Raw genomic sequence first — 144,179 nt, forward strand, 5'->3', positions numbered from 1 at the left:
TACAGAGACTATGAATCATATGTGTGTAAATCAGTCTATAGGAAACGTTTTATAAGACAATGAGATTATAAGTAGGGCTCCCGGTTTTACGGTATTTATTTTTTAACATTTCTGTCTGTATTTATCCATATTTATTTTTTAGCCATTTTATCTGTATTTTTCCATACTCATTTTGGGGCATATTACCAAGCAATAGCGATAATTATCGCTATTGCTTGGTTAGAGACAAAAATTTACCGCAGAGCTGTGGCGCTTTTTACCGCAAATAAACCTTGGTATTACCAAGGTTTATCGCAAATGCGATAAAAATTGCCGCAATGCATGAATAGCGCTGAAAAGTCAGCGATATTCACGCATTACCGAGCTTATGCTCTTAGCCATGTTATCCACCTCCTATTGGAAAACATGGCTAAGAACTGCTCAGGGCAGGTGTTAGCTTTTGGAGATATTCGCGCTTAGCGCGAATATCTCCAAAAGATGGTAATAGGGGATAGCGATGTTAGCGACTGTTTTCAGTCGCTAACATCTTGGCACGCCCACTTTGCATGTCATTAGTGATAAATATCACTGACATGCAAAGTGGGGCCCAAGATGGTCGCTATCTCCTACTAGCTGTCGCTAACTGGTGTTAGCGACAGCTAGGTAATAGGGAGATAATTTTATCTCCGCTTTCTTGGCTTTTAAAGCCAAAAAAGCGGAGATAAACCCCCTTGATATTATGCCCCCATGTGTTTTGCACATAAATGAAGCTGTAAAACTGTACATTTCCATATTTATTTAACTGATAGACGCACACTCATACTTTGATGTATGTCGTGTTCTAGCTATTTAAGTGGCCAAATATTACATAGCAATACTTCCACTGGTAAATACTAGCATTATACCACAAATGCATATTGACACATGCCGTTATTTAAAGAAATGTATCCTGTTTTGCAATATCCCATGCTTCCAGCCACTCAGTTGGGGCTATAATTCATGGAAGACAGCACAGAGAGTCACTTAAAAGCAGCAACATTTTCTGTATTTATCCACTTTTAAAAATATTTGCAGACAGGAAACACATTGGTTCCTGTCTGTATTTATCTGTAAAAATCCGTAAAAACGGAAAACAGGGAGCCTTAATTATTAGGTGTAGGAAGATTAAATAAATCACAGAGGCAGTTAAACAAAATAGAGAAACTGCAGGACTCAGCATAGGGGCAGGTATGGCTACCCCTAATACATCCAAAGATGTACACGTGTTAAGGTTTACACGTTTATTGTGATGTAAGTCAATCAAACGACAGTGTGAAAACATGCAGCGCATAGAACATTTCTTTCTTTACCTTGTTTAAGTATAAACTATTTCTTAGTGCAGGTCAAGCTGCAACACAAGACCAAAAGACAAGTTCAAGAGCAAACACAAATGAAGGACTTTGAGTGTGGTGGCTTGTGGGGCATTGTCTCGCCTCAGTGGTTAGTGGAAAAGTGTGGCTTACTGGTTAGAGGAGGCAGACCTAGAAGCAGAGGTCAGCCTGGGACCAGGGTTCAATTCCTGGCTCGGCGGGGTCTTGAGTCCTAAAATGTCCATGGACTCGACAATTCTCGCTCCGGTGCCTACTCGATTCACGGGTTCACACTCTACGACTCTGGGCATTAGCTTGCTTAATCTCCACAACTGACCCTCACCGCGGGATGCCTGGCTTTCACCTTGCGGATACCCTGCCGGGGTTATCTCACAGGGGAATACCAGGACGGGGTCCCTAAGCAAGGGGAAACATCACTTACAACGCATTTATTACAACGCACTACCATTACAACGCAACCATTACAACGCAAACCATTACAACGCATTGCGCTGGGGGGCGCTCTAGGATAGGGAATATATTTAATTTACTATCCAACACCTTCCCTACTATCCACGGGGACTGGAGTTGGAATAGTAAATTAAATAAATCACTATCCAGCGCTTAAAAGCACTATGCGTTGTAGTGGTATGTGTGAGAAGTTGGCCCGATATGCAGCGTTCGCTATTCAAGCGACCGCTATGTATCGTTCCAAACGACCCTTATGGTGATTGGTTGTAAGTCAACCTATAGACCAGCTATCCTAGTAGCGTGGATACGAGCAGTCTAAGGCTAAAGATTCGAGAGGGCGTGTTAAGCCAGCTGTTTACCACCCATGTACCCCTTGAACACCAAGTGAAAGGACACCACACAAGTGTTATGAAAATAAACAGGATATTTATTAAGATTCACAACAGCCCTGTACTCTTTATGAGGACAGGGTACTAAGCACAAACCAAATCTCTTAGGAAAATACTTCAAGTGCACAATTAAAACAAGTGCCCGAGGACACGGAAAGTTTAGAGGTCTCGGGCGGACCCGATAAGGCAAGTCGGAAGCGAGGGACTCAGGACCCTAGAGTAAAGAGGCTATGCGGGCACCGAAATGCCGAGTTACCTAGCCACGAGGGCTGCGGCTGCACAAGTCTTACAGGCGTCGGGGTCTTCGCTGACGAGCCAGGAGCCGGAAGAAAAAGGAGTTGCTGGCCGGCGACCAGTGCTGAATAGTTCGTAGAGATCCAAGCCTGGATCAGAGATCGTTGATACCTGAAAGCAGAGGGGACCAAGTTCGTACTACTAGCCAGTAGTCAGAGGATACCCGGAGGGCACCGGTTGGCCGTCACCTCGACTAGGTGAGTGGGCGACGCTAGGCTCTGCAGTCTCACGGACCAGGAGGCGTTGTCGGCGACCAGGATGGAGGTGCGAGCTGTCCCACGAAGGATGATGCTGTCGGCGTCGCTGGGCCCAGGATTGGGGCAACAAGCCTTGGCAGATTTCAGGGCCACGTGGTGGGCCTAAAATGGCGTCTTGAGGGGACCAGGAGGGTCCGGGGTGCTTCCCGCAAAGGTGGAGGCAAAGGCCAGTCTGGAGCAACCAGACCAGCAGCGTTGGTTGTCGGATGTCGTCACAGGAGGGCACAAGCCAGCGGCTAGTGACCGGACAACGTGCTGAGCAGCGAGCAGAAGGGCCCCACGCAGATTGCGGAGATACTGGGAGGCTGCGCTTCGGTGCTGGAGCGGCTCAGGGTCGGGGCTTCTCGGACCCCAGAGCACTCACCAGAGAATTACTTCGATGGTCGTGCTGATTAAGAAAGCGTGCAGGTTTTGATGATGGCCGGTCCCTCGAGGTCTCGTCGCACCCACAGATCACAGCTGAGCTGATGACGTGGGTAGAGGTCAGAGGTGCCAGGGAAGCCGGTTCTCGTCGAGCTGGGTCGTCGGATTCCTTGAGGAAGGACTTGCAGCAAACCGCAGAGTTCTTAGATGGTGCCCACTGATGCAGGGTGACTACTCCTTAGTCACAAGGGAGAAATCTTGAGAAGAGTCTCGAATGTCCTTTCGTAGAAAGTAGTTCTTGATTCAAAGATGATCTAATCTGGAAGGGTCCCCGCTCCGGCCTTTATTCTAAAGAAAGGGGTGGGTACATGACTAGGTCCTGCCCTAAGGGTGGGACCAGAAAGGGGGGTAGTTACACCCCTCTCCCCTGCCGGACCTTCCCCAGGCCAGGGCTGGCGCCCCTGGAACTGGTTCTGACCGGCAGATGCGTAGTGAGCACCGGGGTGCCACTCCGCAGTCACCTTCTCGCAAAAGCTCTACCTACCCAGAATACACAAACCCTGTCTGGGACGGTGCGAACACCGCCCTCGACAGGAAACCCTTTGTCCAAGCGCTCCTCGCGGGAAGGACTCCCAGCAGCAGGAGGTCAGACTCGTGTCTGTGGTGGCAGCATCCATTTTGTGGAGCTGAGGCTTTAGTTAACTTTAACCGGGGTTCACAGTTACGTACATGTCGTGTCCCTCTAGAAGGGCGGAATGCTAACCTCGTCGCCAGAATTGGTGAGGGGGCAGCATTCCGATTCGTATGTCACCTTACTCGACATGTCTTGATAACGCGACACCGAAGTTACCGATGTGGTACGCGTTATCATGGAACAGCCATTGGGTCTTTGTTCCGCAAGCTGCAACCGGGCTCGGCTTGGGCCAGAACCTAGTTCACACAAGCCCACGCACTCTGCCTTCAGGATTGTCAAGGCCTGCCATAGGAGTGACTGATAGGAACTCGGGCGTCCATTGTACGGTTAGATATAGGGCTACTATACCTAAAGCAAAGGGTGATTACACAACTTCGCCCCTGCTGTCATGCAGCCAGTTGTGTCAAATTTAGGAGGCCAGCCAGGGGTGGCATAATACATGCTGCAGCCCCTGGCGGCCCTGGGTACACCTATGCCCTGCGTTACGGGGTCTAATAAGGTGGCCCACTACCAATTGGTAAATGCACCTAGGGTACATGTCGTAATTTAGAAAGAGAACAGCCAGGCTGTGGGTCTGATTGGCAGGCCCACAGCCAGAGAAAGTCGTAAACCAGTGAAACAAAAGCAAAAAATCTGGGTGATCATGGGATTGCAGACCCTACTCTCCTACATGACCCCCCCCCCCAAACGTTGGGACAATAAGCTAACCTTGACCAGGTGAGTCTTCTTGTTCTAAGTGGAAATATCTGGAGAGCCCATCGGCATTGCCATGATCAGTACCAGGTCTATGTTCCACTGTAAAGTCCATCCCCTGTAGGGAAATGGACCACCTAAGCAGTTTGGGGTTTTCACCCTTTATCTGATTTAGCCACAAGAGGGGCTTATGGTCGGTCTGAATCTTGAAGTGAGTGCCAAACAAGTATGGCCTCAACTTCTTCAGGGCCCAAACCACAGCAAAGGCCTCCCTCTCAATAGCTGACCAATTCTTCTCTCTAGGGGTCAGCCTTCTGCTTATAAAAGCAATGGGCTGGTCTTGACCATCAAAATTCAGTTGAGAAAGAACAGCTCCCACACCCAACTCAGAAGCATCTGTTTGGACAATGAAAGGTTTGGAGTAGTCCGGACTCTTAAGGATAGGCGCTGTGCACATGGCCTGCTTTAGGTCATCGAATGCTTTTTGACAGCCTGCTGTCCACTGAACCTTTTTTGGCATTTTCTTACTTGTCAGTTCATTTAATGGTGTCACAATGGAACCATAGTTCCTGACAAACTTCCGGTAGTATCCAGTCAGGCCCAAGAAAGCTCGAACCTGAGTCTGGGTGGTTGGCGGAGCCCAGTCCCTGATTGACTGTATTTTGCTCTCCAGTGGCTGAACCTGGCCTCCACCTACAAGGTGGCCCAGGTATACAACCTGTGTCTGCCCTATCTGGCACTTGGTGGCCTTGATAGTGAGGCCTGCTGCTTGCAGAGCCTCTAACGCTTTCCGCAGGTGGACCAGGTGATCCTCCCAGGTGGAGCTAAAGACAGCAATATCATCTAGATACGCTGCACAGAAGTCATCCAGCCCAGTAAGGACTTGATTCACCAACCTTTGGAAGGTGGCAGGTGCATTTTTCAGACCAAAGGGCATCACCACGAACTGATAATGCCCACCAGGGGTAGAAAATGCGGTCTTAGGCTTGGCGTCCTCAGCTAACCTGATTTGCCAATACCCAGCTGTCAGGTCAAACGTACTTAGGTAGTTGGCCGAAGCCAATCTATCGATAAGCTCGTCTGCCCTCGGTATTGGGTGGGCGTCAGTCTTAGTGACTGCATTGAGACCCCTGTAGTCTACGCAGAACCTCATCTCTTTCTTACCGCCCGGGGTGTGAGGTTTCGGCACGAGAACTACGGGACTAGCCCAAGGGCTATCCGAGGGTTCAATGACTCCCAGCTCCAACATTTTCTGCACTTCACTCTTGATGCAGTCTCTAACGTGATCAGGCTGCCGGTAGATTTTACTCTTGACGGGCAAGCTGTCACCAGTGTCAACCTCATGGGTGCACCAATCGGTCTGACTGGGTGTTAGAGAGAACATATGTCTGAAAGACTGAAGAACCTGTTTACAGTCTTTCTGTTGATGTTCGGAGAGGCTGCCACAAAAGACAACACCATCTACCGATCCATCGTCAGGATTCTGAGTGAGCAGGTCGGGGAGAGGGTCACTCTCCTCCTCCTGTCCCTCATCTAGGGCCATGAGCAAACTCATGTCCTTCCTGTCGACATATGCCTTGAGCCTGTTGACATTAAGCACCCTGTGGGGGCTCCGGGGAGTTCCCAGGTCGACCAGGTAGGTGACCTCTCCCTTTTTCTCCAGGATGGTGTAGGGCCCGGACCATTTGTCCTTGAGTGCTGCTGGGGCCACTGGCTCCAACACCCACACCTTCTGTCCGGGCTGGTAAACAGTCAAGACAGCCTTTTGGTCATGCCAAGCTTTTTGGAGTTCTTGGCTGGCCTTAAGGTTTTCAGATGCCTTCTCCATGTATTCAGCCATCCGTGAGCGGAGGCCAAGCACATAGTCCACTATGTTGGTTGCAGGCTTTTTGAGAGGTCTCTCCCATCCTTCCTTCACCAAACACAGGGGTCCTCTTACAGGATGCCCGTACAAAAGTTCAAAAGGGCTGTAGCCAACCCCCTTCTGTGGGACTTCTCTGTAAGCGAATAAAAGGCAGGGGATCAGGACGTCCCATCTACGCCGAAGCTTTTCAGGTAGTCCATGAATCATCCCTTTCAGGGTCCTGTTGAATCTCTCAACAAGCCCATTGCATTGTGGGTGATAGGGTGTAGTGAACTTGTAGTTGACACCACATTCCTTCCACATAGCAGTTAAATAGCTCGACATAAAGTTTGCACCTCTGTCGGAGACGACCTCCTTAGGGAAGCCCACTCTGGAGAACACTCCAACTAGGGCTCTTGCCACAACAGGTGCTGTAGTGGTCCTAAGGGGAATAGCTTCAGGATACCTGGTGGCATGATCCACTACCACCAGTATAAACTTGTGCCCTGATGCTGTTGGTGGTTCCATGGGACCGACGATGTCAATCCCCACCCGTTCAAAGGGCACCCCCACCACAGGCATTGGTATAAGGGGGGCCTTTGTCATGCCACCTGACTTACCACTGGCTTGGCAAGTGACACAGGAGCGGCAAAACTCCTTGGTATCTTCGTTCATATAAGGCCAGTGAAAGTGTGAGACAAGCCTGTCCCACGTCTTTGTCTGGCCTAAGTGACCTGCTAAGGGAATCTCGTGGGCCAAGGTAAGTAGGAAACCTCGCTGAGACAAGGGTACAACCAGCCTCCTGGTCATGCCAGGCTTGGGGTCTCTTGACTCAGTGTACAGGAGTCCATCTTCCCAGTATACCTTGTGGGTACCTGTGGCGTTCCCAGCAGCCTCAGCAGTAGCCTGCTGTCTGAGGGGTTCAAGAGAAGGGCAGTCTAACTGGTCCTTCCCCAGGTCTTCCCTTGAGGGTCCCCCTGAACCCAAGAATTCAACTTGATCAAGTTTGAACTCTCTAGGCTCAGTTTCCCTCAATTCCTGTAGGTCAGCCTCCTCTGAGACTTGATCCACGACCTGGGGCAAGGGGGAAGGCGCAGCCTTAACCCTACTGCTCTTTTTCTTGGGAGGTGTCTGGTCCGTTGTTCCAGGATCCAGCACCTGTTCAGTGGGGCATTTCCTGACTTGTGACCTGGTCACAGCGAACACATGTGCTGGCAAGCCTAACATCTCCATGTGAGTCCGGTGCTCCACTTCTGACCATTGTGATGACTCCAAATCATTGCCCAACAAACAATCCACTGGGAGGTCTGGACTAACTACAACCTTCTTTTGGCCAGTTACCCCTCCCCAGGAGAAAGCTACAATTGCCATACTGTGATTGGTAGTGACATTGCTTGCATTGGTCACCAGGAATTCTGTACCTGGCATGATCTGGCCAGGGTCCACAAAGTTAGGTGTCACCATGGTGACACTGGCACAAGTGTCCCTATAGGCCTGAGCCATTTTTCCATTTATGAAAGGTGTCTGTCTGTATTTGCCCAAAGTATTGGGACTTACGTCAGGGGACATATCCATATCCCCTGTACTGACAAGGACAGCCTGAGTGAGTGTACCAACTAAGTTGTCACGCCCCTCAGAACCCAGGGTTAACCCTACTAAACCCTTGGGAGGTGCACTGCCACTGCTGGCTGTACTAGGGGGCACAGGTGCCTTAGGGGCTGCAGTGGCAGGAGTCTGCCCTCCTCCTTTCTTGGTGCACTCACTAAACCAGTGAGATTTACTTTTGCAGTACTGGCACCATCTTTTGGATTGGCCTTCTTTCTTCTTTTGGGGAGCCTGACCCCCACCCTCTTTGGGTTGTTGGGGACCTGTCGAAGACTTCTGGTCATTTTGTTCCCCCTTAGAATCTTTACCCTTCTGGTCTGCTTTCTTCTGACCACCTTGATTCTGGCCCTGGTTCTGTTTAACTCTTGTACGAACCCATCTGTCTGCCTTCTTTCCCAATTCTTGGGGAGAGGTCAGATCCGAGTCGACAAGATGCTGATGCAACAACTGGTTCTGACAATTGTTTAAAATTTGTTCTCTCATCATCAAATTATACAATCCTTGGTAATCAGTAACCTTACTGCCCAGCAACCAGCCCTCAAAAGCCTTAGTGGCACAATCGACAAAGTCAGACCAATCTTGAGACTGCGTTTTCTGGGTATCCCTGAACAGCACCCTGTACTGCTCAGTGGTTAGGCCAAGCCCTTCAACCAGTGTATTCTTCAAGACGTGGTAATTATTAGCATCCTCGACCCTTGTGGTGAGGAGCTTGTCTCTTCCTTTACCTTCAAAGGAGAGCCACAAGATAGCTGCCCACTGACTCTGGGGAACACCTTGCACAGTGCAGGCCCTCTCCAAAGCAGTAATCCATTTGTGTATGTCGTCCCCTTGTTTAAAGGGGGGCACTATCTTACCAAGGTGTTTTGTATCAAAACTCCTTTCCCTATTGCTAGGTACAATGCTGCCACCAGTGGGGACTACCCCACTTAACTGTTGCTCTCTAGCAAAGGCAAGCCTTTCTTTGGCCAGGGCAAGTTCTTCCCTTTCAATCCTCAGATTAGCTGCCCTTTCCTTAGCTTCGTACACTCTCCGCTGAGGGGACGTCATCCCTCTTTGAGAAGAGTTGTGAGAGCCATTGGTTTGAAGGGATCTGCCAGAGTCTCTTGACAGAGATCGGGCTCGTCCATTCCCAATGTTAAGCTGACCTGATAGTGGCCCCAGGGGTCCCCCAGTACCACTGTCATGTTTGCTTAAGTTGGACCTGCTTAGTCTACCGACTTCTACCTGTCCCTTATCTGCCTCATCCCCAGAGGGATCCTCATTCTCATCATCCTCTACATCTTCAGTCTCAGTTGAGAGGTGGATGAGGTCAGGATCGTCTCTGGTTCCCTCGAGGGGAGGCATGTCTCCCTCTGGATTAGAATGGCTAAGAAGCTTCTCAGCCTTTCTGGCATCATAAGTCTCTAGGAGACCAATCAGAAAGGAGGTGGTGGGGTTAGCCCCTTGCTTAATCTTCCTAGAGTTACATACTTGTCGTAACTCGCGGAAGCTAAGCACAGTATATCTTGAAGGGATGACCTGTGGAGGGTCAACTGACACGAGGGGAGACTCAGAGTTTCCTCCTTTGTCCGACATACTGTTTCTAGTGTGGTGTAAGTGATGCACCTACCTACACTATGTGTTTCCCTACTGATCCCTTGCTAAGAGTTGCAGCCAAGGTGTGCTAAGCCTTGAGGAGCTGCAACAGCTGGTTCAGTAGAACTCAGAGTATTCTAAGCTTAGTTATATGTACTAACAGTACTTATGTGATCTTTCAACAAGATATTCTTAGGATACGTGTGGTAACACAACAGCAAGCTCAAATCCCAACCGCTGCTCACCAATGTGAGAAGTTGGCCCGATATGCAGCGTTCGCTATTCTAGCGACCGCTATGTATCGTTCCAAACGACCCTTATGGTGATTGGTTGTAAGTCAACCTATAGACCAGCTATCCTAGTAGCGTGGATACGAGCAGTCTAAGGCTAAAGACTCGAGAGGGCGTGTTAAGCCAGCTGTTTACCACACATGTACCCCTTGAACACCAAGTGAAAGGACACCACACAAGTGTTATGAAAATAAACAGGATATTTATTAAGATTCACAACAGCCCTGTACTCTTTATGAGGACAGGGTACTAAGCACAAACCAAATCTCTTAGGAAAATACTTCAAGTGCACAATTAAAACAAGTGCCCGAGGACACGGAAAGTTTAGAGGTCTCGGGCGGACCCGATAAGGCAAGTCGGAAGCGAGGGACTCAGGACCCTAGAGTAAAGAGGCTATGCGGGCACCGAAATGCCGAGTTACCTAGCCACGAGGGCTGCGGCTGCACAAGTCTTACAGGCGTCGGGGTCTTCGCTGACGAGCCAGGAGCCAGAAGAAAAAGGAGTTGCTGGCCGGCGACCAGTGCTGAATAGTTCGTAGAGATCCAAGCCTGGATCAGAGATCGTTGATACCTGAAAGCAGAGGGGACCAAGTTCGTACTACTAGCCAGTAGTCAGAGGGTACCCGGAGGGCACCGGTTGGCCGTCACCTCGACTAGGTGAGTGGGCGACGCTAGGCTCTGCAGTCTCACGGACCAGGAGGCGTTGTCGGCGACCAGGATGGAGGTGCGAGCTGTCCCACGAAGGATGATGCTGTCGGCGTCGCTGGGCCCAGGATTGGGGCAACAAGCCTTGGCAGATTTCAGGGCCACGTGGTGGGCCTAAAATGGCGTCTTGAGGGGACCAGGAGGGTCCGGGGTGCTTCCCGCAAAGGTGGAGGCAAAGGCCAGTCTGGAGCAACCAGACCAGCAGCGTTGGTTGTCGGATGTCGTCACAGGAGGGCACAAGCCAGCGGCTAGTGACCGGACAACGTGCTGAGCAGCGAGCAGAAGGGCCCCACGCAGATCGCGGAGATACTGGGAGGCTGCGCTTCGGTGCTGGAGCGGCTCAGGGTCGGGGCTTCTCGGACCCCAGAGCACTCACCAGAGAATTACTTCGATGGTCGTGCTGATTAAGAAAGCGTGCAGGTTTTGATGATGGCCGGTCCCTCGAGGTCTCGTCGCACCCACAGATCACAGCTGAGCTGATGACGTGGGTAGAGGTCAGAGGTGCCAGGGAAGCCGGTTCTCGTCGAGCTGGGTCGTCGGATTCCTTGAGGAAGGACTTGCAGCAAACCGCAGAGTTCTTAGATGGTGCCCGCTGATGCAGGGTGACTACTCCTTAGTCACAAGGGAGAAATCTTGAGAAGAGTCTCAAATGTCCTTTCGTAGAAAGTAGTTCTTGATTCAAAGATGATCTAATCTGGAAGGGTCCCCACTCCGGCCTTTATTCTAAAGAAAGGGGTGGGTACATGACTAGGTCCTGCCCTAAGGGTGGGACCAGAAAGGGGGGTAGTTACACCCCTGTCCCCTGCCGGACCTTCCCCAGGCCAGGGCTGGCGCCCCTGGAACTGGTTCTGACCGGCAGATGCGTAGTGAGCACCGGGGTGCCACTCCGCAGTCACCTTCTCGCAAAAGCCCTACCTACCCAGAATACACAAACCCTGTCTGGGACGGTGCGAACACCGCCCTCGACAGGAAACCCTTTGTCCAAGCGCTCCTCGCGGGAAGGACTCCCAGCAGCAGGAGGTCAGACTCGTGTCTGTGGTGGCAGCATCCATTTTGTGGAGCTGAGGCTTTAGTTAACTTTAACCGGGGTTCACAGTTACGTACATGTCGTGTCCCTGTAGAAGGGCGGAATGCTAACCTCGTCGCCAGAATTGGTGAGGGGGCAGCATCCCGATTCGTATGACACCTTACTCGACATGTCTTGATAACGCGTTATCATGGAACAGCCATTGGGTCTTTGTTCCGCAAGCTGCAACCGGGCTCGGCTCGGGCCAGAACCTAGTTCACACGAGCCCACGCACTCTGCCTTCAGGATTGTCAAGGCCTGCCATAGGAGTGACTGATAGGAACTCGGGCGTCCATTGTACGGTTAGATATAGGGCTACTATACCTAAAGCAAAGGGTGATTACACGACTTCGCCCCAGCTGTCATGCAGCCAGTTGTGTCAAATTTAGGAGGCCAGCCAGGGGTGGCATAATACATGCTGCAGCCCCTGGCGGCCCTGGGTACACCTATGCCCTGCGTTACGGGGTCTGATAAGGTGGCCCAGTACCAATTGGTAAATGCACCTAGGGTACATGTCGTAATTTAGAAAGAGAACAGCCAGGCTGTGGGTCTGATTGGCAGGCCCACAGCCAGAGAAAGTCGTAAACCAGTGAAACAAAAGCAAAAAATCTGGGTGATCATGGGATTGCAGACCCTACTCTCCTACAGTATGCGATGTAAAAACCGCGTTGTAACAGCAGGCGTTGTAATAGCCTGCGTTGTAACGACACCAATACCTAAGCAAGCGCTTAGAAACCAGTTGGTGTTTTGCGCTATATAAATTCCAGCACATTTACATTTGGTCTAACTTTTGGAAACTTTAAGACCAGCAGTTCAACAGATGCAAGCAAACCAACAGAAACAGAAGGTGCAAATGGTAAGTTGGTGAGCTTGCCAGGGTCTTCGGAAAGATTACTTTTGCCCCTGGGTCAGGAGACAGCCCCACCGGATACCATAGGGGAACCAAAGGAGCACTGGTCTGGACTGAAACGTCACAGATAGCATAAATTATGTAGAGGGACACAGGTGTAGGGGAGGTTGCACCAGGATTTATGATGCAGAAGTGCTACTAAGTACAGAGTACTTGCAACACTGGATCTGCAGACCTCCAGTCATGGAAGTGGTAGAGCCTCGGTTGGCAGTGCCAGACTGGCTGCTGGCAGGTGATGTGGAGTGGGGTGGCTGCAGCCCCTGAGGATCGGTTGGCGCTGCGCACCTTCATTTTAGCAGCTTTATTGAAGATGAACTTTAGGGCATCATTTCAAAAGGATATTCTGGGCCTGATTCACAAAGGGTCTCCGCACTTGTGGTGGCGGCTCAGCAGTCATAGTAGAGTCTCCGCACTTGTGGTGGCGGCTCAGTAGTCGTAGTAGAGTCTCCGCACTTGTGGTGGCGGCTCAGCAGTCGTAGTAGAGTCCCTGCACTCGTGGTGGCGGCTCAGCAGTCGTACTAGAGTCTCCGCACTTGTGGTGGCGGCTCAGTAGTCGTAGTAGAGTCTCCGCACTTGTGGTGGCGGCTCAGCAGTCGTAATAGAGTCTCCGCACTTGTGGTGACGGCTCAGCAGTCGTAGTAGAGTCTCCGCACTCAGGGTGGCGGCTCAGCAGTCGTAGTAGAGTCCCTGCACTCGTGGTGGCGGCTCACCAGTCATAGTAGAGTCTCCGCACTTGTGGTGGCGGCTCAGCAGTCATAGTAGAGTCTCCGCACTTGTGGTGGCGGCTCAGCAGTCGTAGTAGAGTCTCCGCACTTGTGGTGGCGGCTCAGCAGTCGTAGTAGAGTCTCCGCACTCGTGGTGGCGGCTCAGCAGTCGTAGTAGAGTCTCCGCACTCAGGGTGGCGGCTCAGCAGTCGTAGTAGAGTCTCTGCACTCGTGGTGGCGGCTCAGCAGTCATAGTAGAATCTCCGCACTCGGGGTGGTGGCTCAGCAGTCGTCGTAGAGTCTTGAACTCGGGCAGAATCTCTGCAATGAGAATTTGCGCATTTTTGAGAATCAGGCCCTCTGTATCCAGTACGAGACATTGGTTTTATAAACCCATGTTAATAAGCCCATGAGATTGGAAGCTCTGGTCTAAGGTGTACCACTGCTCTCTGCAGCAGGCACCTATTTCACTGAACTACTTTACCAGAAGCTGTGATAAGGGGGAAACTCTGCAGCTACAATTTTTTAACAGTATTTTTGTAATGGAGAGCAGCCCAGCTGGAGTGAGTGTTCCCCCGCCAAGCCTGGTGCAGTAGCCTCTCTTCAGAAAAGGGTGTGAGACTTTCATGGAAATATACATTTGGTGCTAATAACATGCTGAGAAACACCCCCACCATCTTAGGGATATGGGAGATATAAGGCTAAGACATCAGACACATTCATTCCTGGGCCCTAGGCCTCTCGTCTAGTTACTAAAAGCTCCTAGAAACCAAGATATGATAGCAGTGTGCGCTTCGCATAAATATGCATAATTAACACTCAGCCGGACTTGCTGTAGAAGAACCCTGCTCTAGTCTGAGCCTCACATGGCAATTCCTAGTTCGTCTTCAGAAGGTAGCAATGACCTCACAGACTCTCCAAGAGGAGTGCACAGGCTGAGACAAAGTGAGACTTCCAGGCACTGCTTTATTTGTAAAAACATAAGTGCAGAAGCCCAAAGAATATCTTGGGAGCCCTTTGCCAACACTGCTGACTGTGCAAGGCGGTCTGTTACTGATTGCACCTCAGGCCTCTTTCTTCCACCATCCTACGCTATGTTTCTCTTTATCCCACAAACACCAAGGCTTCCTGCTCTCGATTCCACCTCATGCCTCTCTCTTCCACCATTTTACACTTCGTTTCTCTTTATCTCATGAACACCGAGGCTGCCTTTTCTCGATTCCACCTCATGCCCCTCTCTTCCGCCATTTTACACTTCGTTTCTCTTTATCTCATGAACACCGAAGCTGCCTCTTCTCGATTCCACCTCATGCCCCTCTCTTCCACCATTTTACACTTCGTTTCTCTTTATCTCATGAACACCGAGGTTGCCGCTTCTTGATTCCACCTCATACCCCACTCTTCCACCATTTAGCACTTCATTTCTCTGCACAAATTTTTTTTTTAGTTTTATATAGCGCGAACTAGACCCAAGACATCAGGTATCAGAGCGCTTTACATAGCACCAGTTGCGATACATGAGGACACATTCATTTTTGTACGCTTTGTTTCTCTTTATCCCACAAACACCAAGGCTTCCTGCTCTCGATTCCACCTCATGCCTCTCTCTTCCACCATTTTACACTTCGTTTCTCTTTATCTCATGAACACCGAGGCGGGCCTCTTCTCGATTCCACCTCATGCCCCTCTCTTCTACCATTTTACACTTCGTTTCTCTTTATCTCATGAACACCGAAGCTGCCTCTTCTCGATTCCACCTCATGCCCCTCTCTTCCACCATTTTACACTTTGTTTCTCTTTATCTCATGAACACCGAGGTTGCCGCTTCTTGATTCCACCTCATACCCCACTCTTCCACCATTTTGCACTTCATTTCTCTGCACAAATGTTTTTTTTTCAGTTTTATATAGTGCGAACTAGACCCGAGACATCAGATATCAGATCGCTTTACATAGCACCAGTTGCGTTACATGAGGACAGATTCATTTTTGTTAGGCACAGGGAGATTAAGTGATTTGTCCAGAATCACAGGATGTTGAGCGTCGTTGCCGAGACTCAAACACGGTTCCTCAGCTTCGAGGTCGACCGCTCTAGCCGTAGAGCTACATCCTCCCTTCAAATAAAGCACTGCTTCTGGCATGGCAGTTGCCCCAGTCACCTCTTGCTGTACATCAGCTCTAGGTACACCTTAGGAGGACCAGTAGTCACCTTCTGCTATTGAACACATTAGTTCATTTGTTGTGTTATGTGTCCTCCTGGGAACCCTTTGTAACCGCCCACTGCTACTGATAACACATTCCCCTGCTGGCTGGAGCCCCGGGAAGCTGGTTTTAAGAGCCCGGGGCCTTTCAGCCGCTCCCAGAGGTTAATGGCAGCAGTCACATGGATGTTTCAAGAGGGAGGAAGGAGGAAGGCAGAGAGGAAGTGATCATAGAAGGAGGAGCGAGAGAGAAGTGAATGAGAGAGAGAGAATGAGAGAGAGAGAGAGAGAGAATGGATGGAAAGAGAGAGATTGCACATGGATGGGATGGTAGTGGGCTGGTTTGAGCTTTTTTGCAAGGGATGCTTTTTGTTGATTGTACGTCAGTACAACGCGATCAAAATGATCGCTGTACTTTACGACGCAGCCATTTCAACGCAAGTCGTTACAACGACTTGCGTTGGAGGGCGCTGGATTGTGGATTAGTTTAATTTTCTATTCCAACTCCAGCCCACGTAACAGTAGGGAAGGTGTTGGAATAGAAAATCAAACTATTCCTTTACCAAGAGCGCCCTCCAGCGCAAGTCGTAGTAACGACTTGCGTTGTAATGGCTGCGTAGTAAAGGATGCGCGGTGTAAACACAGCGTCGTAAAGGATGTTTACCTTTTTGTTCCCCAGTCTGGCTCTGACTATTCCTTACATGTTAAGTTATTATTTTTGTAAACTGTGCCATCCTGTGACATCTATGTTTTGTTGTGTTTGTAAGTGCATTCATCGTGTCACCTCTGCAACCAAAGCTTGTCGACTTTTCATTCCAAGGGTGAGTTCAAAAAAGTCAGACTGAGAGACGAGTGGCCAGACCAGGGGACTATAACGAAGAGGTATAGAGCTCGGTGTAAATAAGGTTACCGGTAAATGTTCTGGGCGTTACCATGTGCCCCCTTTTCCTCCTGATAGGATTGTCTCACTACTATAGGGGGAACACCCACACTTCCCTGTCTGGTGTTCCAGGTCCCTATAAGGGTTCCCATCATTGGCCTTGAGGTGGAGTCCACACCTGTTCCCCAAGGAGCAGGTGTGTACTCCTGTACAAGGCTCCAGAGACCTCTGTGATGTCCCAGAACAGAGCACTCCCCACGTCCACGAGGATGGCTCAGGGTGGAATGCAGTGTTCTGAGGGAATGAATTTGAACCCGGTAAGGCGGGCTAAGCCTTCCATCCCTCTGAGGTGGATGAACATAGGTTAAGTAATACAAATGCAAAAAGAACAGTTGATGGACAGAATGCAGAACAATGTCATACATTCACCCCCAGTACAGAGCTCTGGGCCTAAATCCATCGTTTTTTGCTCACCATGCCATTCCAGTTTGGAGCCAGCCATATGCAAATCAGTCTTGACCCTGCGCCCAATGGGAACAGTCCAGCCCGAACTGCCAGGCCCGGTCCTCCCTGGACTGGAAACAAGCATCCAAGGACCGGTTAAGTAATACAAACATGCTATTTACAAAGCTCAGAAACAGCAGAAGTGTGGTATTTAGTGATATAAAAAGTTATCATGCACCAGGAAGGCCACAAAAAGGCTGGCAGGGTTAGGAAGGGTCGGCTTAAACCCTCGGGGTGCCAGGAGGGTAACATAGCTCCCAGGCCCAAGAACAGCATATTCAAGGCAACAGGAGATCCAGGGACTCAGTGGACCACATACTTGCCTTTGAATGTCAGCTTTTGCCCCTGGCCAACATGGTAAGCGGTGAGGGTAATCACTGCGCTCTGTGCTTCTCTGAGTCCGGGTGATGCCTGGTAGTCTGACAGTGGCATCACAAAATATAATTACAGTGTCACACTAGAGCAGGATGGTCTGGTGTGACACTGGGAGGTCTTGCATTGAGACACCGCTGTGCCCAAAATGCTCCCCCCCCCAACATTATCCTAGGGCAACCACCACTAAAGCTCCTCACCCCTAGAGGTGGGCAGAACTCGCATACTTTTTCTCGGTGCAGTTCTGCAGACTTAATGAAAAACCCACAGGGTTCTGTGGAATACAGCCAATGGTCAGAGCATATGCATCTTGTGCTGCAATTTAGCCCTGGAAGCGCAAGCAGCACTGTAAATCTGTGAAACGGCAACATGCATTGCGCATTTGAGATGATTTTGCTGCCGCTCGAGTAGAAAATCTAGGCTAGCAGCAGCGAATCTACTCAAACGGCAGCCTTGCGACCGCTCGCGAATGCCTGCATTAGAAAATCATGTTAAGGGCTGCCAAATCTCTTCTGCCATTTTTCAAATTCTGGAGCCTCGTGGTAGAGGAATTCCGCCACGAGACAATTGGTGGAATTTGGCCAACACTCAGCATTTAAGAGTAACGCGGAGTGTCAGAAATTCCGCCAATTACGCAGGTGGAATAGAACATTCTGCCCACCCCTACTCCCCCCCACCATTCTTGACATTAGACCAGGGTATCGGCCACTGAAGCCCCACCGCACTTGAGGGTAGCTCAGGGTATCCACCACAGAAGCACTACACCCCTGCCCCGGCAAAGTACGTACAGCTTCCTACCCAAGATTGTGTATTTGTGTATTTTTGTCTAACTGTGGTATTCTAGAGTAGGCAAAGTAATAAGTAGTTGCTTTCAATAACATGTTGCTCGTAGTGTTTTGTTTGCAGGTACCCCTATCAATTGTTTTCCCTCTAATTCTAGGGTATTCTGTTTACCCAGTGAAGTACCAGGTCCCTTTGTTGTAATCCCTCTTGCAGATGGTGTCTTAGGATTTCCTGTCTCCTCTCAACCCACTAACCTGCACCTGGTGAGGTATGAAAGTTCACAGGCTGAAATAATGCTGACATCTCATGCCTCCTCCTACAGTTGTATATCTCTCTACTCGTACATGTAGATGTGTCTGAGCGAAAATGCCGACCTCGTTCTAGGGTGAGTAAGGGCTCAGTAGTGGGAGACCCTATGATTTAGGTCTCTTTCATACCAAGCACCAATAGTACTCTAGTTTACAGTTCATGAGTTACCTTTGCCCTGATGAAGGTCACACAAGAGGATTCCATGGTTTAAGTGGCTGAAACAAATTTGTCTGCATCTTAAATATTTTTAAGTGTAGACCATCTGCATACAACACCTTCTTTACTGACTCTTTTGTATCTTCTGAACAGTGTTCTGTAAGTTGAAAACACACTCACTGCCACTTTAGGCCCTTGCCAAGGCAAAATATGAAAAACTGCCATCCTCAGACTCACGCGGGGCAAACACTGAGCTCAATCGAGAAGTTATAAGAAGCATCTATGGCAGCCTTTATATGCCTTTTTTATTTAGTTAAAATAGAAACCCTTCATGTTATTTGATGGTGCACTTCCATCAAATCTATATGTATTAAGTTTACATCTTTCCATATCTCAGCTAGAATATAATGTAAAAACAGCAATAACCAACATATGTTAAAAAAACTGTATATTTATGTACAGAAATAGAAGAATGCATTCACCCACACAACTTGTAAAGTAGACTCTAGATGCAATCTAGAGCTGTCAGTTTCCAAGGATAAAAGCATAACATTATCTCTCTAATCCTATTAAAGGGATAAAACAACTCAGATGTAATCCGCGAGATTGATAAAAAAACACACCTAATGTACCCAGCCATCTCGATTTAATGGAAAGAGATGAAGTGAACGTGTCTTCAGAGAGCAGAAAGGATTTACCTGCAGAGGAATCTGAAAAGCGATTTTAGATCCGAGAACTAATAGAGCCCCTGCTATGAAAGACAACTTGTTAAAGAAAAATTATTTAGTTATGATAAAATAGGGTAATGTATCACACCATACAATTATATACTGTAACATACTATAACATAACAGTGCTTTTGCCACATTGGGGACGGTCCCAGTTTGCCGTGAGTGACAGCCGGGGTGCGAGTGAAGTACTGTGGCCCTCAAACAAACCTCCAAATGTCATATGTGAGGTCATAAACATTGCATTGCGAGGGAGTAAGTTATTGTTAGGTCAGGTAAGTATAACTGCCGAATTTCACAGGTTTTGTACAAGTGAAATCTGACCCTAACTATAACGTCCATGTAACCTTTAGTTTTTTCATTTAGTTTTTTTTAAATTCTAATCTGCTAGCTATAACGTCTTTGTAACCTTTGTTTTTTCAGTGAATTTCTACAATTTTTTTAAAGCAAATTCCTAACTATAATGTCCCTGTAACCTTTGTTTTTTTTCTGTGAATTTCTATGTTTTTTAACTAGTAATCACGTTTTCAGAGTGGTGGAGAAAGGTGGCTGGGCCTCTGACCAGCTCGCAGGAATCCCGCTGTGTAGGACTTACGGGAGGTCCCAGGAAGGCTTCTTGGCCCCAAAGGTCCCTCAGGACAAAAGTGGACTTCATCCCCCATCGAGGTAGTGAATCACAAGCTGCGTTTGCAGAGTGGTGAAGAAAGAGGGGCGTGGCCTCCGAAGACCTCTTAGCAATTCCGCTGTGTGGGACTTACTGGAGGCAACAGGTGTGGTAGCAAGCCCCCAAGGACATCCTTGGGGGCCAACTACCCCTCCTGTCACCTCCAGTAAGACCCACACAGCTAGATTGCTGAGAAGCTGTTAGAGGCCACGCCTCCTTTCTCAACCACTCTGCAAACACACCTCCTGGCACACTACTAGTTGGGGGGAGTAGTTCACTTTAGTCCTGCGGCCCTCAGGAGTAAAGTGGAATTAATTCCCCAACCAGAAGCATGCCAGGAGGCGTGTTTGCAGAGTGGTGGAGAAAGGGGGCGTGGCCTCCAAGTCCTCTCAGCAATCCTGCTGTCTGGGACAATCTGGAGGTAACAAGAGGGCTTGTTGACTCCCAAAGACCTTCAGTATTCAAGAGGACTTCATTTCCCAACCACCTCTGCGCCAGTAGGTGCGTTTTCAGAGTGTTGATGAAGGGGGCGTGGCCTCCAGTGACTTACCAGAGTTTTTTTTAAATATTTGTTTTAGGAAAGGGGGCTGCGTAGCCCCCCTTCCATTGGCCAATTTTGGCCCCAGGGAGCCCATTCCTAGGGGCAGTATTTTAGGAAATGCGGAAGGGGGCTGATTAGGGTGCTGGGGTCTCGATCCCCTGGGGCCTGCTCTTTATTTCATTTTTTTTTTTTACAGGGGAGGGGGCCACGCGGCCCCCCTCCTGAGGCCAATGTCAGCCCCGGGGAGCTCATCACCAGGGGCCAGGCCTTTTTTTATGTAAGTAAAAAAAGGGGAAGGGGGCCTGTGGCCCCCTTCTTCCACATTTGCACATGGCTATTTCGGCCTTGCGCTCCCCATCCCCGGGGTAAAGCCTTCATAATTTGTTTTTAAATGGGGAGGAGGGCCTGCGCAGCCCTCCTAACCTGGACGATATTGCCCTGGGACCCCATCTCCTGGTGAATGCCCACCTCGTTGTGGACCGTTGGCGGAGCTTGAAGGGCACTGCGGTCCTTGCTGGCTCCCAGCCTCCTGTGTGAGTTGGCATTGCTTTTGGACAGAGGGAGCTGCTAGCATGCAGGGTTTAGAGTTTTAAGGGTGGGTAGGGGTATAGGGTGGTAAGGGAGTTTTTAGGGGTTAGTAAGGGGTCGGAGTATTGGGATGTAAGGGTATTTCTAGGGCTTAGTGGCAAGCAAGGGTATTGGGGGTGAGGGTGCTTTTAGGATTTAAGTGTGGGTAAGGGCACTGGGTGGGAAGGGTGCTTTTAAGGATTAGTGGTGTGTAAGGATATTGGGGGAAAGGGTATGTTTGGGGTTTACAGGTGAGTACGTTTATTGGATTGTAAGAGTATTTCTAGGGTTTAGGGGTGGATAAGGGTATTGGGTTGTAAGGGTGGTTTTAGGTATTAGGAGTGGGTAAGGGTATTTGGTTTTAAGTGTGTTTTTAGGGTTTTGGATTGGACATAGGTATTGGGTTGTAATGGTATTTTTAGGTAGGGTTTACGAGTGATTAGGAATATAGTGTGGTATTTTTAGGATTCAGTAGTGGTAGGGGTATAGGATGGTAAGGGTATTTAATAAAGGGGTATATTTGGGGGGTTTCCCTCCAATAAAAATAAAACTATTTATTGAAATAGTTCAAACTGTGTTGTCCATTTATAATCCTATTACATTTGGTATGTGACCATTGTACAGTATTTATGCGTAAGCCCTTTATGAATTTATAATTGAATGTAAAGATGCTGCCGGGTGCCGGGGAATATGGCGGACCTGACAACATTGAACAATCCTCTCTCAGTAGAAGGCAGAGCCCCCTCCACATGGCGAAGACACAACTCCTCGCCAGTCTTAAAAGGGAATAGTCCTGTGCTGTCTAATTGGATGTTCTGGTGACATGGAGTGAGGACACCGGCTCTCAAGTCCCATCCATCGTGATACACCTTAGATCTTTGGTTCCCGTCAACCCATGCATAGACCACAGATCATTATCCCTAGCAAGCACAGCTCTCGCAATGATCATTAGCTCTGAGAGTTGCATCTGATCTCACAATTTTTTTTTGTTTTCCATGCATTGTCATGTTTTCAAGGCATCGTTATTGTTCGATCAAACACCCCTCAAATCCTGTATCGCAATTTAGTGAACAGCGTGCCGTAAGGTTGCTGAGATGGAAGTTCGAAACATGGAGGTTTGTTGTCCCAGAATCAGCAGAATTCTTAATGAGAGGCGGCATGCAAATTCTAAGGACTGGGAAGATTTTACATGATATTTCATACCAGAAAAACATAAGTTGGAGAAAACAAATTATGCAGTGCTCGTATCCGGATCGCCTGGGGTCGTATTATGGGTAGAGCCACAGGGGCATGAAAAGGGGCTTTACAGACGGGGCAGCAGACGTTTGTGCATCACCTTCTGTTCTGTAATACTGACAGTGCTGTCGCACATGTATAGCCAACGCTATCTTCAGAGGGTGTTCCCTCATTTGCATGTGGGTGTGGTCCTATGCAAATTAAGGAATTACTCTGGCTCTGCTCTTGTGCCGTATTATGGAAGCAAATGCAGAAGCAAACATGCCCTTCGACAGACACTGAGAGTCCACCACCTCAGTGTGTCTCCTGAAGGCAGCCGTATGGAAGGGGGACAAGGGGTCCCATGGACCCCCCAGAGATCCCACTGCAGACGGGTACAGTCACTCACTGCACCTGCCTCCAGGGCGATCTCTAACCCCTCTTTGTTTGCAACTGTCCCTGTTTTTGCCCAGTGCACCTGTTCAAAGGTGTGTTGTTGCGCAAACAAAGACAGTGTGCTCTGTTGATAATACGGGCCCAGATAAAGCCCGGACTGGTCATATCAGGAACGGGCATTTCCCCGGGAGACTGGATGGGTGGCGGGCGCTTTTGTTACTTGGGTCTGGTTTTGTAGCAGTGCAATGGTTTTCAACAGAGCTCCTTGAATAAACATCAGTTTTCAGTCAACAATAAAAGTGCAAAGATAACTCTGTTGATTAATGTACGTACTGGAGAGAGATTGGAGCTTTGTCTAGTGGCAGTTTTGACTCATCTAAGGTAGTGCAGAGGGTCAATAAGCCCGCTGCATAGAGCCTGCACTATGCAGATCACAGGACAGTATTTTATGCGCATAGCTAAGTGGGTTACTGCTTTTGTCACAGAGAACATTTTGTTACTGTGCAGTATATAAGTAAGAATTGTAGTCTAGGTTAGAAAGTTACGTTTTTTTTGTCCCGATCTTTTATTATCCTAATTTTGCTAAAAAGGGGTTGTTTGGGTAGAGATAAGTTCTTATTCGTAAAGTCAACCCTAACCACTGCGTTACATTCTGAATCCTAAGTTTGTGCTTCCCCAGACCAAGCACTCTTAAAGAATGCCTACCAGTATGGATGACATGGGAATCCCAGTGTTTAATTTGTAATCAAAATAAGTGCCAGGGCTCTTGTGAGGAGGCCACTGCAGCTTGCCAGGACTGCTTTGGGCTCCCAGTCCAGGCCTGGCCCAGATATGTTATGCTTTGGAAAGAGTTGGGTATAAGACACTCACTCTTGGTACTGAAGAGACCAGCTGTCTCAGACAACACAGAGGAGACAAGGAGGTGCCTAAAAAGAAAGGGACATGTTTAAAGCTCATCTAAAGGAAAGATGCTCGTCCATTGACCTTACCTGGGGAAGGTCATTGTGTTCTAAACTTCACCACTTTAACCTTCTTCAGGTGGGGAACCACAACCGCTCATTTTCAGGCCTGCCAACCTTCAGATAGATTTTACTGTGTGAGAGGGGTAGGGACTTAAAGAGGCTGGCTCTGGAGGGGTAGAACCGTAAGCCCATTGATTTTACGATATTGGAAAGGGAGCAGCGCTTTGTCATGAGAAAGGGGAACGGCCTTCACGTTCCCCCCAAAACAAAACCTTCGGAGCAGTGGTGTAACAATAGCCCTCACAGCCCTTGTGGGGCAGGCAGGGCACGAGTCGGGGTACATGATTGCTTGCGTCATAACATGTAGTTTATTCTTGTTTCATATATAGCGCTCACCCAGTCTCGGGCTACTTCAGGGCACTAGTAAACCCATCACACATTCAGCTCTAAGATCTCTGAATGTAAAGCTGCCCATGTCCCATGTCCTATGTCCCCGACACACTTTCTGCATAAAAAAATATGTGTTACAAAGGGGAGTTTGCTTTTTAATTGCACGTTAGGTATGAACGACCGCTGACAGATGCCTTATTTTTTAAATGTAGGCTCATGTGTTTCTGCAGACATTCGTTGCTTTGCAGTGACAGGTAGGTGGACATTAATGCATGGTTTGTATATGTAAACATGCTTTGTGCATCATCCAGTGACATGCACACAGGAGGGTGTGATAAAGTTGTGACAGTTCCTCTGATGAGGATGTGACATCATTGACTCTGCTGTGTATTCCTCCTCCTGCTGCTTTCATTGGCCTCTTCCCTGTGTTTCCGGTTTGAGGGATAGTTTGGGTGTCCAGCGGTGATTGATTGGTGCAGTATGATTGGATGATTCATGCTAGTGGAGTGTGGGAGGGGCTTGTTGACACATCTCTTCCAAGGGCACTGTGAGCCATGTTCATCATCTCATGGTGCTGCTCATATGACATGAGACGGACCCCTCCTATAAGTTCATGAACTGTCTCCCATGATGGTGAACAATAGACACAACCTTAACCCCTTGCATGTGCGGTGAATTTTCGCGCTGTGCAGGTCATGAACATAGTAGGCAAGATTCGAACAGCCCCCGGCTGTCGTGATCACACTCCCACCGCGATGCATGACGGCCAGGAGCCGTCATGAGCATGTAAGGGGTTAAAATCAGTGCATGAAATGATCTGCAACCTGTGGCAAGTACCCTAAACGGGGCGGGGGGGGGCTGGGAAGGCTTCCTTCATTGAAGGAGCTGGCAGAGGCCTTTGGGTAGGATCTAACCTGCCTTCTCTTGATAGAGAAAGTCTTCTAAAGTATTTGGTGAAAAGGAAGCATTGGCAGCACATGTCCTGGAAATCAAGTTGCTGAGTTCCGACCCGGGGTGGGTGGAATTTGCGGAGTTTAACTCCGTGGGATTCCGCTAGGTTGCATAAAAAGTCTGCAAGCTCCCGCCGAGTTCCACCAACGGACTGAAATATGCATGTTGCGCCGCTCGTCCTGCAATTTAGCACCAGTAGCGTGAGAAGTGCTGAAAAATCTGTGCAAACTGCACCTTGAGATGCGCAAGGGAGAGCGGCCATTCGAGTTGATTTTGCTGCCGCTTAGTGAGAAAATCTATTCGAGTGGCAGCAAATCTACTCAAGAAGCGACCCTATGACACAGACCGCTCGCGACCGCCAACGTTAGAAAATGGCACCAGGGGCTGCAAAACCTCACTCACATATCTGGAGCCTCGCTGGTAAAAATTCAGAAACAAGGCGTTTTGCGGAATTGGCCAAAAGTCCATGCTACAAGTATTTCTGAGCAGCTTTGGACAGTTGAGGGGTGCAGCCCTAAGGAAAATAGTCAGAATATGTAATTCACAATGAGGTCAGAGGAAGCGCGTCACAGGAAGTAACGTCATGCCTTTATAATATTCTTCACTTAAAATGGTGCCAGTCTGTTTTACAAAAACAACAAAATATCATCATTACAATGGAAATTAATGAAATGTGAAAAAAGGTTTTGCTGTGTTTTACATTTTTATTCATCCATCACAAAAGTTTTTTGCATATCAATGTGCATTTGGGCTCAGAAATGGCTGAAAGGAGTGCGATTTGTAAAGAGAGATGTGGAACCTGGCACACCATCTTTAAATGTGTCTACAGAGATAACTAAATATGTTGGATGTAGTTTTGAACAGTCCAGTGCTTAATTTCTAAAAAAAGATAAGTGCCAGGCCTCTCGTCAGAAGTTTAATGGAGATCGCACCACACCCTGCCCCTGCCATGCTGGCAATGACAGTACCTACACAACTACTAACCATCGCACTCCAACAAGTGCGACAATGTTGACTATTTGAGTCCCACAAAGCTATAAGAATGGCTTGGACGGCAGGTAACAGTCATTTTTATTGTATATTGAATTAATAATTTCCTGTTGCTATGCTCATCTCTAAATTAGCCAGACATCGCCACCTTGTGGCAGACTGTCACAAGCGCGGGTGTTGACATTGCTGGTGCCGAGCACCGGAAAGCACCTGCTCAAATTAATCTCTGGAACAGTCACACTTGGTGTTAATTCATGTTTGCTGTCTGCTGGTATTCTTCATAGCCAGCTTTGAAGCAGAAAAGCGTGACAAATGTGCAGTTCACCAGGAAACATAAGGGTTAATGGAGGGACGTTCTCTGTTCACCCTCAGATAAGTGACCCAAAAATAACCCTATACTGAGGCTTTCTCACTAGTAAAGGGGGTGATGTCTGTGGAAAGGGGTTAACAAACACCCTATGGCCTGGGTGCCCACATGCATTGTTTATACACGGAAGAAGCTGCAGTGCTAGGGTGCAAGGAGACACCCCGCACCTCCTTCAGCCTCAGGTAAGGGGGAAAGAGTCCCCTCTCGGAGTCGGAATAGTGGGGTGATCCTGCACCCACGGCTTGTGTCCTCCTGCCCCTTGCCAAGAGTTTATGCAGTTTTGTAGTGTTATGGTACACAGTTTTATGCAGCGCCTGCTCACCAGTAACTTGGCGCCTTGGCGCATTGTAAACGGGTGGGGCAGCTCCAAGGGTTGTGCTTTCGTGCACACAATTATCAGATACAAAGCCAGTCCCACTTGCAGCTTGGGGCGGGGTCTTCCTTTTAAATGTTTTTAATTGGTGCGTAATCGCTGCTTTTCATTTCTGTTAAATATTTTGGGTGAACTCTTAAAATCATCACAATATACAGGAAAAGGACCAACATGTGCTAAACTGTCGATCAAATGTCGCATTTTCATATTCTAATAAAACCTCCTCGACCTACCAATACCTTTTCAAAAGTCGTTCGAGAAGCGGTGAGGTTTGACATCTTGTTGCGCTGGGCACCAAGTTTAAGAAGTAATCATAGGTGACGTTGTACAGCTGCAAAGAGCATGTGATACTGTCTCCTGGTCCAATCCGCACAGCTGTCATAGGGCTCCTAAGGCGGGCGCTGCCCTTGCAAGGATGAACTTCAAAGCGGTGCTGTAAATCTTTCACTATTAGCAAACGCAACTAGCTGTGGTATATGGGGGCATATTATCAAGGCAGGCGAAATGAAATTATCGCCGCTTTTGCGGCTGTTTTCGGTCGCAAAGCAGCGAAAATGTCATCGCCATATTAGCAAGCCGTCGCTAACATCAGTTAGCGACAGCTTTTAGGCGATAGCGAGCGGTTTGGGGCCCGCTTTGCATGTCAGCGATTGTTATCGCTAATGACATGCAAAGTGGGCGTACCCAACATGTTAGTGACTGAAAACAGTTGCTAACCTCGCTATCGCCTATTAGCAAGGCAGGCATAGCAACAAAAAATTTCGCACAAAGAGCGAATATCGCCAAAAACTAACGCCTGCTTAGACCAGTTCTTAACCTGTATATCCAATGGGAGTTTTAATATTCAGGTTAAGACCCTATTGGCGATGATGCCTGAATATCGCTGGATTTCCAGGGATATTCACGCATTTCGCCGCTATCGCCGGATATTTTATCGCATTGGAGATAAACGTTGCTAAAAGCACGTTACCTCTGCGATAAAATCCGGCATTGTGCGGCGATAAAAAAAAGCCGCTAAGCTTATTTAGCGATAAATATTGCTAGTTGTTGATAATATGTCCTATAGTTTCTCTCTTTTCTCTATCGATATGAGTTCATTACTGTCCTTGCACGCGAGCGATTAGAGAAAGAGTTTTTCTATCCAGGTCATTAGAGTCTAATCTTGCTGATGTATTTACTGCTCTCTTAAAGAGGTTTAATTTGTTGAAGCTGATCACACTTCTTCTAGTTTCAAAGTCTTCCAGGGCTGATGTAAGAGAGAAAGACACAAGTTTTTTTGCGTATAATGCTCAGAACTGATGTTTGGTCAAATCAAATGGCGTATTGTCTTTTTGCCTCTTGAATTAATTTTATACATCAATTTGACATAGGGCGAAAGTTGGGCAATTACTTATTAGACCTGGATATAGTTTGCAGCGTTCTACTCTGTGGAACTCAGCCAAGTGACAGAAAAACTCTGCTGCACTCTGCTTAGTTCTGTCGCGCTGCTTTCACTGATTTTAAGCGCGGGAAGTTTGTCCCATGCTGTAAAGTCAGCGCAAACAGCACTCCTCATCATGCCGGAGGGCGCTGCTGCCTTCTGCCACTAGAGTAGACATGCTACTCGGAGGGCAGCTTCCTCAAGGCAAGCAGCAGATTTCTCAACGCGAGCGGTCACAACCTACCATGACTGCCCTCATTGTAAATTTTCGCAGTGAGGAGGTCTAGCAAGTGAGTTTTCACTCCGTTGCCTTTACCGTCGGCAAGCTGTGCAAGAGAAAAAAGACTCCGCTCTGCGTCTCTTTGCGGAGCTTTGCGAAACTCCGCTCTCCGCAAGGAGTGGGCAAAACTCCAAACTCCGCTGGTGGAACGGAATTCTTCTCCCACCCCTATTTCTTCTTAAAAGTGTGACCTGGTTTATGATTGGGCTGTGTTAGGTGGAAGGCAGAATATGCACCTGTAGACTTTACAAAACAAGGTATTCGTTTCATCAGCTACTGATCCAGGCAGAGTTGGGAGGCCACGTGCTAAAGCTGGTTGGATGTCCGTCCTCTCGACCATGAGTAGTTCACAAGATGGACTTTGTTCTTTACATGATGACGAGTTGAAGGCCTGGGCTATGGAGGTTGCCTGAAGTCCTAGTGTGGCTATAAATGTTTTTGATGGTCATAGGTTATCCCTGGGGATTTATATTCTTGGACTGTTTCTCTTTTTTCTGATGTAGAACCGAGGCTCCCTTTTTAGTTTTCCTCCCAATGGCCACTGCTGTAGTTTTATCAATGTTTATTCCAGTTTGTTGGCGGAGCAGTAAGAGTTAACACCATCTAATAGTTTTTGTATTCCACCTGTATGTTATGTTATGTTATTTAAACTTGTTAAGCGCACGAACACCCTGAGGTGTCATCCGCGTGCCGTAGAATTGTCTGTCGATCATTACCCAGTCGCTGAGCGCCACTGGAACCAGTTTGAAAGCCTCTCCGCACAAGAGAGATGAGATCAGGTTCTTCTAGGCAATGTTGTATGTGATATATCTCTATGTACCAACAGAGGCACAAGCATATGATTTTAATTCCTATTTTTAGGTCACAAGTATAGCCACATAGTCCATCCGTCTTGTGAAGAGTTCCTGGTTAGACTTCTCCAGGCACACACTAGGAGTTTTCTTGCCTTATTGCCCACTTCATACAATCTCTGTTGTTTTGTTGTATTATTGTCTTTCTTTTTCCTCCAATATCTGCCTATATTCTCCTTTGGTTAGCGCTATTCGATGGGCCAAGTCAAAACCGGCTCTAGAATATAGTCATCCTCCCACTGACCCAATCCTTGATCTTGGTCCACCATTAACCTTGCTGGTTCCCGACATTTTCCTGGTGTTCTGGAAATGGCTTGTCCCCTCACAGCTGTCTAATATGCCTCCCATATCCTCACCTCAGATTATATGGACCCTCTGTGTTCTGCAAAAATAAAATTCTTTTGCATGTAGCAAGTTTTTTTTGGTGTCCCAGCCCTTAATTTCCCACAGATCCACTCTCCAAATGACTCCTAGGATAGATTAGATTTTATTGATTGCATAGTTACTTAAAACCGGTGCAATAAACATATTTTAAAATGCAATATTCATTTATAAAATAGGCTTCGTTAAAAATGTGACTTAGTAAAAAAGCCCCCCACATAAGCGGCCAAATCCTATGCATAGTTGCTTAAAACCATTGCAATAAAAACAGAGAGGCATATTAGCAAGAACGTGCGTTATTTATCGCAAAACGCGCTTAGCGCGTTTATTTTTATCACTGCCTATCGCTGGATATTTTAGCGGAGAAAACATGCTATTAGCAACGTGTATTTCCACTGTGATAAAATATCCAGTGATAGCGGCGAAATGCCTGAATATTGCTGGAAATCCAGCGATATTCATGCATTAAAGCCATTGTGGACTTAGCCTGATAATCCACCTCTCATTGAGGAATACAGGTAAGTCAGGTTTACAGCAGGTGTTAAATACTAGCGTTAATCGCGCTTAGCGTGACTTTTTTTATCGCTTCGCCTGCGTTTCTAATAGGCAATAGCTGTGTTAGCGACTGCTTTCAGTCGCTAACAGTTTGGGTACGCCCACTTTGCATGTCATTAGTGATAAATATCGCTGACATGCAAAGCCGGCCCCAAACCGGTCGCTATCGCCTGGAAGCTGTCGCTAACTGCTGTTAGCGACAGCTTGCTGATAGGCGATAAAAATATTGCTGCTTTAGCGACAAAAAGTGCCAATAAAGCGACAATACTGCCCTTGCTAATATGCCCCTGAGTTTAAAACAGAAGTACATTAGTCTCCATTTATAAAATAGACTTAGTAACAATAGCCTAAGAGAAAGGCTTCACGTGGAAGCGAACAGTTGCTGTGCACAAAGCAAGCCATGTAAGGTTGAGTTAAAGCACCACAGGTAATGAGAACCATTAGGATTTGTTATGCGCTGCAGGCGGCCATTAAAAGTGGGCTGCCGGCCTCAAATGACCTGACGTGAGCAGCCGAACCAATTAGGGCTGTGTCCACTGAAGTGCTCAATATTGACCATCGCTTGAACAGACTAATGAGGAGGCCAGAGACCGAAGCGTCCTAGTTAAAGTGCAAGTTCAAAAGTCAGGGAAAGTGCACGGTGTCAGGTCAAGGTCGCCCTCACATCGTGAGCCGCGCAGAGCCGGTATCTCCTCCTAGTCGCAGAAAAGCTGTGCAGGTAATTAGTTACTGCTGGCCCCACCCAAACCGTCCACTAGGTATGTCATTCAGCTCTGGGTTAAGCCGCTGTTGGCACAGTAAGATGACCAGGGGTGCTGTGGGGCATCAATTTTTCCACTTTCAGCAGAAATTAAAAAAGCGGCAGTTCAGCTGAGGGTCCCCCGGGTCAAAGCAGGCCAGCATCCCCTGACCCCACATGTATATGCCTCTTTGGTTAAGGAGGCTTTTAACAGCTGCCTCCTTTTGCCCACCAGAGTGGTGTAATGAGACTTGAGGGCCCCCCTTGCAAAGAGGCCGGACTGGCTACCGGGCGCTTTGGCATGCTGCCGACCTAGGGGCTGATGTCACTGCGGTGGGGGCTGATTTCGTTATTGGAGACCTGCGTGTGCTTCAAAATAAACAATGTGCAAACACAACAGGTGATGGACCGAATGTGGATCAATGTCACACACTCACCCCAGTCCAAAGATCTGGGCCCAAATCCATCGTTTTTTTTGCACTCCACACCACCCTGGGTTAGACAATGGCGATATGCAAATCAGCTCTGACCCTGTGCCCCATGGGAACAGTCCAGTCCGAACTACAAAAGCCATGTCCTTCCCAGAACGGAATCAAGCATCCGAGGACCGGACCGGTTTCGAGGTAACACCTCTCATCAGCCCGGCTAGCTTGACTCCAGTGGTGTGGAGTGCCTGGGACCCACGTCTGGGCATCCCCAGCGCACTTAGGGCGGAATATGCAAACACAACAGGTGATGGACCGAATGTGGATCAATGTCACACACTCACCCCAGTCCAAAGATCTGGGCCCAAATCCATCGTTTTTTTGCACTCCACACCACCCTGGGTTAGACAATGGCGATATGCAAATCAGCTCTGACCCTGTGCCCCATGGGAACAGTCCAGTACGAACTACAAAAGCCATGTCCTTCCCAGAACGGAATCAAGCATCCGAGGACCGGACCGGTTTCGAGGTAACACCTCTCATCAGCCCGGCTAGCTTGACTCCAGTGGTGTGGAGTGCCTGGGACCCACGTCTGGGCATCCCCAGCGCACTTAGGGCGGAATATGCAAACACAACAGGTGATGGACCGAATGTGGATTAATGTCACACACTCACCCCAGTCCAAAGATCTGGGCCCAAATCCATCGTTTTTTTGCACTCCACGCCACCCTGGGTTAGACAATGGCGATATGCAAATCAGCTATGACCCTGTGCCCCATGGGAACAGTCCAGTCCGAACTACAAAAGCCATGTCCTTCCCAGAATGGAACCAAACAAAAGCAAAACAAATGTTGTTTATCACACGCAGGTCCCCATTAAGCATGGGCGAATTTTGCGAATCTCGCGTTCGCGAATTTTGCGGATTTGCGAACTCGCAATCCGCAAAAATCCGCGAATTCTCGCGAATTTGTGGATTTTTTTTTTTTGTGTTCGCGCGGGTTTCTGCCAGTTCGCGAGGGTTTTGTACAATTTCGCAAACGCGAACTTACCTGTCGGGTCGCAAGTTTTGCGAACTTGTTGTTTCTACGTGTCCAGCCTGTTTGGGACACTCTTCTTCATCACTGCCACCCTCTGTCACCACTGCCACTCTCTGGTTCACCCATGCCACCCTCAGGCTCACCCATGCCACCCTCTGTTTCATCACAGCACCCTCTGGTTGTCCAGTGTACATTATTGTGGCAAAGCAAAGCACACCTTCCCTGCCTCAAGTGACCTGAATTAATTTGGGGCTGATTAATGTGTCACGGAATATTTTTTTAGCTGGCACCTGCTTCCTTAGTGCTTCCTGATTAGTGATCTTTTGCACTTGCTAAGTGCTTTCATTGTTGCAAAATTAGTTACAACACCTGCCCTGCCCCAACTGACAATAATGAATTAGGGGCTGATTAATGTGTCACTGTTGGATTTGAACTTCCAGCCTGGCTCCTGCTTGTCTCCCTTAGCTGTAATTCAGGACCTTTGTGGCATATGTGTAACTATTCTGAGGGTCAGAGCAGGGTCACATAATAGTTGCAAGTAGGCAACTGAACTCTGGAGGGGCCCCTCAGGAAGCACTACAGGAAATGGCTACTAATGATGAGCTTAAACTTTTGAACCTGGTAAGTAGTTTCAGTTTTGCTAAGATCGTATTTCTGCAATTTAGCGCTTATTCGCGGGGCGCGAAGTTGAACTGGGAAGCCGCGAACGCACGCGAACAGTGCGAGCAAGCCATAAAATCCGCTGCTCGCGGATTTGCGGATTTCGCGGGAAATTCGCGAATGTCGCGGATTGCGAATTTACCGAAAATCCGCAAAGTCCGCGAGCGGAACGGATTTTCCGCCCATACTTAGTCCCCATCTAAACCAGCCCCCTGATCGGCAGCAAGCCAAAACGTCCGCTAGCCAGTCCAGTCCGGCCCCCCCTCCCTCCACTCCCCTCCCCACAGACACACTCAGGAGCTCTCAGGCCAGGTTACTGTGCAGAGGGGGCCTCCCTGAGTTCAGTGGTCCCCCTGCCCTGCGGGACTTCGGGGTCCTTTGTTACTCACTTATGCATGAACAGGCCAGAGAAAGCCAGCCTTCCTTCATGGCCCCTCATAGGCTGCAGCATCGGGAAGGACCTCCCTCAACCAGGGAGGAAGGCAGCGCCCCCGGCTGAAACCTTAGGAACCGCACCTTGACAAGGGCTGGATATCCAAACGACTCCTAGGTTGCTATCTTGCAGTGGCGGCTGGGAATTTGAGCAAGTAATGGGGTGTGTGGGCCACACACGCACACGCATACAGACACTCACCCATCTACATGCACACTCACTCACACACACTCACACCCATACATCCACATGCACAGACACATACACCCACCATTTATAAATACGCACACACCCATTCACAGCAGGAACACACTAATATAGGTACATTTGCCCATGCACACACACACACGCACCAAACATTTTGTTTAAATCACTTCAGGGTACCCACATGCACCACCAAGCGGGCGCTCAATCCCAGGCTTCTTCTGGGCTGGTGTTCCCACTCCTCACATGTATGTTTGGTGTATATGTTACCACCATTAACCACGTCCACCTCACACTGCATTGGTGTCTTGGTAGGGAGTCTACTGGGGTCCGCGTAGCATGGCCAAAAGTCTCCATGATGATGCTACTGGACCTTCTAGAATCAGTGTCCTCACAGAGGTAGAGGGGGGAATGGGGTAACCATCCCCACCTGTCCTATCACCGCCTCTCACCGTTGAGGGGCCCACTAATGGTTCTGTTAGTCACTATTAGCCCCCGTCTGTGTTCGGGTTGTGCGGTTTGGGTTGCTTGCCTGGTGGAGCCATAATTATGTTGATTTAGGGTTAATCTTTCTAGCCCAATTACTCGTAATTACCACAAAATAAATTGAAATGATGCAAAATAATACGGGAAACATAATCCAGCCTTTATCGCTATTTTCTTAGTGTAAAAAGCACTCTTTCGTGTAAAATGGGTCAGTTTGTGCAAAGAAAATAACATTTATTGCTTTGGACATGAACATCAGTAGCCAGCAGCTGCTCGCTCGCTCTTAGGGCCCGATGTAGGTAATTCTAATTTACAACTTCTTAAATACCAAGTCATACCGATTCGATATTTAAGAAGTGGTAAATTAGAGGGGGGGAAATGTAGGTAAATCAGAATCGGTAAATACCGAATCGGTAAGGTTTGGTATTTACCGATTCTGTAAATACCGAATCGGTATCCCCAATTGATTCCTATGGGCCTTGAAGCCCATAGGAATCAATGTGGAATACCGAATCGGTATTTACTGATTCGGTAAATTCCGATTTTAGCATGGGTGCAGGGGGTGTCACTTTGACACCCTCTGGCACCCCAATTCCGGACTTGTGTGCCATGTGGCACACAGACATGCCCTAAGGGCATGTCTGTGTGTCACATTGCACAGGTGTGCATGCACAGATGTGCATGCACACCTGTATTCGGTATTTTACCACCCAATAGGATTGGGTGGTAAAATACCGAATCTGACTGGCCTTTGGGACTCAGAAGAGTCCCACCTACATATGGAAGTTACCTAATCAGTAAAAATACAGATTCGGTAAATTTACCGATTCTGTAAATTTACCGAATCGGTAAAATAGGCCACCTACATCAGGAATGACCATTTACCGGTCGGCAAATGGCCACCTACATCTGGCCCTTGGTTCCTTGCTCTTGTGATCCTGCTGTAAGATGTTTGTCCCAAATTCCTCTTAATTGCTCGACCTGGCATAATTGCATAATTTGAGCAATTTTGCATCATAAGAATAGTGCGTAATTACTGAAATTACTCCGGTTACTCCTAACAGCCTTTGTGGGTTCCATCCGACTGCCGTATTATAATACTGGTGGTTGGAGGGAAACCTACGGGTAGATTCCGCTCTGCTTCCGACGGACTCACAGAGACCGTCAGGGCGGTGACGGAATGATAATCTTATAATAATGGCAGAGCCAACCGGGGCTCCGAAGTCGGGACTATGATGTCGCTTTCAACCTGCCCTTTAATGGCAGTCCACCCGGCATGAAAAGGCAGGCGGAAAGTGACTTTGGGGGTCCCTAGCAGGGCCCTCTTTCCCCATTGCCCTCAGCTCTTGTGCCCCTCTAAACGCCCCTGCACCATGGGGCAGGCAACGCATGGTGCCTTCTACACAGTGCAGGGATATTTAAAAACATAAATTTTTTAATTGTAGCTTGTGCTGCAGGCATATTCCACCCGTGACAAAAGTGACAATTGTAAAATGGATGTTTCCGGCTGCTCAAGGGGTGGTCGGATCCAAATTCAGCGGGAGGAACCGCCAACCTATGGTCGGGTGGTTCCATTCCGCTATGACGTCAGTCGAACCCTCGTCTGACTGATATCATAATTAGGACCTATGTAATTAAATTGTTGCCCAGGTGTAATGTTATTAACCTTGAAGGTAATGTTTGTGGTCGAAGCGCCAGGATACCCTTTGGGTGACAGCTGCACTCTATAAGTATGTTTACAGTTTACAGTTTACAGTTGAAGGCCCTCAGCAAATAGTGTTTACGTGTGTCCGAATCGGAGTGCAGGAGGAGAGGTCGACAAAGCAAGCACCATCCATTGTGTGTCCCATACTCCCTACTGGCTCACGTACACTGTGTGGACATTGCCTCTGGCCCTGTGTGTGGATATGCCCCATCCACCTCCACGCCACACCATAACCCCCGCTGATCCAGCTGTGTTTTGCCAGCTTTGCTGTGTGCACTTCGTGCATTCACCATCCCGTGGTTCCTCTAGTCTCTGGATTGTCCATTGGACCTCTTTGCTGCTAGTTCCGCATGGCTTCAGCCATACTTGGATATGGCCATCAATGGCCGACTGCCAGTTAACCCCTTGCATGCTTGTGACGGAACCACTCCGTCACAAGCCACGGGTGAGCTGTGCTTGTGACAGAACGGTTCCGTCACGGCCTGCTCGGCGCGCCTGCGCAGCGCCGATTACGCGCCTGTGCGGCGCATTCCATTGAGTGGGCGCGCTCGTGACGGAACCGTTCCGACACAAGCACAGCTCACCCGCGAGCCGTGACGGAGCGGTTCCGTCACAAGCACGTGACCGCCGCGCGGCCGCCCTACCCCTTTAGCGCTGCGGCGGAATAGCCGCCGCAGCGAAGGGGTTAAATGGTGATTATTTTGTAAAAGAAATGTGACTGACTGCAAAAGAGCTATATATCCGTGGGTCAGGATTATTCTCATTTTTTTAGGTTGAAGCCTTTCAGACAGCACAGCTGGTTGCAAAAAATATATTGGGGGCATGCTGAAAGCTTACCTAGGAATGCATTTCGCCTGCTGCTTACCACAACTTCTGTTTAGTCCCTCACAGTTCTTTCATTTCTATTTGATGGCTCTATTTCTTTTAGCCCCTGGAGCATGTCTGTTTCTCCCCTGAGGAGCACTGCCTCTTTACTACTTCTCTGATTGACTTTTTATTTTCTTCAATAAGTGCTTGCTTTTCGGGGACTCTTTTTTCTTTTTCCTAAACCACCACTGTGTGAAAATGCATGTTTTATCAAGCGATCTCCCTTGTATGCTCCTGTCCACCCTCCTCTTCGCTCCATGTTGCGCCCAAAACAGTGTGCTTCTGTGCACCCCCCATGCTCCACGTTAGTGGTTGCCTGTGCACTGCTGTCCTTCACCGCCAACCTCTTTTAGGGCCTCATTCATAATGAATTGCCACAGAACAGGGCCCAAGTCATGTTGCTGCGTGCCCTTTGGCAATTCAAAAGGGCATGCACGCACCGTATTTACAAGATACGGTGCATTCCTGTCCTTTCAGCCAGCGCCGGCGCCCAGTTTGCAGCCGAGTGCCAGCGCAGGCACCCTTGCACCATGGTGCAAAGGTATCTATGTTGTTGGCATGATTTTTTTTGTTCACCTTCCTGCATAAAAACAATCACAAGAGGTGTTTTCCTCATTCTATGTATGCTGCAGATGTACCACCTGTGCTGTTGTAGAAGATTTCTCCTCGTTGCCCTGCACTGGGGAGGCGTACGTTTTTGGAGATGCCACAGGTTTATGTAATGCTGTAAATCAGGACAGTGTCAAATGTCATGGGTGCTGAGTGGGAACTCCCACAGCAATGCCCAGGGAATGCCATCTTCAACAAAAAATCTTTTTATTAAACAGTTGCTCGATGCACATCGAATAACACAGTCACTTACAATCAATGCTACTTTTCAAGAAAGTGAGCATAGCGTCGTTACTGTTGCAGTAGTGATGGGCATGGCACAGATCATGAAGGCATAGTTATGATCACATGCAGATAATATTGTCGTAGATGACCCGTATAACAGTAAACCCCCTCCCTCCCTCCCCTCTAGCTTCCCTTATCGTCCCTTTATGTGTCTCTATACAAACTCCATATGTCCCACACTTTGTCAAATTTCCTCGTACAGCCCCAACTGTGATATTCACCCGCTCCACCTGTAGCATCGATCCAAGTCATTTTTCCACTCCTGGACACTGGGGGCCCTACTCGCTCCCCATGCCTTCACAATTCTTCTTTTAGCCACCCCTGCTGCCAATTGTAACCAAATTTTGGAATACCTGGGCCAAGAATCCTCCCCGTTATACAAAGTAACAGCCATATGGCCTCTAGAAGGACTAACGCTTGTAACTTTGGCCACTCCCTCCCACTAGCGTTGGATTATGTAAAAGTCCCAGAGTATGCATAAAAATTAGCTCATCGTGCCACATCCCCTAGCACAAAGGACCGTATCCTACCGGCCCAGAAGGTGTAGTAAAGACTGAGAGTATCCTAGGATCTGTGCAATGTGGAAGTGAGTCTTTACAGCTATTTCTCTGGGGTTCTGAATTTCTTCCACCCAGTCATCCTCTTCAATAGGTACTATGTCCCCTTCCCATGCCTCTTGCAAGGAACGCAACGGGTCAGGGGAGTTGTTCATTATTTTCTTGTATATCAATGAGATCGCCGTCATTGGCATTGGTTCCTGTAGTAGTCGGTCCTCCAAATGAGAGGTCTCTGACAGTTGTTCCCCCTCAGGCGCATGGCACCGCATTGCATGCCCCAGCTCCTGCTGTTTAATCTTTTCCGTTGCCCCCATTTCATACTATTTCTGTAGTTCTGCAAAGGCCAACAGTGTGCCCCCACTCCAGATGTCCCCAAGACGCTCAAAATCTATCTGTTCCCATTTACAGAAGCCTTTTAACCCCTTCGATGCTGATGACAGCTGGGAGCCGTCATGGCACACAGTGCTCGTGTGCTGATGACGGCTCCCAGCCTCCATGACCACGCCCGCGATCGGAATGTGCCGCACAGGAGCGGAATTCTGGCCGCAGGCAAGGGGTTAAATTCCCAACTTCCCACTAGAATTCACTGTCCCGTGACAGAGTCCTATTTGTCAGTTTGCCATCCCCGCCCAGATGTTTATTAGCCTCTCTCCATGCCCTAACAAACGTTTGACTGTGCGGCGGCAACAGTCTTGCTCATTTTTATTATATAGGAATGGCGGGTTACCTCAGTCCCCCATCACACCCCGCTCCACTTGGTGAGCTGGATCTTCTATTTCCCCAAATACCCAATTGGTCACTGCAGTCAATTGTGCCACCAAATAGTAGATCCGAATGTCGGGGATCGCCAGCTCCCCTTCATACACCCCCGATGGAGCTTGCAGAGGGAGATCTGTGAACTGTCCCCATTCCACAATAGTTTGCACAGTTCACTATTCACCTTATGAAAGAAATAGGGTGGCACCCTATATGGGGTATTTTGCAGGCATATAACATGCGGGATGGTCATCATCTTAAAGAGCTCTGCCCTCCGCGTAAGGGATACCGGAAGTGCGCTCCGATGTTCCAGATCTTCCCCTAGAAGCTCCAATTGAAAAATCTAATTCCCATCTATAAAATTCTCAGCATCTCTAGTTACATATGTGCCTAAATATCGAAAGCCCAGAATTACCAATGGACCCCCTCACATAGGCGGTAAAACCAGCCGAAGAGTGAAAGGGCGAGAATATACTCATTAACCTGCACCCTCGCCATGGGACCTTGGTATGGACGTTAAATCCAGGATCAGAACTTGTGACCGAATCCAATTCTGAATAAGGCAGCAAACAGATATGGCCACTCTACATGATCAAAAACCATTCTTGAATCCAATGAGAGCAGAACATTATCTTCCACCTGAAGAGTTGCCGTGGCATATTGTACTCCATAAAAATGTATCAGGTTCAATCTGATGCCCCAGTGAGGCATGAATCCAGATTGTTCCAGAAGAACCACCGTTTTAATTGCCTTCAATAATCTATTGGCCAGGGTTTTTGCTGGGACCTTGGCTTCTAAATTCAAAAGCATTATAGGCCTGTAGGAGTTGCAGGCCGCAGGTGGTTTAGCTTTCTTAGGTAGGAGCACAATAGTGGTCCGTCGCTGATCCACTGGAAGGGTACTTATTTGCTAGTGATTTGGAACATGCTAAGCATGTGTGTTGAAAATTTATCGGCTATGCATTTGTAGAGTTCTACTGGAAGGCCGTTGGGCCCGCAAGCTTGCCGGATTGCAGTCCCAGGATCGCACCTTCTGTCTCGTCAACAGTCAAATCCTGTTCTAATGCATCCTTGTCCTCTAGAGATAGGTTTCGAAGGGAGAGATCTTTCAGAAGGTCAGTGCAATCCTGACTATTTCAGGAAGACTTCGGCTATGGCTGTTCCAGTTTATGAGACACTCCCACTGGGTCTTGAATTTCCACCACCCAGTTCTTACCACTTTCTCTATTTTCTAACCAAGCTATAAGCTTGTTGGCCTTGTTGCCTACGTCATAGAGTCGTTTCTGAGTGGCCAATATTTACACTCTGGCCCTATCTTCGGCCAAGTCTCTCAACTCCTGTTGCCATAACCGAAGACGATGACTCATTTGGGTGTCAGGCACCCACCCCCTCGCTATTTCTAATTCCAGAGAGGTAATCCCCTTTTCTAACAACTCTCACTTGATAACCTGTTACTTCTTTACCTTTAACCCTTTCGATGCTGATGACGGAACGGTTCCGTCATGAGCATCAGTCGGGCTGTGCTAATGACGGAACCGTTCCGTCATGACCACGCCCGTTTTCATTAGGGCCCAGCACCGGGGGTAAATCTTGGCCGCAGGGATGTGGCTATGAGGGCTTGAGCTTGGCCATGCAACACTGTTTTAAAAGCTTCCCATAAGGTACAGAGTCTTCCGACCCCACAATGTTTTGGAAGTAACTTTCCATCTTTTCTTGTACTGCTTATTGACATTTTCTGTCTTTCAAGTGCCAGGGGGCTGTCCTAAGGGGCAGCACAAAATCTCTGCGGGGTCTGAAAATGACGCCACCACCAGGGAGTGGTCAGTCAGAGCTGCCTTGCGCTAGGGGACCCATATCATGAAAGGGGTACTTGCTAAGGTGATAGGTAAATATATAACACAGATGGGCAAAACAACCTTGTTTCGCCAACTGGTGGATAAACTGATTTGTGGTTGGATTGTGCTCACACCAAAGGTCCACCAATCCCATCGCTTCTATAAAGGATTTAAGTGGGATCTCATCTTTACCTCTTTCGCTACCAGTCAACCTGTCCATCGCGGGATTCTTCATGTCATTCATGAAATTAAGGGGTCCCTACGGCAAAGTAGTTGGAGGGAGCCACCACACTTCAGACCCAGTTAAGAGCTCTCAGGTCAGGATCCCACCACCCGTGCACAGTGCCTTGGAGTTAAGGGCTATCCGGCCAGGTGCCCGCTGCCTGTGCACAGTGCCAGAGGGTCCCTGATGGATCGCGGGGCTGCGGGGCCTATGTTATGCCACTGCATTCATATCCATGTGTGGAAGTCTGAGCTCCTCCTGTAGGGTCATTTATTTTGCATGCAGGTGAGTTCGACATGCACATTGCTCTTCTGAGTACAGGAGAATTGGGCTCTTTGTTGGTCTCACAAGTGAATACTTTCCAGAACACCGTTTTGTAAATGTAACCACTTTATGCAGATCTCACAACTAGTAGCGGCTCGTGTCCCGGCATAGTGGTGAGGCGGGGGATGGATGACAAACATCAAAGGCAACACAAAAATAAAATAATAATTGACCTGCAGCATTGCCTTATCTCCACTCTTCTGCTCCATCCTCACCATCACAGGCTCCCAGAATCCTGTGCGCCTAATCCTGATGCGGCTTTCAGACGGTTCCACATTATACTGCGTCACTTGCCTTTTCTGGGCTCAATTACTGTTTACCCTGCCGCATAATATGGCTTTTCAATGCGTCATAATTCCAGTGACACTGAATGCGGCTCCTCCGCGGCAGGCGTGGCAGCTCCCCCACCTCTAAAAGACATGCGAGATGTGGGGGTTCAAGCCCCCTGACTTACACTTGTGGATGTTTTATGGGATGTTACTAACCCCCAGATGCATCAAGACCTCATTTTGCTATTCCTTAATAGCGAAAAATAACGATTCGCTATTAAGGAATAGCAAAATGCAATGCATGAAGACATCACTAAAAAAATAGCGATTTCTTAAAATTCCTTAATTGCGACTCGCAAATTGCGAGTCGCAGTTAAGGAATACCTCCCCATTATTGTTAGCGGCCAACAAATGGAACTCCCTTCCAGTGAACCTCAAGCTAGCGGATACTGAAACTAAGTTTAGAAAACTATTAAAGACCCACCTGTACACCCTCTAGTTCAGGTCCATCGATCACGGCTTCCTCTTTCTCCACAGCGCGGGGACACGCCGGGATGGCGTCGCCATGCGCTCTACAAACCCCTTTATTATTATTATTATTATTATTCCTATGTGCCTAGAGGCCCATAGGAATGAATGGGAAGACATTCTCAATTTGCGAATCACAATTAGCGAATCGCAAATTGAGAATGTGATTTCAAGGGTGCAGGGGTGTCCAAAGGACACCCTGTTGCACCCCTGAAATTGATCTGTGCATATATGTTGCACACACACATGCCCTTAGGGCATGTTTGTGCACAACATGAAACTTTGAAAAATGCACTTTAGTGCATTTTTCAAAGTTTTTGCAAAGTACCATGAAGTTCAACTTCATGGTAATTTGCGAGCCCTATTAGCGAAATCGCTATTTTTTAAACTTTAATGCATTGCATTTAAGGAATCTCAATTTGAGATTCCTTAAATGCAATAGTAATTTAAGTAATCGCAATTTTGTGATTTCTTAAATTGTGATTTTTGCATTTGGGATGATGCATCCCAAATGCAAAAATACCGGTCGCAAAGGGGCAGATTCCGAGAATCTGCCCCTTTTTGCGAGCTGATTTTTGCTTGATGAATCTATGCCTAAGTCCTTTTGTGTTCACTTTGGGGGATAAAAGCTTTTACTGAAATTGGCTGACTTGAATCTTCTAGCCATGAGAATGGTTTTACAGCAGCCATTTGTTCAACGTGCACAATAATCCATACAGGCGGCTTCTCTTCAGTGGCTTCGGGATGTAGCCCTACCACCAGGCGCGGTTCGTCCATTGGGGCGTGGGGGCATAGCCCCCCCTGCCCGACGACGCCCGCAGCTCCCTCATGACAATCATGTCAATGAATCAACATGACGTCAGACAGCCGGGCGGGCGTCATGTTGATTCAGTGACATGATTGTACAGACGGCAACACAAGTACGCATGCGTGGGGACGGAGGGTACATTTTTACCCGTGCCCACGCATGCGCACTTGTGTTTTGGCGGCGTTGCTCATGCCCATCAGGAGCCCCAATGGGCGTGCTGCGGGCGAGAGGGTACCTGTGCCCCTGGCGCCAGGATTGGCCAGGGGCTCTGTGAGCCTGTGACGTGTGCGGGACCGGCAGCAAGGTAAGAGTGTGTGTTTTTCGGTGTTCCAGTAAACTAGCTTGCACAACTGACTTGAGATAATTCAGTGTGTTAAAGCATCTGCTGCAGAAATGTGTGCGTCTATTCCAGGTCACCCGTTTATTTCACGGCATGGGGTTTTGGAAATGTAAAAATTCTCAGAATTTCTTTTTTGATAGTTGCAACAACAGCCTTCAACAGATTTCATTTTATAAACATTTTCCAGAAAATGAGTTAACAACTGTCACCACAAATATAATGTACTCTTTGAACTAAGGTTATACAATTTCAAAATGTTAACAAACGGTAGAGGCGGAATAGCATGATATATGCATTTATTATTGCATGCATGTTGGTGTATGTTTGTATGTGAATTTGTGTAGTACATACCTAGGGCTTACAGGATGGCAAATACATGGGCGGTAGAAGGTTTCCAGCATAAAAAGGTTGGGGTGATGTAATATGTAAACTGGCACATCCTTCAACATCGATCCTAAAGGCTTGTTAGAGTCCATAATTTATTTTTATATGGTCATAAAAATACATGAATGATGGATGGATGCAGGATGGGTGCATTAATGATTGTTCGGTGGATGGGTGGGTGGATGGGTGCATGGATGGATGCATGCATGATGGGTGGATGGATGCATGAATGATGGATGCAGGATGGATGGGTGGGTGGATGCATGAATGAATGATGTAGGGATGCAGGATGGGTGGATGCATGCATGATGGGTGGATGCATGATGGATGGATGGGTGGATGGATGGATGGATGCATGAATGATGTATGGATGGATGGATGGATGCATGCATGATGGGTGGATGCATGATGGATGGATGGGTGGATGGATGGATGGGTGGGTGCATGAATGAATGATGTATGGATGCAGGATGGTTGGGTGGATGCATGAATGATGTATGGATGGATGCATGCATGATGGGTGGATGCATGATGGATGGATGGGTGGATGCATGAATGAATGATGTATGTATGCAGGGTGGGTGGATGGATGGGTGGATGCATGAATGATGTATGGATGTATGGATGGATTCATGGATGCATGCATGATGGGTGGATGCATGATGGATGGATGGGTGGATGGGTGGATGGGTGGGTGCATGAATGATGGATGGGTGGATGGATGGATGGATGCATGAATGATGTATGGATGGATGCTTGCATGCTGGGTGGATGCATGATGGATGGATGGATGGGTGGATGGTTGGATGGGTGGGTGCATGAAGGAATGATGTATGGATGCAGGATGGGTGGGTGGATGGATGGGTGGATGCCTGAATGATGTATGGATGGATGCATGCATGATGGGTGGATGCATGATGGATGGATGGGTGGATGGATGGATGGGTGGGTGCATGAATGAATGATGTATGGATCCAGGATTGTTGGGTGGATGGATGGGTGGATGCATGAATGATGTATGGATGCATGCATGCATGATGGGCGGATGCATGATGGATGGATGGGTGGATGCATGAATGAATGATGTATGCAGGGTGGGTGGGTGGATGGATGGGTGGATGCATGGATGCATGCATGATGGGTGGATGCATGATGGATGGATGGGTGGATGGGTGGGTGCATGAATGAATGATGTATGGATGCAGGATGGGTGGATGTATGAATGATGTATGGATGCATGCATGCATGATGGGTGGATGCATGATGGATGGATGGGTGGGTGCATGAATGAATGATGTATGGATGCAGGGTGGGTGGGTGGATAGATGGGTGGATGCATGAATGATGTATGGATGGATGCAAGGTGGTTCGGGCTCGCTCGCTGCGCTCGATCGCTGCGGTGCAATATGCAAATTAGTTTACGCCTCACCACTTTCAAATGTCACCAGCCGCCCCTGCCTACCACCCATGAGCCGCCACTTAATTCACCGAGCCTCTGGCCACGCTTGTGATAATTTAATTTAGCAGTGTTCATGCAAACATGACTTTTGTATTTACATGAACTCTGCAGCACGGCTCAGCCCCTCCCTTTCTCTTCATCAGGTACCTGATGACGGGGGGGGGGGGGGCGGAGCAACGATCCCGCTACAGTGTTTTTTATAAACAGTGCCCTCTGTTGATGGATGTCTGCACTGCGTACGTGAAGGATGTAGTTCAACATCGATCCCTTAACACAAGCACAATCTGACATCACCCACTGCGCATGCCTCATGCACAGTATTTCAGCTAAAATGTGTCTGTCAGAGCACACATCAGTGCATCCCTGAGACCAATGAGGTGCTGCCACACAGAGCAGCAGGGCAGGATTCCAAGCTCTGTCCCAGCTTCTGATAGGCTGTGTCTCCAGTCCTATCAAGAAGCTGGGAGAGGGCTCCAGGTGGATCCCCCTCTTCATCCCGCATTTGCCGCTCTGTCCGGCTCCTCGTTGTAAGTCATGGCTTGCTGGGTCCAATGTCCAGTGCTGGTCTCCTGCTCTGCTGACGCTGTAGAGCATCTGAGCTGCCAGCCAAGAAAGACTGGTGAGAAAAAAAGAATTCTGTTTTGTTTCTCTGTGCATGTGCGAGTGAAAGTACGTGTCGGCGAGAGAATTGTGCGTTTGTAAGTGACCAACTGTGAATGTGAGTGAATTAGTGCTTATGTGTGTGAGGGCACCCTAGTCCCATAAGGAGGTGCACCCCTGCCATGTTTTAGGCAGGCCTGGGTGGTGAACTCTGCTCCTTTCAAGGAGTTTGCAGGGATTTCCGCACTCCACGCTCCGCTGAGTTCTGAAACTTGGAGCGGAGTTTATTCCTCGCTTGTGCTTGCCAACATGAAGCTGGCGAGCGAGGAAAATCCAATGCTAGACCACCTACCAGCGAGATTTCTCAATGCGGGTCAATGCTAGACCACTTACCAGCGAGATTTCTCAATGCGTGTGGTCGCGGATGGTCGCTACAGCTTGCGTTGATAAACCTTCTCTTAGCGTTGAGGAAGCCGCAGCTTGAGTAGATTCTAATCAAGCGGCAGAAAGAAGCAGTGCTCTCTTGCACTGCACGTGGTGTGGTTCATGCTGGTTTTACAGCGCGGGACAAACACCCGGCGCTAAAAATCAGCACAAATGGCGCAACCTAACAAACTCCGCTGCTTGTGGTACTCACCGTAGCGAGGCAGCTTTTTTTGTCACTTTGCAGAGTTCCGCGTAGTAGAACTCAGCGAACTCTGCCCAGACCTAGTATTATGACCCATATCTTTCAGGGATCACCAGCCACCACTGCCTTGAACGAGTGAACGTGCTGAAAGAGATCTTTGTTCAGTAAACTGTAAACTCTCTCAGTCACTTGGGACGTGATGGATTGATAGATATACAAAAGAACTGCCTTTGTTATTATATTGGAGCTCCCTTTGGCTGCCACCGGCTCTCTCTGCCACTCCAAACCCCTGGGACTTTGATGAAAAACTGCACAATGCAGATGTGCGGCCTCGGAAATGATTCCCCCTCGAGACTCTGCGCGGAAGAAAAAGCTTTTATTTTAATCTTTGCAATTTAATGAATGCAAATCCACTGTTGAGGATAAAACATATGAATGCACCGCGAAATTCGTGCTTTAAGAGAAATGATTTCTTTTTTATTATTTTCACACAATTTGAAGATTTTATGGCTCCGCTATGTACCTGGTATGAATTTTTATGAAGGTGGCGTGATATTAACTTGGAGAGCAGCGGGGGTCGCTCTCTTCTCACTCTTTCAGGGCATTGTAATAAAAACACCTGCTGTCAGAGTGCATGATGAGCCTGGCATCAGTCCTTAACTTATAGAAAAATACATTCCAGCACTTGAGATGTTTCTCAGGATGCCCCTCCAGCTTCCACCCTCCCCTCTCCCTGCCAGTGCTGTTCAATGTCAGTACTAGTGCTGTCTACTTACCATCACACATCTCCAGATGTAACACTCTGGACTATTCTTGGCCATCCCCAGCTGTATGAATGGCCTTGGGATGGTGGAATGAATTTTTAAATGTATTTTGTATTGTTAAATTGTCTGCTGATATCTAAAAATAGGCAGACAGCGCCCCCAAGTTGTGGGCTGCCATAAATATGTGACAATATGAAGAATTAAGTGCTGGTGCTCGGCACTGGCAAACACCTGCACCAATTAAGCACTGCCTGTGATCTCTTTTCATTCACAGTGTACCTCGGATCAGTGACTGCTTTCATACAAGGGATGGAGTTGTGAGATTTGGAAAGAGTTCGGACTGGAGACCAGTGTCTCGGGGACATATTTATGAGGGCTTTGCATCATGCTTGCACCACACAACATAGTACATGCAAGACTCAAACATCTAAGTCATATTTCTGGAGCCACGCTGAGCCACTTTGCGTGGCGTTGAATGGCTTCATAAATCTGGAGTACGGCAACGCAGCACAAAACGCTGTGTTGCCTTCCTCGATGCAAGGGAGGTGTTCCAAGTGCGCTGCGATGGGTGCGCCCGCGCAAATCATATGGTTTTTGACTCTTTCCCAGATTTACCAAACCTGTTGAGCCAGGAAATGTGCCAAACAGATGCCTCTCTCCAGCTGAGGTGTAACGACGAGAAATATCATTAGTTCTCCTTGTTTTGTCCTCTTTCTTTGTATGCACACATAGAAAGAGGAAAATGCTTCTATGGAATTTATTTGTGCAGGAAGTTGCCCCTTCCTGCTTAAAAACAATCCTGCCTGCAACACAGACACCCTTGCACCATGGTACAAGGGCACCTGCGTTGGCGCCAGGCTGCGGAAACAGTACCAGAGCAGGGGAAAGCACAGGAATGTGCCATATTGCCTAGTTATGGCACATTCCTGCCCTTTCCCAGTGACGCAGGGCAGCTCAACAAGGTGACTTGCTGTGCTGCCCTGCGCCAATATTTCCATAAATATGCCCCTTAGTGTTTATGCACACTGCTATTTAATCACAATGAGCTGGCTTCACTATACATTGGAAACAATAATAGCAACATGTTCGTCATTGTGCCCCAGGGAAAGCAGGGAAATAGTAGCGTGATATAGTGTGTATGACGCTGGTACTCAAAATCCAAAATAGGGGTGGCGTCAACTGATATAGAAGAGAGAAGCCGTCGACGTTTCGACCCCAATACCAACTCGGACTATTCTTGACCGATTTAAGAACATTTTGATAATCTGAAGATATTTGACGATCCATGAAGCGTCTGTATGACAACAAAGCGGTTTGATTGATCGACCATGTGCTTTGGTTCACTGCCCTGTGGCAATCATCTATCCCACCCACCATGAATAATCAGTGTACCCCTGGGTTTCACTTCTATGTCCTGATAAAGACCCCAGTGTAAGGTGCCAACTACACATACAGTTGTAGTCTTGGGGTCGAAACGTCGATGGCTACTCTCTTCTACATCAGTTGACGCCACCCCTATTTTGGATATTGAGTACCAGCGTCATACACATGATATTTGATTGACATTTTGAATATTACTACTCCATTGTTTAAGTCAGGGATCTGAAGCCAATTCACTATTGTATGGTAAATTTGAAATATATTGTGTTTGCACTAACTATTTATCTTGCACATCCCCTTTCCTTCTCACTATATCACGCTACTATTTCCCTGCTTTCCCTGGGGCACTATGACGAGCATGTTGTTATTATTGTTTTCAATGTATAGTGAAACCAGCTCATTGTGATTAAATAGCAGTGTGTGCTTTGACAAATTATGTGTATATTGGTATTGTGAGTAATTTTGATAAACGTATAACGGTTCACTGGGACCCCCCCTTTTGTATATCATATAGCACCCAGGTCCCCAGTGACTCATTTGGGTATAACCCCCCTATATTTTCCTTAGTGTTTAGGCATAAAGGCTCAGGTCTGAGGCAGCCATGGACCCAGGGAAATGTCGAAGGCTCAGTGTGCAAAGCCACCCTGCACACCACAATAACAACACACATACACATTCTGTAGGCCAAGCGAGGCCAAAAGAGGAAAAAAGGGGACTGCATGGTGCATTCGATGTATGACCAGACATCAGAAGTGTGCTTGGGTGTTACGTGCAGATTTCTGTCAGGGCTGTCAGCTCTACCACGCCCGACTTCTGTAGCTTTTAGACCGTGATTGAGGATCACACAACTTATTGCATGTGTCCTCTCAACCTCCCTTGAACTTGCCACACAGGAAGGGTGTCCAGAACATGGTGGGTCCTCTAAACAAATTCACAACTAGAAGAAGCCAATGTGGTGGCCGCACACGTCCCTGCAGTCGAGCGGAAATGGAAGGGCAATCGACAGCCTACCCTGGTTAGTGTGAAGAACGACCTAGAAACCAGGCACTCGCTCAAGAGCATCAACAACAATCTCCGAGAATAGAACTCCACAAGGAAAAATCTATTAGTGTATGATGGCGGCAAAGATAGCACAAAAAAGGAAGGTAAAGGTTGTCTGTAACCTGGGAGGATCAAGCTATGACATCCTCCCATTTGGAAAGACCCTACTAGCCCACCACGAGTCAAAGTTAACACACCGAAGTAGAAAAGGAACGCAACAACCCACCTTGAGGGGAAGAAGGAGAAGCAGCAGCATGTGCCTCAAGAACACCCACCACAAATGCAGACACAATCTGACGAAGCCACCCTGCCAAGCAGACATGTCCATGAGCATTCCCCCGCTATCATTCAGTGAACTTGATGACCCACCACAGCACCGCCTGGATGGCATGCTTGGCTAGCTGGACACAACAACTCTTTAAAGGCGACCAAAGAGACAGGCAGTGGCATAAAAAAGATCTCAGGGTTTCAAACTCTTCAAACTCTTCTATAACCTGATAAATATACGAGACAAAGATGACTGTGACTTGACGGTGGTCGCTCTCGAAACCCACTTCATTCCTTAACTCAATCCTGACAATGAACACTTCAAACTATGGCAAGCCAAAGATCATAAAAATATGACCACTGACTGATGGATCAGACACATGATAATGGGATCTCCCCTCTTGTTCCTCTTACTTCCTTCAGATCACGTCCCTCTGCCCCATGGTTTTCCCCTCTGCTTCGTGAGGAAAAAAGCAAGTGTAAGCAGTTGGAACGCAAATGGAGACAGAACTATGATCCTTTAGCCAAATTGGCTTATAAATCTGCCCTGAACAAATTTCACAAACTAAAACGTTCTTCAATGAGAGTTTACTTTTCCAATCTCATTCAACAGGCGCAGAATTCCTCTAAAACTCTCTTCTCCATTGTGAAAGACTTCGTAAACCCCCCTGCTTCGAAATCCCATTGTATTCCCACTCAAGATCTTTGCAATGGATTGTCGGATTACTTTCAGGAGAAAATAGTCAAACTCTCCTCCTCCTTTGCGACGACTCCTCTTAATCATCTTGAAGACTCTTCCTGTTCCTTCTCCTGCTCTTTCAATTCTTTTAGTGAGCTAACTCCAGATCTTGCGTTATCTCTGCTACACAACATAAAGTCTGGTTCCCCCCTGGACCCTGTCCCGGCCAAAGTCATGGGCATTCTTGCCCCGATTCTAGTCAACCCGTTTCTTTCCATCTGGAATGCTTCTTTGTCACGCGGCCAGTTCCCCTCAGTGTGGAAACAGGCTAGGCTTGTCCCCATACTGAAAAAACCTGGTGCTGACCCTTTACTATTTAGCAACTATCGGCCTATATCGCTTTTGCCCAAACCTGCCAAGATTCTGGAGGAAGTAGTACAGAAACAGTTTGCGCAGTATCTAGAGTCAAACCAGCTGTTACACGACTCCCAGTCCGGCTTTAGAACCGGCTATAGCACCGAGACAGCGCTGCTTGAAGTCTCAGAGATCATCAGGGAATCAGTGGATAGGGGCGAGGAGGCCATGTTGGTCCTCCTCGACCTATCTGCTGCATTTGATACTGTGTCCCATAAAATACTTACCATCCGTTTACAACAGCTAGGGGTCCGTGGGACAGTGCTGGCCTGGACTACATCTTTCCTGTCCAGTCGTTCTCAAAGGGTTACGATGCACCCATTTGAATCCGAGGACAAACCCCTCCTGTGCGGAGTGCCCCAGGGCTCTGCTTTGAGCCCTCTATTGTTTAATGCTTATGTGGCCCCTCTTGCCAAGGTAGTTGAGTCCTGGGGTGTCAGGGTGGTCTCCTATGCTGACAATACTCAGCTTATCTTTTCCTTTCGAGACCATTCTGACTCCCTCTTTTCCAACTTTAGAAACTGCCTTGGCAATATCTGCACTTGGATGTCAGCCAATCATCTTGCCCTCAACACCGACAAAACGGAGGTTCTTTTTTTCAGCAAGAAATCCCCCCCCCCTGCAATCCTTTGGTGGCCTACCGTTCTGAATCCTTCACCCACTCCTGTTCAGGCGGTTCGCAACCTTGGCTTCACTTTTGACAACTCCTTGTCCGGAAGTGCCCAAGTCAACAAAGTTGTAGGGGCCTGTTTCTCCAAATTACGTATGATCAGGAAAATCTTCCCCTTCCTCCCTCAATCATCTCGCAAAACTGTTGTCCAGGCACTTATCACTACCCATCTAGACTATGCTAATAGTCTATATGCAGGTGCCCCCCTATACCTTATCGACCGTCTGCAAATAGTTCAGAACGCGGCAGCCCGGCTCATTGGTAATATCCCTGCTCGCACCTCGGTCAGAGCCTACCGAGATGAGCTTCACTGGCTTCCTATTGCCCGACGCATCGATTTCAAATTTCTGACCCTTACATTTCGTGCTATTCATGGAATTGGCCCGCTCTATCTGAGAAATCGTCTCAAAATCTCTTCTTCAGTTAGACATCTGAGATCCAACAGCCTACGTCTTCTGATGGTACCAAGATTTAAGCTTTCTCGGAGTGGCGGCAGATCTTTCACCGTCACTGCCGCCAAGCTCTGGAACAGCCTCCCCCTTGATCTCAGGTTTTGCGAATCTGAGCCAGCCTTTCGACGCAAACTTAAGACCTGGTTGTTCACTAAGCGTTAGGGCTTTGGTATTGTCTGATCTTTGGCACTCTCCTAGTCCCTCAGTGGGATATGATTCTGGTTACTCTCTGTGGGGACATTCATGTAATCCTAGCGCCGGGACACCTCCGCCGGAGGTAGCTGTGCGCTCTACAAGCTTCTAAATAAATAAATAAATAATCAGTACCTGCACCGAAGAAAATCCAGCCAAAAAAATACATGGACAGCTAATTCAAGGGAGGAGATCAACGATTCCACAGAAGTTGATCTTACACCTCTTTGGATATCTCTAGATCACATCTTAACCCAATGCCGGCCCCACAAATTGTCTGTGTTAGGGCTGGACGTATGGAGTCGGTCCTCACTAAAGTGTCCATGAAAGACGAGCCAACCACTGGTCAAGATGCAGACAATTGATGCTATCAGAGGTAGACCCTTATCCAGGAGCCGCAAACACTTGCGACACTCTGGTGATGCATAAAGTCACCTTTGTTTCTTCTGAGGTGAAGAAACGTATTAGGCCATATTATCAAAAACGGCGATAACGTTACCGCTGCTTTAGCGGCAAGAAACTGCAGCTAAAGCGGCGATACGGGCTTGAAAATATGCCCTTGTGAATTCCCGTAGAAGTTTCAACAAAAAGATTTATGCTGTTCCTCAGGGACGAGAGGCAAGAATACAGTGAGTTATGAACCAACTCGACCACTGAGGTTCAAGTTCGGAATCCATTGTATTGGATTATAATGCCCTCACACACCATGTTGGGTGTCATGCTTCATCATTTGGCTGCTCCTCGTTGGGTCGGCGGTGTAATACCCGACGGGCTCCCTATAGTAGGGGCACTTTAGCAGAGTTCTTTTTCCAACAGCCGTATGGTGAAGTGTGGGTAGATGTGCGTAGAGGATGCTAGTGAATGTAAAATTGGGTTGGGAGTACCTAAGAAAACAACTTTAATCAAGGGGTCTCCTAGTCAAGTCAAGTCAAAGAATTTATATAGCGCACTACATACCCAGAGGGTCTCAAGGCTCTTAGGGAGGGGAAGAGGATTACTTGTCAAATATCCACGTTTTAAGTTGCTTTCTGAATGCTGGGTGGTTCTGGGTAAGGCGAAGGTAAGTGGGGAGTGAGTTCCATGTTTTAGCAGCCAGGTATGAGAAGGATCTGCCTCCCATGGTTGTCTTGTTGATGCGAGGTACAGTGGCGAGGGCTTGGCTGGAAGAACGTAGTTGGCGGGAGGGGGTGTAGAAGGACAGTCGTGAGTTGAGGCATTCTGGTCCGATGTCGTAGAGTGATTTGTGTGCGTGGGTTAGCAGTCGGAAAGTGATCCTCTTATTGACGGGTAGCCAGTGGAGGTCTTTCAGGTGACCAGAGATGTGTTCGTTACGCGGGATGTCTAATATGATCCTGGCTGAGGCGTTTTGGATTCGTTGGAGTTTCTTCTGGAGTTTAGCGGTAGTACCTGCATAGAGGGTGTTTCCGTAGTCCAGTCGGCTCGTGACCACAGCATGGGTGACTGTTTTTCTGGTTTCGGTGGGGATCCAGCGAAATGTTTTTTTGAGCATGCGAAGAATGTTGAAGCAGGATGAGGATACGGCGCTGACTTGTCTGTTCATTGAAAGTGAAGAATCCAGGATAACGCCTAGGTTCCGTGCGTTGTCTGTCGGGATGGGTGCTTTTCCAAGGGCTTCCGGCCACCAAGAGTCGTCCCATGCAGAGGGGGATGTACCTAAGATGAGGACTTCTGTTTTATCTGAGTTCAGTTTCAGACGGCTGTGTTTCATCCATTCGGCAACTTCTTTCATTCCTTCGTGTAGGTTAGTTTTGGCGGTGTTGGGGTCATTGGTGAGAGAAAGGATCAGTTGAGTGTCATCCGCGTAAGAGATGATGTTGAGGTTGTGTTGGCGTGCGATGGCCGCGAGGGGGCTCATGTATACGTTGAAGAGGGTGGGACTGAGTGAGGATCCTTGTGGTACGCCACAGATGACTTCAGAGGCCTCTGTAAATTTCCTCCGTAAATAAAAACAGAACTATAAGGTGCAAGGCTGAGGTAATGTCTCAGATTATGGCGCTCTTATGAATGGTTGATGCAGAACGTCATCTTTGGTTCTTCTGCGGTGAAGACACTTATTGGGCCATATTATCAAGAACGGCGATGACATTACTGCCGCTTGATGTCCTTCAAACCAGAATCTGGGCTTCTATGGGAATTCTCAAGGGCCTTACCGCCGCTTTAGCTGCAGTTTCCTGCCGCTAAAGCAGCGATATTGTTATTGCCTTTCTTGATAATATGGCCCATTGAGAGGTGCAATGCCCAAGGGAGTCGCAGCAGTGGCAAAGTGAATCACTATAAAGGAGTCTGTAGAGGGTGAGTAAGGCAAACGTGCAACTCAAGTCACAGTTAGGGGCTAGAATAAGTATATGTATCAAACCCCCCATTTGCGATTCTGAATTAGCGATTTTTACCGAATCGCATTTTCAGAATCGCAAATCGTGATGTATGTAGAATTTCGCAAAAAAATTGAGATTCCTTAAAAGTTGCTAATTTCATTGCGATCCCCCAAATTGCGATTCCTTAATGTTAAAAAATCGCTAATTTGTGATTCCTTAATGGGAAAAATCACAATTTTGCGATTTTCTGGAATCTACCAATCAGATACTCAGGTGCAGCTTGATGACATCACAATCAGGAAGTGTGACTACCCATGCTGCACCTGACTAACTGAAGCAGTCAGAGTGAAGGAGTGGTGGACAGGAGACACACTGTTGTTTGCAGGAAAATGCAGGACACAGGAGACACACCCAGCCAGGACACCCCCCCAGGCAGAGCTGGAGGACCTAATACAGGAAATGGTTACAAGACATGAGCTGCTGTTGGAGAAACAGTCTCTGAGGGTTCCTGAGACAAGGAAGAGGTGCATATGGGTGGAGATACAGCAAAAGGTTAATGCTGTTGGTGTGACCCATAGGAGTGTGGAGGACCTGCGAAAGCGCTGGTTCGACCTGTGCCAGCGTTCCAAAGAGAAGGTGGCTACCAGGTTGGAGCAAACAAGGAAGACCGGTGCAGGGACCTCCACTGCCACTGAATCTACCCCTTTGGAGGAACTGGTGGAGGCAACATTACTACCTGAAAGTGTAATGGGTGTGGCTGACCTGGACAGCTCGGACCACCTGGGACCTGGACAAGGTAAGAGGCATGCCATCACACACCTGACCCCACCCCAACTAACCCCACACACCCAGCAGCGACCCCGGGGCACGACCATAGTAGGAATACAGTGCAGGTACATAAGCACACACTGCAATGCATTATGGGAGATGTAGTCACATGCACATTATAGTGGTGCATTTACACCCAGCTGGTTCCCAAATGCGTGTGCACATCATAAAAGGATAAAACAATATACATGTAATCCCAGACTGTGAAATGTATTAATTGCCAATTGCTAGTCAGAACACAAAATAAATGTATGCTCTTGCATCCACAGATTCAACTGCAAATCAGACAACAGGCAGTGGGAGCCAGGGCAAATCCCCTACCACACCAGCAGCTGCACAGGATGATGAAAGTGAGGAAGAGGCAAGCCCAGTAACCCCCCCCCCCCAAGTGCCGCAGGAGGAATGTAGTAAGACCACTCACCCCCTATGGAGGACCTGGAACAGGACACTGATGGGGAAGGGCAAACAAACTCCACACAGCCTGAACCACAACAGCACCCCTGTGCTGAGCCAATTCCAGGAGTCCCAACCAGGTGCCGGTCCCGTGGTGGCACAAGTTCCGTTGATCCCGGCGATGAGTCCGTCTTTGCCGGTCTTGAATTGCACATGTTGCAGGTGCAGCGCCTGTATGCAAGGAATATGAAATCAATACAGAGGGAAATCAGGGCAGGCTACAGGAGCATGACATGTGCCATGAAGGCACTTTGTGGCGAACTCAGGGCGAATCGTGCAGCCAGGCGTAGGGAGATGCAGCGCCTGGACCTCTATACACAGGCGGTGGACCGCCTGTCTGCTTCCAATAATGTGTTGGCCAGGCGCAGCCTCTGCATGGAGCGAGAGGTGGCGCACAACAGCCAGGACGTGGCAAGGGCCCTGCTCCAAACTCCACCACTGTGGACGAGCTTCGCACAATCCGCACTATTGGTCCTGGAGTCCTGACTCCAACTGATGAGGATGCCCTATCAGGAAGGAGTAGTGCCACCCCCCGCCAACCATGGATAGGCGCCGTAGTGGCCGTAACACTAGGGCCAGTGACACAAATGAAGGAGGCACTGTGAATCCCCATACAGGAGCTTCGTCCCGCCAGCGCCTCCAGTAAGAAGCTAAAAATGGGCCACAGGATGAGTGCAGATACCAACTGCGCATGGACACTTCCCCCTGATGTGAAACTTGCACTGTGCCTGAACATGGGCTGAACATTTAGGTGGACATTGTGTGTCTGTCGGCCTGTGTGACGTTAAATATCCTGATGTGAAGGAATTAAACACAGTCTGACAATAGAAACATAGCATTGTGTCAGCTGCACCAACCACACTGGCAGGCATGCGTCCTGGAGCCGGCCCCTCCACATCTGATGTGTCTGATTCGCTGAGCTCAAAGGGTGTGCCTTTCCTGGTGGCGATGCTGTGAAGCATGGCACATGCTACCACTATCTTGCAACAGGTTTCTGGGGTATATTGAAGTGCCCCTCCACTCCCTTGTAAGCACCTGAACCTGCTTTTGAGAATCCCAAATGTCCTCTCAATGGTGGCTCTTGTTGCAATGTGGGCGCTGTTGTACCTCCGCTGCGCTGCATTGGCTGGATTGAGGTAGGGCGTCATTATGAAGCCACGGACTGCATACGCGCTGTCACCTGAGGGGAGGAAGGTATATGGTTAGACACTGTCCTGCACATGCTATTCTTAACAAGTGTGGTCTCTGTTCAAATGCATTTACCTAGTGGATATCCCTCGCCAAAGTCCCCATTTGTAAGTCTACGGTGTATCCCACTGTGGCGGAAGATGTATGAGTCGTGCGTGCTGCCAGAGAATTCGGCAACAATGTCTGTGATGATGTGTTTGGCATCCCACACCACCTGTATGTTTAGGGAATGGTAGGATTTGCGATTCCTAAACACGTACTCATTCTGGGAGGGGGGGATATTGCAAAGTGTGTCCCATCTATGCATCCGATGACATGGGGAAATTGGGCAATTTGATAAAAGTTCTGTTTGGTCTGGTCTAGTGCCTGTGGGGTGCTTGGGAAGTGAATGAGGTGGGCCATCCTCTGTACCATTGCATCAAGGAATTGATGGAAGAAGTGTGAACGCGCACTTTGTGACACCCCTCCTGCTGTGGGAATCGCCCCCTGGAAACTGCCTGATGCCAAGAGGTGCAGGGAGCACAGGACCTGGATGTGGGTGGGGATGGATTGTGTCCTGTGTGTGGGGTGTTCCAGGAAGGGGTTGAGTTCCTCAATTAAATCAAGGATGCTCTCTTCATCCAGCCTGTGGTGTGTATGGATGACTTCCTCTGTGCGCTGAAAGATGGAAATGCGCGCACGAAATATCCTCTCCTGGCGTCTCCTCCTCTGTGCAGCAGCTCTCAGTCTTCACCTCCTCGCTATCACGTAGAGCCCAGACATCGTGGAAAAAAGTCTGTTGCATTGTGGGCGTCCTTAAATACTTTGCACCTGGTTACCACTTGTTCCCACTTGGTGGTAATTGCGATTCTCAAAATTGCGAATTTCGTGAAATCGCAAATTGCGATTTCTTGATACATTTCATTGCGATTCCTTATTTGCGATTACCGGATTTGCGATTATCGCTAACTGGGATAATTGCAAAGTAAGTAATCGCAGAATTCAGGCTCACGCAATGTAAGGAATCGCTATTTTTGCGATTCCTTATTTTGCGATGAATTTTTGCTTCATACATTGGGATTTGCTCCTTTTTATTCGCAAACGCGTTTTTTTGGGATTTGCAGTGTTTGCGAGTAAAAATTAGCTTGATACATATGGTCCAAAGTCATGTAAATAGCATCCATTGCCTATGGATGGCTGAAGGAAGCTGGTGAATCTTGGGTGCCATATGGCATGGTGAGTGGGAGAAGCAGATGAAGGGACACCCCCAAAGGCCATAGAGGACTCCTGCGGTCTAGGAAATGAAGGTCTGAAAAGCTGGATGGGTGATGTGTGAGTTAGACCTGAGAGGTGTGTCTGTGGCATCTAACATGGACCAACACTATAAAGAGCTACCACTCATGCAACACATCATTTGTTTCCTTCTGTTTTACGAATGTGTTATCTATCTGATCAGCCGCGGTCCGTGCAGGTAACAGCAGTGAGGCCACGTGGCGGGGGGGTAAGGGAGGGCATTTGAAGGGACGATGCAGAGGGAATATTAAATAAATAAATCGTTACTTTGCCCTCTGCATCGTCCCTTAAAATCCCCCACACGCGACCCCCTTACTTTGCTTAAAGATATGTCGAGTAAATGTTAAAGACAGGTCCAGTTCTACTGTAGGGCAAGACAAGGAAGGAAACTTAGGGCATCAACATTAGATGCTGCCAAATTATAAGAAAATGCACCAAAATTGTATTTTTGGGTCTGGCCGAGAGACAGCGTTCACTCTTGCGCCATCCTCATGTAATAAAAACTATATATAAATACATAAATAAATGGGATTTGAGTCAGCCGTTCTCGTCGATTGGTTTGTGATCAGTCATTCACAAATTGGGCTTGTGTCTACCACAGCATGCAGCATGGTGCAATGGGTGAGCCCAGTTTCGCCATTGGTGCATTAGTAGTTTGAGAAACAGCATTTGGTGTGGCTGCATACATACATCTTTCTCAAAAGAAGTTGCATTTCAGTACTTGGGTGGGTAAATCAATGCTTTAATTTGACAAAACGGTTTTATTTTTTTTAATTTTTATCCTTTTATACATTTTTTAGTTTTAAAACTATGTCTTCCACATGCTGTAATTCAAAGACAGTATTTATTTACATCAATATGAAACGTATTTTGTTGGCATAACCATTAAAACTAAAAAAGGTTTATTCATATGTTTTCCTTTAAGTGATACAGCCTGCGAGGAAACTCTCGGAATGTTCTGTTAAAATGATATGGAATTATTGATTTTTCTTAATATAAAATGTTTATCACCACCTTTAGGCAACAGTATGCTTTCTTTGCCTAATCTTTTAAATGCTTTCAATAAAACATTTTGAAAAATAACTACTACACCAGACCAATTGGTTTTGCCAATGCTTGTTAGTGGACAGGGAGCACTCAAACTCAAAACGCTTTTTTAACTGGAACAGCCAAAATCTTTACACCGTGCCTTGTAAAGTCAGTGCTGAGAAACTAAACATGGAAATATGCAGTTTCGAATTTACTGCAGTAACCTTTTATAAACAGATTTTTGTAAGCCACTTTGAAGAAAGGCAAAAGTTCAGAATCTATAATAACATACACACAATTTAACTGTTATAATTAATTTCGAGAGAGTGGCAATTTCGCTTTCTCCGTGGTGAGTAGCGAATCTGTCAGAACAAGACAGATACATGAAAATTAAGACACGTTTTTCTGCATGTGTTGTGACTTAGATGCGCTTTTAAACAAATTGCATGTGAAAAAAATTGACTGAAATACAAACACTCCCCTTTAGAGGATTCTGGTCAATCTTTGTTTTCTGTTGCAGATTACAGTGGATGTCTGTTCCCCATGTTTTACTCACCACACCGGTGATTGACAACTCTAATTTTTTATCACCTATATTAAAAGGAAAACATGGTATTGTATTTTAAAAGGGACTCTCAAAAGCATCCTCATCTCTGCATCTAACATTTAACAAAAAGGATACTTTTCACAAACTTTGTCAAACTTTTATAAACTAACCCACTCCCACGAGTAAGGATGTGAACTGAACCCAGACTGCGGTTTCCAGAACTTTCTCCCAGTCCTTCAGGATAATGAAGCGCAGGGATTCCCCGCTGCGGATGTCATGGTGAAGACGTTGACATTAGTGAGTGATGGGATTGTTTTGTGCGTGGGCGCTTCTATCACCCCAAGGCGCTGTGATGCTACTGCGTCGCTGTCGAGCTCGTGCGGGGTGACTGTAGCACAGATCGCCCCTGTCAAAGACGGAAGACAACGGTGTCGCCGCTGCGGCGTGACAACAAGTAGACAAGGAGAGATTTGCACTACAAAGGGTGGGCTTTCCCCGATGGCCTTACATCAAAAGACCCTTGTCAGAGTAGAGCAGCCTGTTGTGCGGTCATGTGCTATTCAAAACTCCATCAAAGAAGCAACCAACGACACGCTGTCTCGTCTCGCGACCGCCTTTAGGGGCTCCACAAGTGATCCGAGACCATGTCAATTCTCCTGTTTCTTCTGCTGTGATTGATCAGTGCTTTCACACTGTGAAGAAATAGAGTAGTCAGGAGTCGGTCCTGTGTTCCCCACATGGATGACTCTTCTGGTTGAATATAGAAAATGCTTGAATTTATTATGTAAAAATTCTAGGTTTCTGGATAAACCTCAAGATCACATTATCACTTTGCCAATTTTCAAAGTTTTACCATCAATTTTATTGATTATTTAAGCTCTATTTCTCTGTAAGGTGCTAAGATTGAATTTCTGGTTTTATGGCAGCTGTGAAGTGCTCCTCCAAAAGGCAGCTCCCTCAACAAACTGGCGGCGCTGCTCTGATTGGCCAGTGCCAGTCATGTGACCTGAGAGCCACACTCCTACAGCTGACTCTAGTTATCATTGCCTTGGAGTCAGAGGCGAGAGTCGACCATGACAAGATTACTTCCGGTTCTACTCTGTTAGAATGTGAAGAACTAGAAGAAAGACTCTGCTTCAGGTGAGGCAGAAGCGCACAAACGTTGCAGGTTGAAAACACACCTTACACCATCCACACGGATGTATGTCGTTACAACGCATACTTTTACTCCGCATACCATTACAACGCGGTATTTACAACGCATACCGCTACAACGCATAGCGCTTTGGGGTGCTGGATAGTGGTAAGTATAATTTACTATTCTAACTCCAGTCCCCGTGGACCCTAGGGAAGGTGTTGGATAGTAAATTAAACTTACCTCTTATCCTAGAGCGCCCCCCAGCGCCATGCGTTGTAACGGTATGCGTTGTAATGCCTGCGTTGTAGTGGTAGTGCGGAGTAAAAAATGCGTTGTAACAGGTGCATACCCATCCACACACTCATTCCCACACAAAATGCATCTCACAGCATGGACACGTGGACACACATCCCGCTCAGCGAGACATGCACATCACAGCAAATACAATATTCCACCATGCCGAAATCTCTGCTCGTTATGCCATCTGCAATGCGGTTCACATAGCAGTACCACCACCGCACTCAAAGTCAATGCACTGGTCAACAGTAAAACATGGTTCACATCACCTCGACATGCTTCCTGTATGTTCCTGTATATCCAACTTCTTTCCTCCAACTCCTTACATTTCCTGACTCTTTCTCTCATGAATACCAAGGCTGACTTGTGCAGATTCCACCTCACCCCTCTTCTTCCACCGCCCTACACTTCCTGTCTCTTTATCTCGTGAATGCCCAGGCTACTTTAAGTGGATTCCACCTCACCCCTCTTTCTTCCACCGCTCTACACTTCCTGTCTCTTTATCTCGTGAATACCGAGGCTACTTTAAGTGGATTCCACCTCACCCCTCTTTCTTCCACCACCCTACACTTCCTGTCTCTTTATCTCGTGAATACCGAGGCTACTTTAAGTGGATTCCACCTCACCCCTCTTTCTTCCACCACCCTACACTTCCTGTCTCTTTATCTCGTGAATACCAAGGCTGCCTTGTGCAAATTCCACCTCACCCCTCTTTCTTCCACCACCCTACACTTCCTGTCTCTTTATCTCTTGAATACCGAGGCTACTTTAAGTGGACTCCACCTCACCCCTCTTTCTTCCACCACCCTACATTTCCTGTCTCTTTATCTCGTGAATACCAAGGCTGCCTTGTGCAAATTACACCTCACCCCTCTTTCTTCCACCACCCTACACTTCCTGTCTCTTTATCTCGTGAATACCGAGGCTACTTTAAGTGGATTCCACCTCACCCCTCTTTATTCCACCGCCCTACACTTCCTGTCTCTTTCTCTCATGAATACCAAGGCTGCCTTGTGCAATTTCCACCTCACCCCTCTTTCTTCCACCGCTCTACGCTTCCTGTCTCTTTATCTCGTGAATACCGAGGCTACTTTAAGTGGATTCCACCTCACCCCTCTTTCTTCCACCACCCTACACTTCCTGTCTCTTTATCTCGTGAATACCAAGGCTGCCTTGTGCAAATTACACCTCACCCCTCTTTCTTCCACCACCCTACACTTCCTGTCTCTTTATCTCTTGAATACCGAGGCTACTTTAAGTGGATTCCACCTCACCCCTCTTTCTTCCACCACCCTACACTTCCTATCTCTTTATCTCGTGAATACCAAGGCTGCCTTGTGCAAATTACACCTCACCCCTCTTTCTTCCACTGCTCTACACTTCCTGTCTCTTTAACCTGTGAATACCGAGGCTGCCTTGTGTGGATTCCACCTCATGCCTCTTTCTTCCACCGCCCTACACTTCCTGTCTCTTTAACTTGTGAATCCCAAGGATGCCCTGTGTGGATTACACTACACAGACATGCTAAGCAACACAAACAAACTCTTCATCACTTCAATTACATCCCACAACACAAGTGAACTGCACTCGCCCCATCACCATTCTGGTCTCCTGCCACCACACCATCATTATAAGGGGCAACCATTAAGAGCAAAACCCTATTGAAGCATCAATAAACCCATGGCCAACGCAAACACCTTCTGTGCTCTCTCAACCACAACATGAATGCCGTTGTCAACATGTATGTCCACTTGAAACTGCGATCCATGAAGACTAGGGAGAGACAACAGATTTCACGGGGAAAGCAAAATGTGTACAGATACCTGTGCAGGAATTCTGGTGCGTAAACTAGATTTCCCAGTCACCATCACTATATTCCATCAATCGGGATTTGTAAAGCGTGGGTGCTTCACCTGTGAGGGTCTCGGGGCTCTGCCGCAGGTCTTGGGCCGGCTCTTAGTCCCTGATTTAGATCATGATGAGCAGTCTGCCGGGCCATCAGGTGTCAATGGCTCCTGTGGACGAATGGGAACTAATTCTGATAAAGATAACGCACAATGCCAATTTCTGTAGCATTATAAACACATATGTAACCAAACACTGCCCAATAATTTTAAAACAATTTGATCCTGATGGCCCACATGCGGTGCCCGCCATTGAACAGTCCTGAAGAGACCTGACACCCTATTCAGGTCGAAACGTCGTCGACAGAGATAAAGAGACAAACCTTTTACAACAGTTGTCTATCAATTTCAACTGTTGTACTTCAATTGTGTATACTTATAATTGGGTCGTCTCTTTTCAACTGAAATGTACAATTGAAAACTTATGGTTTCTACAGATTATTATGTTTCACTTTAGAAGTTTAGGTTCTTTTTTGGTAAAATTCACTTGGGATACGCCATCACTTTTTTGATTACATATGTGTTTATAACGCTAAAGAAATTTTGTATAAACTGTTGAGATATATTTACATAAATGACTAATACAATCTTACCGTGTGTATATAGCTCCTTTTTTTGACATCTACTTCAATCACCCTCCTTGCCATTGTGCGTTTTCTTTATCAGAATTAATTCCCATTTATCCACAGGAGCCATTGTTTTTTGTAAAAGCCTTTGCCCAGGCTCCAAGTGAGTAGGGTTCGCTTGTTTCCTCTCCCAGGGCCATCAAGTGTCAGCGTAGACCGCCGCCCTACAAGTCGAGGGCCGCCATCCATATATAGAGTTCCGCACCAGGGACTGCGGGAATCTCTGGACCTTCAACACCTTCAGGGGAGCTGCCTCTGACGTGGATCCATTCTATTGAAAGCGCTGAGCCTTGCCGAGTGGGCACCATGGTTGATGGACCTACTCCGCAATGTTTTTGTTTTGCTTTTCAGAAATTATCTTCCACAGCAGCAGTTATGGCTGAAATAAATAAATAAATAAATACATAAATAAATAAATAAATAAATAAATAATTGAATGAATGAATGAATGAATGAATGAATGACCTGGATCTATAGGTTGTTGTCTTCCTGTGTTTGGAGGTATCGGCCAATATTTGGTGGGTAGATCCTTTGTTACCTCTTTTATTATGGAATTCCTTGTCTCCCTGTTATAAGTGCAGGAATGCCACAAATAATTCTGGAGAGCTTAAAACATATATTTTTTTAACCCTCTAATCTACTTTTTGCTGAGTTTTTTGCCTCTGTCTTGTCTGGGTTTGATGTTAAATAGTGCCAAGATGCCCTGGGCCAGTGTTTCCCAAACTGTGGGTGAAAGTCCAAGCAATAAAAACATGCCTTTAAATTCTGTATTTATTTTGCCACATTTGCTGTGCTTCAAAGATAGAGGGGTCAAATGTCAGGCTAGGTCTTATGACAAATTGCTGCTTATTTTTTCAACATGCAGTCAGAGAAAGAAGAGTAAAGTGAATTATGTGACAATCTTGCTGGGGTACAGAGACTGTGAAGGAAGGAAAGGATGCAAGATGTAATTTTTATAACACAGAACAAAATGTAAATACCTGTAAATGAGCTGTACACATTCAGCAGTTAGAAACGTAAAAGTAAAACACGTTTCCTGTAATTCTAAAGTGTGATGGGAACAAAAAATGTAATAAGATCAAAACAAATTAAGATGCTTTACTTGGAGATGCACTATTGATAAATATTCACCAAAGCCCAATTTCTGGAAACATCCTTTACAACGCAACTTTTAGCACGCAGTGCTTTTACATCGCAACTTTTACAATGCAAACCATTACAACGCATTGCGCTGGGGGGCGCTCTAGGATAGGGAATAGATTTAATTTACTATCCAAAACCTTCCCTACTATCCACGGGGACTGGAGTTGGAATAGTAAATTAAACTATTCACTATCCAGCACCCCTCAACACTATGCGTTGTAAAGGCATGCGTTGTAAAACTTGCGATGTAAAAGCATGCGTTGTGATGTCATACATCTCCAATTTCAACACTTCATCATTTGTGCGATATGGTTTTATCAGCAAAGCAGTATGTCTATTCAAACTTGGGGTCATTTTAATAAAAATTGGGCTGTCTGTAAATGTCAGGGCATTATCACATGATGCTTTAGTTATCAAATAATTGACCGCTTCTTATCCATTAAAACGCGTGGGTTGCAAAAGTTTGTCATTCTAAAAAGAGGGTCATGGTTCTAAATAGTTTGGGAAGCACTGCCCTATTATACAACTGCTCTCTATAAGTTATTTTTCATTTACTTGTACTTACATACCCTGGGAAATGTGACCCTAAGTATGTTTCTCTGGATCTGAAGCTAACTTTAGTTCCAGCCGAGGACACCGGAGGGACCCACCATGACCAGCTTAGAGCCTCTCACCCTCTGCAGGATCCAGGGCAGGCAAAGGACCGGGCTGAAAGTTCAGCAATGTTCAACTAGCTACTCCCCAGTAAACAGTGCTTACTTTGTGCTGGGGGTTGTCAGTGCTGGACGCTGGCATTCTTTTTCTGGGGACTACGGGCCACATGTATCAAAGGTTTTTATCTATTCTGTGCCAATGGGAAAATGTGCTCCCATAGGACCTCAGGCTTACTTTTCATCATCCAATTTTAACCCAGATTCAAAGAGAGAAAAGCAAAAAAGAGAGAAAGGAGGAAGAGAAAGACAGGGAAGCAGTTAGAAAGGCAGAAACCAGAAATCACTGACACTGATGACAAATTAGATAAAGAGTGAAGAAGTGTAGGGGAGTGGAAGAAAGTGCTTTGAGGTGAATTCAAGAATAGGTAGCCTTGGTATTCATGAGATAAAGAAAAAGAATGTTTAGAGCAGTGGAAGAAAGCGGCGTGGGGTGGAATCCGCACAACGCAGCCTCAGTGTTCACGAGATAAAGAGACAAGAAGTGTAGAGCGGTGGAAGAAAGAGGTGTGAGGTGGAATCCACTCAAGGCAGCCTTGGGATTCACGACCTAAACAGACAGGAAGTGTAGTAAGATGGAAGAAAGAGCCGTGAGGTGGAATCAACACAAGGTAGCCTTGGTATTCACGAGATAAAGAGACCGGAAGTGTAAGGCGGTGGAAGAAAGAGGGGTGAGGTGGAATCCACTCAAAGTAGTCTGGGCATTCACAGGATTAAAAGACAGAGTGTAGGGCGGTAGAAGAAAGAGGGGTGAGGTGGAATCTGCACAAGGCAGCCTTGGTATTCATGAGAGAAAGACAGGAAGTGTAGGGTGGTGGAAGAAAGAGGCATGAGGTGGAATCCACACAAGGCAGCCTCGGTATTCACGAGATAAAGAGACAGGAAGTGTAGGGTGGTGGAAGAAAGAGGGGTGAGGTGGAATTTGCACAAGGCAGCCTCGGTATTCACGAGATAAAGAGACAGGAAGTGTAGGGTGGTGGAAGAAAGAGCGGTGAGGTGCAATCTGCACATGGCAGCCTTGGTATTCATGAGAGAAAGAGACAGGAAGTGTAAGGGGGTAGAGGAAAGTGGCGGTGAGGTGGAATCTGCACAAGGTAGCCTGGGCATTCACAGGATAAAGAGACAGGAAGTCTAGGGTGGTGGAAGAAAGAAGTGTGAGGTGGAATCAGGGGTTGTATGTCAGTACAACGCATGCTTTTACCCCGCATGCCATTACAACGCGGGGATTACAACGCAAATCGTTACCCTATCCCGTTGTCTGTCAACTCCCCCTCCCCACCCTGTCCCACCTTCCCACTGTTCCACCGCTGTCACTTGTGTCGGCCGTACACGTTCATGAACCTCGGCATTCGGCAGCAAAGCAGAGGGCTTTTTGAAAAACTTTGTGCCCCAGCACTTATTTATTTTTGCAATTGAACGCTTTTGCTTAAGTGTCTCAAAAGCTTGCGTCATGCGCGCCCCAACGCCTAACTTGAATGTGACAGTACTGAAGTCTCCTGTTGGCTGTGCACAGTGTATATCCTTTTAGACTGAAACTAAGCAAAGCGCACCTGCCAGCTGCACCTTTTGATCTCCAGCTCATGCATAATTTACCTTGATTAAATATTTGACTGCTTTGAATGGAAGAAAATATCAGATCTTAAGAAATAAAAAAATGACAAGACCTGAATGCCGAGTGTCATCTTTGGTGCCTTTCTGTTGCGGCTGGGCGGTGATCGCTTAGAAATTCAAATGTGCCCGCTCGCGCACTGGCCCGCCAACATCAGGAGAAACGACTGATGACTGCACGCTCAAACTCTAAAAGGACTCTGCAACTTGCTTCAAGGAGAGCACAATTCCAGAGTTACATAGCCGCACACTCTGCTCGTGCTCATCTCTATTTCTACACCCTGGAAGGAAGTTAATTCTTGCACGACCAATAGGTGAGAATTGTAGGATGCTAGCTCTCTATTTAGAGCACTAAAAAGAAGTACACCGTGCAGAGAGTCCAGTGAGACCCAGATTGGCATACAGAGGCAAAATTAGATAATACTAACGCTCTATTTGTGGTAGTGTGGCAGAGCAGTTAGCCTTATCAGAGGGTAGTGCTAAGCATTTTTTGTACTCACAGAAGCAATAAATGAGACACACACTCAAGAAAAAACTTGAAGACCAATTGACAAAAATAACCTAGATTTTTATGTATTGTTTCAGACCAAAAACATTTTGTTCTACAGTGAGTACTTTTTAGGATAGGAAGTTTTTCATGTTTGTAAAATAAATCTACTTATTGTGCAATTACGCACCATTGAAGTCAATGGGAGAAAAATGCATCTAAAATCACACAGTTGGGATTAAAGTAAGTAGCAAGACCAGGTCCAAAGTTCCACCAGCGGATTGCCAGGAGCATCCCGGATTCGGCCGGGAGCAGGGTGCTGAGGTCATTGGTAGCTGGTGCATTTCGGAGAAGTGGCCACCTGAAAACACACTGCACAAGGTGACTTAAAGGTAAGTCGGAGGGGTCCCACTTGAGGGAGCATGTTGCAAGGGCCTCAGGACCATGGAGCACAGCTGGTTGATCGGTATCCAGGCCAGGTGGGCTGGGTGCGTGTCAAGATGTCCTCAGGGTCAGGAACAGGCAGCTTGGAGAGGCGATTCCAGGACAGCTGGGCCACTCACAAACTGTGTGACAGGGGTTTTGACATCACTCAGTGGGTTCTTGATTCCTGAGCAGTTGGAGTCCAGATAGGACTTTTCATCTTAGTGAATGTTGCAGAGAATCCGGTTACCTGGGTATTGGTGAGGCGTGGCTCTGGTAGATCCTGGTGTCTTCAAAAATGGTGGAGAAACTGAATTAATCCTCAGGGGCTGGTGTACCATTTTTGGTTTGGTTGCTGTGTGGGAGTCACCGGGGAGCAGCAAGTCGATGAAACCAGATTCTGCTGTTTGGTGCCTGCAGCTGCAGGTAAGCGGTACCTACACTCCAAGGGAGTTTTTTGGAGATTTGTTAAAGGCTGGAGGAGGCCCGGGGTGTCTGGAGGCTTCAGAGTTGCAGGACCAGACATCACACCATGATTGTCGAGTCCTTAAGGCAACAGGCGGGGTTTGGAGTCAATTTTCTCGAGTAGAGCTTCAGTACTCAGGTCAGCAGCTGTTCTTTGTCCTTTTCTTTTCTGTGTCCATCAAATCTGAGTTCAGGGTCCAGGGATGCCAATTTTAGGGGCACTAACAGGAGTGTCAGTTAGTAGCAAATTGCCTACCTATCGTTAGGGTGTCTACACCCTCTAAGTGATCACTTCTTGTGGGAAGGGCACTAACCTGACCATAATTGCTTAATTACCTCACAAACCAAGATGTAGGGAAACAGAAAGTGGGCTCCACATCACCTGCCCTACCTTAGGGGTGGTGCTGGCTGAATGGGGACCCACCTTCTAATTTAACTAATTTTCCTGCCTGTCATCCTGAAAAATCTGGGTGCACGAAAAGGGGTTGGCATCCCCCACTAGCTGAGGATGCCTAGTTTGCATTTCAAAGGTGGCATCGCCTTTTAAGCTTTCCACGCTTTGAGGCCATCCAGTCCTGGAGGAGGTGTGAAGCCCCTCTGCCCAGAGCAGGCTTTGTTTTTGTCCTCTGAGAGCGCTGGCTCTAACCCCATGAGGTCAGACACATGTCTGGTGGTGGCCGGCTTACTAAGACTAGTCATAGACCACACCTGTGCTTGGTAGGTTTTCAGGGGACACTGTAAAGGGTCGACTGGGTGCATCTATTAATAAATTCAGCACTGGCATCAGTTATAATTTATTAAGGCAAGGTGTTTGGTATCAAACATTTTAGGGTACAGTGAAGCCATCATGGAGCTAGGAAACTCGTAATAACAAGTGTCTAGCCCATGCACTCTCTATGGCTTCCCTGTGCACTTACAATATCCAAGAATATCTGATTGCAGGGTCATATCTGCTCATGTATATATGTCCACACATGGAATATAGTTCACCCTGCCTTAGGGCTTTGAGGCCTGCAGTAGAGGTGACTTACCTATACCTCATGCAGCGTATGGGGGCATGCGATGTGTGCCATGTCAACTCTTCAGTTTTCTCTGCGCCAAGACATGCAGCCTGCTATGGCAGTTTGCATGGTCTTGGTGAGGGGTCCCTAGGCTGGCACAATTTTTGCTGCAGCTCTGGTGGACCCTCCTCAGTCCCAATGCCCTGGATTCCAGGGGTACCATTTACTAGGGACCTATGGGGGTTGCTGAAGTTGTGGCAATTATGGTACAATTTTAGGAAACAACATTAGTACAGGGAACCTGGTTAACATGGGCCCAGTACACCTCAGACAATGTTGAATACAAAAACAAGCAAAAAATGTGGGGGTACTGCAACAATAACCCGGTTTCTCACAAGAATGCAACATTTTAGGGCAACCTGTGTGGATAGTCACAAATGGCAAATGTGAAAAGCTGGAATAGAAGATTGCTCAGAGGCCACCGGTAGGACACTGTCGGAATCGGAGGCATGGATATGAGAACCTCTGGCAATTGATGAAACCCAGTCATTGTAGGGTAATGCCAGGCACTTCTAAGGATCTAGAATAAACAAGGGAGTAATAAAGGGAGTAACTACAAAAAAGACCCCACATGTTGAACCACAATGCGAATGTATGGCAGCGAGTGAGGAGAACATGCCCAACACTTGTTCACATGCTCCCTAGAATTTGATTCTTCATCCATCCATCTTTCTCCACTTTCATTCTCTGCATCCGCTCTTCCATACAGTTCTTCTCACCATCCACCCATTTTTACTTCTCTCCATCATTCAACTGATTCATCATTCAATGCATCCCTTCCATCCATCCATTCACCCATCCGTCCACCCATCCTTACTTCTCTCCATCATTCAACTGATTCATCAATTCCATTCATCCATTACCTTCCATCCATCCACCAAACCATCCATCCATCCATTCATTGATCCTTCCTTCCAAACTTAGTTTCATACATCCTCTCCACCCACCCATCCATCTCCACATGCATCCATATTTCTCCAACTTCATTCTCTGCGTCCACCCTTCCATACCATTCTTTTCTCCATCCATCCATCCTTACTTCTCTACATCCTTGAACTGTTTAATCAGATCCATTCCATCCTTCTCACATTCTTCCACCCATCCATTGATCCTTCCTTCAAAACTTCATTTCATACATCCTCTTCACTCATCCATCCATCCATCCATCCATCCCCCCATCCATCCATCCTCAATGCATCCATACTTCTCCAACTTCATTCTCTGCGCCCACCCTACCATCCATCCATCCATCCATCCATTCATCCTTACTTTCCTCCATCCATGAACTGATTCATCAGATCCATTCCATCCATCTCACATTCTTCCATCCATTAATTGATTCTTCCAGACCTCGTTCTATACATGCTCTCCTTCCATCAATTTCCCCTTCTTCTTTCTATCCATCCATCCATCCTTTTCCACCTTCATTATCGGCATCCAACCTTCCATACCACTCTCCTCTCCATCCATCTATCCTTACTTCTCTTCATCCTTCAACTGATTCATCAAGTCAATTCATCCATTCATCCATTCATCCATCCATCCTTTTCCATCTTCATTGTCTGCATCCAACCTTCCATACCACTCTCCTCTCCATCCATCCATCCTTACTTCTCTTCATCCTTCAACTGATTCATCAAGTCAATTCATTCATCCATCCATGCATTAATCCTTCCATTCATCCTTCTCTCATCCATCTCACAATATTCCATCCATTCATCGATCCTTCCTTCCAAACTTCCTTCCATATATCCTTTCCATCCATCCATCTCTCCAACCTTCTTTATACCCATACATTCATTCATTCAGCCATCCTTTTATCCACCATCCATCCATCTATCCTTCTCAATTAATTTATCCATGCATCCATTCACACATCCATTCATCTTTCGCTCATTCATCTCACAATCTTTCATTCAGTCATTGATCCTCCCTTCCAAACCTCCTTCCTAGCATCCTCTCCATCATTCAATCTCTTTATCATTCTTTCTACCCATACGTGCATCCATCAATTAATCCATCTATCGATTCTTCTCCACCTTTATTCTTTACATCCACCCTTCCATACCATTCTTCTCTCCATCCACCCAACCTTACTTCTCTCCATCCTTCAAATGATTTATCAATTCCGTCCATCCATCCAGCCATTTATTCATCCTTCTCTCATCCATCTCACCATCTTCCATTAATTCATCGATCCTTCCCTCCAAACCTTGTTCGTACATCTTCCCCATCCATCCAACTTTCCATCCTTCTTTCTACTCATCCATCCATCCCTCCATCACTCCATCCATCCATCTTCCATCTTCACCTTCATTCTCTACCTCAACCCTTCCATACATTTCCTCTCTCCATCCATCCATCCATGCTTCTCTCCATCCTTCAACTGATTCATCAACTCCACCCATCCATCCATACATACATTTATACATACATACATCTATTCATCCTTCCATTCTTCTCTAATCCATCTCACCATCTTCCATTCATTCACAGATCCTTCTGCCAAATCTAGTTCCATACATCCTCACCATCCTCCCATCTTTTCATCCATCCATCCATCCATCCATCCATCCATCCATCCATCCATCCATCTATCCATCACTTCTTCAACTGATTCATCCATCCATCCACCCACCCTCCCACCCACCCATCCATCCATCCACCCATCCATACGGATATATGATGTTACCACGCGTACTTTTAGCACGCATACCATTACCACGCATTTTTTACAACGCAGGTCATTTTACAATGGAAACCTTTACAACGCAATACACTACAACGCAGATACTATTACAACGCATACCATTACAACGTAAGTATAGGTAAGTATATAATAACAATATATAATGTAAATAATTATTTTTGTATTATTTAATTTTTTTTTTTATTTAATTATTAAATAATTTTATTAATAAAATTAATTTTAATTTTATTATTTGTAAATTTATGTTAAAAATACCCCTGTACCCCAAAACCCAAACCCTGCCCTAAAACCTAAAAATACCCCTGTACCCCAAAACCCAAACCCAGCCCTAAAACCTAAAAATACCCCTGTACCCCAAAACCCAAACCCAACCCTAAAACCTAAAAATACCCCTGTACCCCAAAACCCAAACCCAGCCCTAAAACCTAAAAATACCCCTGTACCCCAAAACCCAAACCCAACCCTAGAAACTAAAAATACCCCTGTACCCCAAAACCCAAACCCAGCCCTAAAACCTAAAAATACCCCTGTACCCAAAACCCAAACCCAGCCCTAAAACCTAATAATACCCCTGTACCCCAAAACCCAAACCCAGCCCTAAAACCTAAAAATACCCCTGTACTTCAAAACCCAAACCCAACCCTAAAAACTAAAAATACCCCTGTACCCCAAAACCCAAACCCAGCCCTAAAACCTAAAAATACCCCTGTACCCCAAAACCCAAACCCAGCACTAGAACCTATAAATACCCCTGTACCCCAAAACCCAAACCCAACCCTAAAACCTAAAATTACCCCTGTACCCCAAAAACCCAAACCCAGCCCTAAAACCTAAAAATACCCCTGTACCCCAAAACCCAAACCCAGCCCTAAAACCTAAAAATACCCCTGTACCCCAAAACCCAAACCCAGCCCTAAAACCTAAAAATACCCCTGTACCCCAAAACCCAAACCCAGCCCTAAAACCTAAAAATACCCCTGTACCCCAAAACCAAATACCATTAAAACAGGTAAAATAAAATGTAAGATAAACTTACCTATAATTATACTTACGTTGTAATGGTATGCGTTGTAATAGTATGTGCGTTGTAGTGTAATGCGATGTAAAGGTAATCGTTGTAAAATGACATGCGTTGTAATAGTATGCGTGGTAATGGTATGCGTTGTAAAAAATCTGTGGTAACAGTTACATACCATCCATACATTCATCCTTCAGTCATCCATCTTACATTCTTCAATCTGTTCATCGACCCTTCCTTCCATACATCCTCTCCATCCATCCATCTCTCATCCTTCTTTCTACCCATACATACATTCATTCATCAATCCATACATACATTCTTTTTTCCTAGTCTCCTCCCTTACTTTCTCCCAACCTTCTCACATTGCATGTTCTCTTGGTGTATTTGGTTCCTCTTCTCCACAGCTCCATCATGTTCTCTTGCATTGGCATTTATGAGTTACAAACTGTCAAAAGGCACACCAGAAACATCCTCTTAAGCTGCTAAATGACAAACCACAAGCCACCACCAGGAGTATTAGGTCACATGCATCTAGCATAAGCACCGGACAACACCCACTTGTTCGGCCCACACGTACATTGGCGACACTACAGCACCATAAAGAAAGAATATCGATTTTATGAGCAGTGGAGCTTCTCTGAAGGATGAAGGCCTAGTACCAACATTATGATGGTTGGTGCTATTAAAGGAATGCTTCACAGGGTGCATGTAAAATACACATTTTCATTTCATAACATTCTCCCTGTGCAGAACACCTGCCCATGGGATATCACCTAGTGGGCCTCTGAACTCGGACCCACACCATCTGACCCGCCCACAACTTCAGCGTCATCCTGGACAGCAAACTCACCATGAAACACCAGATCAAGGCAGTCTCCTCCGCCTGCGTCCACTCCCTCTGTATGCTCTCCAAAATCTTTATGCGGATGCCTGTCAGCACCACGAAGACCGTCATTCAAGCCCTCGTCACCAGCCGGCTGACTACGGAAAAGAGAACGGCGAGACCCTATCACCGGTAAACCCTCAGTGGTGATAAGCTGCGCTCTGCAAATACTGATTGATTCATTCATTGACAGCCAACCTCTCAAATAAGAGCCAAGAGTAAATAGATTATCTAGAGGGAAAAATCCAAGGACACAGCAACCAGGGCTTCTCGGCACTTGTAACTGAGCAGTAGCTATGGTTTACCTATAATGGGGGACAGGGCTGAACTTTGTTTATTAGTAACCCTGCCCCGCAGTGACCAGCCAAACTTCCCTGCAGTGACATGATTTGTATGTTAAAAGTGCTCCACACCTTCTTATTAGAACTTTGAACATTTATTATTTTTGAACTTGTCCATCAAATGAGCAAGAAATATATAGGTTTCTTATTAATTGTTGGAGCTTTAAAAATATACATATTTTGTGCCAGAGGGTACGTAAAGTGGTGTACTTTTCTGGGTTGGGGGCCTCCTCAATGTAGTTAACAGTGGAACCCCATCAGGCTTTGTTATGCCTCTGATTTGGGGAGAGGGCCTGCACTTACTTTGTTGGCATTACTATGGGTGACCCTGCTGATCCAGAAGGAGGCTGAGCATGGCTAATCTATTACTTGGAGCTGATGGCAGCAGCGTCCCCCCCCCACTGTACTCTACCTGGTTCAAGTTATCGGCATACAGACCGCGATAAAGGATTGTTGGCAGTCGTGTCGTATTGTCTGGCATCCATGCTGTAATGGTGCCCTACTGGTGCTGCACGGCCAGTGTTTCATCTGCAAAGCGAGTATTTGTAATATAAAGTCCAGTGAAACAAATTGGGGGAAAAATCCAAAGCTTAGATTGTTCACAGTTGACTGTAAACTTAAAGCAGCAAAAACAATAAAGTATTTTAGATCCATGTAAACTATTCCTAAGCAATTGTCAAAGCAAAAGCAGATTGTCACTTAACAGAATAGAGAGAGTTTGAAGGAAACAGAGTACTAATAGTATTCATGGAAAAACAGCAAGAACATGAACACAAGCCGGCTGGTACACAGAAGAACTCAGGCTAATGAAAAGGCACTGAAGGCAACTGCAGTGCAAGGGGAGAACCAGTCAAGACTTCTCAAACAAAGACATGTTTAAATCTGCCTTGAGATGCTACCTCCAGCACATCTGGATGAACAAGTGCACACCCTCACAGACTGCATTGATACCGCCAACAGCAAGAAAATATTCACCATCGCAAAGAGTTCATCATGCCTGCAGCTACCTCCAGCAACATCACCCTCTCTCGAGTCTTTTGCAACAATCTATCAGACTTCTTCTGTGATAGGAGCTTTGACTTGCAACCTGACCCCTTTGACCTCACGGCAAGCCTTACCATCAGATCAGTAACGTATGCTGACCACGTGACCACCATCACCATAACAAACCTGCACCCACCCGCCTTCAACAAGGGACTCACCCACATCAATGAAACCCTCTCTCTGATCCTCCATCGACTTAGCCACCTTTCAGGATGCTTGGAAATACACCACAGTGATGGCCCTGCTCAAGAAACTCTCGTCAGACCCAACAAAACTCACCAACTAACATTCCCAGCCAAGGTATTAGGGAAACTCATCAACAGACGCTTCACCAACCATCTCGTCATCCACAAGCTCCTAGATGCCATCCTGTCTTGAGTCAGACCTAACCACAGCCAGAAACAGCACTCACTTCTGCACCAAACAACATCTGCATGATCCTGACCAGAGGAGAGACAGTGGCCCTCATCCTTCTGGACCTCTCGGATATCCAGAGACACGGGAGCACACACCACCCATAACAAATGCCTCTATGAGACGTTAATTCAAGGACCTGACCTCGGTTGGGTCTGCTCCCATTTGAAAGAAACAAACACTGTACACCTTGGAAGCCCATAAACTCATCTATAGAGTGCCCCAGAGTCATCCCTCTGCCCTACCCTCTTCCATACATATGTGACTTCATGGCCAACGTCATCCACACACACGACATCCACATTCTCTTATGCGCCGATGACACACAACATATACTGCCCCTCTATGCAAAACAACCAACACAAGGGACAAGTTCACAGTGTGCCTGACCGAGGTAGCCACTTGGATGAAGACCATCTCTCTCAAGCTCAACACTTTCAAGACAAAAGTAGTGATCTTTGGAAAAAATGCCTCACCCTGGTACACAACCTTGTGGCCCTGACCTCGGACCTACACCCGCCACCCACCCTCCAGGCCGGGACCCTTGGGATCATCATTAACAACAAGCTAAACATGTCCACACAAGTCAGCGCCGTCATAACTTCCTGCTTCCACACCCTGAGTATGCTGTTGAAAATCTGAAAAACTCTCCAAACCAACACCAGAAAAGCTGTTATCCCCATCCTAGTCAGCAGCAGGCTGGACTACGGCAACACCCTCTATGCCGGAATCACCAGGCAACTCGCCAGAAGACTACAAACCATCCAGAACGCTGAAGCCAGACTCATCCTCAATGTTCAATGCAGGACTCAGAACAACCACACCTCAGGCAGCTCTAATGGCTTCAAACACACAATTTAACTCAGTTCAAACTTCTCGCCTACGCATTCAAATTGCTGCACAACACATGCCGGGACTACTTGAACAATCACAACTCCTTTCTTCAACCAGCAAAATACCTCTGCTAAGCCTGATTGCTACTCACACACATCCCAAGCATACACAGAAAAAGAGCCAGCGTTCCAGCCTCCTCATACATTGCTCATAAAGCATGAAATGACCTCCCCAACACATCAGTGCATCCTCTTCTCTATTTGAGCTACAAGAAGCTGAAGGCTTGGCTCTTCAAGTAGCACCCCCAATCTCGAGACAAGGTCCAGACAACTAATCAGTGCCTGGATACCCTTGAGGGTAAAAACATGCTCTAACAATACACATAACATAAAACATTCTTCAATCTGCGATTAAAACCTTTCCTCCGCTTGGTCTTGTTAGCCTCATCTGCTGCCTTCAAGCTTGGGGATTATTCTACACTTCCATTACGTCTTTCTGCCTCACATATGTCAGACTCAGCCGGGCCAGACTGGCCGTAGCGGGCACCAGGCAATCCCCCAGTGCGCCACACGAGTGGGGGACGGTTTTGGGCTCCTGGGGGCCATTTTTGTTACAGGGCCGGTTTTACAGCTTAGCTGCAAAATCGGCCCGGTAACAAAATCAGCCGAAAAGAGATTGGCCGCAACCCCAACCCCCCACTTTTTGCCAGGGCCGGTTTTGGTTCCCAGTCTGGCCCTGAGACTTGGTGTAAATGGGTTTCACTTTTATCTTTCAGTTTGTTCGTTTTTAGGGTAATTGAAAGGATCTTTGTTACCCTTGGAATCAATGAAGGCTGACTTTTGGTGATGCTCGTATATCCTTTACTCCATCCTTTTTAAATTATTTGATTCTATTATTGATTTCAACTGAATATTTTCATTCAATGACACTCCTCTCTACTCTCCCTTTCTGCCTTTCACTTCTTTTAAACCAGAAATCACTTTCTACAAAGCATCCCCAGCCGCTTTATGTTCCTCTTTCATTTCTATTTAAGCTGCTTAAATTGTTCATATTGTTTTCTCTTTCTCTCTTAATTTCCAGGAACAATTCTCTTTCAATGCAATGGTTATCACTGGATGACAGATCTTCTTTTGACGTTGGCCAAGCTTGAAGTCCAAGCTGTTCTTTCTCGCATTAAATATTGGGCATTTTACTACAATTTCAAATTTCCATTTTTAATAAATAAGTAGCTGTGCTCCTGTGAAGCAAAATTTACATTACATTTTCAATTCAATTATTCACAGTAAAGAATAACTGTTGCATGTTCTCTCACAAATTCAAAATACATAATATTAACCACGCCTGCAAAATATAAATAGTATATTGCAACTTGAAATGATTGAATCAATTGTGAATCTTTGAAAGATGTGATCTAAAAACTCTTCCTTGTTGAGCCTGTGTTTGAAAATGAACTGAGGGGCAGCATTAGCTGCTCTTCCGGGTCACAAATGCCACTAGTGTGAGAGTCTAAATGAAAGCCATGCCAGGGCCCCTCTTGACAAGTCTGAGAGGACCTCCATTCTTCTTAAACTTCTAGTAGAACTTACAGATTTCTTGGGCTGATGACACCATCAGGTAGAAATGGATTTTGCCGACTGCCTGTATTGGTGCTACAGTTTGGATGCAAAGCTCCAAAGCTGTTGTAATGATTCTGATGTTGTTTGTATAGAATGTGTTGATGGACATGATTTCACCCCATGATTCTCTGTCTCCAAAGATTTTTGTTGAAAGATTTAAAAGAGACTTTGTATCACTCTGTAGCCTGTCAAAGATTCTATGCCTTAAAGTGTTCTCAGGTTCAAAGATACCAAGTTCTAATCATTTGTCTGAATCCTTTGAATATTGTCTCAGATAATGTCCAACCTCTATTTCTTCTAGAGTTCTCTCTGTGTTGATATTGCAAATCTTGCACTTGTTCATTAAAATATATTTTCTATCTCTGCTGCTCATACCTTTTGGTCCTATGCACACATTTCTCCTTCTCTTTCCCAATTCAGTATCTTCTTTCTATGGTTTGCAGTTTCTTTGCCTGAGTATGATCTTGAAAAGCGTCCATTGTTGCCTCTTTGTAGCCCTCTCATTTGTTGGTTCCATGCTAAAGTCTTCATGATCATTGCTCATCTACGATTTGTCTCTGCACCCCTCCCCATGTCCCTAGCGCCTGGTCTTTCCAGCTTCCGACTCCCAAAGAGTGGTAAGTTCCCCATTGCAATGTGTCTCTTAAGTGATGTTGGTTCTACCAAACAGTGCAACTTTACGCCTGTCGTCTTCTACAATTTGTTTATGAGTTGGTGGAAGAAATACCTTGTCTTCTATGATCACTCTCACATACTAATGTATGAAAAAAAGTGTTTAAAACTTAATGAAATTGTACTGAATACTTCTGCCTGAGTAGCGCTTTATATAAAATCGCTAGGTAATCACAATCAAAGAAAATAAACACACCACCAACTTTTAAAAAGGCACCTATAAAAATATTATATGTAAAACTAACATCTATAAATTCTGCTTTGAATGCAATATGCATTCTGTGCAGGGTGCCCTGAAAGTAAAATGGCAGCTCTGAAGTCCGCCTTGTAAATGAAGCCGCAGCCGTGCATTGACTTACACATTTTATGTTATGTCTCTGTTCTTGTAGATGTTACATCACATGTAAATGACAGCAGTGAAGAATACACTGAATATTAAAAATATTTTAACGTCTTTACTCTATATAAAAAAAGCAGTGTAAAGCATGCATAAATAAAAGGACAGATGCAAAGTATGTATTTTTTGTAAACCTCTTGTAAAGAAGGTAAAAATAAACTTGTAAAGTGTATCTTATGTGAAAGGATCACAGTAAAGTCTGCATAGTTCGTAACATGCGGTAAAATGAAAAACAGGGGAGGGAGCACACTCCCTGCTACACCAGACACTCTCCGCCCAGATGCATTGTGGTAATTGCAGAGCGTGATAGCACACATTTTCGTTGAATGTCTTTAGTGGTCGCCATCGGTGCTACAGCCATTGCTGGGCATCTATAAACAAGTGTTTCAGGATATTTCTCCTTCTTCAGTTAAGACCCTTGTAAAGTATGCATCTCATGTGTAAAGGCTGCTGCTAGATATGTACTGTATGAAAAAAGACCCTTGTAAAATATACATTGTAAGTAAAACAGCCCTTGTAAAGTATGCATCACATGTATAGCGACAGCTGCTACATACGTTCTGTATAAAAAAAGACCTTTGTAAAGTATGCATTGTAACTAAAATGACCCTTGTAAAGTATGCATTGCATGGATAACAACAGCTGCTAAATACGTACTGTATAAAAAAAGACCTTTGTAAAGTATGCATTGTAACTAAAATGACACTTGTAAAGTATGCATTGCATGTATAACGACAGCTGCTAGATACATACTGTATGAGAAAAGACCCTTGTAAAGTATGCATTGTATGTAAAAAGGCCCATGTAAAGTATGTATCACATGTATAACGACAGCTGCTAGATACGTACTGTATGAAACAAGAGCATTGTAAAATATGCATTTATGTAAAACAGCCCTTGTAAAGTATGCATCCCATGTATAACGACAGCTGATAGATATGTACTGTATGAAAAAAGACGCTTGTGAAGTATACATTGTAAGTAAAACGGCCCTTGTAAAGTATTCATCACATGTATAGCGACAGCTGCTATATACGTACTGTATAAAAAAAAGACCTTTGTAAAGTATGCATTGTAACTAAAATGACCCTTGTAAAGTATGCATTGCATGTATAACGACAGCTGCTAAATACGTATTGTATAAATAAAGACCTTTGTAAAGTATGCATTGTATGTAAAATGACCCTTGTAAAGTATGCATTGCATGTATAACAACAGCTGTTAGATACATACTGTATGAGAAAAGCCCTTTGTAAAGTATGCATTGTATGTAAAAAGACCCATGTAAAGTATGTATCACATGTATAACGACAGCTGCTAGATACGTACTGTATGAAACAAGAGCATTGTAAAATATGCATTTATGTAAAACAGCTCTTGTAAAGTATGCATCACATGCATAAAGGCAGCTGCTAGACATACTGTATGAGAAAATACTCTTGTAAAGTATGCATTGTATGTAAAAAGACCCTTATAAAGTATATGCTCTGCATGTATAATGACAGCTGCTAGATACGTACTGCATGAAAAAAATCATTGTAAAATATGCATTTATGTAAAACGACCCTTGTAAAGTATGCATTGCATGTATGGCGACTGCTACTAAATACGTACTGTATGAAAAAAGATCCTTGTAAAGTATGCAGTGTATGTAAAACAACCCTTGTAAAGTATGCATTGCACGTAAAAAGACCCTTGTAAAGTATGCATTGCACGTAAAAAGACCCTTTTAAAGTATGCATTGTATGTAAAACGGTCCTTGTAAAGTATGCATTGCACGTAAAAAGACCCTTGTAAAGTATGCACTGTATGTAAAACGGCCCTTGTAAAGTATGCATCCCATGTATAAGGAGAGCTGCTAAATACGTCCTGTATGAAAAAAGACCTTTGTAAAGTATGCATTGTATGTAAAACGTGCATTGCAAAGTATGCATCACATGTATAAGGACATCTACAAAGTAGGTACTGTGTGAAACACCACTCCTGCAAAGTACACATTGTATGTAAAACAACCACTGTAAAGAATGCATCCTATGTATAAGGAGAGCTGGTAAATACGTCCTGTAAGTAAAAAGAACCTTGTAAAGTATCCATTGTATGTAAAACACGTATTGCAAAGTATGCATAACATGTATACGGGTTGTATAAAAAAGAACCTTGTAAAGTATACAATGTAATTAAAGAGTCCCTTGCAAAGTATGTATAAAAAATATTGCAAGGTAAGCATTGTGTGTAAAATGAGTCTTGCATGTCATGTGAAGAGCTGTTAATTCCAAAGGGAAGCGTGGCATTCCTGCCTTGCTGTTGAACACTAACACGCCATCTTAGTCGCAGAGACACATCACTGAGGCTGAATGTATCATGAGGCATATTTACTCAGCCAGGGAAACAGCCACAGGACTTCACCCACAACACACAATTCAATTTATTCCACTTGAATGAAGCTTTTGCCATTAGCCAGAAGCGCTGCCGAGTCGAGTGGTCTGTGTGTCAGCAGAATCCGAGAGGGCAAACCTGCCCTGCAATGTAATGCACTATAATTGGGGCTTAGCGTGCCAATTAATGTCGGCAGGGAAAGTTCTAAGTGCTCACAGCCTGGCCTGGTTCAAGGGGACAGCGGCCAGATAGGCAGACAAAGGCACAGAAGCCAGGTCCGCCCACTCAGAAATCGCTTCGTGCCGTCTGCGGCAGGCACTGCGCACGACTGCGCCGCCGGCAAGTAAACATTTACCGCTCAAAATGCGGGCAGCAATGCATTCTGGTAGATTTCCTGTTTGTCTTGTGAAGTGTTCTAACACAGAAAGAACATTGTTAGGAATGAAAACAAGATCCCGAAAATAAAATTGGAAAATAATGAGCAGTATGTTTAGATTCCTGTTTCCCTTAATGAACAGTTATATGAAGGTCTGCTGGCAATGTGGAGACTTTCCTAAGCAAGTTGGATTGGTGCACAATCAGTCAGATATAAGCTGAGAACATCTGCTCCAGGCAGTGATAGGTAATAGGTCACCTGCTGCTGCTGTACATAATCAGTACAATTCTCCTGATGAAGACTTCTAATAACGTTTTGGCCAAAACATGTTGAATTTGTTCTTTTTTAAAAGATCTATATATGTAGTTCCACTCAGCAAGGCACGAGAAGGACTCCTTTTTTTCTGCATTGTCCTAAATTCTAACCTTTTATAATTGTCACTTTTATTTTCTTTTGCCTATCAGAGTGTACACAAAAGAGCGATTGAAGGTCTAGGAGGGAATTGTGACAGTTCCTAATATAGACTCTCAAACACCAGACACAGGTTTTTTTTCTTTTTTACTTTATTTTTTCGTTTTTCACAGTGAATTACATACATTACTCGAAAACACCAGACACTGTTTATTCCACTGTATGGCAGGTTCGATGTCTAGTCCTTGGTAAGGAATAATCTATTTATTCTCAAAAAAGTGAACAACTCTATCTCCAGTTAAGTTATACTCAGTGTGAATGGCTCATATATACTCTGCCCAGTTTCTTAAGAGGTGGAGTATTACATACAATTTTATCAAAATATAATAGGGGGAGTTGTGGAGAAGGAGTTATGGTCTGGTGGTGAAGGTGGCGTCTCTAAAATATGCACATCTGAATTCTAACGCAGATTTGTGTACTTGGCCAGAATGTGTGATCCTGGGCAAATACAGTAGAGTTTCCCTCTGCATTATTTTCCAAATCTGGCATAATTGAGAACACCTGGAAATAAGCTTCTCTGTGTTATTAACAGCTATGTAGTAACAACTAGACGTTTAATATCAATATATGTGTGACAGACTGAGGTGTGTGTGGACTATTGCTGCCTTTTTGAGACTCAATAGAATTGAGCTAAGGAAGAAGTTAATAGGTTGTAATTTGCTCATTGTTTCAGAAGAACGAGTTTTACTTCCAGCTGTTTTTGGAGACCCATATTATACACCTAATGTTTTAGAAGTTTGCTTGAAAAGGGAAACAGTGCACAACTTCTCCTGTAAACAATTTCAAGTGTATTTGTTGCTTGATACTTTATTTTTTGCCTGGCATTAGTTAAGACCTTTTGATTTACTAAAATTATATAATGTGATTACTTATGTGGGCTTTTGGCCTGGCCTGTTCATCCATTGGTCTGTTATTCTGTCATTCACTTTTCTTTTCGGTGCACCACAGCATAGAGCATGGGTCAGTGGGTAGGCCCACTTCAGCCATTGGCTACCTTCACTGTGAGCGACAACAATGTGCCCTGTCACAAGGGGCATGCCCAAACACAACGGAGGTTCCCTTCGCAGCCAGGGACTACTACGGCAATGTATGCCTTCTGAGGCGAAAGGATACTTCTGCTTTGGGCCAATGTTTTCTTTTTTTTTAATTGACGAGGGCCTGACGGTTTCCCCAAAAATAATGATTTGCAAAAACTATGACAAAAAAAAGCATTTCCAGACCTGCTGGCCTTTGCCTGTGCTTGTTAGTAATTTGGATTCCCAGCCTACAGCAGATAAAACATTTTTAAATGTCCTTCATGGGCCACGCCCCTCCCTGATGGAAGGGTCTTCTAAGGAGGTCCCTCCAGAGTGAAGGCACCAGCAGTAACTGGGGTGGTGTACATTGTCACTGGAACCTCTGATTTTTTCTTTCAGTGGTTTCAAGTGGAAAATAAAAAACAAGCATTTGCAATGCAATGGTCTCGGCATTATTAAAGGTAGAGCTATTGGCATTGCTAATGACATTTTTTTTTAAATCATAAATAAATGGCATTGTCATTTACATTGCCAATAGCTTATCGTTAAATAAATGGCATTGTCATTTACAATGCCAATAGCTTAATCGCTCGCAAATGCATGACCTATAGCCTTTACACCCACACAGAGCCACACACACAAAGCCACCCACACACATACAGAGCCACCCACACACAGCCACAGACACACACACAGAGCCCGACACACACACAGAGCACCACACACACACAGAGCCGCGCACACATAGCCGCGCACACAGACAGAGCCGCGCAGACAGACAGAGCCGCGCACACAGACAGAGACAGAGCCGCACACACACAGACAGAGCCGCGCACACACACACACAGATAGAGCCGCGCACACACTCACACACAGACTGACCCGCTCGCACACACACACAGACAGAGCCGCGCGCACACACACACACACACACACAGAGACAAAGCCGCGCACACACACACAGACATAGCCACGCACACACACACACAGACAGAGCCACGCACACACACAGATAGAGCCATGCACACACACAGACAGAGCCACGCACACACACAGACAGAGCCACGCACCCACACAGACAGAGCCAGGATGGTGCAGTGGTGCTGTGGAAGGATGGCGCAGTGGTGCTGTGGAAGGATGGCGCAGTGGGGCTGTGGAAGGATGGCACAGTGGTGCTGTGGAAGGATGGCGCAGTGGTGCTGTGGAAGGATGGCGTAGTGGTGCTGTGGAAGGATGGCGTAGTGGTGCTGTGGAAGGATGGCGTAGTGGTGCTGTGGGAGGGCGGCGTAGTGGTGCTGTAGAAGGATGGCGCAGTGGTGCTGTGGAAGGATGGCGCAATGGTGCTGTGGAAGGATGGCGCAGTGGTGCTGTGGAAGGATGGCGCAGTGGTGCTGTGGAAGGATATCACAGTGGTGCTGTGGAAGGATTGCGCAGAGGTGCTGTGGAAGGATGGCGCAGTAGTGCTGTGGAAGGATGACGCAGTGGTGCTGTGGATAGATGGCGCAGTGGTGCTGTGGAAGGATGGCGCAGTGGTGCTGTGGAAGGATGGCGCAGTGGTGCTGTGGAAGGATGGCGCAGTGGTGGGAGCTACACTAGAAGATTAATCCCATGTGCTCATTCATTAGCAACAAGCACAACTATATGTCAGTACTTCAAAAGCTAAGCAGCGTGCACCTGTATCCGCAAAGGGACGGCGCTCCACTCCCCGATACCATGGAACATCTTTGGCTCTGGGCGCCCCAGAAACATAGGTACGAGCCTTGGGGTGCCCTGAGAGGTCGAATATATATACCCCTGCCTCATGGTGCCCCCAACAGCTGAACATGCCCCCGTGTTTCCTGGTGTCCTGTGCGGGGGGTTAGGGGTGGCTCCGCTTATCTCTCGATTCCTAGTTCCCTTGCAGGGGGGGGGGCGTTGTCCCCAAGGTTCCTAGAGCCCTGAGCGGGGAGAGGCTTCAAGGCGCTGGGGGGGGCGCACCAGGCTCCGCTTCCCTCTGCGCTTCCTAGTTCTCTTGGAAGGGCTGGGCATGGGGTGGAAGGAGGTGGGGGATAGTACACATTAAGACCCGGGGAGAAGGGGGCTGTAGGTACGTTGGCTCGCTGTTGAAAGCCCTGCTCCCAGCCCTTACTCACCCGCAGCAGTCACGTGTCCAATTCCGTTAAACCGCAATCCGCTCCTGGGTGCAGATGGAGAATAGTGCATCACAGGAGCTCCAACGTCTGTGCCATGCATCCGTGTAAGGCCGCCTCATTCACAGGGGACACAGAGGGCAGCGCACTCTACCTCGGACCGCCACTCCGCCGTGGCCCAAATCGGGAATCCGGCAGCTCTGCTAACCGAACCTGTGAGATCCCTATAGCCCGCGGGTAGCTCTGCTGACCGAGCCTGTGAGATCCCTATAGCTCGCGGGGAAGCTCTGCTGCATTCTGGGGCAGCGGTTGACTCTCTCTCTGCAGCAGTGACTTGGGCAGGCGGGTGTCAGCAGGAGTGCTACAGGCCGAGGCTCCGGGCACTACGGACTCAATAGCGAGTGAACAAATTACACAAGCATTTACAGTGCTTCAAAACTTACCTGGAGTGGCAGCGGGGCTGCGTGCAGCAGTCTAAGCGTTTGCTTGATGTGCCTCTTCTGGGAAACTGCGATGAAAAAACACTTTAAAAGAAAGCAAAGCGTTGCATGCCAGCTCCATATTTCAAGTCAAGATCCTGGAACTGCTTAAGGGCAGAAGTGCACTGATGTACCTTAGAAGCGGGGTCATTGATGTGCTTGAGAGGATGACTTCTTTCGGCGGTGGTTGGCCTAAAATGGCGGCCGGAAAGCTCCAACATTTTTCCGATTCGGGGGCGCGTTTTTTTTGCTGAGTGACGGATGATGTCACAGGTAGAAAGAAGGCAAAAAAACACGCCCGAATCCGAAAAAGACGGGGCTTCAACCGAGTGGCGCCCCTCTCCTCCAATGGCTGGCCTCCGTTTTGGAAGCCAGCCAATGGAGAAGAGGGGCGGGTTCAAGCCCCCCTAACTAAACAACATAAAATCTTCGGCATCCGCCCACTGCTTCGCAGTGCGACGGTCCTTGACCTAAAAAACATTGACTCACATACCCATAGCTACTGGGATCGTACAGAGGCACCCATGCCTCCTGTCTCCCAGCCCTTGGGGATACTGCTAGAATGCTTCCACTCAGGTGCTATTGTGCTTGTAGGGAGTGTTGGCCCTCAACCATTGTGGCATTTGCTGCCCTACTAAAACAGGTAAATATAACATTCAAAATTGCTAACCCTGTCTACAAGCAGAAGGCCACCGTGTGTGGCTTCAAAGTACAACTTAATTTGGAATATATCATAGTTGTGTTGGGTGATATGTGGGCGATAGGTTTGAACTTGTTCATGGCAGACTCCGCATTTCATCCTTCTGAGGCCTATCATGAACACCATTGAGTTGTCCACTGCTATCCCCCATTAAATGATATTATTTATGCCACAAGAGTAAATTTACCCCAGAGGCCACTAATATTGTGAATAATGCCCTTTCATCATTGAGAAGTAATGGGTGGACCTACTTCCAATGTTTGTCCCTCTGACCCTAGCTCAGTTTCTATTTTAAGAGGCGGGCGCGGCACAGGAAGTTGTGTAGCTATGTATCGTAACATGCCCACATCGTCACTGACCAATCAACACAGGACTTGTGAAGGTCAGTCCCCTTCCCCACCTTATCAGCCTCCTCCCGGGAAGGTGTGGCTTAGAGTCGCAGTCTAGAGGGGAGCATTGAAAGAACGGGTGAATCCATCCTACAGGCAGCTGGTTTTAATCGTCCTCCACCAGTTTGGAGGACAGCACAGGACTCCTCTATTCTACTGAGAGTGCCTTCCCTTACCTGGCCACAAAGACCAGGAATGCCCCCCCTCCTTCTCCAAACAGCCCCCACCCTGCAGGAATTCAGAAACAGCCTAAAGACATGTCTGTTTGACTGAGGACCCACAGCATCAACACCCCTCCCACCCAGTGCCTGGATACCCTCACGGGTGGTAAGAAGCGCTATACAAGTGCTGATAATTCCAGGCAGAGTGAGTGGGAGGGAACATGTGTGCACATTTTGTGTAATTCTGAAGTGTGATGGAAACAAGGATTTTAATAAGATAAAAACATATCAAGATATTTTACTTGGTGATGTGCAAATGATAAGTATGTGCTCAACCCCAAGTTCTGATTATTGTTAGCACTATATATTTTTATTTGTAAAGCTGCATGTAAATTAATTTTTTTTTTGCCACTTAAATGGAAAATGTGCTGCCTGTAAACGGCAGTGTGCTACCACACCATGCTTTAGTAGCACATTTGGAACATTATGCTCCAGATTACATCACCGGCTACATACCACACCCTGAGTATTCCTCCTGCTAAAAGGGGGTGAATAATTTTCTGTACTTGCTTTTTGTGTGACAATTGGATTTTTCACAATCCCTATAACTTTAGTGATGTAACATTAATGGCAGCACCTCCACATCGAAAATAGTTTGAGCACCACTGCCTACACCAACAGTAATTTCAGTGTGTGGGGACAGTTATAAGTTGGGTGGGGGTATCTCTGGGGGGATGCCGTGCCACCAAACTATAACTTGTGTGGTGTCCCTACACCTGGGTGCTTCATTTGTAATTATGTTGATAAAATAGACACACAGCGCCACCATGAGGTGTAGAAATATGTGTCAGCGTTTAGAAGTAAGTGCTGGTGTTGAGAACCGGCAAACAGAGGCACAAATTAAGAACCGCCATAACTGGATATGCTGGGGTGCAGGAACACTGGGCCCATATCACTGAACAAAAAAACAAGGGTGGTATTATCACATGTGGCTTAACCTGCAAGGGCAGTTCAGTCCCCATCTTGCCTGTTGTGAGAATGGTGGGAGGGGCTCTGTGTCCGCAGGTGGAGAGTGCTGTTTTGAGCATGGTAGGAAGTGCGCTGTGTCCACAGGTGGAGTCCTGTTGTTAGCACTGTGAAAAGTGCATGGCGTCCACAGGGCGAGAGTGCCGTTGTGAGCACAGTGAGGAGTTCACGGTGTCCACAGGTAGAGTGTGCTGTTGTGAGCATGGTTGGAAGTGTGTTGTGTCCACAGGTAGAGAGAGTGCTGTTTTGAGTATGGAAGGAAGTGTGTTGTGTCCGCAGGTGGAGCGCGCTGTTGTGAGCACAGCGAGAAGTGCATGGTGTCCGCAGGTGGAGAGTGCTGTTGTGAGCATGGTGTAAAGTGCATGGTGTCCACAGGTGGAGCGCGCTGTTGTGAGCACAGCGAGAAGTGCACGGTGTCCGCAGGTGGAGAGTGCAGTTGTGAGCATGGTGAAAAGTGCATGGTGTCTGGAGGTGGAGAGTGCTGTTGTGAGCATGGTGAAAAGTGCATGGTGTCCGCAGGTGGGGAGTGCTGTTGTGAGCATGGTGAAAAGTGCATGGTGTCCGCAGGTGGGGAGTGCTGTTGTGAGCACGGCGAGAAGTGCACAATGTCCACAGGTGGAGTGTGCTGTTTTAAGCATGATTGAAAGTACACTGGGCCCGATTCACAGAACTAACTTAAGACAAAATCCTAAATTTACTGCTTTTGGTATTCACAGAAGTTAGGATTTTGTCTTAAGTCTGTCTTAAGTTTGTCTTAAGACAAACTAAAACAAAATCCTAACTTCTGTGAATACCAAAAGTGTTAAGTTTAGGATTTTGTCTTAAGTTAGTTCTGTGAATCGGGCCAGCAGTGTCCACAGGTAGAGAGTGTTGTTGTGAGCATGGCGGGAAGTGTACTATGTCACCATGTGGAGAGTGCTGTTGTGAGCACTGTGAGAAGTGCATGGTGTCCGCAGGTGGAGAGTGCTCTTGTGAGCACGGTGATAAGTGCATGGTGTCCGCAGGTGGAGAGTGCTGTTGTGAGCACGGCGAGTAGTGCACACTGTCCGTAGGTGGAGTGTGCTGTTGTGAGATTGGTGTAAAGTGCATGGTGTCTGCAGGTGGAGAGTGCTGTTGTGAGCATGGTGAAAAGTGCATGGTGTCCGCAGGTGGAGAGTGCTGTTGTGAGCATGGCGGGAAGTGTACTATGTCACCAGGTGGAGAGTGCTGTTGTGAGCACTGTGAGAAGTGCATGCATGGTGTCCGCAGGTGGAGAGTGCTGTTGTGAGCACGGCGAGTAGTGCACACTGTCCATAGGTGGAGTGTGCTGTTGTGAGATTGGTGTAAAGTGCATGGTGTCTGCAAGTGGAGAGTGCTGTTGTGAGCATGGTGAAAAGTGCATGGTATCCATAGGTGGAGAGTGCTGTTGTGAGCATGGCGGGAAGTGTACTATGTCACCAGGTGGAGAGTGCTGTTGTGAGCACTGTGAGAAGTGCATGCATGGTGTCCGCAGGTGGAGGATGCTGTTGTGAGCACGGCGAGTAGTGCACACTGTCCATAGATGGAGTGTGCTGTTGTGAGTATGGTGTGAAGTGCAAGGTGTCTGCAGGTGGAGAGTGCTGTTGTGAGCACGGTGAGAAGTGCATGGTGTCCGCAGGTGGAGAGTGCTGTTGTGAGCACGGTGAGAAGTGCATGCATGTTGTCCGCAGGTGGAGAGTGCTGTTGTGAGCACGGTGAGAAGTGCATGGTGTCCGCAGATGGAGAGTGCTGTTGTGAGCATGGCGAGAAGTGCATGGTGTCCATAGGTGCGGAGTGTGCCGTTGTGAGTACGGTGAGAAGTGCGCAGTGTCCACCGGGTGAGGGTGCTGTTGAGAGCACAGTGAGAAGTGCATGCATGGTGTCCGCAGGTGGAGAGTGCTGTTGTGAGCACGATGACACCCAACTTCACAGAATGTCTTTTGACTGTTTGATGAGTGTGTAAAATTCTGGGTAAACTACACTGTTGGATCCTGTGTAGAGTTCGGATTCCAGTCCTTACTGTACATAGAAATAGACAGACTGACACACTTCAACATTAACAGAAAGGCAATCATAAGTGCCAGATGTGAAGTGCTCGCCCCAGGAGCTATGGTTCATTGCTAGGAAGACAAGTGCCTGTAAAAGGCCGGCGGGGCTGGTACAGTGCTGCCACGCATGCCCATTAGGACAGGGGTAAACTGTGCATAGCTTACCCTACATCTGACTGACATCTGTGGGACACCTCCTGAGCTGCACCCACAGTTCCAGAACCCTCCTGCTGTCCTCATAGGGAAGTCCATTGGTGTAAGTCATGGGTATTATGACGCCTGGCCTTCTCCCAAAAGCAAAGCAGAGCACTTTTGTTCCCAAAAATAAAACTGTGTCTCTTCAGAGAGCTGAGCCTGTGATAGCTGCATCGCCTCCATGCATTAGACATGAGGGTGCTGTCCCACTTCCGCCTGGCTGGTCACTGGAAGCTGATCTTTCTGCTGAGTAGGAGGAGAAGGGGGCATTCAAGGCTGAGATTGCAAACTACAGTGGATGAAGCAAGAAAACTTGTAAAGTGAAAAAAATGCTTTGTAAGCAGACAGCACAGAAAGACCTCTTAGGGCCTAATTTATATATTGACGAAAATGCGACAGAGTACCCTTTCTGCCAACATAATGGTCTGCCCACCCGATTTAAATGCGAATGACCTTTTTGTGTAACAATGGTGGAGACCTCTCCATTCCCACGGTGGTTACAGCCCTCCAACAAGCCCATGTAGTATGGGCCATCGGAGGTTGACCTGTATGTCCGACACCTAGGGCTCCATTAGGATGTCGGGCGGATCGCCACCGCCATAGTGGCGGTGGCGATCCGCCCGACAGAAATGCCCGCCCACCACCCTTTTCCCCCCCGCCACATTACAATGGCGGGGGTAACGCAACGGAGGAAAACACCGCCCGCCACTTTTCCGTCCCAGTCACCTTGCGGCCAGGGTGGAAAAGGAATAATATGGTGGCGGTGTCTAATAGACACCGCCAGACATATTATGATGGTTGGTGTGCAGTGCCTTTCCGCGGCGGCGATGCCGCCACGGGGATCACTGAAATGATATCGAGGGACAAAATATCGGCTTGCCAAAATATCGTGGACAAAATATCGACAGTCTTAATATCGAGTTTGTATCTACAAACAGGTAAGTACAAAAATATCGAGTACAAAATATCGTTAACAATAATATAGATGTAAAAAATATCAATTTATTAAAAACAGTGTTAAATTAAATTAATATTAAATTTTAATTAGTAAAATATACTTAAAAATACTTAAATTAAATTATAATAATTAAATAATAAATGAAAATAATAAAAATAATTTTTTACAATCTTATTTGTTGACCCTGAACCCTAAAAATACCCCTTTACCCAAAAACCCAAAACTGACCCTGAACCCTAAAAATACCCCTTTACCCAAAAACTGAAAACTGACCCTGAACCCTAAAAATGCCCCTTTACCCAAAAACTGAAAACTGACCCTGAACCCTAAAAATACCCCTTTACCCAAGAACTGAAAACTGACCCTGAACCCTAAAAATAGCCCTTTACCCATGAACTGAAAACTGACCCTGAACCCTAAAAATACCCCTTTACCCTAAAACTGAAAACTGACCCTGAACCCTAAAAATGCCCCTTTACCCAAAAACTGAAAACTGACCCTGAACCCCAAACATACCCCTTTACCCTAAAACTGAAAACTGACCCTGAACCCTAAAAATGCTCCTTTACCCAAAATTTATCAATATAATTTTATTAACAATTAATTAGTAATTAACAATAACAATAAAGTAAATATATTAGCACATTAGCTGTAATTATTTTAATAATTAATATATTTTTTTCCCAATTATTACTTAAAAATAACACAAAATTATATATATTAAAAATTTACTCTAATTAATATAATTAACTAATTACAATTAATTAATTACCAATTAATTACTAATACAAAATATGTTCAAAATTATATTAATTAATTAACTAATTAACATTAATTAATTATCAATTAATTATTAATTAAAAATATTAACAAACATATATTAATTAATTAATTATTATTAAATTACTTCCCACCCTATTCCCCTATAAACCCACAACCCGCTACAGAATTACATTACGCAATTATTATAAAAACAAAATTCATTTAATAAAATATTTTATAACATTAAGACACACTTTTCACACATATTATTGCATAAAAATACACTATAAAATATTATATATTATTAAAAATTCGATATTTTTGCTATCTATATTTTATACAGTCGATATTACTTCACTTACCTGAAAAACGATATTTTTGTAGTCGATATTATGTCCAGTTGATATTTTGTCCAGTCTATATTTAAAACTCGATATCATGTCCAGTCGATATTTTGGAGTCGATATTTTGTCTGTACACCGCCGCCACGAAAAGGCATGCGGTCTTGCGGGCCCCCAGTGTGAAGTACAGGTGGGGCGGTGCCTGCCGCTTTGCACATGACAATGTTAAAGTGCATTTTCAGCATTGTGGCGGGCGGTGCAGAGAGCACCGCCCGCCACAATGCTGAAAATACAGGATGTGCCCGCCACTGTGGCGGGCACATCCTAATGGCACCCCCGGGACCCCTCCCTTATGGCGGGCGGTCCCGATTTATGATGGGATGACGGGCGGGCAAAGTCCGCCCGTCATCCTAATGGAGCCCCTAATATAGATACGTAGAAATAGGGGTCAGTTATCACTGCCCGTCACCACCAGGAAATCCCTTGTGATGAGAGGCAGTGAAAACTGCATTATGTCCCCCTCGCCGTGGCAGATAACGCCCATGGATAGGGTGACTTTGTTTTCAAAATAATTTCAGAAAACAAAATCCTGCTTTAAGGTTTTAGTTTTGAAAAATGTTAAAAAATAAAAAAAATTAAAGTTTGACATATGGAGCCGACCATGAAATTTTCAATGCAATTCCAGGAGCTGCCATGATGGTGGTTCCTCCTGCAAGATGTGTCCGCTGGCCCAACGGACATATCTAAATAAGTTGAGGGGGGTACTCTCGGCATGACAGTCGTAAAATGCTCCACCATTGCAATGGATAGTACTCCGTCTCTGAATAAAAAACTTGGGTCCAAAATCTTAATTAAAAAAAGAAACTACATTTTTTCTATGCAGTATCAGGGAGGTTGGTCCCTAAAAAAACAACACAACAATTATTTTTTTTGATGGAAATAGTGCTTATATATCTAGCCCTCTGTACAAGAACCGCCCAACTTGTTTGACAATGTGTGAAATCATCAGTAGGAGGCGCTGTGACTCTCATTACGAGTTTGGGTATTTCATGCAGAGTGATAACTTTGACGCAATTCCAAGTTTATCTGGGCGTGGAATTACCAGCTCCTCTATACCCGCTGCAGGGCAGTAGCATAGCCCACTCTCGGCCCGACCCCTCAAGAAGTCCACAGGGAGCAGACAATTTCGGGGTAAAAGTCATAAGGTCTGAACCTTTGTGCATAGAAATCGGACAGTAAAGTACAGCTATTAATTATTGTGTGGTTTTAGTTCTTAAATATTTATTATAAATTGCTGGTGTTAGTTACCAATCAATGACATGACTATATATGTAATTTTTAATCATTGCCACTGGAAATATGTGATTGTCTGGCTTTGGCGATTTTTGCATATTTACACATATTCAATCATCTGCTGCATAATCTGCAGATTGCAACAAAAATATAATAGTTTTTAGCTCAAACGGTTCAAAAGTTGCTAAAAACGCAGTAGCGCACGTCTCCACACAGTGGAAGGCCTTTTGCAAAGGTTGACTTATCACCTTTCTGTTGTTTATGGCTATATTTGGGTATTCTACTGGCACTAATGAGGTGCACCCAATGCCCTGACAGTGTTCAGTGTAAAAAGTACAAAATAATAAAGTAATACTATTAAAAAGTATGGTGCATCACGCTGCATAATTAGCCTATTCTTGCTGCGTAGTTTACTCAACCCTGCCGCATAATTTGGCCCTCTCCTGCTGCATAATTCCAGTGGCGCTGTTTATAATAAGAACGCCACTGAACTATTTTTTCACCTGACGTCTTTATCCGTGCATGATGACACTAGCCTGAAGACATTTAATTCAGAAAGACACAGGTGTCATGCCACATGTCATCCGGCTTTAGTGTGGCAAAATAATGGTATGAAAAATAAATGGGATATGTATCTCCCAAGCATTAGTTGGGGTGTCCGGTTCCAAAAAAGAAAGAACCGGAAGCCACAACTTTATGCTTGGGAGATACATAGCCCATTTACTTTTCATACCATTATTTCGCCACACTAAAGCCTGATTTGAAGAACTTGTGGAACATGTCTTAGACATGTTGAGCCCTGAAGAAGTCCCAGGTGGGACGAAACGTGTTGGCTGTCATTTGTCTGCTGTGATTTTAAGAACATCAATTGAATAAAAGAATAAAGAATAGAAAGAAAATATTTTTGGGGAGAGACTACTTCACTTTTACCTATGATGTGCTATGGGCACCATTGATTCGCAACTTATTTATGTGAGCACAGAGCCATGTGTGCATAAGCCTGTTAATTTTAGTGCATCTATTCCAGTAATTTAAATATGCTTGCAATATTGTTTAAAATATTAGTTATTATTTATGTATTTAATATTTAACTTTGTTTATGGCACACTACACCTAGGTGTATTTAAGCACTAGACAAAAACAGATATTAGAGACAACACATCTATAAACAACAAGGGAAAAGTGAGTTAAAAGTAAACAATAATTAGGAAGCAGTCTCAATGTTTAGGTTTGAAATTAAGGGTGGGCGTAAATTGCATAATTAAGTGTAGCAATATTATATGGTATTATCAGAGAATTCTGGGATATTTAGCATAATTACAAGAGAAGAGTAATTCTACATTTAGTGCTTATTCTTTGTGCAAAAATGGCCACTTGAATCCAAAATGGGTGCAAGAATCCATTAGTGCTAAGAAATAGCGCTGATTGCAAGGAAATACGGCTATCGAGCACGAGCAGCCGCTCGCACTCGCCAAATGTGCTTTTGGGGTAGGATTTGCCCTACCTTACTCTGGGTATTTAGCTGCATTTTCTTTTGCCAAAATGCACCCTTGTATCCAAAAATGACGCAAGGGTGCACTTTGTGCTCAGAAATAGCGCTGAATGCAGCAGAACACGAATAGCTTGCGCTTCCACAATGTGGTCCACAGTAGGATTTTTTTTCACACCAAATTTCTCTTCATTAGGCAATGTAAGCAGGAGTAATTGCATTTTTATGCATAGGTATGCATCAAAGAGTAAAACAGAATTACAGAAATTACTCTGATTACTCCAGGGTAATTGAAATTCCACCCAGGCCTATTTGTAATATTAAAAGCGTTCGGGTGTTTAGAAGAAATTCCACACCAGTAACATAAAAACATCTGCAGAAAGGCGAATGCGAGGAGCAGGTGTTATTGTCAACTGGTGGCGACAGGGACAGTCTGAGGGAGCAGAGGGACAGACCGGACAGCCTTGGCCAGACCATTAGACATCCATCCAGACGGTACCTCATTAGAAGAAGTGGTTCTGCAGTAGAAAACCAAACTGAGACATGGTGATGGTCTCAGACGGCTGTCATTAGCCCGTTCCCAGTGGCGGCAACCAGGCTCAGAGTGGCCACAACATCCATAATAACAACTTCTGGGACTTTTAAAACTGAGACCAACACATTTTCAACGCATCCCTGTAAAATGCTTTGGAAATGCCTGCTGAAGCCTTAGCAAATGCATCATTACAATCACTGGAGTCAGCAGTGACACTGGACTATAAACCCTGTGCACTGGATGATAGAGCCACGTGGACTACAAGCCTTTAAAGGTCCTTTTCCAAATGTCCTCGTGCAATTTTGCTTGGATGCATATTAAAGTAATTCCTATTTTAAGGACAAGGGGCCAGGGGCCATAAGTATTAGGGAATCGCAATTAGAGAATCGCAAAATACAATGTATGTTGGATTTACTAAATATTTTGCGAATCCTACATCTTCCTTATTTTTGAATCGCAAATTGAGATTCGCAAATATGAAATACCTTCCCATTCATTCCTATGGGCTAGAAGGCCCATAGGAATGAATGGGAAGACATTTTCAATTTTCAATTCCCAATTAGAGAATCGAAAATTGAGAATGCAATTTCAAGGTTGCAAGGATGTCAATCCGACACCCTGTTGCACCCCTGAAATAAGTATGTGTACTCATGTGGCACACATACATGCCCTAAGGGCATGTATGAGCGCCACAAGGCACTTTGAAAAATGCAAAAAAGTTCATTTTTCAAAGATATTGCAAATTACCACCAGCCTGAAGTGCTTGGGTGCTTCCTACATTGCATTTAAGGAATCGCAATTTGGGATTCCTTTAATGCATTCGCAAAATAAGGAATCGCAAATTTCGCAATTCCTTATTTTGGGAGTGGGTTTTTGTGTGCTACATTGCACACTGTCTAAATTGCAATCACAAACGTTGACATTCTGCAAATTTCAGTGTTTGTGATCACAATTTGGCTTCATACATGTACTAAGCAATTTTGAGATTGCAAACATTGCCATTCATAAAACATCAGGGCTTGCACCTGCAAAATGACTATTTCCAATTTGCAAAACTCATTTTACTTGTCAATTTTTTGGGGAACTTGTAAAATTGTTTTTGGGACCCGTATCGAAGAGCAGTTTGGAGGGAGCAAGACAGTGGCATTCCTTCTAAATCACTATCCGTTGGAGTGTCACTGGCTTCAAACTGAAGCCTAAATCGCCAAACATTGACCATTTACTGACTCCTCAAAGGAGGTGATAACTGATTTGCAAAGGGAAAGCAGTTTCCTTGAGACCCCTGTCCTTTACAATTCATTTTGGCAGCCTCAGGGGGAGCAGCAGGCTTCTCTTGCTGATGCTTTCACAAAAGGCAAAGCTTCTTTTTTTTTGTAGCAGCAACATGTCCTTTAAGGAACTCTGGCTGAATTTTTAAAAAGTTTCCAGAATTCAAGCACTGGGAAGGTGGTCTGCTGTCCCTTGCATGGTACCATCCCTGTGCCTAAATAACATTCACGAGGTCATTCTGTGACTCCCTGCAGATGAGGATTTTACAAATCAACCTAACGGGGCCTAGGTTCGTTTGGAAAATCAGTGCCCATTTGGCAACAGTCAGTGCACAATTTAACACCACTTTTTGAGAATGCTTTTTCACCTTCCCACGGACTCGCAGGACCCCGGCTGGAGGAAGATCCTTCTCCTACCTCGCTGCAAAGACCTGGAACTCCCTGCCTCTGCACCTCTGGCAATCACCGTTGCGGCCTCAATTCAGGAAGGACCCCAAGACTTGGCTCTTCGACTGAACAGCAGATCCCCCGCAGCGCCTTGAGACCCTTACGGATGAGTAGTTGCTCTCTACAAAACCATGATTGATTGATTGATGCATTGGGCTCAATGGGGCCGATTACGATGGCAAGCGTATTGCCGGTGGTCAACACCGACCCGGCGGGGGCGATCCGCCCGCCATCGTCACTGCAAAGACCCCCCCGCCACATTATGATGGCTGGGGGGTTCGCGGCGGACGGAAAGACCGTCCGCCGCTTTTCTGCCGGTCGACAAGTCGACCGGCGGAAAAAGGGGTTTAATATGGTGGCGGTGCCTGGAAGACACATATTACAATGAAGGCTGTGATCAGCCTTTCCATGGCTACATTGCCTGTCCCCTTTCTCCACTACTCTGCAAACGCGCCTCCTGGCATGCTATTGGCTGGGGAATGAAGTCCCCTTTGCTGCTGAGAGTCCTTAGGGACCAACTAGCCCACCAAGTACCTCCAGTAACCGCCACACAGTAGGATTGCTGAGAGGTGGTCGAAGGCCACGGACCTTTTTACACCACTCTACAAATGGGCCTCTTGGCGCACTGCTGGTGGGGGGATGAGATCACCTTTGTGTCCTGTGGGCCTCAGGACTAAAGTGGACTTCATCCCCCAAGCAGCAGTGTGCGAAGAGGCGTGTTTGCAGAGTGGTGGAGAAAGGGGGCGTGGCCTTCTATTACCCTCTTAAATGTGGTTTTGTTTTAAATTACCTTGAGAGGCAGATTATATAATTGTGGGTCTTATTGAAATGTATTACAAGAACTTGCCTTTGGATGGGGCTTGCTTGATGCTTAGATTAAATGACATTGGTTAAGACTGCAATTTCTTTTATTTTCATATTACCGGGATTGCATTTTTATTGTAATTTTCTTAATCTTCATGTTATTGATCTATGTTAAAATATTTTCTCGATTTCTTTTACAATCGTTGAACTCCTTGAACTATTGCTGAACTACTTGAAAATGGATTTGGCTGAACGTATTTGATCTATAAATTTGCTAACGTTTTTTTTTTATCTGAATTACCTTAATCTTAAAACTTTTTGATTTTGATTAACATGCCTTTTATCTTTGAAATCCTTGAATTTAACTTTAATTGGCATTTTCTGAAGTTTCTGATTCTTTTTATTTGATTGTGATTAAAATGACATTGGTCTAAAGATTCTATGAATTTGCATTTGATTGGGTTTGCAAACAAGAATATTCAGATTGATTGACTTTGAATTTGGTTACAATTAACTTTAGTCTTCTGATTACCTGAAGGCTCTTTGATTAAAAAGGTCCTTTAAGATTGTGCTCAGTTATTGTTTAATGTCATCTACAGATCTAGCCAAAATGGATGAATTTGCATATCTCAAATTCCTGAACTTTAAAAACTATTTACTTCCACACTAGGTGACAAATATCACAAGCATTAGAGACTTGTTTGAGCATCAAGAGGGCTTGCGGTCATAGGCGTGCGTACAAGATTCCACCACGAAAAGATCTATAGAGCCCTTGTTTTATGTATCGAAGAATGGTTGACCTGCCACATTACAGATGTAGCATTTTCAGCCCATATCATTCTGTGTCACTCTATCTTTTACCTTATCTCTTGTGGTGTGTTGAAGGATGCAACGTTCCATCCTCATCATCATCATGCTGTGCTTGTGTTGAACAACTAATTCCCCGTGAAGGTATCCAGGCAATGGGCTACGTGTTTCAGTTAAAGAGCCAGATCTTGAGTTTCTTCCTGATATCTCTCAACTAGGATGCTGTTTGGAGGTGGAAGGGAATGGTGTTCCAAGATTTGGAGGCAAGGTAGGAGAAGGACAGTCCTCCAGCGATGCAGCAGCGGATGCGCAATATCTGTGCCAGAGCGAGCTGGGACGAGAAGACGTTTCTGGGTGGGTTGTGGAAGTTCAGGCAGTGGTTTATGTATACAGGTCCTTGGTTGCGGAGGGTTTTGTAGGCATGGGTCAGAAGTTTGAATTGGCATTCAACTGACTTTGGGTAGAGACGGAGAGCTGGGCCCGGAGTGATACCCGATCATAGGGAGCTGCTCCCACTAGCCGTAGCCAGGAAGGTGTCCTAGAGTGACCAGCTTTAACAGGATGTAGCTAAGCCCAGCCAATCAAACTTTCCTAATCATATAACGGTGACAACAAGATATTACCCTCGCATGAAAATTGACTACAAGATTGTCCCGGGACTGCCGCTAGTCATACTAAAACTTGAAATTGTATAAAACTTTATGCAAAAGAAGTTCATCTGAAAGACATCCAATCTTTATTTATAAAAAGTATCTATCTAACATTCATGAAGTCTTGAGAAAGCCCTGGTCGCACTGACCATACAGGGCAAAAGACGTGTCGGCTGCTACAGTAGCTATACTGTATTCAATGTAACAACTTGGAGAAATGAAAATGTAACAGATAAAGTTTGCTCAAAATGAAAATATAAAAAAGAACAATAAAACAAAGATTTTTTTCTATAAATTGAATGGGATCCTTCTTTGGAGTACTTCAGAAAAGTGAATCTAGGAGGATTTAACACTCATGTCACTTTGCAAAACGAATCAAGAGACGCTGGAATGGTCCAGAGCCTCAAGTAAATCCCCTCCACCCACTCAAAAACCACTGGGCATTTTATCCGGGACCAGGTTCCTTGGACCTTCCGTAACCCTGGAAACACAACAAGATATTGTGTTGCATATTGAAATTGTAAAACTGTAGTGATGATTTGGTACCTGGCCCTCTCATAAGTGCAATGATAAAGGACAGGAAAGAGATGCACACACTTACCCTGTAGATTCCACATGTTCAAAGGCAGGTGAACGTGCTGGGCTGGCTGGAAGTGACAACCCAGGTGAAGGGCAGAACTTGTAAATGATTCATGTGTGCTTGGTAAGTGCATCTGTGGCAGCTGAGCTCAGGGAACTTGTCACACGAGTTCTTCAGCTGTCTCAGCAGACAAGTGAAGTGGGCTGGAAGGGATGGGGGTGTGCAATAAAGAGCTGCAGTGGCAGATACTGCTGATTTTATTGAGGAAGGTGTTTACTTACTAGGACTGACATACTCCTCACAAAGAGATACAACTAACACCACGTCTCCACTTGAGGATTGATTCTGACATATCCATAGCTTCAGTACTTAACATTTATTGTAGATAGAAATGCTTCTGAAGCTAGGTCCTGCTGGCATGCACGAGAGGCTGCTGCAATGCTTCTCAGAGGTGCACGTGTGTGCCAGCAGGGCCTAACAACTGCCTTCGGAAACATTTCTGTGTGCATTCACACAGTGGTGCACCAGTTTTTGAAAGGCACTGGAAGATTATTAAAATTGCCCAGAATCACAGGATGTTGACTGAGAACTTATTACCCACTAGCTAGTTTACCTCAAATAATCCATGGTGTCATTACTATGCCTTTTCTCGCATTCGAAAGAAGTGCAGACAATGTAAAGCATGCGCTAGGACTTTGAGTGTGCTCTCAAAATGCTCCATAGCTTTCTCCTCATGACACATCGTATGCACCGGTGCAATAAGAGAAAGGCCTATGCTTCAGACATCATGGCACAATATTATTGCGCACGCTATGCCGGTACTATCAGGTAAGTATGAAAAACGGCACACGTTCGAGATTAGGGCATGAAATGCACAGGTGGTAAAATGAAGACACATGAATCACTATATGGGTACTGACATAATGCTCCACTCATTGTTTCAATCGCAATATGTGTTATTGCATCTAAAACCTGACAAGAACCATAGGAGTATGAAAATAAAATAAAATAGTTTAGGAACGTACTCGTGGCAACAGCATGCCAAAGTGTGAGATATGGCTAGTACGAGTGTCATTGTCACGAAATAATCTTGTTTCGAGATAATTGATTCTCTCTACTATTTGGCCACGCCAGTCGGGGCCGGCATTACGGACGAGTGGGGAGGGGGGGGGGTGGAAATTTGGGCCATGCCCCGGAGGGGATGAGGCAGGAGGGGTTTAAGGAAAAAATATAAATAAAATAAAGTAAACTTACCGTCCCGGAGACTCCTGACTCCCGCCGTCCTGGTTTACAATTCCTGCAACACTGTGTATGTCATCAAAAAGGCAACAGGCAGCATCCCTCCCGTCCAACGCAGCAGCGCTGTGATTGGTGAGGCCGCTGCCCCACCAGCGTCATTTTCTCTCTGTATGCAGCAGCATACAGAGAGAACAGGGAGAGTGGGCGGTGTTGCTCGAGGTCAGGGGGAGTGGCTTGTCCACTGTTTTTCATAATGACTGTTTGTTATATTGTTATTGTTATTGCTATTATTGTCATTATTATTATTATTATTATTATTATTATTGTTATTGTTATTGGTATATTGTTATTATATTGTTATTGTTATTGTTATTGTTATATTGTTATTGGTATTGCTATTATTATTATTATTGTTATTGTTATATTGTTATTGTTATATTGTTATTATGATTGTTATTGCTATATTGTTATTGGTATATTGTTATATTGTTATTGCTATTATTATTGTTGTTATTATTATTATTATTATTGTTATTGTTATTGTTATTATTATTGTTATTGTTATATTGTTATATTGTTTCAAGATAATTGATACTCTCTACTATTCGGCCACGCCAGTCGCGGTCGGCATTACGGGTGGGTGGGGGGGGGGGTGGAAATGGGGCCCTGCCCCGGAGGGGATGATGGGAGGCGGGAGGGGTTTAAGGAAAAAAATATATATAAAATAAGGTAAACTTACCGTCCCGGAGACTCTCGACTCCCGCCTTCCTGGTTTACAATTCCTGCAACACTTTGTACGTCATCAGGAAGGCGGCAGGTAGCATCTCTCCCTTCCACCGCAGCAGCGCTGTGATTGGTGAGGCCACTGCCCCACCAGCGTCATTTTCTCTCTGTATGCAGCAACATACAGAGAGAACAGGGAGAGTAGGGCGGTGTTACTCGAGGTCAGGGGGGAGTGGCTTGCATACTGTTGTTCATAAAGACTGTTTGGGCGGCCTCAAGCTGCCAAACAGTCAGTATGAACAACAGTTAGAAAGCCACTCCCCCCCTGCCCTCGAGCAACACCGCCCACCCCCAACCAGGAACTTCTGCTTTCTCGCCGTGCGAGAAGGCAGAAACAAATGGCAGTTATTACGGCAATAACTACCATTTGTTTCTGCCTTCTTGCACGGCGAGAAAGCAGGGGGGCAGCACCCAAACGCCCCCATAGAGGAGCCGCCACTGATTGTTATTGTTATTGTTATTGTTATATTGTTATATTGTTATTGTTATTGCTATTATTATTGTTATTGTTATTATTAATATTGTTGGTGTTATTGTTATATTGTTCTTGTTCTTGTTATTGCTATTGTTATATTGTTATTGTTATATTGTTCTTGTTATTGTTATTATTATTGCTATTGTCATTGTTATTGCTATTATTATTGTCATTATTATTATTAATATTATTATTATTGTTATTATTGTTATATTGTTATTGTTATTGGTATTATTATTGCTATTGTTATTTTATTATTGTTATTATTTTTATTATAATAAATATTATTGTTACTGTTATTGTTATTGTTATTATTCACGTTATTATTATTGTTATTATTTGTGTTATTATTATTGTTATTGTCATTGTTATTGTTATTAATATTGTTATTGTTATATTATTATTGTTATTATTTTTATTATAATTATTTTATTATTATTATTGTTATTATTCGTGTTTGAGCAGGAGGTGAGCAGCTGAGTAGTCTTCAGGAGGCCTGCTGAGGACTGTGGGTGGTAGTGAGGTAAGAGATAAGACATTGCCAATAACTACAGCTTGTCAGTAACTGACTGGGCAAAATACAGCGAGTGGAAGTTGCCTTCAGCTCTAGTGAGCGCAAAATCGTCAAGAGACAAAGACCACTTACACTGTGAAATAATTATGGCTGTTTGCAAGGATTATGGTGGCGCAGCACACCAACCAAACCCTTGAAGAGTCCTACAATTAGATGCCTCTGCACAGGTCAGTGCAAACCTCATCTCCAATAGCGAGGTCCACGTTGGAGCCTAGTATGTTAAACTCAAGTCCAGCTAAATTGCCTACAACAAGGACACCAATGTCTAAAGTGTTGTAAGGAAAAGGTGTAATGGGGTGTATTTCGGAGTCCAGCGTCTCCTCTTTCACCATGTGCTTTGTGTAAGTGGGAAATACAAAAGATGAAATCACTCTCTTTGCCAATATTTATTTATTGATGCATTTTTTAAGAAGTATTATATAGCCCTAAACATACATGCTGACATTTCATAACAGGAATGAGGAAGACCATAACACAAAATAATGGGAATGCATTATTCCCATTGACTAAAAATGAAACATAGGCTATTTTAGGCAGGAGATAGCTAAAAGAAAGTCATTTTTTACTTTAAATTCATATGTGAGTCTCCCTTGTGAATTGGTTCTGTTGGCTGTAAACCTTCATATCTCATTTTGCTAACTTCAAAGTGATCAGCATTTTTCCATTTAATATTTTCACCAATCCATAGACCAAGGTATCTCAAGTGTTTCAGGGTTTTATGTCAAGACTGGAGGCGAGAGATGAGTAAAAAACTGATAAAGTCCTCCTGCAGTATGGAAGGACTGACAGATGAAGTCTTTTCATAGTTTAGTCAGAAAGGAAGCCTGGAAACCGTGGGTCTTTTGATCCCACAGTTCAATGTAGCCCTCCTGCCGTCTCATTGGAGGGAGCTGTCCTAAGAACCAGCGTTGGAGTGGTTGTGTGGGAAGGGTTGGCTCATTACGATAGACACAACACTAGGAATGCCACTGGCTCCCTCTAGTGGTAGCAGAGTTCAGCTGTGTTGGAGTTCAATGAGAATGGAGCACTGTGGGATAGTTTACAGTAAGGCCAACTGGATGTGCTGCAACAGTCAGTAGTTTGTCATTTGGAACATTCTACCCATTGGTTATGGAGTGCTCAGGAATCACCACCCCACCCACTCGATAGTTAATTGAACAAAAAGAGCATCTCACCCCAGTTTCTCTGAACTCTTTCTGGACCTGTCGCAGAAGAGGAATGGACCTGTGGCCTTTGACGTATGTGGAGACCTGAGGGGCTGCCCCTGATCTCACCTGCACCCAGAATTAAGAAGTAGGCTCCAAAGCTGAGTTGGCTGACCTCCTGTATGGGTGCAGGAACATAAAAAACTGAAAGAGACATTTTTTCTGGAGATACCAGTTGACCAGTTACCACTGAACCTGATCTGGACCTTGTTGGTGGTCTCTGCTGCTTTGTTTCATGGACCATAAGCGCTATCCCTGGGAGCCTTGGAATTGAATAAGAGGAACAGAAAGTCTGAAAAATGTGAACTACCAAGCTCTCCACCAAACCTAACAATTTTTGTAGTACCTTGTCCAAAGGCAATCCAATTTCAAGAGGAGTTTGTCAGATACAATCTTCAACCTTGCCTCGTTTGAGGATTTTGATGCCCATAAAAAAAATGTGTTCGGAAACTAAAAACTTTCATCGAATGAACCACTTCTGCTTCATTGATGTTGGCCTGAAATTCCGCCTAAGTCCCAGCCAACGACAAACAGTGATTTCTGATTGGCCCTTTACTTTTTCTTGGCACTTTTTGCCTTAAAACTTTAGAAAATGAATATCTCTGATACCTTTTATTGCAATGTAGTCACTTTCGTTTCATTTTTCTTATCAAATTTCTCTTGGAAACTGGCTGTGCGATTTTCATTGAGTTTTGTTTTGACTTTTCAATAGTTTTAGAATTGCTACATACTTTACTCATGTTCCTAAGTTAAGCCTACGGCACGGAGCCTGCCAGCCATAGCTACCAGGGGTGAGCCCAGGTCTAAATATTAAAACTGTGCGCTTGACCAGGCAGGATTTTGGAACTTATTGTTTGGGTAGTGTAGAGAGCCGTCCAGGCTCTTCTGTACATTGTTGTATTCTGCAATCACTCCTCGGGCGGGCTCGTCCCAAGGAGATAAATGAACGCCAGAAGACCGCTCGTGGTCTTCCTGCCTTGAACTACTGACGGTGTTACGTGTGTTCTTCCAGCTCAGCGCAAGGCACTGAAGCGCCCCGCCGCGCCGCGCTACATTGGCGACGAGGCCGGACTAACTCTGTTGCCTCGTTCACCTTACCTGTTGTGCAGGTGGATCCTTCAAACGTTGCTCTGGTGACTGAGGGGCTGTGGTGACCACTCACGTGGCTGCAACCCTGGGGGCCACCCCACTTGCCCCAAACGCTGATCTCCCCACCGCACCTCCTGCTGGTTCCAAGGGAGATTGCAACCACCATTGCCGTTGCAGCAGTCACTAGGGGGGTGCGGGGGGTGCGGACCGCACCGGGTGACACCCTCACATGGGGGTGACACCATCAGTTGCGCCCCCCGCCCCCCCAGCAGGCCTCTGTACATGGCACCCCCAGCACCGCACCCGAAGGCCTCGGAGAGACTCGATCCGCTTTAAAAACAAAAGCGAACCGAGATATTTTCTCACCTATTCGAATTAAAATGTTCTCATCTCATTAGATAAAGTTTGAAAAGTGTAGTAATGAGGGGCCCCCGCCAATTATATGGAAAAAGACACAGTGCTAAAGGGGGGGGGGGCGGGGAGGGGGGGTATTAACCGATTGGAAATTAGCTTTTACTTTAGCTGTTACATATCGTAACATTCTCACGTCTATAAACTCGCTGGTGCCTTGTACACAGATTTCTTTTTGCATCTTGAAAAGCTTTAAAAGAGAAACCACATGAAAGCGGCAGAGAGTGTAAAAGGGGGGGGGGGCGGGGGGTCCTGTCCCCTTCCTTCCCCCCCCTAGAGGGAGCAAGAGAGAGGGAGCTAGAGGGAGCTAGACAGAGAGAGGGAGCTAGAGGGAGTAAGACAGAGAGAGAGGGAGCTAGAGAGAATAAGACAGCGAGAGAGGGAGCTAGACAGAGAGAGGGAGCTAGAGGGAGTAAGATAGAGAGAGAGGGAGCTACAGGGAGCTAGAGCGAAAAAGACAGAGAGAGAGGGAGCTAGAGGGAGTAAGAGAGAGAGAGGGAGCTAGAGGGAGCAAGACAGAGAGAGGGAGCTAGAGGGACCAAACCGGAGAGAGAGGGAGCTAGGCGGAGCAAGACAGATAGAGAGGGAGCTAGAGGGAGCAAGACAGAGAGGGTGCTAGAGGGACTAAGAGAGAGGGAGCTAGAGGGAATAAGACAGAGAGAGAGGGAGCTATAGGGAGCAAGACAGAGAGAGGGGGGGCTAGAGGGAGTAAGAGAGAGAGAGAGGAAGCTAGAGGGAGTAAGGCAGAGAGAGGGGGCTAGAGGGAGCAAGACAGAGAGAGAGGGAGCTAGAGGGAGTAAGAGAGAGAGAGGGAGCTAGAGGGAGTAAGAGAGAGAGCGGGAGCTAGAGGGAGTAAGAGAGAGAGTGGGAGCTAGAGAGAGTAAGACAGAGAGAGGGAGCTAGAGGGAGTAAGACAGAGAGAGAGGGAGCAAGAGGGAGTAAGACAGAGAGAGAGGGAGCTAGAAGGAGTAAGAGAGGGAGAGAGGGAGCTAGAGGGAGCAAGACAGAGAGAGGGAGCTAGAAGGAGTAAGACAGAGAGAGAGGGAGCTAGAGGGCGTAAGGCAGAGAGGGAGGGAGCTAGAGGGAGTAAGACAGAGAGAGAGGGAGACAGAGGGAGCTAGAGGGAGTAAGACAGAGAGAGGGAGCTAAACAGAGAGAGGGAGCTAGAGGGAGTAAGACAGTACCTAGCACCGTACATTTCCGACAGAGGTAGTCCATGCGGTAAGTCGTGAGGGGGTGACACCATGAGTTACCCGCACCGGGTGACACCAACCCCAGTGACGCCACTGCGTTGCAGCCTTAGGGATGGAGCTGCAAGGTGAAGAAGACGACTGCGAGGCCACGCCCTGCCCTTGCGGAACCGCCGGCTCTGTTTTTCAACACTCTGCAACACCGGTGAGTGCGCTGCCTGAGGCCACAGGGGAGTGCACTGAAGACGGCATCAGCTGCGCATCAGGGTGTGTCAGGAGTGAGAGAGACACTGAGCATTGGCCAGCCCTGCATCCCACATGTTAGCTGGGGCCCCAGAATACGAGGCCAAGCCTGGACTACCTCACCAAACAGGGAGAGCTGTACTGCCCCACTCCTGCACCAAGCATCTGAGGGACATGAGTGGGCCCAAGCAGGACCCCTCCTCAGGGAATTGTACACAACCCCACCCGAAGCATCTGGGGACACAGTCTACCCTACAGAAGGGCTCAACCGACACCTTACACCTCAGGCCTGTCAAGGTTGCACACCCACCAGGTCACGTCGGGCTCTGAGGCCTAAGAGGGAGCAGAAAGGGTGACAAACCTACCCAGGCCATGTGGAAGGAAATACCGCAACTCTGCCCACGCAGGTTGGAGCCATGAAAACGTCGGCCGAAGCAGGCGCAGCAGGCCAGCAGACTGACATGGGTGAACAACAGGGAGGGGCCAACGCTCAACTGCTGGTGCACAGTGACCCCGCCACAGCAGCCCCCACGCCGTAAGGCATGGATTGGACTCCTGAACCACTATTTTTAGAGGTACGAGGGAGACAGACAGGACAGTGAAAAGGTCGCTGCTCATATGCTATGATGGCGCAGAGATTTATGACCTTTTCAAAACAGTGCCTGACACGGGGGACGACAACGACAACGAGGCAGCTGTCAAGGTGCTCAACAGGCACTTTGACCCCCAGCTCAATCCAGAATTTGAGGGATTCAAACTACAGCAGGCGAAGCCGTAGGACACTGAATCCGTGGACGTGTTTTATGCATGGCTGCGTAGACTGGCGAGCATGTGCACCTTCACCGATCAGAGAGAAGAGATACGTGCTCAATTGATACTGCGGAAGTTAATCCTCCTACAATCAGTAATATCCCTGGATGAGATCTTCATCTTGGCCAGGTCCTATGAGCTCTCAGATGCTCGGGCCGAAGAAATGGAGGCTGCCCTGCATAGAAGCGTCGCCAAATCTCATGCTCCCTGGTTCGCACCCGTCAAAGAAGAACGAGCGGATGCCATTCAATGGCACCCAAACACTTTTCGCCCCACACCACGCCCATCACCGAGTGGACTGTGCGGCCACTGCGGCATGGAACACCAGTCGACAGGAGTGTGCGGAGCAAAAGGGAAGACACTTTGCGAAAGTGCAAAGGAGCATCAGATCTAGGCAAGCCTATGCCAGACCCATGGGTGCGACGCAACAGTTGCGTCAGTTATCACTCGGCACCTCGCAGATTCAGGAGGACAGCCCACAGCAGGGACGCAGTTTCGCCCTGGAAGACGACAACAATGAAGTTTTCGTCATATCCTTCATCTGCCGGCCGGACAAGCACAGACGGCCTCCAACTATGTGCTCTGTGAAAATAGAGGGATCCACCGTCAGAGCATTAATCGATATGGGGGCGTCCGTAAGCCTTATGGATTCGGATCAGTCCAAGCATTTGTCTCCAGGACCCCCACTCACACTCAGGAAAGCCAGGATATACACGGAGGGACTCATCTGCTCCCCCTCCCCCTAGGATTGAAAGGTGGGCTGTTCAGCTGCAGGCGTAAAACTGCAAGGTCATCTACCTGCCAGGAGCCTACAATTCAGTGGACTGTTTTGACACAACCCGAAACGACAGCTGCACACCATCCGCCTGCTGATGTTGCATGCTCGGAAGCCTTCATCAAGATGGTCACTATAAAGCATGCCCCAAATCTATGTCACTGGAGGAAATCAGGCTGGCCACAACCAACGATGAAACACTAATCAAGGGCAAGAGTTCCCTAGTGAACAATGGGTGGAAACGTTTTCTGGATGGTGTGCAAGTGCTCAACGCCAAAGACAGCCATGCCCGGCAGTAACTCTGGAGGATCCACAGTGAGCTGAGTGAAGGAGAGCACTGGGTCATGCTACAAGGACACGTCATTGTAATTCCAAAAGCACTGCAAGAGAGGATAGTGATGTTGGCAAAGGTTGGACACCAGGTGATGGCGAAAACCAAGGCATGCCTGCGGAACAAAGTATGGTTCCTGAGAATGGACACTATGATGGAAGACAAGGTACGACTGTGCCACTTATGCACAATCACCAGCAGTGACCCCACTCCTGCGCCAGTCATCACAGAGGAGCTGAGCGAGGTACCTTGGTCCAAAATCAGCATTGATTTTGGAAGTTTCTCGGATGGCCGCAACACCCTGGTGCTAGTAGACTCTTTTTCAACATTTTTCCAATTGTAGAAGTGGTCGGATCGACGGCACCCACACATGTGTGAAGAGCCCTAGACAAGATCTATGCACTCATGGGCCTATCGGATGAGATCCGGTCAGACTATGGGCCCCCGTTTCAAGGCCGGGAATTCCAAGACTGTCTGGAGAAGTAAGCGATTCGACATCGGAGGATCACTCCATTGCGGCCCCAGGCCAACGGCGAGGTAGAACACTTCATGCGGACCCTCAACCGGGCTCTGTGGATTGGTAGAAGATGCTGACTCTGCACTGAACCAGTTTTTGGATGCCTGCTGGAAGACCCCTTACAGTACCACCTGTTGCGCACCGTCGCATTTGCTCTTCCAGAGGGCCCCTCGGGACAGCATCCTGGCAGATCTGGCATGGAAGCCTCCAGAGAGAGATGACATGGCAATACAAGCCAGGAGAACCGAGATGAATCAAAAGGCCAGTTCAGCCAGAGGTGCCAAGGTACCACAAGTGACTGTAGGAGACCGCTTGGAGGTAAAGGACAGATACCCTGGCTGGAAGTTCTGGACGCCGTTCGAGCCGAAAGCGTCGACTGTGGTCCGTGTTCAAGGAACAATTATCTCTGCCCAAAGACATAATCAGATGGTTACCCGAAACGTCACCGGTTTCAAAAAAGTTCTGGTGCCAAAGACTAACTCTGAATTTCTCAACGACTCTGGTGAGAACGAGAGCCATGCTGACACTGACTTAACAAGCCCATCAGATTTCCCACAGGAGCCCCATGGAACAGGAGAGGGTGTGACAGCCCCTGTTCCCGAGAGGTCTGGTCCGGGTCTTGTGAGTGTACCATCACCAGATGTTTCAGCTTGAACAGAGACTAGTTCCATCTCCAGTAGCCAGAGGTATGGTCTCCGGCCGAACCCTGTGCAGAGCCAGAAGTTCAAGGACTATGTGTGTACATCCCCTTGAGCATGCAGGCTATGATGGACACGTACTAAAGAAAAGGAGGGATATGAGATAAATAAACGCCGAAAGGCCGCTCGTGGTCTTCCTGCCTTGAACTACTGACGGTGTCAAGTGTGTTCTTATGCCCTGAAGCGCCCCGCTGTGCTACATGTAGTAATCACATCCATTCCTCAACCAATAACTAATTTCCTTACACTCACGGCATGTCTGTGCATCTTGGATAAATCCCTTACTATCTACAAGCTGCCCTGTTGATTTTATGACCTTTAGAACCCATGTCATCCTCTGACTGGACTCTAGAGGTCACTCTTGCACTTGTGCCTGCTTGATAAAGCCAAGACCTCAGTCAATGCCCTACAATGGCACTAGGTAGCGCTGCTGCACCAGAGTCTGCTGAGTTCTCCATCCAGCAGCTCACTCAATACTATCTTCTAAGTGGACACTAGGTGTCACTGCTGTACAAGTGTCAGCTGCACTAAGTCAAAGCAATGGGCCCCCCACCTGTTAGACTGCATCCTGCCTGTTCTGAAGGGCAGTGTACAGTGGAGCTGTGTAAACATAAAAAAGAAACTGTGGAGAGCTGTAAAATGTTGCATTTCACAGAGAGGCAGGAAGTTAAGCCACAAGCTAAAAAAAAGAAGAAATATGAGAAAACCCCTGAAAAGGAGCGCGCGTGGCATGTGTATTTTATCAGCTCGGATGAGTCCTGCTTATCCGCTTAATCCATTATAATTAAGGGGGCATCAGCCTGAAGCGGCGGTGACGGGGCGCCGCATTTTTGAGCGATTTCATTCCATTTAGGCCTCTGACAAGCAGGCACCATTTGCATCAAAGGGCCCTCGGCCTGTCAAGCGGAAGTCCCGGCTGCCTGTCCCTGTCACAGTGTCGGGTTCAATTAACGTGATCCGAGGGTCTCGGCCCCTCGAGGTCTGACAGCGGCTTCCCTGTGATGCCCGCTCTGGGGACACAAAGCCACAATTCAGAGATTGACACGGATTCTGTTCATGAGAGGCTTACGTGCGTCTGAGTGCAGCAACATCCGGTTTTAATTCGCCCCTCCGGCGCCTCGCGGCGGATCCGTGATATGGGGCTTATCTGGGCCCTCCCTTCGTCTCAGGATGTGAGATGCACCACCCTGGGGTAGGAGCGAGGGTACAGGGGCAAACACGCTTGGCTCTCACATCTTCCCAGAGTGGCATGTGACCCCATCTGTATTAGAAAACCTGTACCACCTTGAGGAAGGAGAGGGGTGCGCAAGATCACACATGCATGGCTCTCTCCTCCCTGCATGGAATGCCCCCCCCCCCAGCCCCCCCTTCTCTCAGGCCAGGTACCACCTTGAGGCAGGAGAGGGGGGTCACAAGATCACACATGCATGGCTCTCTCCTGCCTGCATGGAATGCCCCCCCAGCCCCCCTTCTCCCAGACCAGGTACCACCTTTAAGAAGGAGAGGGGTGCACAAGATCACACATGCATGGCTCTCTCCTCCCTGCATGGAATGCCCCCCCAGGCCCCCCTTCTCTCAGACCAGGTACCACCTTGAGGCAGGAGAGGGGGGTCACAAGACCAACCATGCATGGCTCTCTCCTCCCTGCATGGAATGCCCCCACAGCCCCCCTTCTCCCAGACCAGGTACCACCTTTAAGAAGGAGAGGGGTGCACAAGATCACACATGCATGGCTCTCTCCTCCCTGCATGGAATGCCCCCCCAGGCCCCCCTTCTCTCAGACCAGGTACCACCTTGAGGCAGGAGAGGGGGGTCACAAGACCAACCATGCATGGCTCTCTCCTCCCTGCATGGAATGCCCCCACAGCCCCCCCTTCTCTCAGACCAGGTACCACCTTGAGGCAGGAGAGGGGTGCACAAGATCACACATGCATTGCTCTCTCCTCCCTGCATGGAATGCCCCCCCCCAGCCCCCCTTCTCTCAGACCAGGTACCACCTTGAGGAAGGAGAGGGGGTCACAAGATCACACAAGCACGGCCCTCATCTCCTCCCTGCATGGCATGACCCCCCTCCCACCGGCCCCTCCCTCTCTCAAAACATGTACCACCTTGTGATAGGAGCCAGCACACAACAGTGTCACCCCCCTTTGCATTGCCTTGTGTGGTTCCCCAGGGCTCTTCCCTTAGCCCATCACTTTGTAATCTTTACGTCACCCGCTGGCTGGTTTAGTGAGAAGCTTTGGATTTACCCTTGTGTCGTATGCGGACGACGCACATGTCATCGTCTCGGTGAGCAGCTCGGCCAGGCAGACGGCTAGCAGGTTCTGTGACTGTGTGAGCCACATTGCAAAGTGGACGTCAGACAACTGCCTGAAATTGAATTCCTCTAAGACTGACGTTTTGTTGCTGGGGAATAATCCTTCTTTTTGGATCAACAGTTGGTGGCCTGACCAATTGGGTCCGCTGCCCAAGCCAGTACCGAAAGCCAAAAAACTAGCCGTCCTGTTTGACACCAAGTTGTCCTTTGAAACTCAAATCAATGCGGCCACCTCTGCAGGCTTCTTCATCCTGAAAATGTTGAGGAAAAACCTTCCGGTAATACCTATGGACTTAAGGTAGACAGCGTTTTCAGTATTAATTTCTTCAAGACGCGACTATTGCAATGCCCTCTTCTCCGGTGCTCCACGCCGCAGCATTAACAAACTTCAAACGGCCCAGAATGCAGAAGCTGGACTACTGTTGGGCTTCCCCAAGTTTGACCCAGTCTCCCCAGCTCTGGTCAGACTCCACTGGCTTCCAGTGGCTAAGAGGATATCATTTAAATCATTATGTGTCGCTTTTAAATGTCTTGATAACATACATTACAGCTGACGCAACTTCTTAAACCCTACACCCCTGCCAGAGCCCTTAGATCGGCGCATTGAGAACCCTAACTGTTCCTGGAAGCAGTAGGGTGAGATGGGGGGGCAAGAGCTTCTCAGCCACAACGGCAAACCTGTGGAACTACTTGCCTATCACATTGAAAAAAGAGAATATTCTCTTTAAATTCAGGAAGGGCCTCAAAACCTGGCTGTCCTCAGTCTAATGTACTTACATCCTCTGTACTGAATGCATTAAAGGTAGCGCCTAGACACCCCAGGGTTTTGTCGCGCTCTACAAATTTCTCATCATCATCACAAATAGGACCCTTAAAAGGGGGGTAGAGTCATGGTTTTTGGTTTTAGGGATAGCTTACAGCAGTTTTGGACTATGATGGTTCTTTCTCATTAGTAACAAACATTGGCAAAGCCAGTGGATCCGGATTTTTGTAATTGAAAGTGTTTGGCATGAGTATGGTAACTTTGCGAGTGTTGCCCGCGCTGTCCTAGAAAGAAAATCCCATCAGCACTTTGGCTGCAACACCGTGGAAGCTGAGAATACGGCATCTTTGCTGAAGAGACTTCATTAGTGAAATTAAGCTCTACTGTCCAAGTAGAGTGTTTTGAAAAAGCATCCGAGCTTACAACTTATGCGCTTATGTGCTTTCACCAACCCACCAGACACCCACGCTCTGCCTCACTCTCAATCGCACACTTTCCTCGCATCCGCAAAAAGCAAAACTGGAGGACGCTCACTCTCCTACATCGCACCCAAAACATGGAACGACCTCCCTCAGCACATCCGAGCCTCGTACTCACGTCTTGAGTGCACAAGAAGCTGAGTGCAGGTTGCACCTTGGGGACCACTCACCTACATACCTTCATCACGTGCCTGGATACGCTCTCAGGGGATTAGTGCACTATACAAATCAATTTACATAGCATAAGATGAGAACTTAAAAGGTGTGTGATGCAAAATATCACATACAGGTACTCTTGAGAAAGGGCCTGTATCGTCATTGCATCGTCAAGTATGAATGAAATTGCATTTGTATAGCCCATGGCTATCCGGGAGCATCCGAGTGCTGAGCAGTGAATAGAGGGAACAGAACGCCAGGGAAAGAGCAAGGTCTTTAGCTGTGAGAGAGCACAAAACTGTGTTAGAATTTGTAGGGGTGCATCATATTCACAAGTAAATCGACCCGCCTATATAGAGGTTTGTAATCACGTTTGAAAATGACACGGAACTATGTAACCACGTATTAGGATTTGCATAGCTGTAACGTAAAGTGTTTCTTTCAATACTAATGTCATGTTAACTTAGAAAATGCATTTCAGTATAATGCTAATTCATATAAAGGATGTCCAAGTAGGCATTGATGTATTTGAAATGGTTGTTTAGACATGTATTATTGTATTCAGGTAACGACATAGAAGTGTTTTAGTTAGAAAATGTATTCTTTCTTTCTGCTGTAATGATGTAGGCCTAATGATGTACGAAAATGTTTTGCCAATGTTAGGGGGTGACATCTCGAAACGTGCAGAGGCCCAGGTGGGGAGGAAGGCTGTATAGGCCAAACTAGAAATGTTCCTCATCACATTAAATCATGGAAATACTTTCCCTAGAAGGTTGTTTTAGAGAAATAATTGCAAGTAGCATGGGGTTGTGAACCGATTTATGTGCTTTCCTTTGCAGGTGCAAGGTTAACTAGAGATAGGAGAGAAGGGCCCATTGTATATGAGCGTTAGGATGTTAGCTCTAGACATGGAGGAGTGGCTGCGGAATTTTAGGGAAGCAACTTCAAGAGAAAACGACTCTGGGACCCAAGGCCGTTTTTCAACGAACAAAGATGAAGATGGCGTCATGAAGATCCTTTGAAAATTGGTGCTTGTTAGACGGACCGGGAGGGTCGGCCGAGGATAAGGGGAGAGGTCTCCGGGGAGAGCCGTCTCCAGCGATCGTACAGACAAGTAACTTCCCCCCCACAGACGGACACCACACCAGGATAAGGTTTAACGAGACTTTATAAGCAAATCTTTAAGTACGGTAAAATGATACAAGGAGGTCTGGACTCAGGGGTCCCCTCGATTCTGGTCTCTGGGTTGGGAAAAGGGTAGCGGGACAGTCTTGTTACCAATAGATGAAAATAGCTCTCAATCCTCGAGCTCGGCGTTCTAGATAATCGGGCCGCGGCGGAGCCAGGAGGTCCCGAGATGGATGAAAGAAGCGACGGTCCGCGGCGGAGCCAGCAGGTCCCGATGGAGATGGTAGTTACAAACGGTCCGCGGCCACGCCAGCAGGTCCCGACGACGATGAAGGTTACGAAGGTTGCGGCAGCGCCAGCAGGCAGGACGATGGTTCGCAAGGCAGAGCTACGGCAGCGCCAGTAGCCCGTCAAGGATGAGTTCTTCTCTGCGTCTCTCGACTCCAGGATACAACTGCCTTCCTGCTCTGGAGCTGCCCCAGTTATAGGGCTGGTGCCCTCTGATGTCCGGACCCTCGCACTTGGAGGTCGGGGGGTCCGGGATGAAGGAGTCCAGACACCCAGCAGGGGGGTGGAGCCAGCGCCCGGGGAGGTTGTGGGCGAGCGGCACCTGGTGGGGGAGAGCCATCGACACCTCTTTCTCCCATTGACCTGCCAAGTAGTCCGCTCACCTCCTGGGTGGATGGTGGTGCCGGGATGTCTGAGGCCTGGCCAGGCCCAGGGTTGGGGTCGATCGGGGGCCACGCGGCCTCGTGGTGGAGTGTCCAAGATGGCGCCCAGGCTGGGCGCGCGGGCCGGTAGTGGATCGGGCCCACGAGGTCGATATGTTCAGAGGCAAGTGTCTCGGAGGGGACGGAAAACGTGAAGTGGTGGTGTGTGACACTTGAGGGACCGGGCTCGGGCCTGGTCGGGCAGAGGGGGAGCGGCCCCTTCGCGTGGCCTGTCCAACATGCGTCCCCCCCAGCTGAAGGCGGGGAGAGTCACCCATCCTCTTGGGGACTCTCCTCGTCGAGGCGGAAAAAGCGGGACAGGCCATCCGCGTTGGCGTGATCTGGCCCAGGCCGGTGTTCAACAGTGAAGTCCATTCCTTGTAGGGAGATGGACCAACGTAGTAGTTTTGGGTTCTCCCCCCGCATCTGCATCAGCCACTGCAGGGGTCGATGGTCGGTCTGCACCCGGAAGTGTGTGCCAAAGAGGTAGGGCCGGAGCTTTTTGAGGGCCCATACCACGGCGAAGGCCTCCCTCTCGATGGTGCTCCAGCGTTGTTCTCGAGGTAGGAGTCGCCTGCTGATGAAGGCCACTGGCTGATCAAGGCCTTCGGTGTTCAATTGAGACAGGACCGCCCCAATGCCGTGGTCGGAGGCATCCGTCTGGACGACGAATTCCCGGCTGTAGTCGGGGGCCTGGAGCACAGGGGCGGAGCACATGGCGGCCTTCAGTTGTTCGAAGGCTGTTTGACAATCTGGGGTCCAGTTGACCTTCTTGGGTTGATTTTTGGACGTGAGTTCTGTGAGGGGCCCCACTATGGTCCCATAGTCTTTCACGAACCGTCTGTAATAGCCCGTGAGTCCCAGAAAGGCGCGTACCTCGGTCTGGGTGATGGGGGGCTGCCAGGACTGGATGGCGGCAATCTTGAGCTGCAGAGGGGCCACCAGGCCGCTTCCCACCTGGTGTCCGAGGTAGGTTACGGACCCTTGACCAATTTGGCATTTGCTGGCCTTGATCGTGAGGCCAGCTCGCTGAAGGGCCTGTAGCACCGCTCGGAGGTGGTGGAGGTGGTCGGACCAATGGTGGCTGTACACAGCGATGTCGTCTAGGTAGGCGGCGCTGAATCCTTCGAGCCCGGCCAAGACCTGATTGACGAGCCGCTGAAATGTTGCGGGAGCATTCTTCATGCCGAAGGGCATGACCCTGAAATGATAATGGCCATCAGGAGTGGAAAATGCAGATCGTTCTTGGGCTCGGGGTGTGAGGCCGATCTGCCAGTAGCCCGCCGTCAGGTCGAAAATACTGAGGTAGCGGGCAGCTCCCATGCGGTCGATTAGCTCGTCTGCTCGGGGGATGGGGTGTGCGTCTGTTCTGGTGACCGCATTCAAGCCCCGGTAGTCGACGCAGAACCGGAGTTCCGGTGTGGTGCCGGGAGTGGCTGCTTTGGGGACCAGTACTACTGGGCTGGCCCAGGGGCTGTCTGAGGGCTCAATGACCCCGAGCGTGAGCATTTTGGTTACTTCTTCCTGGATGCAGGCCCGTACCCGATCCGGTACGCGGTAGGCCCGGTGGCGGATAGGGGGGCTGTCTCCCGTGTCCACGTCGTGCACACACCAGGAAGTGACACCTGGGGTGAGGGAAAACAGGCCGGCGAACTGCAACAGAAGGTCTCGACATTCTTGGCGTTGTTCCAGGGTGAGGGCCTCCGAGAGTCGGACCCCATCCACGGAGCCATCTTTCTCCCGAGTCCGTAGGAGGTCTGGGAGGGGTTCGGAGTCTTCTTCGGCTCCATTGTCTGTGGCCATCAGGAGGCTGAGTTCTGAACGTACAAAGTGGGGTTTCAGTCTATTAGCGTGGAGGACTCGAAGGGGGTTCCGTGAAGATTCCATGTCGATTAGATAGGTGACAGGACCCTTGCGCTCGACTACTTTGAAGGGCCCCGTCCACTTGTCTTGCAGGGCGCAGGGTTCGGTGGGGGACATCACCCATACCTGTTGTCCGGGTTCAAATTCGATGGAGGAGGCATTTTGGTCATACCACTTTTTCATGTCCTCTTGACTGGCCTCCAGGTTGGCTTTTGCCAGCTCTCTGAACCGTTGGGTCTGGTTGCGGAGTGTTAGGAGGTATTTGAAGACATCTGGAGGGTTCTTTAGAGGGGGCATTTCCCAGCCTTCCTTGACTAGACTGAGAGGCCCCCGTACGGGATGTCCATACAATAATTCAAACGGGCTGAAGCCGAGGGACTTCTGGGGGACCTCTCGATATGCGAAGAGGAGGCACGGCAGCAGCACATCCCACTGGCGACGGAGGGGCTCTTCCAACCCCCCAATCATCCCTTTGAGCGTGCGGTTGAACCGCTCAATGAGTCCGTTTCCTTAAGGGTGATAGGGGGTCGTGAATCGGTAGGTGACCCCACACTGTTGCCAGAGGGACTTCATATATTTGGAAATAAAGTTCGTGCCTCTGTCGCTGACGACTTCTCGGGGGAAGCCCACACGGGAGAAGATCCCCATCAGGGCCCGGCCGACTACCGGGGCTGTTACAGTTCGCAGGGGAACAGCCTCGGGGTAGCGGGTGGCGTGGTCCACCAGTACCAGGATGAACCGATGTCCTTGTTTTGTACGGGGGTCCAGGGGCCCCACAATGTCTATCCCGACCCTCTCGAACGGGGTGGTGACCACGGGAAATGGTTGCAGGGGGTCTTTTAGTTTGCGGCCACTCTTTCCACTGGCTTGGCACGTGGGGCAAGATCGGCAATGCTGGAGTACATCATTCCTCATTTTGGGCCAGAAGAAGTGGGTCACGAGGCGGCTGTAGGTTTTATCCTGACCCAGGTGTCCAGCCAGGGGGACATCGTGGGCCAGGTTTAGCAAGAAGTCTCTAAAACGGAGGGGCACCACTAGCACTCGGCTGGCCCCCAACTCCGCGATCCTTTGTTCACTGTATAGCAGATCATTGTCCCAGTAGATCCAATGTGTTCCGGAGGTGTCCCCTGCGCTCTGGGCGAGGGCTTGTTGGCGGAGTCCCTCGAGGGAGGGACAGGTCTTCTGCTCTTGGCGAAACTGCTCCTGTGTGGGTCCCCCCTCTTGATGCCACTGGTCGAGGCCAGCGAGGTCCAGAGGTTGTGCTGGTTCTGGGGGGACGGCACGGTCGGTGTCTTCGACTGGGGCGACCGGGGGAGGAGGCGCCGGCCATTCGGGTTCCTCTGGTCGGGGATTGGCACGGGCGGCCATGGACCGGGTGGTGACGCACGCCCAGTCCGGGATGCCTAACATCCCCAGGTGTTCTCTTCGTTCTACGGCTGCCCACGGAGAGCTTTCAAGGTCATTTCCCAGGAGGCAGTCTACGGGTGCATCATCTCGGACCGTCACTTTCAACATGCCGGAGACCCCTCCCCATTCGAAAGGGACGCAGGCCATCCGACACAGACTTTCCGAGTTATCGGCTGAACGGACAGGGCAGAGAATGTTTGGTAGGAACTGTTCTGGGGTCACCAGGTGACAGCGGACGGCTGTTACACTGGCCCCGGTGTCACGGAGGGCTTCGGCCTGGCGTCCATTGATGCTCACCCATTGGCTGTACTTCCGGGTGTTGGCGGGTAGGGGGACCCGCGGGACCATGTCTTTCCCCCCTAAGCATGCTAGAGCCATGGCGGCTGGCTCCCATTCTTGATGCTCTTGCTCATATTCTTCCTGCTCCTCGGAGATCTGCTCTTCCCCCAGGGCAGCAGCGGCCACTTGGCGGGGTCTTGGGCTCTGGTACTGTGGGCAATTTGGGTCGTTTGCATAGTGGCCGACTCGTTGGCATCGGTGACACGTGACATTGGCTCTGTATCCCGGTCGTGCCGGGGTGCTGCCCCGGTTGGCCGGGGGGGTGGTGCTGGTAGCGGGGGCGACCGGAGCGTTGTCTCTTCCTCGTCCTTGGCCCCCTCCTCCTCCTCGGGGACGGTGCTGACCGTTGTTGTTCCGGTTCTGTTCATAGGATCCATTTCGGCCCACTCTGGTGATTTCCCACCGGTCAGCCTCGGCTGCGAGCTGCCGTGGATCAGTCAATTTGCTGTCGAGGAGGTGCTGCCGGAGCTCAATGAAGCAATTGTTTGATAGATGCTCCCACACCATGAGATTGAAGAGTTGTTCGTAAGTTGTGACATTGCTTCCTTTGATCCAGCCCTCGAAGGCTCGGCTAAAATAGTTCACGTAGTCCACCCAAGTTGTACCCGGGATGCGGGTGCAGCCTCGGTACATCTCGGGTGTGAGCCCATAGCGGGTGAGGAGGGCAGCTTTCATGTGGTCATAGGAGGTCATCTGATGGTCCGGGAGCTGTAGCAGGGCATCGCGGCCCTCATTGAGGAATCTCCCCCATAGACCGGCTCCCCAGTCGCTTCGATCGATCCGGTGGGCGGTCATAGCGATTTCGTAGGCCTTGAACCATTGCTGGATGTCGTCCTCTCGGAAGTATTCTCGAACGACATCCTTGGGGATGTGTACCTTCTTATCTGTTGTCCCTTGGGTGCGGGGTTGCTCGGGCACCCCTAATTCTTTGTTCTGCTTGCGTAAGTCTATCTCAGCTAGTTTGCGCTTGTGTTCATATGCCTGTCTTTTTTCCTCGAGCTCCCTTTGTCTCTGTTTTTCCTCCCTTTCTTCTCGGAGACGCAGGTGCTCTAAGCTCAGTTTCTGTTCGGCCAACTTAAGTTCAACATCCATTTTGAGCCGGGCCATTTCTAATTCATGTAGTCGTGTTTTTTCTCGTTCCCGGATCTCGTCTTGCGAGAGACCCGTTCTTCGCTCCTCAGGGGCCGTGGTGTTTTTTTCTACTGCTACGATGTTTTGGTCGGTGGTTCCGACGGCCCCGGTTTCTGCCCAGGACTCTAGGGCATGCTTGAAATCGTCTTTGGTACTTAGACCGGTGGTAGCGATACCTAGTTCAATGCAGAATTGTTTTAATTCACGATGGCTGTACTCGTCCAATTTCTCCATCTGAAATTTCTCGGTGGATCCGCTTTCTTTGGTTGTCATCGTGATTTCGTCGTGGGGTGAGCTACTTTCTGTACGATTATGCGGTGATTCGGATCGCGCCGCTGGCCACCAATGTTAGACGGACCGGGAGGGTCGGCCGAGGATAAGGGGAGAGGTCTCCGGGGAGAGCCGTCTCCAGCGATCGTACAGACAAGTAACTTCCCCCCCACAGACGGACACCACACCAGGATAAGGTTTAACGAGACTTTATAAGCAAATCTTTAAGTACGGTAAAATGATACAAGGAGGTCTGGACTCAGGGGTCCCCTCGATTCTGGTCTCTGGGTTGGGAAAAGGGTAGCGGGACAGTCTTGTTACCAATAGATGAAAATAGCTCTCAATCCTCGAGCTCGGCGTTCTAGATGATCGGGCCGCGGCGGAGCCAGCAGGTCCCGAGATGGATGAAAGAAGCGACGGTCCGCGGCGGAGCCAGCAGGTCCCGATGGAGATGGTAGTTACAAACGGTCCGCGGCCACGCCAGCAGGTCCCGACGACGATGAAGGTTACGAAGGTTGCGGCAGCGCCAGCAGGCAGGACGATGGTTCGCAAGGCAGAGCTACGGCAGCGCCAGTAGCCCGTCAAGGATGAGTTCTTCTCTGCGTCTCTCGACTCCAGGATACAACTGCCTTCCTGCTCTGGAGCTGCCCCAGTTATAGGGCTGGTGCCCTTTGATGTCCGGACCCTCGCACTTGGAGGTCGGGGGGTCCGGGATGAAGGAGTCCAGACACCCAGCAGGGGGGTGGAGCCAGCGCCCGGGGAGGTTGTGGGCGAGCGGCACCTGGTGGGGGAGAGCCATCGACACCTCTTTCTCCCATTGACCTGCCAAGTAGTCCGCTCACCTCCTGGGTGGATCGTGGTGCCGGGATGTCTGAGGCCTGGCCAGGCCCAGGGTTGGGGTCGATCGGGGGCCACGCGGCCTCGTGGTGGAGTGTTCAAGATGGCGCCCAGGCTGGGCGCGCGGGCCGGTAGTGGATCGGTCCCACGAGGTCGATATGTTCAGAGGCAAGTGTCTCGGAGGGGACGGAAAACGTGAAGTGGTGGTGTGTGACACTTGAGGGACCGGGCTCGGGCCTGGTCGGGCAGAGGGGGAGCGGCCCCTTCGCGTGGCCTGTCCAACAGTGCTTAAAGGGGGCGTCCCTCGGGGCGTGTCACCCTCATTGTGGATTTTGTATTAGGGACAGTACCCCGGTAGGAGGGCAGAGCAGAAGCGCACGAGGGCGAAGAAAGATGCTGGGTAGGCAGCGAGCTTGCTATGCGAAGATGAGTTCATAGACTAAGTCTGGGCGAAGTGAGTGAACTTCTTTGGAAGTCACCATGGCTGACACCTTTGTTAGAAGGGAACCATGTGTGTAGGGATGTCACTTAGTCTAGAGTAGGGACAGATTATTTGGATGTATTTCTTCTATCCTTCCATGTCTACCAAGACTCAGATCATAGCAATCCTTGCAAGCTTAGTGGTCTTGGAAGTTATATTGGCATTGATTCTCAGTAGACTTAGACTTTTCCGTAGGATTATGTTTGTATTAGTGCCCGTATATTTACTGAATCTCTTACTGACGTGTTTATATACACAACTGTTTTTGGCTTTATAATAAATCTTCAAACTTGACCTTTTGTCAGTGGTTCTTTTGGAGGAAATGATGGAAGTAGTTCAAACTGATCTGTTGAAAAGGATTACCTTCTACACTCTATGACAGGTAAAAAGGTCTAGTCGACCTGTGACAGGATTCTAGAGTTCTGATTCGAATTCTGGATCAAAATTCCCACCTTTACAGCTGTTTTCGGAAGGCAAGATGGTTAGAGTCCCTGCGAAGATACAGCGGTAGTGTGTGTCTATATAAAAGTCTGCCTTTACTTTACAGAAATAAACGTTATCATCACACAAAGATGAATGCACACGGGCGATTAGTGAATAGCATCGCAACTTTTTATCAGGCTAGGGACCCAAAAGCAAGCACTTCCCTAAAAAAAGGGCCGGCATCAGCAATTTGTTTGCAAAGTAAATGCGTCAGAGAACACACAGGCTTTTAACGACAAGCTACACACCACGTTGCATCTGCAGTCTAGCAAAAGGACTAAACCAAAACCCGGAGGAAGTGCAAATATGACAACATAACTGTCCTTGCAATACCATGGCCCTCACTGACAGCCCATCGAAGGAATGGCAAACCATGAGAAACACATGGGAGCCAATAGCTGGATGGGGCTGACCCAAAGCCAACTCTCTGCATTCTTATTGGACATTTTGAAGGATCAGCAAAAGGAGGTCTCACAAGGAGCTAAATCTGTGTGGAGCCAGACCTAAAAGAATGTTTAGGGAATTCAAATGAGTGAGTGAATAAATGAGTGAGTGAATGTATACATGAATGAATGAATGCATGGGTGGATGGATGAAAAGTGGGCATAGGCATACTTCAGTGGGCAATTGGGTTGCTCACAGTATGTGACTGGCTATTCTAAGAAGAGACTGGTTGGTTGAGTGACTCTGTGAGGGAGTGAGTTTGTGGGTGGGCGAGGGAGTGATCAAATGAGTGATTGATTGGGTGAGTAGCTCATGAACAGTGTTTGGATCATCTACTGGGAAACTGGACGGTTCATCGGTGTCCTGCGAGCGTGGACCCTGCTTTCACATTAGCTGCCTTTGAAAGAAGCCATTGCCCTGATGGAGCTGGGCTCCCTTCAGCCCTGGTCCTGCCTAGAACTATTTGTGGAAGCCTCGGGCCACACGGCCAAGTGCCTTTCAGTAAGTCATGTAGGGCTGCAGACCATACTGTTAACAACAACTCCTACAGTACTAGTGTGCAGAAGAGGCCTGGCCCCTCCCTGCCTGGCCTCTTACAGAGGGTGGTGTTGAGGGCAGGAGCAGAGCTAGAGGAGGTGGCATGATTCCACTGACAGCAGGAAGCAGAGGGGGGGAGGAATGGGCTGGGGAAGGGTCACAGTTTGTTGGTGAGGTAGTGCACAATGAGGGTTGGATGTGTATGCATATCTGTGTGTGTGTGTGTTTATGTGGTTTCTGGTGGCTGCCATCCATGCCACCTGTGTTCTTGCCAACTAACAATACATTGGGAGGCACATTGCTGCTTTCGGGGTTTCTCCCCCTTGAATATTGAGGACATGGTAGCAAATAAGGTGGTCATGACATATGGGGCGTGATTCACAAAGGGTGTCCGCACTCGTGGTCGAGGCCCCGCAGCCATGGGGGAGTCACTGCACTCGGGCAGAGGCCCCGCAGTCGTGGGGAAGTCTCTGCACTCGTAGCAGCGCCCCCACAGTTGTGGGGGAGTCTCGGCACTCGGGCGGAATCTCCGCAATGAGAACTTGCAATGATTCGGACTCATCGAGTCTCTCCTTGGTGTCATGTGGGCATGCTAGGTGTTTTGGGTGCAGCAGCATCTATTTTTCCTTCTTAGTATCTAGAGGCCTACTAGACATTCATGGTAGCACCAGGGACAGATACCCTGTTTGGATTCCACTGGTATTTGTGTTACATTTCAGAGCAGAATTCAGAGTAGAACTCACCGTAGTGGCTGAGTCCTTTGAGCTTGCGTTGTGTGGCGTGAAGACAGTGTGTCTGGTTCCTGCTCTCCGCACGCGGTAACAGTCCTCTGTTCACTCCATGTTGCAGGCATCAGTGAATCCTTGCTCGCGACTGCTTTGCAGCCATGTAGGGTGCTGATTACTGAAGATCGTGCCAGTGCATGAGATCTTTGGGCATCCCCGTGCTAGGACGTTCTTCTACCTTCACAAGACATTTTTCAAAAACGCCATTGTCTTCAAAGGGTGGGCGGTTCCACCCGTATATCTATGCCTTTCCAAAATGGTTGTCTCTCTAGTGTTTGCTGTCAGAGGACCACAATTTCATATGGCCTTTTCCTGTGACATCATTTCCCGTCTTAAGCATATATAAGAAGACATGAGCTCAAAAAGAATGCATTGCAACCTATTTGTTCCATGATTTTAAATTGCGTTCATCACCCACTGCCATTTTTTCCTTGATTTTTCCCTTTTATCCATCAAATTTTCTTGTGGACTAGACATTCAGCAAGGCTCATGGTGGGCTCTTTCTCAGCCCTGATTCATGGTGGTTTTGATGCTTTGCTTAAAATTTAGAGGCTTGCAGAACTTTTGAGCGTGAGGTGATACCAATGTTTTTGGGGGTGCTGGTGAGGCTTCCAATTGCAAGTAGACTCTATCCTGCTGTTGACACTGGTTCACAAAATACTGATTAGGGTTGTTTAATCCACAAAGGTGACAGACTCCCAACTTGGCATCATTGTTTATCATGCTCTGTTAAATGTTATGGTAAAAAAACTAAGCATTGGCAAAGGCAACAGTTCTTACCGTTGCAACGGGCTGACAACTTTTTGGCTTGGATAATGATTTTATTTCCCTGCCGTGCGTGCACTCATTCACTTTAGCCATCTCGTGATGGAGTTCTAAAAGATATAAGAAACTCCATTACAAGATGGCCGCCACGCATGCGTACACATGCATGATGACCATCTTCCAATGGAGTTTCTATTCTATGTCTATTCAAACCTCCATAACAGGCTTGCAGGAGGTAAATTGGCACTTCTGGTTAGCTGGATGGGTTCCACTTCCCCTCATTCAAAATCTGGAAACTTTGCCGGCACTTTTGAATGCAACATTTAAACTTCACCCACTGATAGTATTGACCTGCTGCCCAGATCTGCTGCTCGTCTTAAAACCCTACATAGGAAACAAAGTAATATAACATAGGAACCATGTTTGTTGATGGCACATTCCCCCTGTGAGAGGTTTATTAGCATTAGAGACAAATAAGGCTCTTTATTAATATCCATCCCAGTGGTACTTGTTTATCAAGCTTGAAAGGATGAAAGGCTGAGTAGATCTATCTGCATTTTTACTTGTAGCCGTGGGGGTCATACTCAAAATTGGATCCATGCAATGGATGCATTAGTCAGTGAGCCAGAAGATCCATGTAAAAATGACAAACGCGCTGTAAAAAAATTCATAAATACTCATCAGGTAGGACACATTCTTGATTTAAAGTCACAGGCGCGTAGTTGGAAGAATGGAATGTGGGCCACTTGGAACATGCATGGGTGTGATTTAGCCCCAGTGTTGCCTCACTTGAAAGATGAACGGCTTCTCCAACCATTGTATTCTGATGGGGTATATTTCAATACAATGCTGACCCGCAAGAGTTATGTGAATGCGAAGGTTCTGGCGCATAATTAAGCCAACTTCAACTCTGCCTTCCCGAGATTAGCACGTTACCATGAAAAGTTGTTAATTTGTTCCTGGTGCGTGGTCGCACATACAAATGGGGGGTGATAGTCATCGGTGCGGTTGTGAATTGACTACCATTGAAAATATAGCCCATTATGTACTGGATTATGTGATATCGGGATCTGAAGTAATTGAAAATGCGACCTCTCTTTATTGGGCATAATTCTTGTTGCAGAGATAAGGCGCAGACTCTTCTCACGAGGAACTATGCGGCTCCAGATCTCATTAACAGCGCTTCAAAGAAAGCTTCGCAGATAAACTGGATCTAACTTGCATTCCTATATTACCTTTTATGAGATTCTAATTGGCTTTCGGGTCTGTATGGACTTCAGATGGATGACTGCGTACCTGTGGTAGCTAAGAGCACATATGACCATATTTTTCTCTCTATCGACTCTCTCATAAGACACTATTCTTCCTGTGCGCCATGAGGCACTGGCATTCAGCCTTAATGAGGTATTCCTCTGTAGTTTCCTATAGACAGAGGCTGTTGGCATTTCTAAAAAGGATATCTTGTATTCTGTGGTTTTGTTTTGTCGAAGCAAGAATATGTGTGTATGTAGGTATGTGGTACTTGCAAAGTGTGAACCAAGCTGAAAGGCTGAGTAAAGACAGAGTCAGCATGTGAAGGACAGGGTTGCAGGCTTTATGTAGTGAAAGTAGGGTTTCCTGCTTCGTGGTGTATTGTTATTTAAAGAGACGAGTCTTCCTAACCTGGGGCAGTGCTCAGGGTCCTTTTGTGTGCAAGGATGTCATTTCAGATCCTGGGTGCACAGACAGTGCAGGGCTGTACTCTTATTTTTTAGGTCTCGCCTAGGCAGCACTTGCACCGTCTCTTCGAGACATGCTGTATTCAGGATGGCATAATGCTCCGCCCACTTTTTACCCATCTTTTTAATTGCCTCCTGTCCCTGTCCTTTCTAAATGGTTGATTTTCATTGGTCAATGGGCTTAGTTGTGCTTCCTTAGTACCGCCTTGTCTCTTCTTGTAACCTCCCACGAGGACACCCCTATTACATGTGCTACTCGTTAGGTTTAAATGACTGAATTTCAGACACAGAGCACTAGTTTCCAAAAGGGCTTCAGGCAGGATACACGCTTGGTCCTAGGCATGTCTGGCAGTGGTTATTTTACTCATTAGCACATCTCACATTTACATGAGACCTCTCATACATTTCCCTTCATCAGCTCCACACAGAGTACAACCTACTCCCCAATTAATATAATTCCTTTGTCACATTTGAAAGCTACTAATTGTATGTATGGGCATAGCTACTTGAATGTACTCGTTGTACTGTCCTGCATGCAATGCATTATGGGTAGGGTGGATTTACCATATCTTCTGTAGGGGCAGTACCATAGGTGGCCAAAGAGGTCCCATGGGACCTCTTTTGGCCACATCTGGTACTGCACCTTGCAACATGGCTAGGTAGAAAACAGGGGCATTTATAATGCCAGTAACTCCAACTTTGCAGGGTGCAGTAACACGGCTAGGTAAAAAACATTGGCATTTATAATGCCTATAACTTCAACTCCATCAAATGCGAGACCGATCGTATTTCCAATACAACAGGTCTCGCATTTGCAAAAGTTAGAGCTGTTGGCTTTGAAAAGGACAATGCTTTTTGCTTTTGCTTTTTCATACCATTGGCAATAGTGCTCTGCAAATATAGTAACTCTAATGCAAATTTAAAAAAAGTAAAAAACATTGTTATTTTCAGTGCCAACAGCTCTAACTTTAACATATACGCAGCTACGTCTGGCGTGCCCCCCCCCCCCCCACCCCCAAAGGTGGTAAACATTATCCATGTGAGGCATCCAGAAATTCACACAATGTTCCAGAAGCCTTCCAAAAATCCAGATGAGGGCTTGTAGGTGATGTGCACATTCAGCAGTGGTAAGAAGCCCCCCCCAGCCACCGGCTGATGCTTAAATGTCTCCCTCTGCCCCCCACCATGCCTCGACGAGGAGGGCTTGTTCTGCTGCTGCTCGTGGTCTCACTGCTCTGGGTATGTAGGTGAAGCTTGCAATGCAGTTCACTATAATGATTCTCAGACTTTTCAAATATGTGCACATTACTGATGCACACTTTACGCAGGTTAAATCCTCGTCGTATTTTACCTTTCAGTGTTTCTTTTTTCTGCCCTCATAGCATTCCCCAAACATTTCTCGTGCCCACCCTCCTTCCCTCTCTCTTCCTTTCTTTTCTCTCCAATCTCTATTCTTTCTTTCCATTTTCGTCCTTCCATGCTCTGCCTCCTTTTCTTCCCGTCTAATTCCTGACTTTCTTCCTTCCTTCATTGCTCCTTCTTCTTTCACCTCCTCACCCTGGCGCTGGTACTGTTCAACGCCCCTTACTCATTCCCTTACGTTTCATCCTCTTTCCTTTCATTATTTTTCCGTTCTTTTCATTTACTCTCTTCTGTTCTTCTCCTTCTGTCTATACTCGTCACTTTACCTTTCTTACTCCTTCCTTTTACTGCCTGTCTCTTTCTTACACCTTCCTTTCACTGCCTGTCTCTTTCTTACTCCTTCCTTTTACTTCCTGTCTCTTTCTTACTCCTTCCTTTTACTGCCTGTCACTCCTTTCCTCTCATCCACTCTCTTTCCTGCTCCCCTCCTGCCTTCTTTTCTTTCTCTCCCTTTCCACAGCCTTCTTTCTTCTCTCTCCCCTCGCCTTCTTCTCCCCCCCCCCCCCCCCCTTGCCACCTTCCCTCCTCCTCTGACACCGGTACCTGGCGCTGCCCACCTGTTGTCATATCATTCACGCAGGCAGACTCTGCCAATGCACACTTCTATAATAAGGCTTTGCTCGAGGCGAGGTGTTGACGCGCCACCATGTCCGCTTCATCAGCACATGGGATTGGCATGTCCTCGTCAGGCTGCTGTCACAGCCCATCTCGTTACCCAAGCCTCAGCTGTCGGCAGCACAGGTGATGTGACAACGGCCTCCGCCGCGCACGCCTCAGCGCCCAGACCCCCGCAGGAAGGGCAGCGCGCCTTGAAGCGCTGAGGTAGACTCGGAGTGACAGGCACTTACCTGCCAGCTTCAGGAAGTTTACTTGTGGCTGTCCCCCCCACCCCTTCAAGATGGCGCGACCATTGCCCTACTCTCCATTACCAAGAAGCACGTTCTACAAAAATGCTTTCTTTGATGACGTCTGCTTGCAGCAAGAGATGACGTCATAGTTGGGCTAACACAATGTTCTGTAAAGAAGATCCACAAAGGGGCCGAACCCAGGCCCCAAAGCTGCCTTACTACTGGCCCCAAGCTCACCTCTCTAGCACTCGATGCTCAGTGCAGTGAGGCAGAGCAGTGTAGGACTTTCTCTGGAGGAGGTGTGGGATGGAAAGTCAGAGTAATGCAAAGCACGCGAGAACACATCATAAATCAATGTCCAGCCGGGCTTTCCCTTTCAAGGAAAAAATGTACTTTCACTCACACAGCTCAATACTAAAGATAAAGGGGCAGATTTACAAGATATTGACGTATCTGAAGAGATGCGTCACTTTCCCTGCGCCACCATGCAAAACCCTTGTGCCGCCATGGATGCTCCGTATTTACAATATGGCGCACCATGGCGCAGAAATTCCGACGCATCTGTTGACGGAAAAGTCACGCATTGCTGGAGTCGTGTTACAAGCAGGACGCAACTCCAGCAATGCAAGTTGCAGCCTATTCCCAATACACTGCGTCACTCTTTACGCCTGCGTCAAGCAGGCGTAAGGTTTTGACACAGTGGCGTCTTAAAAGTCACGTAGTGAAATGTACAATGTCACTTTTACGAGGCTTTCCTGCGTGGGAACTCCTACCCTGCATACATTATACCTGATGCGGGTATGATGTGACGCAGGGCTTTCCAACGTGACGCATCTCCCTAGATGAATTATGTTGTAAATGGGCCACAACTTTTACGCTGCTGCTGTGTCACAAAAGGGACGCAACAACGGCACAAAAGTGACGCAAGGGGCTTGTAAATCTGCCCCAATTACAAATGTTCCCACTGAAAACCTTGACCTTAGACCCCTTCCTGCGCTAGAGATCAGTGCACAGAAGTCTTTCGGTGATGAGAAAGGTAAAGCCCCTTCCTATGGTGTTTGTCACTGAGTTGACAATGTGCAGCCCGTGCAGTTGTTGTTGCCAAGGAGATCACAGCGTGAAACCCCGTCCTATTGCATTTGTCAGAGTTCACACTGTAAAACACGTCCTACTGTCTGTGTCAAGGCGCTATGTGATGCAAAGACCCTTGTACTGCATTTCACAGGGGGCTTTTCCCCTGCACATTCCCCACTTTTAACCACAGCTAGGACAGTATGAATTACATTCATAAAGGGAGAGGAGTTCCCCTAATGGCTAGGGCGGTCAACCTCGTATCTGAGGGACTGGGTTTGAGTCTCAGCAATGACACTGAACATCCTGTGATTCTAGGCAAATCACTTAATCTCCCTGTGCACAACAAAAAACAAACAAAAAAAATTAATGTGTACTCATGTAACGCAACTGGTGCTATGTAAAGCGCTCTGATGCCCGATACCTTCGGGTCAAGTTTGCGCTATATAAAACTCCGTAAAAATTCATAACTGAATCAACCAATCCTGTTAAGGACTAACAGACATGTGACACGTATGACCCATATGTGTCACCCGACACTTGCAGCCCACAGCTCGAAGACAGAAGTCAGAGGAGAAAGCATATGCTGTAGCTTCCATCTGTGGAATGTCCTCCAGACGGAGTGTATATACATCTCCAAGGAATGTGGATGGGAGAAATGATACTTTCCTATATATCCTTCCCTTTGTGATAGTTTTGGACTCAATTTTGTGATCGCTTTATCAGAACGATGAGTGATATTCTGTCCATCAAAATTTAAAACCCATTATATCCTATGGGATATATTTTTCTACGGACGGGACATCCGTCACCATTGTGATGGAAAAACCCGTCCACCGAGATCTAAATCAGGCACTGAGCCTATCCTCAATATTCTTACAGATTACCCTTTCTTTATCCCACACAGAGAAAATATTGTGCCAACTCTGTGATATAATAAAACTCTTTAGCGATAAAAGTTGCATGTAGCTGCTCCAAGCAAGCCACTTCTGGCTTTGAAGAGTAAGTCAACGGCTCGTAGAGGTGATTTACCGCGCAGAGTAGGATGCAGTTGTAAATGTTATGAAGACCATTAGGGTGCAGGTTATTGGGAGCTGCCTCACTCTTGGGTGAATTAGAAACTTCATCTCCTCAGAGTCCATTGGTGGCACCCGAGGCCCTTTCTCGCGAGGATAAAGTTCCCACTCAACAGTCCTGGTCACTCAATTAGTAGCCGCGAACCAGCAAAGTCCAATAAAGCAGATGCACAAAGTGTGTTAGCGCGACACAGTGATGTATCCCTTAATAAAGCATCTGCCAGGGGCTCAGAGGTCCTTCCCTCGCACGGTTCTACTGAACTTTATGAGCAGATAGAAGCCCTCCACCTGCTTGTCTCATCTCAGGTGAGGTTCTAATAAGTTTTCCACCACAACCCTGGTCTTCAAAGCTTTAATGTTCACCCCCTCCTGATCAAAATAATGTTAAATTCATATTGTTCACATTTTATATGAAAAATATCAACTCTCCCACAAGAGTGGTTTGACTGGACACCCCGAAATGTGCCTGAAACAGATGTTCAGTTGAGCTGATTAAGTTCTGATAATACCACAGTCTAGTTTGGTTTTGGTGGATATCCTAAAGAAATTGATAAAATCTTCCTCACCATTTTCCTTATATAAATATATGAAATGGAAGCAAGTAGCTAAACATTTACAAAAGCGTTGGGAGGCAATGTAGCTTTTTTACCTTTTTTTTACTCATTTTCTTTTATAAAGAGAATGTGGGGCCATATTATCAAGAACAGGCGATAAAATTATCAGTGCTTTTTTCGGCAGGAAGCTGCCGCTAAATCAGCTATAATGGGCTTGATAATAGGCCCTTGTGAATTCTCATAGCAGCCCAGAACCTGGGCTGCTATGGGAATTCACAAGGGCCTATTATCAAGCCCATTATCGCCGCTTTAGTGGCAGTTTCCTCCCGATAAAAGCGGCAATAATGTATCACCCTTTCTTGATAATATGGCCTTATATTTATTGTCCTCCATCTTTCGGTTAGAGGTAGAAGGTACGGTAGACATGGTTTACCAAGTGAGTGAAGTCTGGGTGGATTATGACTCTATCCCATATGACATCCCGAAGGTTGTGGCTCTTCGGGTGCAGAGAGGCAGCGAGGGCTTCTTGTATTGGTTATAGACGTGTAGTTCTCATTTTCTATCAATATTGTGAGGTTATTTTAAGGTGATGTTGGGTTGAGTGTCTCAGTTTGGATTGAATGCCTGTGTCTGCCATCTTGGAATGGTGTGCTCGTCCAGGCGGTTCCATAGCTCTTGACCATGCTTATTTTAGTTATAGGATTATCGTTCTAGGTTCTATATCGGGTCCGCAATTAATGTAATTATCTTGGGAACAACCTCTCTTCTGACCATTAACTGCTCATGGAGTCTTTGAATTTTGGCGAGAAATGAGTCCCAGAGCTTGTACCAAAGAATCAGAGCCTCCAATGGATTTCTTCTTGTGCAGTGGTGGGGGGATCTCTGGTGCTAACCTGGGTCACAATGTTGGATTCTGTTTGTGTTGTTTACATTTAGGGCCCAACACACAGAGTTAAACTTAGACCAAAAGTCTAAGTTCATGACTTTTTGTATTCACAAAGGTAAGTTATGAGTACTATCTTTACATCTGCACTCGGGGCAAAAGCTTCGCACTCCGGGCAGAACATGCGCCCGAGTGTGGAGATTCCACTCCACACCCGTAGTGGAATCTCTCCCCTCGGGGTGGATCCCCGCCCGAGTGCAGGAATTCCGCCTGAGTGCAGACGTAAAGATACGACTCGTAACTTACCTTTGTGAATACCTAAAAGCAGGAAAGTTAGACTTTTGGTCTAAACTTGGACCTGAAGTCTAAATTTACCTTTGTGAACCAGGCCTTTAATTTGTAGGTTTGGCGGTGCTTTTCCTTGGGTGGCTTAGTGAAAGATGCAAAGATGCAAAGTGCTTGAACCTTGAACAACTACCTACAGGTACCGAGTGAGGTTTTTGCAGGACCGTCGTCATGGGATCTGTGGGGTGTTTCATTTTGCATTCACTGAATTTTGAATATTATGATGCCAGAAGTATAGGCTACTGGCATCACCAGATTGAAGCTCACAAGCGTGAGGAGAGCTGGCAGGTTTTGTTGGTTTCGAGGGTTGTGAAGGTGTGTTGCAGTGTTTTCATTGTGTAGAAGGTGCTCCTTGTGACCAGAAATCTGGCTCTGAGAAACAGGTACACAATACTTCTGGTTGAAGGGTCAGATATTTCTGTCCTCATGGAAAGTGGAGGGTCAAGGCATGTATACACCCTGCCACATGCAAGCCCACATAAAACACACATACACACAGATTTATAGACACACATACACACGCGCACAAACAATAAATCTAAAATGTTTTAGAATCATTAAACTTCTTAAATTAATGAGAAAAGAATCACATTATCAAGCAACATCATTTACAATTTTAATTTACCAGCTTCCTGGCTCGATTAGGCTTCATTTGGTGTTAATGCATTCCATTTTCATATTTTAATTTTGTTTGATTTCCTATATTTCTATAATTTTCTCTGCAATTAAACACGAGCACAAAGAAATCTATTTACACTTTTGTTTTCAAAGAAGTAAACATGTCCACATAAGCACTTCCCCCTCACAGTCTTTTATTTTGAGGGAAGCCGTGTCTAGATATCTGTGTGTGTCTATGTATGGGCTTGGGTGTGTGCTTGCGCTTATGTGTGTTTGCATGTCTGTATGTGTATCTGAGTGTGAATTGTGTGCAGACTCTTGCGTGTGTGTGTGTCCTCGCCTTTTTGTTGTCTGTGTATTTCTGCATGTATCTGTGAGAGTGGCTGTGCTTCGGGCTAGCCTTTGTGCCTCTGTGTTTTGTGTGTTCATGTGTGCTTGTGTGTGCATGTGTGTCCTTGCTTCCTTCTGTGTATTTCTACATGTCTGTGTGAGTGGCGGGTGCTTTTGGGTTAGCCTTGGTGCCTCTGTGTTTGTGTGTCCGTGTGTGCATGTGCGCGTGTGTGCATGTGTGTGTTCGTGTGCATGTGTGTGTCTGTAGTTTATATACATTCTTTCGTTTCCTAGGGTTTCTTTCGCACAATTAATCGCAGGGAGAGGTCAGCCCATGAAGACCAGAGCTGGCACGTGAAATCCTTTTGTCACATTTTTTTTGTTTTGCTTTACACAATAGCTCAATTAAGCCTGACAATTTAATGGAGCCCTTTCAGAACAAGAAACCCTCATCTCTCTGACTCAAGACGTGCATTTCATTTTCCAGCGCTCTGAGCAATTTTTACAGAAGCGCAAACCCAGGAGGTGTGTCTCTGGGGCAGGGGTTAGTGTTGGCAGAAAAGGCTGAGAGATCAGGGCAGCAGTGGAGGGAGGCGAGGACCACCGGGTCAAGATATGAAGGGAGCTGCTGCCGCCCCCCGTGCTGCAGGGTGTGCAATAACAACAACACGAACACACATCTGCACTGCCACCAAGGGCCTTCATTATACTAAGCTAAGGCGTGAGCAACTAAGAGGGAAGAAAGACTGTTGGTGGGACCCCCTGGGGTGCACCAGAATTGTCATCACAACTGGCAAAAATTAGGCGGAAGTGGGGTCAGATTCAGGGGAGCATATAATGAAAGCCCGAGGCATGCTGGGGGGTTCCTCCCAGTGAGTGGAGGACAGCAAGGAATGTTTTGGTGCAATCCAGCAGAGGGCCCAGACAGAGGAGACGTTGGTGGTAGATCAACCTAAGGGCGTGGCATGGATGGGGACCACCACCTACTATTGCCCCCCCCACATGGATGGTGGACGCGTACAGGGGGGGGGGGGGCAGATGGAACAACCGGCAACGTTCCTCATGGGTCGAGTTTTCTAAGTGAGGAACAACAATAAGAGGGGAAGGGGCTATGGGGGAGGGGGAGCAAGAAGAAAAGTCAGCCAGTCAGAACATTAGCACCTTAGAGAGGTGCATTTTTCAGGGGGTGCTCAAAAGTAGAGCTCTGACCTCCTGCAGAGGTGGTGAAGGAAGGCGCCCTGCACCCGAGCCAGACACAGAGGGGGTGTTCTATTCATAATAGTGTGTTAATAATATATTTTACACCGATGTCAGCAAACGATCACCACGAGTCTCACCACAGCGTGATGACTATACGTACCAGGACCTGATCTCCCCCAGTATCAGATTGCGGTCACTATGCATACTGGGACCTGATCCCAACCAGTTTCAGCGCACGATCACTATACGTACCAGGACCTGATCCCCACCAATATCAGCGCGCGATCACTATACGTACCAGGACCTAATCCCCACCAGTATCATCGCGGAATCACTATACGTACCTGGTCCTCATCTCCACTAGCACCGGTGCGCGATCACTATACATACCAGGACCTGATCCCCACCAGTATCAGCACGCGATCACTACACGTACCAGGACCTGATCCCCACTAGCACCGGTGCGCGATCACTATACGTACCAGGACCTGATTGCCACCTGTATCAGAGCACTATCACTATACGTACCAGGATCTGTTCCCTACACTTACTAGGACCTGATCCCCACCAGTATCAACTTGAAATCGCTATACATACCAGGATTTGATCCAAAGCAGTATCAGCGCGCGATCACTATATGTACCTGGACGTGATACACACCAGTATCAGTGTGGAATCACTATGCGCACCAGGATCCGATCGCCACCAGTACCAGCGCGTGATCACTATACGTACCAGGACTTGATTGCCACCAGTATCTGCACATGAATGTCCTTAGATTAGCACATAAAACTTCAGACATCAGTTTATCCACCTGTATCAGCACAAGGTGAACACCAATAGCAACACACACACTCAATATCTGTACTCAACACACGTGCCAGTGCACAACTGGTCCCAGCATTAGCAAGCAAGCAACCACAATGGCTGCACCGCCTCACCTGCAGCACCACCCTACATGTGCTCCAGTATCACTACAATCTGGGAAGACACACCCACTTATTTGCATCTAGAGCTCATGTCAGCACATAAACCTTAATCAGAACTAGCTCATCACAACAGTACTACCTGCTAAGGATCTTTCCATCAGCTTAGTTAGTGTTGTGTTGCTGTGTGTTGCATGCACTTAAGCTAAACTCCTTCTTGTGTGTAGCTTCCAGAATTCATGGCTTATTGGAGTGCACAGAGATCCTGCAGTGTGCAGTTTGTAGCGCTAGGTGGCAGCAGTGTGCTGGGTGTCATGCTGTCACTGCTCTGCACAGGTGGCACTCCCTAGCCTCACCTGTAACCCAGAGTTACAGGCACTGCCACCGTGAAGGGAAAGCCTGGCTCCTCAGCCTCCTTGAGTCTCCTTTTGTAGAGAGACTGAGGTCCTGAGATGGGGTTTGCAGTGAGGTTCAGTCAGTGTCCATGATATCACGGTTTGCGAATTAGAGGCCTCACCTCAAAGTAAATACCATTTAAGACTTTTGAAAAGGCGCGTGGCAGATATAGTAGGGCAGTACCGTCCCACTGTTACAGGGCGGGCAGTTTTGTGTGGATGAGAGAAGAAGCCACTCAGTGATTGGTTGAAAGAGTGGGGGTGGTAGAGTGAGTAACAGAGTGCATGGCTGACTGAGTGGGTGCACTTTCAGTGCGCCCCCTGATGGCAGCCATCTGAATGGGAGATCCTATTGACCCGCTAGGCATCCGCTAGGAGAAGTGTGGCTCAGGGGTTAGAGGCGGCAGACCCGGAAGCTGAGATCGGCCCTGGACCAGGGTTCAATTCCCCGCCTCGGCGGGTCTTGGGCTCAAAAATTCCACAGACTCGATAATTCTCGATCCGGTGCCTTCTCGACTCACGGGTTCACACTCTGCAACTCTGGGCAATAGCTTGCTTAATCTCCACAACGGCCCCTCGCGGCGGGATGCCTGGCTTTCACCTTGTGGATACCCTGCCGGGGTTATCTCACAGGGGAATACCAGGACGGGTTCCCTAAGCAAGCGCCGGGAAACCCTTTGTGGGTAGCTGTGCGCTATATAAGCTCAAATACATTTACATTTACATATACATCCCCCTTCAGGTGGGTGAAGTCACTCACTGCACCCGCCTGCAAGAGAATCTCCAATCCCTCATCAAAGTGCAGGCAGGTTGCCACAAGCACCTTGGAACACAGAGCAATTTTGAAACAGCCTCTCCATATTTCACTTGAACCTGCTGACCCCAGGTTAGAAAAGTGTGTAGCTGGCCTGGGGACAGCACATTCTTTTGTAATAAGGCGCACTCTCCCTACTTGCAACTTGTGCACCTTTTGAAGGTGCACCATGGTGCAAACCGGAAAATGGCGCTGTATACATAATATGGTCCCTGGAAGTTTCCGCAAGACACTAAGCAACTGCAAACAAACACAAAGGCATCTGCACAATCAGTGGTGTAACGTAAAACGATGGACCCACATAGGGGTGACTCAGGGGCCTCTCTCAAAGTTGTGCGGGCAAAACAACTTTATGAGAGGCTTTTGGGTCTCCCATATAGCAGGGGGGCACACAATTATGCGGCAAGGGTGACTAAATTATGCAGCAAGAAAAGGCAAATTATGAGGTGTAATGCAACACATTTTTTGATCGTATTACTGCATTATTTTCTAACTTTTACACTTGGTAATACTGTCTGGGTGAAGATTGCATCCTGTTAGTACCAGTTTAACAATCAAAAACAGAAAGAAGCAACTAGAGACAACTAGCTAACCTCTGCAAAAGCCCTTCCACTGTATGCAAACAAGTGTCTTTTAGTAATATTTGACCCTTTTGAGCTCAAAACTATTTTTTTTGTTAAAATCTGCATGTTTATGCCAGAGACGAGGGATTAGATTATATGGCAAATGTGACAAATACATAATTATGTTAAAAAAAGCAAAAATCATGTAATTGTAGTGGCCCTGTCCATACAATCCAGATATTTATTGGCCCAGAGCTGAATAGGGGGCCACAGAAGTTCTGGGGCCATGGGGGGTGGCACCACACGCCCCCCCCCCCCCCCCACCTGCAGAAGGTGATAAGGGTCTCCTGAGTCTCCTGCTTTTCATAGATATTCACTGATCTTGGGTTGAATAGGAGCCCACTGAAGGGCTGGGATCCCCCTGTAAGGTTGGGGGAATGTAATGTGGAGAATCAGTGCATCTGTCTTCCCTTTCCACACACACCGACGGGTCTGGGCCAATCACAGGCAAGTAAAAGAGAGCACAGGAGACTTAATTGTGATGAAAGTGCTGAGGCATGTCATTCTGTTATGTAGGCTTGAGATGGATGACCGCTCTTCTATAGCTCCCAGGGCACTATAACATATCAGCTTCCACACTGCATCCACATTTCTGGGGTGCCTCACCGGTGTGGTGGTTCATGTTTATTGAGGTTATTGTAGGAACCACTGGGCTAAATTGCATATGTCGGACCAGGGAATGCTTTGAAGGTGAGTGAGAAGTTTTGAAGCCAATGGTAGGTTGTAAGTGACAATGTAGGATTGTGGCAGATGTAAGAGTTCCGCATTGTCAATAGGGTGCAGAATGGGTGAGTCAATCAAAATTGGCTCATCAATACATCCTCTCACTCCTATCCTGTGAATTCTTCAGTGTCTCCCCATTGAAGCCAGAGCCCAATTTAAGACGGCCTGCATCACTGTTTATGTTTATGTTTATGTTTATATTTTTGCAATTTTTACAGCGCGGCAATTACCCAGGGGTGTCTCGGCGCTATTGAGTTTGAATAGACGAGCAGAGGATGATTACTGTGAGAACAACCATGTTTTCACTTGTTTCCTGAACGTGAGGAGAGATGGGCTGGTTTTAATGTTATGGGAATGGGAGTTCCACAGTTTTGCAGTGGCAGTAGTGAAGCACCTGTCACCCCAGTTGACTCTTCTTGTCGGGGGACATTGAGAAGGTGGGCTGAGTCGGAACGTAGCGCTCTGTTAGAAGCATATGGTCTGAAAGCTTGTTTAAGAAATTGGGGTCCAACTTTGTGGATTGCCTTATAGGCAATGCAGAGTGACTTGAACTTGGTTCGACTCCTGATGGGAAGCCAATGTAATTGGCGAAGATGTTGTGAGATGGAACTGTATTTGGGAATTCCCAGTAGGACCCTGGCTGAGGCGTTTTGCACCATTTGGAGCTTGGTGATCACTTTCTCCTGGGCATTGAGTAGAAGTGCGTTACAGTAGTCTGTGCGTGAGAAGACCAGGGTGGAGATAAGGGTTTTTCCTGCTGATTTAGGGAGATAGGGGAGTAGATTTTTAATTTTCCTCAGTGTGTGGAATGATGAGGAGACCACCGAGTTGACGTGGTGGTCGAAGTGTAACTTGTCATCGAAGATGACATCTACATTTCTCACTTTGCTGACTGGTTCAGGTGGTACACCCATTTCTTCTGGCCACCATTGGGGAGACCACATTGGTTGAACCTTGCCGAGCATCATCACCTCAGTTTTTGATGAGTTCAGCTTTAGGCAATTGACGGCCATCCAATTGCTGATTGCTCTCATTCCTTCTTTAAAGTTAGCTGCTATTTTGGTACCGTCCTTGTGGCTGGACAGGACCAACTGTGTGTCATCGGTGTAGGGCGTGAGATTGATGTTGTAAGCCTTGATTACCCTCGCTAAGTCCGAGACATAAATATTAAATAGGGTCGGACTTAGCGAGGATCCTTGCGGTACTCCACATGGGAGGGAGAATGTGGAGGAAACAAATGAGCCTAGTTTTACCGCCTGGTTGCGGTTTGCGAGGAAGGAAGTGAGGAGGTCCCTGGCCCTATCTTTGATACCTATTGTTTCGACACGGTTGATCAGGGTGGTATGGTCAACCGTGTCGAAAGCCGCCGATAGATCTAGGAGTATCAAGAGTGCTGCTCCTCCATCATCCATAGTCCTTCTGATCTCATCTGCTGCTTTTATAAGGGCGGTCTCCGTGCCGTGCCCCTGTCTGAAGCCGAATTGGGAGTCATCCAGCAGTGTATTTGTGTGGATGTATTCTGACAATTGTGTGTTCATAATGGACTCAAAGATTTTTGCTGGAAATGGGAGGGAGGCAATGGGTCTATAGTTGGCTGGTGCCAGGGGTCTAGTGTTGGTTTTTTAAGCAAGGGTTTGATGATGGTGTTTTTCCATATAGATGGGTATGTGCCACTGGAGAACACACTCACAAAGCTTCTCATGATCCCTCCCTTCCTTAGCCGACTGACAAGCCGACTATCTCTGGTGCTCAATGGGGATCGAGAGGCGTAGAGTACCTTCTTTGGAACCCCCCACATTTAACCATGAAGATGCCATAAAACAGGTCTTCTCTGGAAGTGCAACAAGGATCTGGAATTCTCTCCCAGCAGCCCTTCACACGACCCCTTGCCTCGCCACCTGAAAAAAGGTACTTGAAGGCATTCTATTCGAGAGACACTTTGGCTAAGGCTACAAACGAGTCTTTATTTCATAGACATTTTGCTAAGTCACTGATATCTTATCCATTGGCTAATTTTCTGTTTTCTTCACCCGAATGTCCTCCTTTTTTGTTTAATTTCCTGTTTTTCATGATTGACATACTTTATCGAACTCCTATTTTCTTGTAAAGTACTCTAATGTCCCTGAGACATGTTCTCACTATATATATATATATATATATATATATATATATTTTTTTTTTTTTTTAGAACAAAGAGGGCGGCACAACTGGATACTTTTTACGAAGCTTTAATCACACAAACACTCCACCGACGCGTTTCAGCCTCACGGCTTTTTTCACGGTCAGCAAGTCCCTTTTTGCTTTCTGTTTATATGCTGCCCCATTGTAGCCATTAGGTGGCATTATGGGATATGTAGTTTATAAAGCAATACATTTGAAACAATATAATTAAAACAAAGGACTGGTGTGCTCTGATTGTTAAAGTATAGTACTTAAGCGTCCTCAGTTATTATCACTTAGGGCATTTTATGCAATCATAGTCATAATTTTGCAGTGTTGGGTATAGTACCCTATTACCATCTATTACAATCTATGCTGAGTTTAATATCACTCTAGATGTATGTGGAGATCTTCTCCAAAGTTCATGCCTCCGGGGTGTTTTGTTCGGAATTGAATTATGAGACGGGATTCCATCTGTCGTAGGAGACGCATTGTGTCTCCCCCTCTGTCTAGTTTGGTCAGCATTTTCAGTCCGTAGAAGTTCATGGCACGCCAATCCCCATTTTGACATGTCTTTAGGTGTTTGGCTGTGGCGTATAGCATATTTGAATTTTTTACAGCCCGGATATGCTCCAGAATTCTTTTCTTCAGCATACATGTTGTGGATCCTATGTATTTCATACCACATTTGCATTCAATCGCATACACTACGTTCTTGGATGTGCATGTGATGTATTGTTTGATTGGCATGTATTTTCCATTTGGTTCCATTACATTCTTCATTTTTTTACCTATTTTACAAGCTTTGCATGTGGTGCAAGGTTTGAAGCCCACACTTTGTTCTGTCCACCATTTCGATTTTTGGTCAATCTGAAAGTGGCTTTTCACTAGTAAGTCTTGTAAGGATGTGTTCTTTTTGTATGTAATGGAAGGGTGTTTACCCGCTAGTTGTCCAATGTCAGGATCGCTGGTTATTAGATGCCAATACTTTTTCATTTTCTTTGCAATCAACCCACTCTCTTTGTTGTAAGTGGTTATGAATCTTGGAGGATCCTTGTCTTGTGGGGGTTTCTTTTTTTCAATCAAGGTTTCGGCTCTGCTGATTTTGTCAACTTTCTTTTTACAATCCTTCAATACATAGTCTTTGTATCCCCTGGATTGGAATCTGGTTTTACTTTCAAGTATCATTCTCTCCGCATCTTCTGTTTTTGAGCAGTTTCTCTTTAATTGAACATATTCTCTATATGGAAGGATTGTAAAAAGAAAGTTGACAAAATCAGCAGAGCCGAAACCTTGATTGAAAAAAAGAAACCCCCACAAGACAAGGATCCTCCAAGATTCATAACCACTTACAACAAAGAGAGTGGGTTGATTGCAAAGAAAATGAAAAAGTATTGGCATCTAATAACCAGCGATCCTGACATTGGACAACTAGCGGGTAAACACCCTTCCATTACATACAAAAAGAACACATCCTTACAAGACTTACTAGTGAAAAGCCACTTTCAGATTGACCAAAAATCGAAATGGTGGACAGAACAAAGTGTGGGCTTCAAACCTTGCACCACATGCAAAGCTTGTAAAATAGGTAAAAAAAATGAAGAATGTAATAGAACCAAATGGAAAATACATGCCAATCAAACAATACATCACATGCACATCCAAGAACGTAGTGTATGCGATTGAATGCAAATGTGGTATGAAATACATAGGATCCACAACATGTATGCTGAAGAAAAGAATTCTGGAGCATATCCGGGCTGTAAAAAATTCAAATATGCTATACGCCACAGCCAAACACCTAAAGACATGTCAAAATGGGGATTGGCGTGCCATGAACTTCTACGGACTGAAAATGCTGACCAAACTAGACAGAGGGGGAGACACAGTGCGTCTCCTACGACAGATGGAATCCCGTCTCATAATTCAATTCCGAACAAAACACCCCGGAGGCATGAACTTTGGAGGAGATCTCCACATACATCTAGAGTGATATTAAACTCAGCATAGATTGTAATAGATGGTAATAGGGTACTATACCCAACACTGCAAAATTATGACTATGATTGCATAAAATGCCCTAAGTGATAATAACTGAGGACGCTTAAGTACTATACTTTAACAATCAGAGCACACCAGTCCTTTGTTTTAATTATATTGTTTCAAATGTATTGCTTTATAAACTACATATCCCATAATGCCACCTAATGGCTACAATGGGGCAGCATATAAACAGAAAGCAAAAAGGGACTTGCTGACCGTGAAAAAAGCCGTGAGGCTGAAACGCGTCGGTGGAGTGTTTGTGTGATTAAAGCTTCGTAAAAAGTATCCAGTTGTGCCGCCCTCTTTGTTCTAAAAATTAATACTGGGCTTTGATCCAGCCCTCGGGCCGAGCACATGCTGTTGAGCGCACTCAAGCTTGAAGGATCGACTTGGATTTCTATATATATATAT

The sequence above is a fragment of the Lissotriton vulgaris genome, chromosome 11 (genome assembly GCF_964263255.1).
Source record: "Lissotriton vulgaris chromosome 11, aLisVul1.2, whole genome shotgun sequence".
Classification (NCBI taxonomy): Eukaryota; Metazoa; Chordata; class Amphibia; order Caudata; family Salamandridae; genus Lissotriton; species Lissotriton vulgaris.